General features: G+C 37.9%; 5 protein-coding genes and 1 long non-coding RNA gene across 20 annotated transcripts in view; 3 read left to right on the top strand and 3 right to left on the bottom strand.

Moving 5' to 3' along the window:
• sp3a (sp3a transcription factor) overlaps positions 1–5,773 on the top strand; it is a 10,865-nt gene extending 5,092 nt beyond the window's left edge. For both annotated transcript variants that reach the window (XM_055032301.1, XM_055032300.1), the window contains 3 exons: positions 2,380–2,563; positions 2,643–2,839; positions 4,106–5,773. In XM_055032301.1, coding sequence (XP_054888276.1) covers positions 2,380–2,563; positions 2,643–2,839; positions 4,106–4,395 — 671 coding nt within the window. In that variant the 3' untranslated portion in view covers positions 4,396–5,773. The remainder of the gene's footprint in view (positions 1–2,379; positions 2,564–2,642; positions 2,840–4,105) is intronic.
• Positions 5,774–48,114: 42,341 nt separating this feature from the next.
• cdca7a (cell division cycle associated 7a) lies at positions 48,115–52,861 on the bottom strand. Its single transcript, XM_055031316.1, has 10 exons — positions 52,756–52,861; positions 52,200–52,340; positions 51,996–52,118; positions 51,717–51,917; positions 50,873–50,953; positions 50,607–50,798; positions 50,396–50,524; positions 50,159–50,308; positions 49,946–50,082; positions 48,115–49,189 (listed from the first exon to the last, which is right to left on the bottom strand). Exons 1-10 carry the CDS (start codon positions 52,774–52,776, stop codon positions 49,153–49,155), a joined length of 1,212 nt encoding a protein of 403 aa, XP_054887291.1. The 5' UTR covers positions 52,777–52,861; the 3' UTR covers positions 48,115–49,152.
• Positions 52,862–55,093: 2,232 nt separating this feature from the next.
• On the bottom strand, positions 55,094–78,525 carry map3k20a (mitogen-activated protein kinase kinase kinase 20a). 3 transcript variants are annotated; one of them, XM_055032255.1, is made up of 20 exons: positions 78,370–78,525; positions 75,805–76,017; positions 74,556–74,643; positions 69,801–69,902; positions 68,310–68,375; positions 68,189–68,217; positions 67,529–67,666; positions 64,912–64,998; positions 64,462–64,536; positions 64,261–64,367; positions 61,258–61,393; positions 60,392–60,436; positions 60,284–60,314; positions 60,056–60,195; positions 59,893–59,955; positions 59,013–59,102; positions 57,187–57,303; positions 56,443–56,517; positions 56,190–56,334; positions 55,094–56,096 (listed from the first exon to the last, which is right to left on the bottom strand). In XM_055032255.1, the coding sequence occupies exons 2-20, from the start codon at positions 75,961–75,963 to the stop codon at positions 55,399–55,401; spliced, it is 2,391 nt and encodes a 796-aa protein (XP_054888230.1). In that variant the 5' UTR covers positions 75,964–76,017; positions 78,370–78,525; the 3' UTR covers positions 55,094–55,398. The 3 variants fall into 3 exon arrangements, with proteins under 3 accessions (XP_054888230.1, XP_054888231.1, XP_054888232.1); XM_055032256.1 differs by having other exon boundaries at positions 60,056–60,192; XM_055032257.1 differs by lacking the exon at positions 78,370–78,525 and having other exon boundaries at positions 74,556–74,639; positions 75,805–75,867.
• On the top strand, positions 59,868–64,054 carry LOC129361424 (uncharacterized). Of its 4 annotated transcripts, none has more exons than XR_008606144.1 (4): positions 59,868–59,925; positions 61,303–61,423; positions 61,498–61,687; positions 63,789–64,054. It is a non-coding gene; the product is annotated as an uncharacterized LOC129361424 (long non-coding RNA). The 4 variants fall into 4 exon arrangements; XR_008606146.1 differs by lacking the exon at positions 63,789–64,054 and adding an exon at positions 62,062–62,232; XR_008606145.1 differs by having other exon boundaries at positions 59,885–59,925; positions 61,188–61,423.
• Positions 78,526–79,892: 1,367 nt separating the features above from the next.
• On the bottom strand, positions 79,893–112,654 carry rapgef4a (Rap guanine nucleotide exchange factor 4a). 4 transcript variants are annotated; one of them, XM_055032259.1, is made up of 31 exons: positions 112,543–112,654; positions 109,202–109,344; positions 109,022–109,110; positions 107,310–107,456; positions 95,679–95,748; positions 94,380–94,444; positions 93,298–93,348; positions 93,123–93,229; positions 91,180–91,301; positions 90,902–91,085; positions 90,732–90,816; positions 90,147–90,207; positions 89,994–90,070; positions 89,761–89,907; positions 89,219–89,334; positions 87,910–87,995; positions 87,237–87,315; positions 87,003–87,147; positions 86,297–86,385; positions 86,150–86,180; positions 85,991–86,069; positions 85,004–85,150; positions 84,231–84,328; positions 83,761–83,886; positions 83,434–83,612; positions 83,256–83,346; positions 83,131–83,181; positions 82,089–82,176; positions 81,902–81,966; positions 81,732–81,786; positions 79,893–81,612 (listed from the first exon to the last, which is right to left on the bottom strand). In XM_055032259.1, the coding sequence occupies exons 1-31, from the start codon at positions 112,608–112,610 to the stop codon at positions 81,485–81,487; spliced, it is 3,069 nt and encodes a 1,022-aa protein (XP_054888234.1). In that variant the 5' UTR covers positions 112,611–112,654; the 3' UTR covers positions 79,893–81,484. The 4 variants fall into 4 exon arrangements, with proteins under 4 accessions (XP_054888234.1, XP_054888239.1, XP_054888238.1 ...); XM_055032264.1 differs by lacking the exons at positions 107,310–107,456; positions 109,022–109,110; positions 109,202–109,344; positions 112,543–112,654 and adding exons at positions 106,753–106,830; positions 106,911–106,945; XM_055032263.1 differs by lacking the exons at positions 107,310–107,456; positions 109,022–109,110; positions 109,202–109,344; positions 112,543–112,654 and adding an exon at positions 106,753–106,845.
• A 6,108-nt stretch (positions 112,655–118,762) lies between these two features.
• Positions 118,763–143,443, top strand: ppp1r9ala (protein phosphatase 1 regulatory subunit 9A-like A). 6 transcript variants are annotated; one of them, XM_055031521.1, is made up of 21 exons: positions 118,763–118,927; positions 120,492–122,504; positions 131,950–132,082; positions 132,184–132,237; positions 132,777–132,900; positions 133,192–133,296; positions 133,627–133,756; positions 134,357–134,521; positions 134,630–134,683; positions 135,179–135,408; positions 135,524–135,620; positions 135,714–135,840; positions 135,939–136,090; positions 136,334–136,652; positions 136,727–136,784; positions 136,874–136,948; positions 137,788–137,989; positions 138,557–138,601; positions 140,018–140,134; positions 141,802–141,990; positions 142,246–143,443. In XM_055031521.1, exons 2-21 carry the CDS (start codon positions 120,642–120,644, stop codon positions 142,402–142,404), a joined length of 4,398 nt encoding a protein of 1,465 aa, XP_054887496.1. In that variant the 5' UTR covers positions 118,763–118,927; positions 120,492–120,641; the 3' UTR covers positions 142,405–143,443. The 6 variants fall into 6 exon arrangements, with proteins under 6 accessions (XP_054887496.1, XP_054887499.1, XP_054887498.1 ...); XM_055031524.1 differs by lacking the exon at positions 132,184–132,237 and having other exon boundaries at positions 132,780–132,900; XM_055031523.1 differs by lacking the exon at positions 134,630–134,683.
• Positions 143,444–143,816: the final 373 nt, after the last annotated feature.

Below are 143,816 nucleotides of genomic sequence, written 5' to 3'. Positions count from 1 at the left end.
CACCTGGATCCAGTGATGGCTCATTAGAGGCCTAAGAAGAACAGTGACCTGCTGAAGAGGTTGAAACTACCACCAGTGAGAGAACTAAAATATGCAGGATGCCTTGAGGACCGAGTTTGGGCACCCCTGCTATAAAGTGTAATGTGTTGCACAAGAATCAAATTTATTTAAAAAAGTACCATACAACTAAATGTAGAAGCATGTCATCTTTTAACATTCAAATTGAAAAATACTTAATTGCTCCAACAGGGAAATTAATTTAGTCCGTTTATGACAAACTGGTAATTTAAGTGTGATGCAGTGAAACTGCAATATTGATACTTAATGTTATCAAATGGTGTGAATGTTGAGGTCTGACTTGTATCTGTCCTTAAATTGCAATAAATTATTACCATTTTTTACTATTCAGTTTACCTTTTCAGGATTGTTTTCTGACTGATAACAGTTTTAATTGTTGACAGATTTTCTCCCGTCATTGTGATTTAAATGAATATCACTTCTAAAGACAAGAAAAGATGTTACATGGCATCAGTGAAAGCTTGCATACAAAGATCACAATAAATGATGACCATAGATGATTTAGTGACTTTGGTCTTCAGGTCCCAACACTGTTTATGGGAACTGTCATGCTGTCATTGGGTGTGAAGGCACTTAAAGAGAGTAAAACGACAATCCTTGATGTTTTTAATTACACCTGTGCTTCTCATGTGTGACAAAATGTCTGCAGATAAATCTTTGAAACAATGACTCATTTAAGAGTCTCCCATTTTAAATCAGCAAAATATAAAAGAGGTTGTTTTAGACAAATGTGCCTTCAGTTTTTTGTTTCTTTAGAAAGTGTAGAAATCATGCAAACGAAAACATCATTTTCATCCCACCTTGTTTATTTTTCCAGAGGAATGGTTATAAAATAACAAGTTTTAACTTGTGCAGTTCTGTCCATTCATTTCAGCTAAGAAATTCTCAAATGTTGCTTTTTTTGTTAAAGCACCAGGATAGATGCAGTGTAAAAGTAAATCCATCTAATTGTGGATTAATGTTTAAAACACGAATAAGATACTTTGTCTCAATTTGTCCTTTGCACACCGAGAGATTGCAGTAGAAATCATTATAAATAATTTTTTTGCATGAAAAAAACGATTTTGAATCAAATTGTGGCCCCAAAAATCAGAATCAAAACCCGAGATGGTAAACGATTACCTCCCCTAGCAAAAACATGCCTTACGGTGGAGGATGGATCTGTTTCTCCTCCAAAGGTGCTGGGAGGTATGTTGGAGTTCATGACGACATCAGGAAATTTTAGATGGAAACCGGTCACAACTCAGTCTTTCAACAGGACATCACAGAATATTTGAACAAATCCACACATTTCCCAGACCTAAAACTCAGAGAAAAATCATGGGATTACCTAAAGAGGAGATCCAGGGATAAATGGCACTCTTCATGTGTGCTTTTATCTAGTGAAATGTTTGAAGTCCTGATTACTCCTGTCTTAATGACAGAATAATGTAATTATGCCACTGGCAATTTTGCTGCAATGAACATCAACAGGCACAAAGTTTTGTCTTTATCATGCCGTGAAGCTGGACATCTGGTTTGGATCAGAAATAACTGTACTAGGGAATATCAACAAAATTACCTATTACTCTAATAAATTAAACAATATAATAGTTGTTGTTGTTGTAGCGAGATAAAATCTGCTCGCAAGGTTAGATAAACAGAACTATTTTGCCTTCCTCTGATATCACAGAAACACACCTAACATCTCTTGGTGAGAACAGACAAATTGTAGGTGCACATCTTGGTGGCAACATCTTGTTCATTACTTAGTGTACTGCATATAAATGAAAAATGGGTAACTATGAGGAATGTGTTTTTTATTTGTTTGTTTCTTTTGCATTAAAGTGTCGTCGTGTAAAGTAGAGTCCCAAAAGCACAGATGCTGCTCTTAATAATAAAAATTAGCTACTTTTATAAACCATTTACATTATAATTGTGTGATTACACACCAGAAAAGCACGCAATAGTAGTATTGAATCATATTTGCCAAAATATTTCTTTGCTCTTATCGAAACACAGAGTGGGGGTGGGGGTAGTAAAAATAATTTTAACCACATATTTTCTGGGTTTGGAAACATCATTATTGCAAATCTGTCCACTTTTTTTGTTTTTTTTTTCTTAAACGCTATAAGCAATACGATAATCGTCCATGTACAGATGAAGCAAGTTGCTGTTCTCCCACTATAGACAGATCACGTAAACAGCTATTGGTTACTCAAACTGCCTATTGGTCATCATTAGAAATACTTTCAGTTAATGAGGTGGAACATTAGCTGCTGCGGCGGTTGTTCACTAACATCCTTCACGCATCCTTTTCAGATATTCGGATAAAGGAAGAGCCGGACTCTGGAGACTGGCTGAGCGCAGATTCCACCCTGAACGCCAACGACTTGTCTCACCTCCCTGGCAGGCTGGGAGAGGAAGAGGATCAGCTCGGTCAGGAGGGCAAGAGGCTGCGCAGAGTAGCGTGTACTTGTCCCAACTGCAAAGAGTCGGGCGGGAGGTAAGAAAACCCGGCCTGCGCTTTCTGCAGTTCTCAGACCCAGATTGAATTAAAACGTACCTCTTTCTGTGTTTGTCAGAGGGTCCAGCACGGGGAAAAAGAAGCAGCACATCTGCCACATCGTGGGCTGTGGGAAGGTGTACGGGAAAACGTCGCACCTGCGAGCACACCTGCGCTGGCATTCGGGAGAGCGACCTTTCGTCTGCACCTGGATGTTCTGTGGGAAGAGGTTCACACGCAGCGACGAGCTGCAGAGGCACAGGAGAACACACACAGGTGGTGACCTGCTTTTTTTTGGTTCTGCACAGCAGGAAAACGTCCATAAATTTGTAAAATTAGTTAATTTGTGCTTGTAAACCGAGTTGCATAAGAAATTTCAGCTTTTGTCCCGCAGTTGACTAAAATGCTGGTACTGGGCACTAGTAGGGGAAATAGCGTTTTGTTTTTTCCATAAGCCTTTGTTTCAACACCATCTTTCTTTTTTCATATTTAAATTACTTGCACACCATACACATTTGATAAGAGACGACAAAGTCCTTTAAAAATAATGCCATCTTCTCCTCTGCTTCCTGGTGGAAATTAATCCCATCATTTCTTTCACCTGTTTTGCATTCTCTACTGAACTATTACTGGATATTTACTCATCAAGATTTTCTTTTAGTTGTCGTCTCAGACTGTCTGTTTTACCTACGGCAGATTGGCTTTCTGCATATCAAACGTTCTTCTATCAAACATGGATCGAACAACTGAGATTAAAAATTTAGCATATACTTTAAAAATAAAAATGAACTTTTTACATTCAGTGTATCATATATCCTGTTCAATACAAGTGACAACTGAAGATGAACTGAGTGATTAATCAGATCAAACTCGCCATAAGAACACAAAATTTACCTAATTACAATGACAATCTACCCTAACCCTACCGAGTCAATGTGAGAACTCGGTACCATTACTGCACACTTAAATGGCTTCACAACCTTAGTAAACCATGGAAAAATAACACAACTTTAATTTGTTCTGTCAGGGCAATTAACAATGTAACAGCCAATGTAAAGTAAATAATAAAGAAACTGACAAAACAATATGTTAACAAGCTTGGTCAGTCAGTGTATGTATAAAATAATTGCAACAAACATTCTGTCCATTAGTGCATTTCTAGTTTTATTATACAGAATATAAAGCTCTGGAAAATTGAGACCACTTACTATGATCAGTTTCTCTGATTTATCTTCTTATGGGTATATGGTTTAGTAAAATTATATATATATATATATTTTATTCTATGAACTACTGACAGCATGTCTCCGGACTTCCAAACAAAAATGTATTTAGTATTTATTTTGCAAAAAATGAGAAATGGTCAAAATATCAATAATGATGTAGTGCTTTCGGACCTCAAATAATGCAAAGCAAACAAGTTTATATTCCTTTAGAAACAACAAATACTGATGTTTTAACTCAGGAAGAGTTCAGAAACCAATATTTGGTGGAATAACCATGACGTATTGAGCATCTAACCGTATAGTTTCTTTCTTATAGGAGAGAAGAAGTTCGTCTGCCCCGAATGTTCCAAGCGCTTCATGCGGAGCGACCACCTGGCGAAGCACATCAAGACCCATCAGAACAAAAAGGGCGTGAACTCTGGCGGCACCGTGGTGGCCTCCATGGAGTCGGCGGGCTCCTCTGACAGCATCATCACGGCGGGCGGAACCACCCTCATCCTCACCAACATCCAGCAGGGCTCGAACAACGCCCAGGACATATTGGCCAACGCAGAAATCCCCCTCCAGCTCGTCACCACAGTCGCTGCCAGTGAAGTTATGAAGTGATTTCCTCTCACGGACTTCTGCGTCTCTCATACTGTATACTCCAACTTGCATTTTTATTCAAGTTTTGAAGGAAAATTCTAGATTATATATATATATATATATATATAAATATATTTTACCACAGAAATAGTCCATGCCCATCCTTAGTTTCCATAGAGGAATAACAAGCAAGTGGAGACTAAAAGGTGGAGAAGACATTGCAGTAAATACACAAAGAAATGCCTTATTTTGTACAATATTGTGTAGTTTAAATGCCATTTTGTTTAAATTCACTTGTCGATTATGTATTTCTGGGAAACGTTATCTCTATGTCAAGCAAATATAGTCTCACGTTTGGTTGCTATTATTTCTGGATAATGTTTCAGTCATTTTTAACGAGAGACTCGGACCCAACGGCAGAGCAAATTGTATGCAGCTGAAATGAATCTATTAAGTCCATGCAAAGATTTCCTTTGTTTTTAATGTTGTTACTTTTATGCATTGTTTTTTTTTTAGCAGTCAGCCTGCGTCCAAAGTTATTGTTCATCCAGATGATATATATATAAATTTATTCACACCTACAACATTAAGCAGGTGAGAAAGGAAAAGCAATCAATTTTTTTATATACTTCCTTTTGAACATTGAAAGTGTATTTGTGATATCTAAAATTAAAATTGTTCCATCCTGCTTAATTCACATGTTTTTGTACCCTTTTTGGAAAAACAAAAGTCTTGGGAAGAAAAGATGTGTTGTAATATTAAAAAAAAAAGCCATTTACTTTGGAGATATTTGCCAAATTTGACTCCAAACTCAGGGTGACTTGACTGCGTGCTGTAAGTAGAGGAAATCACCCGTATAGTTTCTCAGTCCATATTTTTGTTTAGCTTTTGTCTCTCATTTTTCAAACAGCATCCTACGCCGTCATCATGCCATGTTAATATATGTATTAAATCACTTTTATATATATATATAACAAACTGTTTTGCAAAAGTTATAACTTCTGTTGTTTTTTTTGTTTTTTCATTGGTCCTATCATGATATCAAGGATTGATTATTGAAAGTGGTACTTGTCAGCAGCACTGTTTTCATCACTTTAATCTTGTTATATCCTCTTGGTTTTAAATGTTTTTGTTGGAGACTCTCTATTAAGCCCAGCAGTGTCATTTTATTTCAAATGTTTCACATTCCCAATATTTTCCATCTTCAGTCTGTTTTTATCTCTTGTTTGATCCCAAACTGTAAACTGGAATGCACATGCTCAGTGAGTGGTGATTTTAATGGTGACGTGGGAAAGTTTGGTCCTTTTTCTTTGTGATCTATTCTCCTTTTTTGGCCATTCGGGCTTCTTTGGGAGTTTTTTTCCAACATACTAAATAAAACCTGCAGCATATTAATGTTCTTTACTAGAAACTGAGGGTTTTTCTTTATTCCACTCTTCTGTAAAAAAAAAAAAAAATTGTCAGCATATAACATCAATACAGATATTTTCTGTTAACCTGTCAATGCCCTTTCTGCTTTATTTTAACATTCTCTCCTTCTTAATATAACTCAGTGCAACCATCTGCTGTGAGGGATTTATTTCATGCTAATTTAACTAAAGGTGACAAAAGTTTTGCCCCTTTTTTTTTTCTCAACACTTTTGCTGTTTCCTTGTAAAGAGATCTGCGTCCTACACCCTGGGGTAGCAGTCCAGTAGATGTCACTGCAGCTAAGGGAGGAAGATGAGAGGGGATGTTTGACCCTTTGACCGTCCTCTTGTAGCGCTGCCAGGATGAAGATGGGAGTCGCCGAGGCCACCAGCAGGTGCAGACCCTCAATTAGCTGCGAGTTAATGTCACACGGAAATGTCAGGGGAAGAACAAAGCACTGCCTCATGACTTTCAGCAAAGCTCAAAGAGCCACGCAGCTGAAGTAAATGAATAAACGTTCCCAAATTTACCTGCGGTTTGCTATTATCTGTAGTGTACGCTTCTTAAAATGAGCCTTTTATTTGATAGTATTAGATATTAAGTGCTCCCTATGATGTTAATCAAGAATGAGTTAGGAAAAATTAGCACATACGTGATGTTTAGGAACATAATCGATAAGATCGCCTCTGAAAAGCATTGTCGGGTCAGTGAGGAAAGCACGCGTTTTAAAGCCACACTTAATTTGGAAGAAAATACTTCAGAAAAAGAGGTCTATCATGCACCAAAAAGAAGGACTCGTCTGTTTTCTCATTTCTTTCATTTGCATAATTTAATGAATCAAATTCATTGTAATGCAATACCAAGTGCCCCAGCAACATAGAATGACAGTTTGAGTTAATGAAATGTGTTAACGGTATCATCATTTACTTGTATGTTAATTAGTCCAATTAATTTCCCCTGCTCGGTAATCTGAATATTGTAATAATCTTTGCTTCCCTGCAGGAATGAAACCTATGATACACAGACCTCAGGGACGATCAGTGCTGGGAATCAACGCTTTTTTTTTCTTTTTTTTTTCTCCTTTAAGTTTTGGGGACTGCAATGTAATCTTTTTTTTTTTTTTTTAATTGAAAATGTAGTTATAATCATGCAAATTTTTACTTCAAACTTTAGGATGATTTGCCTGAAGGACAGAGTTTGGGAATGACACCCCAGCATTGTTTGATGCAACAGCCAGAGGTGTGTCTCCCGTCCTGACAGCTTAGTGTAATACGGCATCAGGAGCAAATATAATATACATTTTTCTAGCAGCTGTGTGTAGATTTTGTCATTGTGCATGCTTCCACACTGCAGTTAACAGAGCTCAATCTGGACTGTCAGGAATTCGATTCCAGTTTTTACCCAGGTTGGGATAAGTAGAAAGTGAGGAAATTTACATTCAGTCATTCACTCCATAATTTCTTTATTTCTACTGTTTTCTCTCTTTGATTTTCTTCTTTCTGTCCTCTGTTTTATGTAATTCCCTCCTTCGATATCACTCTCTTATCTAACTTTTTCCTTTTGATCTTTCTTTCCTTTTTCCTTCAATTCTTTCATTGTGTGGTTTTGAAAATTGCTTATTTAAAGTCTCATCCCTGCAGAAGCACTTTCCCTAAATTCACTTTGAATAGAATCTTTAGGTAGCAGCACATGAACGTGACACTAGGAACTTCAGCAAGTTTCTTACTTAAAAATGTGTAGGGATCTTGAGTTGAGGTCGCATGGTCTCTAACCAAGCCTGGGGGCCATCATACGCCTCCCCCCCCTGCTTCCACCAAGACCAGGAGCAATCCCTCATGGGAATGGCTACCCAGTCCTTCCTGAAGACCACAAGCTACAAACAAAAATTGCTTCAGTGTGTAGCAAACTTGATTCTGAACCACCCTTAATAAGGAAAAAGTCAAAATCAGAGCAAAATTATAACAAGCTTTTCTTTTTTCTCTCTTTTTTTACTGATCCAGATAGAACTCCATTCTCCATGGCAGATTAGTAGATTAAAGTGAAGAAATTATAGATTAAGTGGTTGCTGTCCCTTCTGACTTGATTTATGAGAAACTTTTGGCAACAAACTTCCCTTGTCTCTGTTCTGATGAGTATGTCAACATCACTGTAATAAGAGGAGCTCTCATCGTTCCAGTTAATGAGTCTTAGCAGGAACCTTTGGTTTAATCACAACGAAAACAGCGGCTTTGATTTGCCAAAGCGCCCATCTCGCTGCAGCAAACACTCAGAGAATCTCGTAATTGTTGCTGCGCAGACATAATGTGAAGCACATTTTGCAAAAATGAGTCAAAGAGAATCTTATTTTTTTTGAAGAGTTTTCAATTACACAACCACGGTGTCTTTTGTGACAGACGGGTATCATTTCAAACTGTGCTTACATTACAAGTTCTCTGCGCCGTTTTGTTGTAGCAGATAGCTGTGGTTGTTCTTGCTCCCTTTTCCGAATTGCTGTGTAATTGAACACGGTGCTCAGCTTCTCCAATTCATGTTGCAAAATGCATAAATAAAATAACTATGTGGAGGGAGAGGAACACTGTAATCATGCAATAACATTTTCCACTGTACGTGTGGTAGAATTCAAAATGCTATTGGGATTATGGTTCTTAACCATTGGGAGGTAATGTGAACTGTTGGCAGAATGACTTATTTCTTTATGCTGTCCCAAATATATGAAATACTTCAGCAAGAGGGCTGCTTCTTCCCTAGCCGTGCCCAATTTTAACTGTTTTCCCAGTTGTTGAAGGATAGGCCTGCAATTTTGCAAAATGACTATTATTTGCCTTTCTCAAGGAATCAACAACTTGAAAGTACAGTGCAATGAATTGTTGGGGTTTTGCAGCTGCATTCATTTACAATGTTTCTTTTTTTTTCTGCAGCAGCTCAAATAATTTAGAGCGGAAAGCTGTTATTTATTTTCTTTTGGATATGAGCTGCAAGTCTCTTCATAAGTGGAAAGCACTTACCACCCTGCCTAATGTATTTGTTTACAACAGACTAGTGAAGCTTGCTTCTTCTTCTTTTTTCCTTAAACTATTAGGACATTTGGGGCAACATTTTTAAAAGTGTCGCGTCTCCACACACACATTCTTGCCCTTGATCTACTGCAAAAGTCAAACAACAGCATAGATCTGTTTTTTGGGGGGGGCTTCAGCCACAGAAACCCAGCATGGATCAACTCAATAACCTGATATTCCAAGAATGTGGACAATTTAGCAGAAGGTCAGCATGTTTTTTTTTTTTTACACCAGAGACCATTTGGTGACCTCCCTCTGGATCCCCAGCAGGACCAGAGGAGGCAGATTGAATTGTGGAGCCAGAAGGTGCCGGTCTGCACACAGGACTTCTCAAGGTGAACAGATGCCTGGTGTGGGACAGGGGAGCTATTATGTACAGTGTCTTGTAAAAGTATTCATGCTCGTTGAACTTTTTCCCATTTTTTCATGTTAAAACCACAAACTAACTCAAAGGAAAGCGATCTACTTTTTTGTTGTTGTTGACATTTTTATAAATAAATCTGAAATCAAAAATGTTTATATCCACATTTCACTATAATTATGGCTGTCAGTCTTTTTCCACATTAACACACGCATAAGGAAACTGAACATTAGTTTTAAAGTTTTATGACATGCTCAGACTGCTTAAGGCCTCAGCTTTGACTTTTACACATGACAACATTTTGGTATAAACCCTTCCACTGTAGATCTGGTTGGATGTTTAGGGTTGCTGTCCTGCTGGGTGGTGAACCAGAAAGACTGAAGTTTGAAACTATTCTCAGAAAATTGAAAATATTCTCCGAAAATTCACCTATTTCTGCATTTTCTCGTTTAGTATATCTGAAATATGTCAAAGAAAATGCATCTTAGAGCCACTTGACATTTTATAACCTACTATTACAACATGGTGACAGTTTAACGGATATGTAAAAGACACATCGACTGTTTATTGTGCTTCTGTTTGTTCTCTAATGTTTTCTAACAAATCTATTATGCCTTCACAGACCAGCTGAATGTACAAGAATTAATTTACAGTCAAAATTTCATCCTTGCTTAATTGCTCTCCGTTTTGTCACCTTCTAAGCACAAACTGCAGTGTTTCTTTTTTCATCACTCTAAACCTGATTTTCCCAAGTAGCTTTTTAGGATTGTTTGGATCGGCGGTAAAATTTAAAGAATCACACTTGGTAGAGAAGAACAGCCTGTGCATATCCATGTCTGCAGATTGCCTTCTATCTTCTTTTTATTTGCAGAGGTGCCCTTCACAGTTTTAAATTAAACACTCTAGTTTCAGGGGAATTATGGTCTGACCATGTCCTATTTCAGGAGGGTGGAATTCAGACTGGATCTGTCTTTGCTGTCTTTATAGAAAAATTTCGTCCTCCTGCCGTTTTGCATTTATACTATATGTTTTTTTCATTCCAGATCCAACTGTGAAAATTGAATCGACAACAATGAGGCACCTGCATCAACATTTTCCACATTATGCTGTTATGTTGAAACGCAGTGTGCATCTGCTTTTTAGAGAGGAGAAAATTGAATATGATTATATTATAGATCTATGAGAAGATTAGATGGATAATTTTTAGCCAGTCCTCACAGCAGTCATATAGTTTTCACTCCGTATGAAGTAACTCTCTCTATTGTGCACCTCAAGGTCAGGCAACTGCAACTTTCCCGGCTTTGAGTGAGAGAGAAAAAATGGGAGATTGTGTTCAGTATTTTCTTTTGGTGACAAGAGGTGGCCTCCAACCCATTGAGAGTGATTTCAGATATGAAAGGAGACGTTTTGTATCTGAAAATGTACATTAAACGGTGTCAACAACATCCGAGAGGTCAGAGTATAGAGTCCCCATGGAGAGTGAGTCTGGCTGCTGCGCTCGAAGACCCGACAGCCCTTCCCTGAGTGGCGGCTCCGTGATGGCTCTCAGTTTCTCTCGTCATGTCCCTGGCAGCTTTGACACAGGTAATATGCATGCAGCCTGACAGTGGCTGGGATGTGCTGCAGAGACAATGATGTACATATCATTTTCCTTGGTGACTGATTGAAGACTGTAATCTGTGCTGGACTTTCTCTCTGATTACACACGTCTCAGGGAGCAAAACAAGGACTCTGAGCTGCCACTGGGCACTGTGCTCATTCAGGGCTTTCAGCCTTCAAGAGGACTGAAGTCCGCCTTTACGGTGAGCTCAATTTTTGCCCCATTTACACCATTGTTACAAGTGTCGGATAGAATGCATCTAGTAGATAGTGGTCAAACATTGGCTGTCTGAAGATGACACAGAAACAGAGATATTGCTGCCACCCAAGGTCATCCCATTCCTGTCTCCGTCATTAAATTCGTTATGTGAAAACCGCCACTGTCTTGATTGATAACTAATAATGTATAAGGTTTAGTTGCATGCAGAATTATGAAATCCCATTAATAAAGGAGATGTGCCATGTTTAATGTAAGAAAGATATCAACTAATTTCATGAACTATTCCGTCTTGTTTAGTTATTTCTAAATTCCTAGGTTTGGTCAGTGAGGATTCACAATGAACTACTGAGGATACTTTGATGTTCATGTAAATAATCTTGCTTTTTACTGCTTATTTTTGCAGCACTGTAAAAATAAGCAGTGGATGTAACTGGAGTTTTGCACCTATGGCAACTTAAGATCTTCTAAGAAGCATTTAAGATCTTTTAAGAATTTAAACATTCTTCTAGGAGTGCATTCATGAGATCAGACACTGATGTTGAATGGATGTCCTTGCTCAAAATCTCCTCTCTTGTCCACCCAGAAGGTGTTCCAACAAGTTGAGATAAGAACTCTGTGCAGGTGAGTTCATGTGTTCAGGTGTTCATGTCTCAAACTTTTGCCACCAAGAAGTACTGAGATTGAGTCTTATGAGTGCATGTAATTAACAGACGAAAAGACATTCTACAGAACATGTCTCTGCTGAATCCAGAGATGTTGGGTTTCACACCTCCGAATCCCACTTTTTATTTGGGCCTCCCTTGGGAGGTAAATAAGGCTTCAGTGCAGCTGCTCTGCTTATCTATGGAAAACCCACTCCGTGCTCTGAGCTAACCTGAAAGCCACATGACGCCTGGAGGCAGGTAGCTATTGAGTATGGATAGAATTGGTGAACTTTTTACAGTTTCTTTCTCAAGATCCAATGACTCCTCTTGTGTATATGGTCGACCACTTTGTGAAATTGGGATGCTGTTGTTTGCAATGCCACCTCTTCACTGGCCAGAGTAACCTTGTGAGGTCTTTCTGTGAAAGCTGACAGATTTCCCTGTTGACAATAGATCAGTCCTTTACAGAAGGTACCTTGCACATTACAAGGTTGGTCTCCAGGGAGAAGTAATGGGTTCTGGGCAATTGACCAACCCGCCATGCTTTACTGCACCTGCACTGAGTTAGAGCTGTCATCATTACCACTTCCTCTAACGTTCCCCCGCAGCAACCCAGACACTCCCACTTAGGGCGATATTTCACTTTGCTAGAACATTTCCTCTTTGCATGCTTCCCTCTGCACACAAATGGAGATAGCTTTAAGATTCAAAGCAGTAAGGTTATATCTAAGAGAAATTTGAGGTATTAAATAGCTTTTTTTTTTTTAGAATAGCCAACGTTAGTGATCTGCCTTGAACTTTTCAGGCAGACAACTAAGCCTTTTGAAAAGAGAAATTCTTGAGGATAAAAGGTTGTAAGAAATGTCTTCCCATACTTTATCTGTGTCAAAATATGAAGAAGATGAGGTTAGTCATTTCAGTGGCATTTACCCTCTATTTTAGTTGAGTTATTCAAAAATGATTGCAAGATTGTATAGTCTGAAAATAATTATTAAGCCGTTCTGCAAAAAAGCCATTTGAATGGTTCATTAAAATGAATCAGAAGGGGAACAAGCTCCTGCATTAGTTGGTTAATCAGGACTTGCTGTTAGAAAGCACCTTTAACTTAATTTTTCATTAGTACAAGCCTTTAGAAACTGTTGAACATTCAAATGAGTGCAGCTACACGACAGGCAGACAGAGGAGGAATCAAAACTGTGGAGGTCACCGACATCACGCACATATAGCTTACTGATTACAGCACCGTCTGAAATCCGGACTAATCAACATCTACAACAAAGTCTTTGAACTCCATTTACTGTTTGACCCATATGCACTATAGTCAGTGGATAATGTATTTATCTATCTATTTTTTAATTAACAAATGGCTGTTTTTCACTGTAAGGTCAACTTTATGATGACCAATAACACAGCAAAGAATATTAATGTGAAATCAACAAGTCGGAGGAATTTGGAGATTGAAAGATGACTGAAACTTTTGGAAATGACTGAAACTTTTGGAAATTGATAAATATTAAATTTTAACCTATATGAAAACTAAATTTTTTCTGTGTTCCTTTTATATTTCAGAGAATTAGCTAATTTTACAGTGCAAATATTTTAATGTAAACATGTTTCACAACTTTTTATTTTTTTATGATGAATTAATTTAAGTAGCACATCCAGCTAGAGTGTCTCTTCAAGGTTTAAATCCATCAACTTGTACCTTCTGTTTTCTGGTATCCATCCACCCATGCATATTTAATCTTGAAAAGGTCAACAGTCAGGTCACCAGATCATTGTTTCAAATCATCAAGCAAATTTTGATCAGACAAAAATAACTTGAATAAATACTAAAAGCATTGGTCACTATTTCATTTATTAAGAAAAAAAAGCTATTCAAACCAACCTGGCACTATGTGAAAATGTAATTGCCTGCTTCCTAAATCACACATGAACTGTAATGTATCTCCTGATGTTACTCAGGTGTGTGATACTTGAGGGGTCAATTTTTAACAATTTTGTTGAGGCTTAGTCAGAGTTTGGGTTTAAATAAATTAAGAAACAATGCATGACCACGGACCATGCTCAAATATTTTCCAATGTTGGAAAATTAGAACAATTTTGCATTGAAGACAAACACTTTTGCCTCATTTTGGTCCACAATGATGTATTAGCCTGCATGTGACTGCATTGTTGATGGGCACAGCCAGACATTTGACATAGTGCAAGGTTAGGTCGGATGGCTTTTTGCCCCTAATAGAAAAAAAACAACATAATTTTAAGTCTGCATTTTGTTTCACTGATTCTCTTTTTATGAATCAAAAAGTTTTTTGAAATTTTTTGTTGTGGCAAAAAACTTTAAAAAAACAAAACAAAGTCAGTTTTTTGACTAGACTACATATAAAATCCAAGTTCTCTTTGCTTTATATAAAGACTAAACTCAATAAATATTGAATTTGGTCAATATTTAACAAGCTATTCTGATACTGTAAAGGTTTATTTTTCTCCTTCTACTATGTTGTGGTTTTTACCGCTGTTGCTTTTTCAACCAGAATTGATCAAGCCTCAGTGTTCTGAGCCAGAACCAACTTTGCTCTGACTCGCAGATTTTTTTTCTCTCAGTTTTCACTTCCTCCTCCCACACATGTCTTATATCAGTATTTGCAGGATCCAAAACGACCAGCTTCGAAAATGAAGGAGAGGAACTTTACATTGTGCCAGAAAAAGGAATGGAAATTGCGGGCAGTGTCAGATAATTGAGCTTGTCGTAAGAGACATGTTAATAACAGACGAAGATGCAGAAGACTTGTCACTCCGTACCCCGGGTGACAGACTCTCTCTGCCGTTGATGAGCTGTTTTAGAGGGGAAATTGTTCCACGCAAACACCATCGTTATTACAAGCTGGCAAGCTGCTCGCTTGTGTACCCAATTCTGCTCGAACTGACAGAATCCAATTGACCGGCACATATTCATGCACTTTATTTTCTTTATTCTCACCAACAATGCAGATAATTACTGCACCAAGTAAGACTGAAAATAGAATTTCACTGTGTCCCAGAAAACAATGCCAGAGCTGTCTCAGCAACATGTCTACTGAAATTGCTGTGACTAGGAGTCCTACTGTAAGACAAGCAGCAATCCAATATAACTTGTCAACTTACAATCCACTGAAACCATAGTGACACTTTCTTCTGCTATGAGGGGCAATAAAATTGCTTGAGTTCTGTAGCGCGTCTTTACTTTAAAAATAATCATGTCCTGTTCTCTATTGAACAGGACATGTGTGGTTACTGCAGTGTTAGGACGTGGATAGCGTTGATCTCGTCTTACTATCTTTCAGCCCTAGAAGTTGTCTGCTTCTCAGGCTTGAAACATTGCAATCGATGTCTTTAGAGATTAAATGTTGCAAAGAGTTGAAACTTGCCATGTTATCAGTAAGTACAGCTTTGACTTGACTTTTATTTGGAATCAATGGGAGGCTGGAGTGGCACTATACTTTCTTGGCTTTTAAATCTCACCCTCATCAGTCAGCTACAAATTAGACACTACCTGTGCTCAGAGGACGACAGCACTTTGGATCTTCTACTTCAGCAGATCCTTTATCCCGGGCCCTTTGTCCTGTATGTTCTCGATGAAGAATGTGAAATTTGCAGCTCCAGAGCTACATATCGCTCTTAATATCCAAAGTGGTTCTTAATTTCTTTAAACCAATTTTTAACTGCTTTTAAATACTTATAAACAGTTATCTAATTGACCAGTTTTTGGTTTTTACATTTAGGATCTGTATAGACATAGCTGGAGTCCCTTTGTTTTGTTCCATATTATATTACAAAGGGTCTCTTTTTTTTGTTGTTTATTTTTCCCATAAAGCTGGATTTGTTATTTTAAGATAACGTATTTATTTTACCTTTGAAACATATTGATTTTATATTGTTTTAAAGTCCAAATATAGGAATCAAATAATTTCATAAAAATTCATTTGTAATTTCTAGTTTTTGAAAAGCTTTCCAAAGATTGTGGGTTGAAGGGTCAAGCATAAAGTACTCATCAAATATTTGGCCTCATAATAATCTTTTTGTACATCCTCTTGTTTAATCTGTCATGCACATTTTTGTACAACTTAACTAATCAGTTTACACTGCAGCTAGCTCTGTATGGATTTGCTTTGCAGCTTATTTGTGCTTTGTTCTGCTTTCTGCCCATGTAGCTTGCCAACCAGATCATTTTTCAGAAATAAACACGCAGCCATAAAACCCACTTTACAGATAATTTTTTTTATTCACATCATACTTTTCAAGCCTGCAGTTGACATTCAGGATCGTGGCCTGCAGCTCACAATATACCTACACATTAAGTATATCAGGCTAAGCTCTACGTTGCACCACTCATGCACGATGTCCAAAGTGTGACCCTCTGCATATTATTCTATCTATACAGTTTCCAAAGGATGCTGTATAGATTATATCACAATACTACACTCTCTGTCTCACTCTTCCTCCTCAAGGTCCTTAGGACTCTATGACTATCTGCTGAGGTGTAAAACTGGTGGCTCAACTCAAACCCCACATTTTGTGTCAGTGGTGAGTTTAACGGATGTTAATAAAACATTATCTGAACTGAGCTGTATACATTATTTCTAAAAACATTCTGAATTACATTTTACTACATACAATTAAATATTAAAGCAAACTTCTTCACTGATGAATTTTCCCTCTGTGAGACAATAAAGGCTATTTCTATTCTCTTTTACTGGGAGCTATACCACTAGCTTTATCCTGCAGCAGTACCACTAGCTGCTCGAGGAATAAGGTGGATAGAATCAGAGCTGCTTAGCAAAGTTATCATGAATCTATTTGTTCATTAATTGGCTAAATCAGATTTCCTGGTGGTTTCTTCTATGGTCTCTGAAAAGAAAAAAGAATGATCAAGTGAAACAGAGCATGTTGAGGATATTAGGATTTGCAGCAATGTCTAATGATTACACAGACCCATAGCAACTAGAGATTGACCTGATGACCAATTATCTTGTCATTGGAGACCTTTGGAGACTCTTTGAAAGCTCTTATTGTTCTCATCTTTGCCAATACGTAGGGGGACTGCAGAGGGCCATACACAACACACTCAAAGGCAACCCCATCCTCACTCAGCAGTCCCTCCAAGCTGCACTTGGATCTGGATATAGTCATCCTTTCACATGCAGACTGAAAACAAATTGCACATTGTGAAGGCGTGACTGGCTGGGATGCTGTTTAAGGGTTCAAAGAGTATTAATCAGACTTGGGAAAGAAATAGTGTTCTTTGGGTTATGTTTGACAGTCTCTCTCTGGATGAAGGAGAATGCTCCAAAAACACAATAATGGATAGAAGAAAGTTTATTTCCAAACATGTTTAGTGTATTTCTAGGTCTCTTTTTGGCTCTCTCTACGTTTTTGATTTAGGAAACAATACTTTTCTCTACAGATATACAATAGTTGTTCCTTTATTTATAGGATTTCAGATATTCTTAATATTACTGCAGAATCAAGACCAAGTTTGGCCAAAGGGTTGAAGGATATCTATGAAGCTTAAACGCTGAGTGTGATCACTTAAATGACTGAACATGGATTTTGGTCTGGTTAAAGGGAACATTTACTCTAAATTTCATGACTGTGTTCCCATCATTAAATCCCTTGGGACTTGATGTGATCAGCGATGGAGCAAATGGCTCGTTGTCTGTGATACCTTCGCCCTCGGAGAATACTGCCAATGCCTAGAAGTGTCTCACAGGGACCAGAGCACATCTGCTGAGTTCATGTCCCTCTGCCACGTCCAACAGCTCATTAATAAGGGGACTTTACCAACGCCATGACAGTGTGTCATGTATTTTCCTGAACTTTAACTTTTCTTGCGTGCCCCAGTGTGTGGAGGATGTGCGGCTGCCATAGTAATGTACAGGGACAGTGTAGTGCCACTGTCCAACAAGTCGTCCGTTATCTGAGGGAAATATGTCCGTCCAGAGGAGGGAGCAGCTTTGTGCTCTCAACCAGGCCATCTCTCAGCCTTTGTGCCAGTAACAAGCTCAGCTCAGGCTCCAACGAAGCGAGAAATTGTAAACTCTCCGGAGAGGCCCAGCAGAGAGATAAGGGCTTAGTGTTTGCTGGCAATGTGCATGGGGATGAATCTGATACGGCCGAGTCCCACGCCAGAATGGGAGTGATGATACCTCCCCTTCTATGGAGAGTTATGTTTAATCCCCTTTACCAGTGTATTCACTTGCAAATATTCCTGTCACCATTAATATGTATTAACATCCTTCACAAGCTGTTCAATACAGATTTATCGTACTCTTTTTTTTTTTTTTTTTCCTTGCCTCTTGTGTTCACCATCATCTCAGTGCTGCTCTTGGGCCAGAGCTTTTTCATGAGCAGAAAAGACCTGCTGATGTTCAACCAGCCCAGAGATACAGCAGGGACTCCTCAAGCAGCCTGCAGACAAAAAGAAAAAAAAAACTCTGTGCTTTATTTCTCATACATATTCTTTAATACTTTTTAAAATAAATATATGCCCTGCTTTGAGCTTACATCATCGTTTATGAGTGCTGGGGGGAAAAATAATTTTTTTAGAAGTCAAGATTTTACTCTTGACTCCTTTACTCACACATCAACATACCAAATCATACATACTAAATTTTGTCTTGAAATTATAGTTGTTTTTATTTACTGTGGATTTTTACTAATCACTCAAAGTGGCAGTCAATGTGCTTACAGTTTTCTATAAAATCAATCTAATTTATTTGATTAACTTGCATAAAACTTAGTAAACCACAACAAATCAATAAATGTAGTAAATTTGCAAAAATATGGAGAGAAAGTACATATCGTTCTGAAACAATCAGAAGCCTCACATCAAACTTTAATTTACCAAAATGTATTTTATATTTAAGTGAGTTGACATCTCATTTCAGTTTGTTGTAATTTAGTGCATTCAACAACAGGATAAAGAGTCTTGGATGGGATTTGCGAGAGATTTTTGTTTGTGTTCGGTGGTCTAATCCAGACAAAGCCGTGAGAAGCTCATTACAGCCTGGTGAGGCCTTAAGCCCGTATTGTCTGCATTAAAGCAGCCAAGAACTGTCTGTCAGCTTCCTGGCAGAGCCAAAATCAAGCTGTCAATTACTGGACGTGTTTATGGAAATTATATGTTTGTTAACATGCTGGAAAAATGTGCTCTCGGCTCAAGCAGCATGTGTTCGGGGAAAACAATTTTGCTCGGAAATCACCTTTCAAATGGGATGAAGGTGATCCTCATCAGATCACAGACAGAAGAGGCATTTTAACGCTCCCCGTCCTGATATATGTGAGGGAAAAAAGCCAAGACGGGAGGAGACAAAGCTAACAATCATAGGTGGATACATAAATGACGGCATGTTTTTGTTTATCGAGTCTTTTCTTGTGTTTCTTTGAGCTCCTTTGTTTTCTCTTTTGGATGCAAAAACAGTTCTGGCAGCTGATGCAGGGGTGAAACAGAAGCATCTCTTTAGGATTTGAAATCTTTCTGCAGTTAGTCTCCATCACACTTTATAGCTATTCCTGAATGTGCCAAAAGGTGAGTTTGAACCTTCACTTGCACTCCTTCCTTTTTCCATTAAATGTATAGACGTGTACCTGAATGAAAAACCCCCTCAAAGTATAGCTCCACTTTGAATAGATTCATGAAAATGGCTTGTCAAAATGGAGCTCTCTGTACAATTCCCTGTAATATCTCCAATGAGATGTTTATGTCAATTTCTGCTCTGATTTTCTTCCACATAAAGGCCTTGATTTCAGCCTCCCGATGATCGTGAAATTGAGCCAATCGACATGCATGTCTCGGATGTCTGGTCGAGCTCATCTAAGACAAGGTAATTTTGCCGGGAGCAATTACCATTGTAATGTATTCCAAAGCCGGGGCATTTGCCGCTGCTTAGGTGAGCCCCTGACAGCATGTTTTGATTTTTAAGCAATTGTGCTTTTTGCCCAGGTCTGCGTTTCTCCCTATGTAACAACCCTCCATGATTCCATTATTTCACATTAACATCTAATTACTGCTCTCAGACCTGCAGCTACATTGAAAAACTGCGTCGAGTTCTGGGGGTTTGACGGAGCTGTAAGTAAAGATGGGCTGGTGGGTGTTTATAGGAAGAAGAAACTCTAACTGTACGTATGCAGCTCCCAACGGACCTGTATTACCTGTCACAGATGATGACAATACCTCTGAGAATGTCGCTGTGCAGTGAAACTGTCATCACACGATTACTCTCACCATTACTGGCCCAGACGCCTCAGTGTAATGGCTGTGGCACACTTAACAATTCAGATCGTATTTTCAGTCATTGCCACTTAAATGCCGCAGTCCATTTTATGAAAAGATACAGATCTGTGTAATCTGCCAGGAGCTCAAGCGTCCTCGGAGAGCTTGTCAGGCAGCATTTTGTTGTTCAGAAGAAGTTGTCGCGCCCTGCAGCATCTCTCTTTTTTGGTCTGGAGAAAGTGTCTTTCTGAGTGCCCTATTGTGTCCTCGTTAATAGATGCTTGCACACAGACGTGTTTGGGTTCTATTATCTGTTTCAGATGAACTGTAATGCGACATTACAGTTCATCTTGTGATACCACATTACTAATGTGGCGTGGTATCACAGAAGGAAATTAGTAATGGGGTATATTGTTCAATACAGCTTATGAGTGAAGATCAGCTCAGCATGTTAAAGGATCTTTTAGTCATGGATCATCAAATACATATAAAACTGTAGATTTTATGTTCTCATAACCTCTGTATATCCTTGTTGCTGAAGAAATAAGGCTGAAAAATAGATTTGTATTGTGATACATTATTTTTGAATCACTGATATGTGTAACTCCTCCACAGATGCAGCCTTCCCTTCTTTGAATGTGAAACTTGTCATCTGTAAAGGTAATGCAAGTTTATTTGTATAGCACTGTTCAAACACAACAAAAAATAAAGCTCTTTACATTAAAATAAAGTAGCATGATTTCAAAAGTTATATTCGAAAGAAAAAAAATTATAGTGAAATTTAAGTAAAATGTATGGCAAAATCTGGCCTTTATGAGAAAGCAGCAGCCAGTGGTTTTCTCCATGATTCAAAAATCAAAAACTTTGAACACATTTCAGATTTTCAATGAGTTTGTTCCGAAGATGAGGATCACAGAAACTTAATGCTGCCTGTCGATTAGTCCTGGATTTGGGGAAGATGGAGTAGAAAGGTATCCATCTACCTGAGGGAGGGCTACGGTTTCATAATGACCATTTTCTCTTAAATGTATTCACGTACAAAACAGCTTCATGCCTTACAGACTAATAAGAATGAACCAAACACAGCAGTTTTTATGGCTTGTTTAAATAGGAAACCATTTATTCTACTCAGGGTTTCTTTTCATTTTTGAATCTTTGCTGCATTCTGTGCTGATGTGTGGCCTTTCATTATTTCATTATTTGGGCCCAAAAACAAAACTACCCTTTGCACATTATGTTGGATGAATTTCTGGCCGATCCACTCATTGGTATTATGAACACACTGGCTCAGTGCCAACAAGGGATTGTGGTTTTGAAATAGAAAGTTATGCATTATCAGTATATGTATTGTGAAAGATATTGTAGCCTAATCCAAGTTAGGTGGAGCAAATTGATGTTTAAATAGATTTTTATTCTCAGATTATGAAAAAAAAAGAAATTGATAGTTTCAAAAATGTCTAAAAACCCAAATTGTTCTTTTAGTCCTACAAAGAACTTGTTAAATCTCACTGCTTGTCTTTGTTTTAATTACAGTTCTGGTGTAATGAGGAGGTTTTTACTACTCTTACCTACTGTGGTAACTTGTACAGCACTTTAAGAGCACATTTGCACTTTATTAAAATCACTTCGACAAGCTCTTTAATGAACACCTCACTGTAAGCATAGATTTGCACATCAATAACCATTTGCACACAATAAGTTTTAACCATTTGTTCAATATCCGTTCAGTATTTTAATAATTAGCATGTAGCCTTTTGTTCTAGGCCCTGCACAGCTGCTCCTCATTAAAAAGCGTGGCGGTGGAAAGCAGAGGAGAAAAGAATTGTTACTTGGAACAAATGTGGCCTATTTTTTCGTTAAACTGTTTGGTGGTAATGAGCTGTAAACTCAAAATACAAAATATTTATCAAAAGTAAATGGTAGAATACACATGTATTAAAGTGTATGTTATTTGTATAGCTGGATGGTGCAAGAAACTAAAACTTACCCATAAATAACAATAATTTAAAAGTCTGAAACATCCTGAACTACAACAAGATAGGCTGGATCAGAAATGTATGTTCGAGGGATTTCAAATATGCAGGGTATTGCATATATGTTTTAACTCTAATTAGTGACAACATTCAATATTACCACCTTACCTGATTCAGTTGTTTGCCGGTCTTGTAACAGTCTAAAGCAAAAAATAAATAAATAAATAAATAATTCTCATCAGGCCTTTGCATGATAACAGATTGAGTTTAACAAGCCAGATGGGATGTAATTGTCTGATCAATCCCATGTTTGTGAGCTTTTATGCCTCTTCTTATGGTTTGTTTTCCTTACATGCTCTATCCTCTGCTGATTTGCCATCCCCTTGGGGAGTGCCTGTGTCTGAAACGCTTGCTGCCTGACCAGCGTTGCTTTGCTTGGTTTGTGGAGTCATATTGGGCGTGCTGTCTCAGTTTGGCAAGAAGAGACAGGTTTTTATCTCTGCTCCCGGTCGGCCATGCCGCTGTGGTTTCACCGTTTAGCTTTTCAGAACAGTACCCTGTTAAAGTTCTATATGATTTACAGTGTTCTCAGGTTGCTGAGGACTTCACCACTTTGAGGAGTTACAAACTTTCAAAACATCACCCTTTGAAAGTGGACACACTCCTATTGAAAACCCAGTTTTTGTGGTGTAGAAAAAGAAGTCCAAAGTTTTTCACAAGAAGCCAGATAAAATGAAAAAATCAAATCTGCTAAAATTAAACATTCAAATTCTGCAAGAAGATTGTGAGAATAATTTTATGTTTTCTATATGTTTGAACTCAAGATATATTGTGGAAAAAAAAAACTTTCCCAAAAACATGCAGATCTGATTAAAATCTTAATTTCAAAGCATAAATCAAAATCAACAAAAGGAGGATTTAACCTGAAGTTGACATTTTGGGCTCCGTGATGCAGATCATGTAGCAGCCTTGCTTCTGTTAGATTATGCCAGGCTTGCTGTGGCTACAGTGTAGCTCACCACTATCAGCACATGAGTCTGAATGTGTGTTTGAATGACCAAATGTAGTGCAAAGCACTTTCGAGTCCTCTGGACTAAATAAAGTGTTGTTCAAGGACAGACCATTTCCAATTTGTCATTTAGGAGTTCTGAGCTATAGAAAATAACTTAAAAAGGATTGTTGTGGACAAGAAAGTCCTCAAAATCTGATTTTATTTTATTTTTTTACAGAACTTTCACTCCCCTAAACTAAAACTTATCAGTCTATGGCAGTGCAAACATATGAAAGTCGTTGCAAGTTTTTCTGGCTCCATCAGCTGATTCTTTTACAGTTGAATCACGCAGGATATCTCACATTAATAGCAGAAAAGTTTTGAAAATGATTTTAGAAGGGATGAGTTTCGTACATCACAAAAACCTGACATCAACAAGGCTGTGTACTCCCTCAGGAGCCACTTTACATCAAGGCAAACCATAAGTTCATTAAGTTGAAACAAGCACATGGGAAGCAAACATGCAAGGGATTTAAAACTTTTCCAAGACAAATGCAGGCATTGTTATTTCCAGACAGGTAAGTAAGTAACAGCAGGCACTCTTTCCAATCACAACTTGAGTTGATGTCTGCACAGACGTGAAGAGGTTAACCCTTCACTTTTGGAAGCCACTGCCTGGTTTTCTTGCCTCTCCTTTACTTTATCACAGTAATTGAGTCTATTTCGTGGCACTCCTGTTTCTTTTCTGAGATATATAATGTGCTGGATTGATGCTCAACATGCTCAATCACACAGAACTAATTTGACTCTATTGTTTGACAAGTGTTCCTTACAGCTTGGTCTGAGCGAAATGCAATCTAAGAACAATTATGCCATTTTCTGAGAACAGTATGGGGCAGGTAAGAACCGTTTTAGATTTTCGCAGGTTAAATGTAATGACCACTCTTAAGTACTGAATTGCAGAGTTTGGGAGAAAGAAAAAAAAGTTGGCTGCTTTTTCTGCAGGAAAGAAAAGAAAAGTGAAAAATGAAATTCCAACACACCCACCATTTTTCGTACCAGATTCTTACATCTTGTTTAAAAGCCGGCGGATGGGTGACAGTTGCAGACAAGAGAGTCAGGTCATTTTATGCACTATTTGGCGATCATTTAATTTTAATTCTATATCACATCAGGAACCTAATCTTGAAAAACGGGTTGGTAAAAGATCCTGAACATTTCGGGCATTTTGGGAGGCAATTAAGTGAAAGAGCTCAAGGTTGCGGGGGACTGAAGCCCACCTGAATCACATCTTTAAAGCCCCTGTTGGACTTTTAAATTTTTATCACCCCTGATATTTGTTCTCAATGGCAAATTAACAGCCTTCCGTGTGCCATTCAGTTTCCTTTTCGAAGACGAGGCTTAGATTTTGTCTAACTGCCTGAATTTACTACTCTTCTATTTTTCACACGACAGAATTGATAGCGGGACTGAAGAGGAGAGGATAAAAATTTATGGTATCTTGCAATTTAATGGTTGAAAAGATGCAATTTGAAAGATCATAAATTGTGAAGGAGCTCATGCTTCATTGCTCTTGATTCAGTGCTTGCTGTTAGAACTTGATTTGCGAGTGTCTGCAAAGTGTGATTAACGAGGCGATCAATGTGCAACGCGGCACACTATGGCACTCCTAATGCTCTTCATTAGAATAAATAAAATAAATTGACTGCAGCTCTGTGAAAACTCTGTAATGGTTAAAAATCAAAGAATGTCACCCCTTCTGCCCCTGCGCTCCCCCCTTCAGCCACGATTTAGCTTCTCCCAGTCTGCATCCACCTTGATCACATTATCCTGACAGCCTTGTCTCTTAGACTGCAGGGGCCCAGAGACGAACTCACGGCGAGGAAAGAAAAAGGTAGAGCCATGTCAACGGGGGCCACAGGCTGTTGCTTAGTTGACTGGTAATCATAAATCGGAGGCTTTTCTACTCAAATACCTTGGGGGGGAGGAGGGATGTCTGTGGAGTATTAATGCATGAAATAGCATTTCAAGCTGATAAACGGTTTGCAGGATGGTCAGTCTGCGTAGACCGCTTCTCTCCTCGTTCTCGTTTCTATTGTTTGGAATAACATTTACCAGAAAAATTTATTCCACTCCATCTTGTCGTCTTACCAGACGGCAGCTTGCCGCAGTGACGGGTGGTCTGACTCTGCTGAGACGTTTGCATCTCCTCCAGTAATGTTGACTTTGGATTATTGTCCTGTTAGATTATTCTTGGATTGTGCTCAATACGAGCTGTCATGCAGTCACTTAACTTGGCCCCGACATTGATTTCTTGTTACCTCATCTGTGAAGCTGTTAAAATCAATTAGGTATGAGCAAGCGGCCTGCAGAATGTATTTGTAAATGAGCTTGTATTGATGTTTTCATCTTTTTCTCTCTATTAAAAGCAAAGTATCGACTCCGACGTTGAACGCGTGTGTCATGCTCTCTCTTTATTAAAGTAAAAAAAAAGAAAAAATTAGAGCCAAGGCAAATCTCTCAGTCAGAATCACATCAGAGGAGTGTGATTGCATGTGATGTTTTTTAATTTGCGCGCTGTGGCAGGACTGTAGATGCTGATGAGATGGGGCTCTTTGCAGGATGGTGGTGAGGGGCGTGATGGAGTCTGTACTGTAAGGTGAGTCACCTCTCCTGCCATTCAGAGCCACCTATGTTAGCTTTCTGGCCATTAAATGTGCTCTGAGAGCTCATTTTTCATGGAGATGTTTAATTGCGAGCCCGCAAAGGCTCTAGCTCTAATAGGCTAAGTGCCGGCTCCTACGGAGACCGTGCAAGCTGTATGTGCACAGCAAAACTTTGCTCCGTGCTGCAGCACATCAACACTCATTATTTTAATCATGCTGGAAATCTCACTCTGCTTTCTAATCACCATACATTTGTTTTTAATCTATTTAGAAATTGCCCATAAAGTAACTCCTCCTTGATAAATATTTCCGTCGATGGACGGCTCAATTATTTGTGAAAAATTTCTTATTATTGCAGTTGAATTTAAAAATGGAGAAACTTTCCTGCACACCACAATCACTCTGAAGTGATTGCGAAAATGCATTCATGTGTATCAGATAAAATGAACTAATTATTTTGACAGGAGGTTCAGTCTTGTATAAAATTATTTGTGCTGGGAATTAACTCCAGAGACTTACATTTCTAAAAAAAATAAAGAGCTTAAACAATTGAACAAACCAACCAGCGGGATTTCTAGGAACTAAGAAAGACACAGGACAGAACAAAAATAAAAAATGAAAGAAACATTTCTGAACTTTTTTACACATATTTATACTTTTGTACACTGCTTCAATTGCAAAAGTATTTGTAGTCCTTGAATTTTTCCACATTTTGTGTTATTGGCATGTCATGTTATAGACCAACAAAAAGAAGCAGAGTTGTGAAGCTGGAGAAAAACAATTTAAGCTGTCTAAATTTTCTCAAATAGGAAAAAAGAAATCCTTTAGTCTGATACCCCTAATTGCATCCCCTAACCAACTTCATTCAAAGGTCATCTAATTGGTAAATAGAGTCCACCTGTGTGTAATTTAATTTGTATATAACTCCAGCTGGTCTGAGCGACTCAGAGGTTTGTTGGAGAGCTTTAGTAAACAACCAGCATGACAAAGACTATGAAACACCACAGAAAGGTCAAGGAAACGTTTGTGAAGAAGTTTAGTTACTAAAAAAATGTCTCAAGCTTCAAAGATCTTACAAAGCATCAATCTATCATCTGAGAGGAAAGACTAAAATACTACTGCAGATTCACCAAGAATGCAGTAGACCATTATTCACAAAGTACTTAAGAAGCTCATGTTACCTCTGGAGGAGCTGTAGAGAATCATAGCTCGAATTTGAGTCTGATAGCATTAAAACTAATAGTTATACAGTCCATTAATCTGGCCTTTTTGAGGAAGAAAGCCCTTTTTGAAAGAAAGTCATAAAACATTTTACAGATTGTCTCAATCCACATAGGAGGTCTGCAAACATGTAGAAGAAGGTTTTCTGGACAGAAGAGGGCAAAATTGTCTTCTGCAGCTTATACATTTAACCGTGAACAAGCCATCCTCACACTGAAACATGGTGGTGACAGCATCAAGCTGTGGGAACATTGTTCTTCTGGAAGAACAAAGAGGCGAGCTGGAGTTCATGGTAAGATGACTGAAGCCAAATACAAGTTAACACTGGAAGATAATTTATCTGGTTTGAATATTCAGATACTGGAATAAGTCAGTATCATTGAAAGAGAAAATAAATAACTATCTCAACATTGACCAGCAAATACAAATGTTTGTTTTTGTTTCCTGATCTACCTCTAGACACAGAAGAAAACTGGCATTTTAAAGAGCTAATAGAGCAAGATTAAGAAATAAGTGGTCCAGTCTTGACAAAATGACAGGTAATAGTTAACTAATGAAATCTGAACAGTCTAACATTTTACTGTGGTGATGAAAATTGAATTTTTTTTCTAATGATCATATATGAAAATTAAGTACTGAAGAGAAAAGGTTCAGTACATTTAAATACACTTCTCCCTCATTTCTATGAAAATGGATATAGATGTTCCTTCACTCAGTTTATCAGTGTAGCACAGAACAGGAGAGCTTGTCTCAGATAATGTCACTAATACAGTTGGACTGCAGCGCATTTGTCATTAATTTTCAGTAATTTGGCTCGTAGGGATTTTTATTTCACTGATCAGAGTTCTTTAAGATGCAGATACAAAGTCCAGATTTAACACTAAACTAAAGTGGGTCAAGTCAATACACTTCAGGTGCAGGTTTAAAACTTAAAAGCTTTAAAGTGCAATAAAACAGCAAATTGTTTTATCAATGTTACACGTTCTACATTAGTACTGTCAATGCTAAGTTTCCACCAGAAAACTTGCTAAGTCCGGTTTTTGGGGCGCTCGGCCATCGTTCATCATTTTAGCAAGTGTATTTTATTTTCTTTTCAGTTTAACTCATTTTATTTTATTTGTTTTTATCAATCTCACAAACTTTGGTGACCAAAGATTAGGTGGGTCACATTCCAGTTTTCCTGATGTCAAATATATGAAATGGTGTTGATAGAATGTTTCTTGTCAGATCCTAAAAGCCACTTGTTGCTAAAAACTCTCCTGTGTGTCTTGATGAATAAAATACTCTTAAAACAGACAACTTGAAAACAAACTGTCAAATTATTTGCACTAAATATGTAAAACAATATTTTGAACTAAAACCTTGAAAAACATGTCTATTCTAAAAACTAATGCATGTAATTGAAAGCAGGTCTGTGTCGTGACTGGGCACAAAGAAAGAGGGGGAAAAGAGACAGAAACTCCAGAGATGAAAAGCAGGGACAGGGTTGGGCCACTGTGGGAAAGAATGAGTGTGCAAATATTTAATCGCTTCAAGAATGCTATTGTTCGAAGTCTCTTAAACACTTCAGAAAACTATTGTGTGAGAACAAAAACAACTACAGCAGCAATAATCGAAGCTATAGCACCTCTATGCAAACAGAAGTATTGATCTAAATTATAAACCCACTTGTTCTAAAATATGTACCAGATTTGTTGTCAAATCTGGAGATTTGTGAACACAGTATACTAAAAGTCTGAAAAATCATTTGTTGAAGTTGAAATCCTTATCTGGAAAGTCTCTGAAAAGGTTTTACATATTAAACACAGTGAAAGTTGGAAGAACTGTTTATTTGCACTTCTGACAAGTTGATTATCCTTAAGCCAGAGGCAGCACTGTTTATATTTATGATCATTTATTAGCTGTAGACTCTATAAACAGGCTTATTGCTGAAATTTGTTAGTTTTTCCAAAGTAGTTCCTCTCTGTTGTTGCACGTTCAGGCATTCCTCCAACAGCTTGTGTAGAGGCCACACTAAAGGAGAATAAAATGAGCACACGCATTGTGCACATTTTGCAAAAGCTTGACTCTCTAGTAAAACCAAAGTCCAGAAGCGTCACCCCCAGAAACCATTTTGTACATCATGAGATGGAAAAATGTATCACAAGAGAGTCTGAAGTGTTGAAATCTTATATCAGGCAAGAATAGAAAATGGACAGCATTTACCGAGCTCGCTGTCAAGCACTCAAAGCACTTTGCTGGACATGTCGTGTTCTCACACTTACTTATGCAGAGCTTTTTATTTCAGTGCATTTTGCCGTCACACTCAACACTGAGCATATTGGAGAAAATATGGGGTCTGGTGTGTTGAACAAAGATACTTCAATATGTGGAGTTGAGCTTCTGGAGAGGATGACCTGATTTTATTCCCTGAGAGTTTGGTTTCTGTGGAGCTGAAGTAACCACTGAATGTTTTTAGAAGACAGAAAGGGAAGAGGAGCAAACTTATACCTGTTAGAAAGCATTTCTTTGATTTACATTTCTATTTTTCTTATTTTTAGACAGTATTATCTATTGTCCTTTTTATCTGTGATGAGTAGAAATACATAAATCACTATTTCCCTGCAGCTGTTTAACCTCCTTTGTCTTCAGAGTTGCAACTTAACTTATCCCAGAACTGCACTTTGTAGTGCTACAAGAAATCCACTCATCTTCCATTATTTAACACCTTACTTTCTCCATAAAATCCAAAAATATCTCATTATAACATAAACCCCCTGCAGAGTAAAAGCCTTCTGTGTCGTTTTTGTCCAGTTGGTCAGTGTCTGCAGGGTTTTCTTCTCTTGCAGCTGTCCATGAGGACAGGGGAGGTCCATTTCTGCTCCCTTGTCTGCTTCATATTTCTGCAGCTAGACTGCAGGTCAAACCGCAGACATGGTGGCCACTGATAGATTTCATAAGAGAGTACTGGATACCCTAAAGTAATTATGGCAGCATTTTGTTTTTTTGTTCTGTTGATGATTTCCCCCGGCGTCTCCTTTCAAAAGCAAGACAATGTGTGCAGTCATTTCTATATTTTTGTTCTTCACCGTCAGCCAGAATAGTGCTAATAAACCTTTTTTTAAAAGGTGAACTTTAACACAGTTATGGGAATGGTTAGTTCTGCAACAAAGCTAATTGCCCATTTTGTATCTATGTTCTTTAAATAATTTCAGCTGTAATTTTTATGAATAAATCTTAGCTGTTGTTTTTTTCCTAATTTGGTTTCAAGATAAGAAAGCAGGCTTTATCATATTTTGAGCATTATGTCACAATTAAAATGATCTTACATAATTATTAATTCATTTTAAAGCTTGCTCAAAGAATTTAAAAACCTTCAGACCTACTGGGGTTTTTTGGTGCTTATAATTAGAAATTTACCATCTTAACAAGTGATTTGGCATTATTTGCATCTGATTTAAAGCAATTTAACCAATAAATCCTGAAAAAACTTAAAACATAAAGTCTGAATTATTGCAGTTATTGGTGCTTTGTACTTGTCTTTAAAAAGAAAACTCAACTCTGAGATTGAAAAGTTGAACATTGTAATCTCTGCAATAATAATAATAATAATAATAATAATATAATAATCTGGGTAGTAACTGGTTACATTTATGCAGGGGATTGTGACCAAAGATGACCCAGGAAGCAAGATACTCAAACTCCTCCATTGAGACAAAGGCTGACCCTAACCAAGAAGATAGCTCTCTTTTTTTCTGTCAAGTTGCCTCCAGCTTAAAGATCAAAGCCTGTCATTCATCAGCCAAATACTCTCCCCCACTACTACACCTTGAATATTGTCAATCAACACCACAAACTTGTCCCAGTTCTCCTTGGAGACTGAAGAAGGAGGTCAACCACAATAGCCTCATGACATCCAGAGCCCTCAGCATCTTGAGACAAATTTGATCCACTTTTAGTTTCGGTCTACCACAGTGATAAACTTTCTTTAGCCCAGCTCAATCTCTGGAGGACAAAAGGATCAGACTATAAGGGAGCCCATTTTTCATCATGTGACCAACCAGAGCTACTGCTTCATAGAGTCTGCATGGTAATGTGAAGGAAGTTGGCCCAAACTAAGAGCAACTCAAAGACCTTGCAGACAACCACAAAACTTATCTGCAGAAGGTAAATCACTCCCCTAGAACCAGACTGTTTGTGCTTGGGCAAGTTTAAAACAAAGGAGCAGTAGAAAGCGTGGCCCACTGCCGATTGGTGAGGAATGTGGAGGTGAACTGGATGGACCAAAGCATGCTTCAAGCATGCAAGCTACGTTGAATTGCAATCTACACCAGGCAATGTCCACTTAATGTTAATTTAATTTTGTCTCCTTGTTAAAATATCTCAGTAAATTACAGGTTAATGTAATCTGTTAACTGGTTTCTACATGGAATGGGAAGTTTCGCCAGCTGGTTAATGTTGACATTATTTAGTTAATTTCACAGACAAAAATAAATGTTTTTAACTTGCAGTAAATCTTAATTTTTATTCCCTGCTGGATTTAAATGCGTACTATATATTCCTTTTTATATACACCTTATACTCTCTTAGTGGAAGGCTGCCACATGTTTCCCTGTATGTCTTTAGCTCCCTCTCTTCCTGTGTGCTGAGAAAATGCTCCTGCTGTTGCTTTCTGCTTCATAATAGTATAAATTCACTGATTTGAAACTTTGACATCACACTTCATATCACGCCCGAGAACAAGAAGCCGGGAGGGGGCACAGGGCAGCCGAGCTGTGAATAGACCTCATCAGTGAGGGTGCGGGTTCACATCCTTATATTAGTTATACTGGAGTCACCCTCCCCGACCTAAGGCAAATAAGCCACTTAACGCAATTATTTGCAATCACTAAAGGTGGTATTCATTATAAAAGATTTTTTCTTTCTTTGCCTCAACATAATTTCCTATTGTTCATGTGAAAATGGCAACCAAAAGAGCATTTTAAGTGTTATTATGGAACGAAGGGCTTTTTTTTTTTCCCAGGAGCTGGCTTTCAAAGTTTGAATAAACTATTAAATTGTGAGATAAAACTCTGCTTTACTGCGCTGACCCAACGGGGGGGTAGAAAATGGCAGGCTTCAGCAGCACATTGTATTGGGCATGATTTGTAAATAGGGGCTTTTTAAACGCAGTACAATGCTCCATCATGAATATTTCAGTAGTTGCACATTTCAAGCTAGTGTAGTAGTTGGACTGTTTTTATTAACCTTATCAGGAGGTATTGTGGTGTGAGATTTTCCATCTAAAGGAAAATTGTCCTTTTGGGAAGAACAGTCACTCCAAACTTTCTCTCGGATCTATATCTGTACATCTGTCTTCATTTGATTGCAGTGCAGGAACAGAAGCAGTGCTACCTTTGCCCTCTTATCTGTGCAGGCCGGATTGTGCTAGTTGGTAATGCATGCCAAATATGTGACTAATTAGCAACTCCCTCACGTTGCTATATGTTTTTGTTTTTTTGTTGGGTTTTTTTTGCTCTGCATATTTTTGCCTTCCAGATAGTAAAGCAATTAGGCGCAGCATTTTTTTTCTCTTTGCAAAATTGCTTAAGTAGATGTAATTAGGGAGTGAATATTTTGATGAGAAGAGAACTTATGAAATATATCCACAAACCTTTCCATTGGAACATCCTAAAGTTGTTGTAGGAATCATGCATCTGTAATTTCTGTAGTGTCTATTTTAATACAATACTCCTCATGAAGATTAGAAGCATGATTGGTGGCTGTAATTGTTCTGCTGCTGGATAAGTGCCTCCTTCTGTGTTTTGGTCAAGCTGGTAAAAACTTAGTTTTTTCTTCTTTGCTGGATGGCATCTTTCTTGAGTAAAAAGCCAAATTTTCTTGATTGTCTAAATTGGATGTTATAATTGGTTGTTGGATGCAGTTCTGCAAAGAAATAGGAATAAAAGAGGTCAGGGAGTGGTACATTATCATAATCACAGAAAAATGCTGTGATGAAAACCAATATTATTTTTTTATATTTTAAGTATTAATGGGTTACTTATCAGAGACCATGCAAAATAACCAATTGTCACCCCAGAGTGAATAAAAATAGTACTATTTGAGAACGGATTCCCATCACCCTATTTAAAATACTGAAACCAAAATATTTGATATTTTCAATAACACCAGTGCACCGTCTTTCAAGGCATCAAATGACAACAAAAAAACATTAAACACAGTTTAAATACAGAACACCCACATTGGGTAATGAACTTGGGTCGGGAGCCCTCGTTAGCCAGTTTTCCACTCCATTTTGTTAAACAAAAATTTCCAGAGTCAAAGCAACACAACTCTTTGGAAAATAACTTGGGAATATTTAAGAATATTTATTGCAGAAAATATGTATGTTTTCTGGCAAAAATAGCAATATTTTTCAGTAAAAACCTAAACTTATTTCTATAAACAATTTATTCTCAAAATGTTAGATATTTAGAAAATAAATCCTTGTAAAAATTAGTGACATCCTTTTATGTAAATTCAAGATATTTCATTAATTTTTTTAATATTTCATCTTTGTTGTATCTTTGCCTACATTTACCATGGCAAAACAACAATGACTATCTGGTCTAAAGGTCAATAACCTTTGACTACAGAACTACACAGTGATTTTCCTCTTTTAGGAAGAAATTATATGGAAAAGTTAGTCATTTTTTAAAGAACTGCAATGTAACATGTTTAGATTTGTATTTTTATGGAGGAAATTAAAGACTTAAACCTGTAGCACAACAGGACCTGGAACCAGAATGAGCTTAATAGTATCCAGCAATGAATGCTGGAAAACATGAAGCTTAAATACTCAGGCAAGAGTTGAAAATGACATTGGATCCAGGTGAACAGCCGTGCGACAGTGGGAGCAGAGGAACTGGGGGAGAAACACTAATAAACACAGATAATACAGAGGAAGCAGAGGAAGACAGAAAAGGATCTACAAATCAGAGGGAAAGAGCCTCAAAATAACATAAGAGAACAATCTAAGATGCACAAAGGGAAGAACACAAGAAAACAAGTAATAAAGCAAACACAAAAGAATCGACTTATGTGGCAAGACCAAAGTAGTGATAATTAACCCAGAAATTAACAGAAAATGAGAAGACCTAAATGGGAATAGTAAAGCCCAGAAGTGAACAGAAAACAAACAGAAAGGATTCACTGAAAGTAAAACATAAGGAAACAGACCATAATAATACATTAACTAAAACAACCTAAAACTGAAGTTGGCAACAGCTGAGACAGTACTGTAAATTTAATGAGACAGTGAAAACAAGCATAATATTGAATACCTTTTACCGCTGCATCCAAATTGTTACCTTATTCACTCACAACTGTGCTGAACAGTAGCTGAAGAGAGCCTGATGTTTTTGGATTTTGAATGATATTCAGATGCAGCGGTACTTCATAATTTTGCAACAAGTATTCAGAGTTTCATCTTCCGTTTTGCTTCTTTTGCACAATGAAATGTTTCACACTTCCAAATAAACATTCATATCAGAGAAAGTAAACTGAGTGACATAATTTTTTAAAAAAAAACCTGTTTTTATTTCAAAAAGAAGAAAATGTTCCAAACCAATCAGGCTCCGTAATTGCTAATCTATGACTTCAAAGTGTGGTTGATGGTCTCTAAAGCATCGACTGGTAAAGGACCTGAATTTGTCTCAGTTCTGAGTCATCCAGACATCTTCTCTCTGTTCATCTTCTCTCTGTTTTCCCAAGAGCAGGACTTAAAAAGGGGAGGCAGCATTTAATTTCTATGCTCCTCAAATCTGGAACAAAGACCCCAAAAACCTGAGATAAATTGATCATTTTAACATTTCAATAATTTCATTTTTTTATTATTACTGTTCCCTATGTCTTGACGTAATATAACTTTTTCACCTGTGATCCTTTATTTTCCTCTAAAGCTCATTGAAATTGCTTTGTGTATGAATGATGCTATACTGAAAAGCTTTCTTTACCTTGCACCATTAAAATTGGGATGTTTTTATATCCAATACTTAAATGCTTATTACCTCATTTTCAGTCAAACCCAGCTCTGCCTGAAGCATCTCAAGCGCTGGCTGCCATTAAGTCCCAAACAGAGAAGGGAATTTGTGGAGGCATGAGCATCTGTGTGAAAACTGGAAGCAGCATGATGCGTCACAATCGCCTCTGATCAGTTACAATGGGAATAAATAATTCATGCTGGAGCAAACGAGTCTAATTAGCAGGCAGTTTGGGTCCTTTGATAAAGCAGAGGACTAATTCTGTGAAGGGCAGGAAGCTCTGTCATCAGTCAGCCCTGAACAGATTAGCATCTATTATGAATGAGGGACGAGCAGCCTGGTGAAACCGAGTGTGTCCGAGAGACAAACTTAATAACTCCTGTGTTGGGACGCAACTCCCCCTACCCCCCCACCCCAACCCTCTCTCTGTGACTGGAGCACACACAAGCTCCCTCTCATCAGGCGACGCCGCCATGATGCAGGTAGCGGCAGTGGAGTTCATCACCCTGACAGCTGTGGAAATACACTCGCCATGCTGCATTAAGGAGGATCCACCCGGATTTAGCAGCACGCTTAAACACAAAAGGAACCTCTGACGGCCCCCCACACTCCTCTTCCATGCCTGTTCTCCACGTCCTATTCAAAGCAAATATCACTGAATCCTAATGCCGTGTTTCCTCCTTCTTGGAGGATTTGTCGGAGCTGCTCAGAGTTCAGCGTTTGTGCCCCATCTCTTTTCTGGCGAGAACAGCACAATTGAGGCCAATTAGAACTGAGCGTGACAAGCAAAGGTCCCGGTATCAGGCGGGACAAGCGTGGGCGGGGTGAACTTGTCAGCCCTACATTGAGGGAGATAACAATAAATAGCTAATAATGGCACTTAATTGAGCTTGATTAAGTTGATTTGTTATGGAAAAAGAGCTGCGGATGGTGAATGTGACGAGAGATGGATTTTAATAGATAGAAAATACTGTTGGGGCTTTGCTGCACAAAGGGGCTGCAGAGGGAAAATAAGATAGCGGATAGACCCTGAATGGGTCCCCATGAGACATATTTGAGATAATTAGATAAATTTTACTCTAACATACATGTCTCAGTCAAGGACATGGTGATGAAAATGTTATATTTCTCATACATCTCCAAGAAATGGCTGCTCTGATTATTTTCCCTTCCCAACAAGTGCAATATGTTCATACAGTATATGAATGTGGTTAAATGCTATAATGGGAGCAGTAATGACTGCCAGATAATTATCCTTCCCACTCAGACTTGACGGCTGCTGAATTTCTTTCATTTCACTACATAATTGTCTGTGATTGAACTGGAGATTTCATATAGTTCTCTGTTCTTTCAGGCAGAGTTGACTTTCCACGAGGATGGCAGATGGATGTCATGGAGGCCCCTACAAGTCTCCCGAATTGCCCCGTAAACAACAAGCAATAGTGAGCAAAGTTTCCCTCCGGCTTTGAATGTGCCGCCGCCAATTTTCCCTCGAAAGCCGCAGAAAGTCAGATGAAGGGAAGTTTAATTAAGTAAGAACCTGTTGAGGAAGATTTCCAATCATGGTCTTCAGAATGAGAGCATTCAGCGTATTCATCTCCAGGCGATACGCGCTCTCTTTATCCAAGAGTGAGCTGGAGTTCTCTAGAGGGACCCCAGTTAATTGAATACATTAAAGTGTAGCGCCCGGGGCTTTATTTATTTTTCTACTTTAGTCAGGCTTGTTTAAAGGAGACCAACTGCTGATGTTTGGCCCCTTCTAGAGTATAAATGGTCTCTACACTGGGAGTGGCGCACAGGAGCAGAGGCTTGAGAAGGGATCTGATTTAATCCACTGCTTCCTTTATTCACCCAGCCCCCTGAGACTGAACCTAGTTTGTATACTTGGCAGTCATTCAAATGTGCATCTTGGCCCTTAGGCCTGACTCCCATTATTCATTCTTGGGACTTAATATACGGAAAGCTATGATGGTTTTATTTTGCTCCCTGTAAAGCTTCTCTGCAGCTCCTGCTTCATTCATGCGGCCTTGTAACTTTTTATGACAAGTTGCACAAGGTTTTCTACAAACATGAGCCAACTCAACTTTCATTCATAAATCAGTTTTATGGATGTGGCAGTATCTCAAAACTGTAGCTGAGTGGAGGTGTGTTTTTTTGTTTGTTTGTTTTTTTGTTGTTGTTTTTTTTTTATTGTGTAGAACTTCCAAAGACTTTTATATAAATTTGTGCAAATCAAACTGAGCAACACTAAGGCTAAAGGAGTAAATGTGAGTAACAAGGCTTTTCTGGGCTATTTGCAACATAATTCATGAAATGATAATCACAATTAACTAATCTCTTAGTGAATTATGGTAATAGCATCTCACAATGACAGTTTTAGGAAAATCCAAACTTCATTTGAAATACGTTTATATAGACTAGAGTATTGAGAGATATAATAATAATAATCTTAAGAAAATCCCCTCTGCCACACTTACTGTAATTTAAGCATATTTTTAAATTATAGTTCACATTTTAGACTCAATCAAAGTGCTTTGACAATTTTAATTAGTGCTTCATGACTTCTTGTTTCACTGGGGAGTAAATATGACGTAACGCAGAGGCCCATGTGACTTGGCTTCAAAAAGGGAAAGACAGGAAACAATCAAGTGTTGATCTTTTAAGACAGAGTGAGAGCTCTTCTCCAAAACTTGTCAATGTCTGTTGTCAAAAAATGTTCTTTGTATAATCATGTTGCTGCCATTTAACATTTTTCTGCTTCATTGTGTGATCGACAGAGCTTAAGGAAACTATGAAGTACTACCACTATTAGAAAAGTCTTAAGATCTTTGAGAAGTTTAAGCTGATACTCAGTGCCTCTCTGTGCAAACAGTTGGTAAATGAGGAAGCAGAAACTGGAACACCATGCTGGACTTTGAGGTTTTGTTCAAATTGATCTTGATTTGTAAAGTTCCTTGACCAAAGATCATCATTACACACAGAAAAGAGGATGATTGAGAAGGTAAAAAAAAAAAAAGAAGAAGATTCAAATTCTAATGATAGAGAACTGCATCAATATGTTTGCTATTGCCAAAAAGATTCATTTACTTTTCTGCGGGTAAATGAACAGGTAAATGCAATTTATTATGTAATAAAATCAACTATCTGAATAAGATTAAAAAAGTGAAGACCTATGCAGAGATGCTGAGTGTAACAGAGAAAATAAATGTCTGCACACAGGTTTTCAAATTCAGTCATTTCAGCAATCTTTTTCCATCATTTTCTTAAAATAGATTTTATTGTGAAAAGCTAGAATGTTTGGCCTGTTGTCTTTGCTTTGCTCTGCTTCATTTCAGAATCATGTGCGGACTCATTTCAGTGCAGTGAGTCTTACATATGTGTCCAAATTCCTTATTGCAAAAGAAAAATGTCTCATGTTTTATCACTTATGTCAGTCACCCCAGTATGCCTTATGACTTTCTTGTTCTTTTTGAAACACACTTCTGAGGATTCACCTTACAGAGTGAGAGCTGCATCCAAACCTGAGCCTGGAATGACAGAGCACAGTTTGCACCCAACAGCTTGTCTGGTGGTCCTAAGGGCGTTACCATCACGCAATATGTGAAATTCAGACTGCAGCCCCCCCTCCCCAATACCCTCCCACACCCCCAGGGAGCAGGGAGATCAGATCCCTGGACGATACTCATTAGTCAACATGCTCCTCACCTTCTTCATCACATTTATCACCAACACACAGTGAAACTTACTTGCACAAGCATATTATATGCTCATTAATAACCTGCAGCAGCATTCATCTTGCAGAGAGGAAATTAATTCCCTTGCTCTTATGCACTTGTTCATTTTAATGTCAATTGTCAGAAAGCGTTTTCTTTGTTTTGCTAAGTAGCCTCTGCAGTGTCCGTTCAATCATAGTTAAAAAGCTAATGGGACAAATTTTATTTGGCATTGTTACTCTGAGTAAGTGTTTTGAAAGGCTCAAACTTTAATTATTTTTAGGGTAGCAAACTTTTACAGAGTGAAAGGAGAAACAAAAGGGGGCTTTTCAAATGGGAACACACCTGCTGAGGAAGTTTAATTGGAGAACAGTATGTATAACTCACTTCTTTGAAGAGAGAAGGATAAAACTGAAATTTTATGCAAACAACTGAACTGCACATTAATGCAGTAGGATAACATGTAATAAATTGAGATTCGTGTTTTAGGCCAAAATTGGTATTTTTTGCTCAAGATTTGACTGAAAATCATGAAGTACACCAAACACGCTCTCCACTGTGGCATTTTGATGGTGGCAGTATCATGTTGTGGGAACGTTTTTCCTTTCAACTGGGAAAAACTTTGGGGAAAAACAGGTGAAGGCAAACAAAGAAAAAAACAACTCAAAACAACCAGCCTTTTATCTACAGTAAAATAGTTTGGATCAAAGCATAATGTATGTATTATAATGTCCTAGTTAAAGTGGAGACCAACATTTGATTGAGAATCTGTGGCAAGACTTGAAAACTGATAACTGAGGTGGAGATATTTTGCAAAGGAAAATGTACAGAAATTTCTATGTTTAACACATCCTAAGACTTTTATTATTTTTATTTTAGGGCAACAAACTCTTAAAGGACAAAGGAGATGGGGGTGAGGGACTGCTGAGTAAATTTAATCAGAGTGAATAAAACACTCTGACTTAAACACCGGGATGCTTCTTAATAATAAAACGTCCAAACTGAGATTTTAAATGAACAAGGTGATTAAGAGCGACCGAGCTGGGCATTTATGAAGCAGGGCTGCATGTAATGAATGAAGATTCATGCTTTAGTCCCAAATTTGAATTTTTTGCACAAAATGTGCCCGAAGAAGGCAGCTGTTAATCACCTTACTGACAGGAGTAACTGCTTTCATTTAACCTTGACTGAAGATGGTGAATTCTGAAGCGTTTAATTGGATACATCATTTAACAGAATGAACAGAGCAAATTTTCACGTATTCAAAGGCTCAGATTGACAGACAGTGGCAGTAAGACCCACCACAATTAAAACTGATCTGTATTCACTGGCCCTGTCACCCATCGCCATTAGTGATGTGACTGTTTGATCATCTCTGCAGAAAAACTTTGCTGAACTTCACCTTGTTTTGAAGGGAACAGACGTAGAATGAAAGATGAAGGTTCAGGAGGGGTAGGGAGGTGTAACCACACACACACACACACACACCTCTGGGCCCAAAGTTTCCCCTGATGCACCTTCAGTCCTGAGACTGGACATGACAGGACAAAAGACAACAGTGAGATTCTCACGCCATTATGTTTATTATCGCCATCAGTGGCTTAATTGAAATGTTTCAAAATCAGAAGATGACAAACGTTGGAAGTAATGGCTTTGTCTCGACGCTCTCGGCAGACAATTGCCCCAGCGAAGTGAGAAACTGTGTCAAGCGGCACTCGGTGAAATGTGCGGCAGACACTTAATTGTTTTCCTGCCTTTGACTTTGGAGAGAACAAATCCAATCTGCATGCCAGACATATCCTCTGTGACTAAGCCTAACCAGCCAAAGCATGTTTGGTTAAGCAACAAGCCCCAGGGTTACATTTCAGATTTTGCAATTACACTTTTTGTTAATACACAAACTACATTGTGTTATTTAAATGAACATAGCTTTGGGATGTTTCTGGTAACCAGATCCAGTGTTGAGTCTCTTAAAGTGGTTTCCCTCAAGGCCCCTTTGAGAGTGCAGGGGGAAATTCAGCAGAAAAACGAATTAAACATTTGACTTACAATTGAAGAAGTTCCATTTTTAGGTCATTAACAAAACGTCTATATACTCTATAATGGAAAATCAGCTTTCTGAGAAATATTTTGATTTATATGAATATGCTGCCTGTAAGTATTTATCTAAAGTCAACTTTTTCCCATTTATCCCATCACAACAACTAATTTCAATGTATCGTATTGGGATTGTATGTGACAGGCAGACACAAATATACCAGAGATAAAGGTTTAAAACAGGGTCAGGTTTTAAAACAATTCCACAAACTTTGAACATTTAACAGTCAATGATTTCAAACTGAAGGGAATATGGTTCATTTATACAAGGAGCCAACAGCCCATTGTCAACTCTGGAGGAGCTGCAGATGTAAACTGTTTGCTCTACATTCAGCAGAACACTGCGCATCACTATAAATTCACTGGTCCCTCCTGAAACTGGGCGGTGTTAGCTTAATGAAATGAGCTGCTTCTGCAAGACTTAAGATTGAAGTCCTGGTATGCATTCTTTCTCCAACATACCTGAATAAAATAAATAGTAAAAATAAAAAAATTTTTGCAAAACTTGGTGACATGCCAACAAAGTCCTGTCCTAAATTCAAGCCAAGAATATGTGGCAAGACTATACTTTTTCTCCATCCAGTCTGACTTGAGTTGTTTATCTAAAGATGTGCAAAGATGGTAGAAATGTTCACTAAATAACTTGCATCTGTAATTGCAGTGAAATGCGGTTCCTACAAACTCAGGAGAGCTGAGCACAAGTGATGAACTTGCATATACTGAGCAATTATCTGCTGCTTTGTGATGGTCTGTCAAATAAAATCCCAATAAAATCCATTAAAGTGAAGTTGCAGCATGTCAGCATGAGAAAAAGTCGAAGGGGTTTGAATTCTTCTGCAAAGTGCTGCAACTGTTTATACAAATGTGAAACATCAAACTCGGCAGCTTTATTTACTTCATGCCATCCTCATGGGAAAAATCCTCTCAAACATTCAGCAACTGTGAGTGATAACAATGTCCTGCAGCTGGATTTGATCATCGCTGCCATTTTTCAAGCAGAAGAAAGGCATGTTAAAGGAAATGCAGATTGAGGAGACCAAGAGTCAGATCCTCTCGACTGTTGTTCGTTCTGCCACCACCACAATACAAACCATGTGTGCTGCTTTTAAGTGGTGAAAATAATCTCAAGATTACAGAGTGGTCCATGGTGCTAATTGTCTAAGAGCTGTTTTTGTTTTGCTCCCAATAATTCTCCCTTCGAGAGCTCATCCAGAATGCCTTTTTTTTACTGGTTTTGGTCAAACTGTTAGCTTTGGAGATATTATCTGATGTCAGATGTAATGAGGGAATCATCATTTCAGCATGTGCGGTGGAAACAGAGCCTCACACATGTTCTGCGGGACAGCTGTCGTAACAGATTTGAAATGTGAGGAATTTCAGACGAGAGGCTCTCAGCGCCGGCTCGCTGATGTGTGTGCTGTTCTCATGCTCACTTAGGAAGGCGGCGGATTTATAACGTGTGAAAAACTTCAGTCATGAGGCAAACAAAATCAACTAAGTCTGGCTAGTCCATGCTGAATTATTTATTCTTGTTGGGTGAACACAAATCTAACCATTTAAAAGGAAACTCTCAAAGAGAGATTTTTTTTATGCTCCTAAAGAGATCCATAGTTGCTCAGGCTTTCTGAAGCTTTAAGAAATGCTTTCTTTTTTTGTTTGTTTGTTTTGTTTTTTTACATAATCTTATTTTTTCTTTTCTTAAAAAATTTAAAAGCTGAGGACAAAAGAAGTGTCAAGTCCAAAATGCTTTTTACAGCAACTGATGATGAAGAAATGAAACCTGAGAGAGACGTCGCCCTCCATCTCATCATCTACTATGTGTCAAGTTTCCGCCTCTCTGAGAATCACTTTTGACTGACAAAATGTTGTTTTGTCAGTCAAACTGTTTTCTTAGGTATTTTCATAGACTTGGTTGAAACATTGGGGCTCAGCCGTGTCTTTGTAAAAAGCAGCTACTGAATGTCTGAAGATCTAATATAATTTGTTTGCCTAAAATCTATTTTTGGCAGATGACAGTAAGACACTGCCTCGTCATTTTTGAGACATGGAGTCACTTTGTGCATAAATATCACTTACAGTAAGTGAAACAAACAAAAGTTCCTCTGATAAAGTTCTAGAAATGTTATTATAATTCATGAAAATAGGCCAAAGTCCAAAGAAAAACACAACTAAGCACCACTTCTTGCAACAACATAAAAACATAACTGTTTTTAACCAAAAAAAAAGCTCTTTTTCACATTCATATAGGTTCACCTTATGAATAAGTCTATGTATTTCTGTGTGACTGCAGCCTTGTCAGTCATGACAGCCTTGTCAGTTTGCACAAATGTCAAGAGAAAATCTCAGCACTGTGTTTCACACTGTGTTAAAGCTTGGCTTTTAGGAGGTGCAGGACACATCTATGTGAGGAAGAAATACAAGAAATACAGGCAGCAAATAAATAGCGGGCATTTCTTGAAATCCAGTTTGCTGCATCTTAATTAAATCCAGAATCAAACAAGTTTGGCTCCAACTTTTCACAACAGCTCAGCATCACATTGTCGCTTCTCAGCCAACAGACTCTCATACACCTGGATGGTTAGTAGAAGGAAAAAGGTGAAGAAGGGTGGAAATGGTCGAGTTGGGTGGAGGGGTGTGTTGCCACAGCAAACCAACACCATCCATTTATTTACCCCCAGACAGCCTCCCTCTGCTCTCCCTGCGATCCAGCAGAGGCCGTCACTTCTGTGGAGTTAATGGTGATGCAGGGCATAGTAGCGTGCATAGGCTCTTTCATGACTGATTGATATTGTTAGGTTTAAGGCTATAATATTAAACAAATGGTCCATTCTAAAGGGAGGCCCACGAGCGACTCTGAAATTTCTCGCTGTGAGACAAAAAGCGACTGTCGAAGCACCACTCAGGCACAAAAAGTAAGTGAAAATACTGCTGCAGGAAAACAGAACAGCTACCTTTTGAATGAAGGTATGTGATTGTGAACTGACTTTCTGTCTGTTGCAGGACTTTTATATCCGTTGATGAATAACTTTCTCCTTTTTCACATTGTTTTATTCTTTCTGAATCCACACAGAGGAACCGACTGTACAAAAGGTTTGATCCGGGGGGGTTTTGTTCCTTATTTGTTTTTGACAGTGTCACTCTGTTTGTCCAGCAGCTTGTGTCCGTTTGCCCGCAGCCTCGGCTTCGTGACCTGCAATGAATCCTGTGTTTTAGGCTCTGAAGGAGAGAGTTAATGAAGTAAAAATTAATGAAGCAGATGAGTGGCACCATCTCAAGGCTGCTCGGAGCTCGTCCATGCCTCATTTATAATGCATGATCCCAATAAAATCAATCCAGTGTACTAGCTCTTCCACTTTCAGAAAAGATTTACAGATCAGAGCTCTGGTCTTATTCTTCAGGGCTTCAGGGCTCTGCACCCAGTGTTGCTGCTGGACAACATTTTGCTCCAATATTTTGTTTAATCCCTAAATATTTAGCTCTGAACCCAGAAATTAAACCAAGAAAAAAAATCTCGCTTGTGTTGTTTTTAGCTGTAAAATATTTTATCTCTGTTAAATACGTAGAAGTTCAAGCATTTATTTTACTTTTTCCTAAACACTAAAGACTTGTTGAAAGTTGAGACTAAAAAGGCGAGTAGGTTACCTGTATTAGAGCTCCCCCTTCAGGTAATGAGGAGAACTGGTTATCTCCAGATCAACCTCTTGAGCATGCTTTGAATGAGAGAATAGGAGCATAATATAGGAGACATGTGGATATATTTCTAAAAATTCTTAATAACATCTTATATTTGGAAAAAATGTATTCATACTTGACTAAATTTCTGTAAGATCTTTTTGTTTCTTTGTTTTAGTTTTAGTTAATAACTTAAAAGTGAAAACATGTCTCACCAAATTACTATTGAAAAAAAATACTTCTTTAAATGGTATTATTATTATTATTATTATTATTATTATTATTATTATTATTATTATTATTATTATTATTATTATTATTATTATTATTATTATTATTGCATATTTTAAATGTATTCATTATATATTCTAAATGTATTTTCTCTGTTTGTCCTTCCAGATTTCCTGCCATCCTGGGATTCATCTGAAATATTGCGATCAGCAGTATTCCCAAGCAGGTTGTGGTAATAATATCTGCAATTAAAGTTTAACATATCTCCAAACGTGTGACTCCCCTACAGAAAAAGCAGCTGATGTTGTTTCAGACAAACCCACAGAGGCTTTTGGACGCGCACGTGAGGAACTAAATTGCCAAGTTCAGCTGCCTGATGTCCCGAGCCCTCCACCTCTTGCGAACAATTCTGTATTTATAATGTCATCTTATCACGCTCCCCTTGAAGGCAGCAGCAAGTGCACTTATGCCTTTCTTTGTTAGGGTGAGTTGGCAATTTCCTGCGAGATGGAGCAACTGCAGGCAGCCCTTTTCTTTGATAATGTCCCTGACACCTGGACCAAACTGCTGTTTCCATCACTTTCCTGGCTGTTCCAGCCAGGAAAGGAACATGTCATAAGCCTCCTGCCACCCAGAGTCACTCACTATGCATTTAGCAGCACTTTTCTCACTGTACTTCACAGGAAGTAGAGGTCAGAACCAGTGGGGGAGACTTTATGTGGAAAGTCTTCATGATGAGCCGCATCAAAAATAGAAACAGTCGGTCTTTTCCCCTCCGAAATGTTTGCACATATTGTATTTGTCCAAGCATTATTGTGTGTTCAGGATAATAGAGTAGCTTTAATATAGTCCACATTATTGTACCATGTAAAGCTGGTTATTAAGCAGCAAGCCTGAACGAGTGTTTATTACAGAGGCCTGACAGATTGATTCTAAATTATAATTAATCAGTTGATTTTGACCCACAGATTGTGATTGTGCCCTGTGAGTTTCATTTATTCAGCTTTTCTTCTGGCTCTGCTACAATCACCGTAGACCTGCAGGACTCTCAAGCAAATTAACAGTGTTCACGCTACCCTGCAGCCATAATGAAAATATCAGTCAATCAAAACCCATATTATGCTGTGAAATCTAACCACATATCTCCCAGACCTGCATGCAAATAAATCTGCAGCCTGTATTAGCTCCATGGCCTGCAGAATACCAGTAAAACAATGTTTTAAAAGCCTCTGTTGAGGGAATATGTATGTTTAGGCACAATATGGTCCCTTATTTAGATGTGACACGTCCAGGTGTCGGGTCAAGCTGGAACGTGAGGTTCCATCTGCAGGTCTGCTTGTGAACATCTGTGAACTGGACAGCCTCAGCCAGGATCTCCGTATCGCTGCTCGCCGCGCCGTGCTACTCAGGGCACTTCAACCCCCAGACCCTCCTCACAGGTACCCCGCAGCCCACCACCGCGCGCTACTCATTTACTGCTACACTGGTTTTCATAATTAGCGCCGCAAGGCCTCATTAAATCTGCTCTAATGAATAAATATTGTATTTCATAGCCTGATTACCAGATCAGCTCAATGCTCGAGCGTTGTAAACAATTACTTCCCTAAATATTCATCACCCCAAAGTGGATGATCATTGATATTTAATACAGGACCAGTATTCTCAAGTGCATCTTTATTATACTAATAATAGTTTTTGAAATGCCCCTTTTGGAAGGAAATGCATAAGAAAAAGAGGTGACATTATCAATCAACATATATATATATATATATATTGTCTAAAAATATGCATATTTAATATTCAACTGATTGATAATTACTAAATCATCTGATATTTAATTAGAAATGACAGAAAACTCTACATTTATGAAGTGATTGTAATTTTGCAAACATTCAAAACCAAAGGGAATATTTGCACTTTTTCTGATATTTTGATTGCTAATGAAACATTTTAACTCAATTACATTCTTAGAGTAACATAAAGCCAGCGACAGTAACACAGAACTAAACCTACTAGACAGCCCTCCCTGACAAATCAGTGTTTAAAAATTCATTTTGGCACAAGTATTAGGGAACCTTCTAAGTTCATCTGCATGTTTCCCACAGTCTTTATTTACAAATCGCTGAACCTAATCCAATGTATTTAAATGTTGGTAAAAGTATAATCCTTTCTCGTAAGTCTTCAGTTTTTAGTGGCTGTTGTAACCAGCCAACAGCCGATTGGCCTGTGTCCTTTTCAGGGTGACAGGGTAGAATTAGAGCTGGACTTTGGACCTGGCGTGGCTGGTCCATCACAGAACCAACAGACACATCTGAGGAAATTAGAGTTACTGGTTAACTTAACACCAATTTCCTTGAACATTCAGAGGAAGCTGGAGCGCCTGCAAAATCCAATCACTGTGAACACGCTAGAAGAATGAACATGAAAAGTTTATTTTAAAACCGGTGAAATGCTGGACTTCTGTTTCTCCAAAAAGCTGAATCTTCATAGAAATATTACAGGTAGCTGTGAGATATTTGTGTACTGAAACATGAATCCCTAATTTTACTGCAGTGCTGCTAAATCTGCAATGTAAATTAGTCAATCTTTGAGTACACAAAATCTATCTTCTGACATGTTTCCAGTTTGTCAGATAGTTTCATTATTTACTTGTCCTCAAGCATCACATTTGATTTTTGTGTCAAAGAAGATTTGTTGATCAACTTCAATGATACAAATTTTCAAGATATATTCCAATATGAGTCTGTTACATTGTTGTGGAGGAATTGCATCCTATTCCTCTGTACAGGACTGAATCAGCTCATTGAGATTTGAGGCCATTTCTTCTTTGCAAAACTTTCCTAAGATCCCGCCACAGCAATTTGATCATGTTGAGGCCTGGACTTTGACTGAGCCATTGGAATTTGTAAGAGACTGCACAAACCAGCCAGAAAAACAAGACAGCATTCCAAAAATATATTCTTAATCTATGTACAAAAATCAACTAAAATCAACATAACAAACATAGTAAACTCAAGCCAAACTGATTTCATAGGGAAGCTTAAATACAGTCTGATCAGACCATTGTTGACACAAAAGGAGACAAACCAACTGAAAACTAACCAACAAAAAATGCAAACACAGGTCAGAACAGCAAATCAGTAAAATAAAAAATAAATAAATAAAATGAAGTTTTGGTTATTTTTTCTGCCTCTTTGTGTGCTTAAGGTTTTACTAAATTAATCCTAGTACCTAATACAGACCAGATCATTTTAAATATAAATAAAGGAACTGAATGGCAGGTGAAAATCTTTTCCCTTATTTTTATGAAAGTGCAAAAACATGGCTTTTTGTTTGTTTTTAAACACACCCAACATGGATTTCAGTTGCACCCTTAATGCAGCGCCGAGCTGATGTAAAGGTGATTATCTGACCCACTCAGGCTTGTGCATGTGACAGCTTACCTCACTGCTCGAGTGTTTGTAGGACATTGGTTCTGTTACAATTTACTGTGAAGGAATGAAGGTTTCACCAGCTGTCCTTCAGGACAACTAGGAATAAGCCTCATGGTTTCGTGTCTTTAGTCACTCTGGATTTTCTTCGTCTTTCAATAACAGCAATTACAGCTGGCAGTGTTACAGAGAAGACCACTGACATGATTCTGCACCAATTAATGCTTTATTGAACATGTACATAAAACACAATGAACCCGAATCACATTTCCTTTGTGTTTGGCACATAGAACCAGCAGTGTAACAACCTCCACCTGCAATTATAGCAAAAGATTAAAAAAAAAAAAATCTAACCAATCACGTTTTTGCAACAGCATTGTACGACTAAGTCTCCTCAACCGTAGGTCAAACCAAGTACATTTCAACAATGAACAGCACCAAAGGTTAATTTTATGTCATTTCATTTAGAAGATCAGAGCTGTGAGCAGAAAACGCAGGCTATAACTCTGCTGCCACTTCAGTGGCACCTGCAGCCATTTCTGCTCAACAATTGAACGGCAGAAAATGAGCCACGGAGGCTGGAGCAGAGCGAGAACGTGCTTTAACAGGGGAAAGTGATTTACAGGTATGAGATTCCCATTAGAGTGTGCTAATTGTTTCCACACCATTAGTGACAGTTATCTAATGAAGGATATTTAACCAGGCGCTGCAGTTTATCACAGCTCCTCGCGGTTTAGAGGAGGAAGGCAGTGGACCTCGCTCTATATGCCCTTTTTTCAACCTACAGGAGGATCACTGGGCCATTTCCAGAACACAACAGGCAGGAAGGCTTTCTTTGATTTCAGTGTGCAAATATAAGCACAACTTGTAAAAACACAAGCATTAATGTGAAGCGAAGGAAAGGGCTAATTTGATTTAACAGCATTAAAAAAAATACATTTAAAACAATGTACAGTACAAGTGGATCAGTCCAAAGGCAATGCTAACATCACAGGACAATTTCATTCGATCACAAGGAAGACTGTGGATGGTGCACTGGGCAATTTTTGGGTCAGTTACAGCTTACAGTCTTAAGTGTAGGGTTTAAAATCTTTAACTTCATAAGTTTGAGAACAACTTTTGATCAAAAACCTGAACAGAAATAATTAGCATTGAGAGTTTCAATGCTTCACACTCCGAGCCATATATAAACTGGTCAGATAGAGCGTCAGTCTTCGGGGGTGTCTGCAGGAGATTCTCGTTTCACTTGCTGCTTTTTTCCTCCAGCTCCTTTTTCAAGCTGCAGGAGATATAAAAAACAGAAGAACTCAAACTTTTGATATTCATAAAAAATAAATAAATACTAGAGACCTCAACGTCAGGCTGGAGGATTTTTAGTTCAGATGGCTGGTCAGTCAGTCTTTCAAAGTAAGTGTAGTATGCTTAATGTAGGTGCTACTGGGTTGCCTTGGCAGCTCTCTTTGATTTAGAAGCCATCACTGAGAAAGAAAACTCAAAGCTAACAATTTTTGGGAGATTTGTAGAAATTATGTTAGAGATTTCCAGAACTATAGTCTATGATATGGCTGCTGTTCATTCAGGCTACAGAAAAGCGAGAGGAAGACTTTCGTTAAATAACAGGAAGGTCGAACGTATTTACAGTCAAATCGATCACTTTTATACATTTGAACTTTCAACTCCCCTCCGACAGAGAAGATCAATAAATCTGGATATTTTAGTAGTGAAATTGACTTGAGAATTACAATGAAAGTGACATTAAAAGTATTCAAAATTCCTTTGTCTCATTGACTGGAAATTGGTCCAGATTAGCCAGATTAGATTAGCTGCATTGACAGTAAATATCGATGCACATAATGTATTGATATTAGATTTTAAATGTTTAAAATGGGACAGCTGCAATCCTTTTGTGTTTTAAGAAAGTGAAAAGTTGTTTTACAACAATGGTCCTCCAGCTATCAATACTTTAAAAAAAAACAAACGAATGGAAAATTGACAAGAAACCCTTTAATAGGGCATCTCTTAAAGGCATCCTCACCTTTTCAAGTAGGCGTGCACATTATCAAAGCCCTGGTATTTAGCAAGATAGACCAACACTCCAGTGGCACAGCGGCCTTCTCTGGCCCGGCAGAAGCTGCAGTTACAGATCCCTCTGCACGGCGGGCACCACCACTCCTAACGAGAACACGATTTATTAGTCAACACATGCATTACGAACGGAGATCACAGCGCTGAATGTCGTGGTACTTACTGGATTCAGCAGAGCGTCTCGAACCTCCTCTCCGTATCGGTTACGGAGGCACGGGCCGCAGAACTGACCTCTAACCCCAAAACACTCGGGATTACGGCAGTTGGTTTTGGTATCGGTCGTCTTCTGGCGGCACTGGTGGCAGGTGGAGCCCTGAAAATAGAATAAATTGATAATATTTCAGTCACACAGCTGCACCAACGCTGACTTTGATCAGAGGTTCAATGATGCGGGACTCACAGTGGAGCTGTTGTAGACTTTCTCTCGGACGTTGGTGCAGATTCTCTGCAGCTCCAACTCGGTAATTTCCTCCACAGGCCGCACCACATGAGGGAGGGTCCGCTGCCTGTTACAGCAAAAGCGACGTGGCTGCGCGGAAAAACATTGTCATTACGAGACGACTAAAGCAAAGAAGACGGGGTGATTCAGTGGTGTTTATGGTCAGACTTACAGGCTCGTCATCTTCCTCGTAGTGGGGGTTTTTGCGAACCAGGCTGAACTTATCCTCGGTATCTTCTTCAGGAGGTGGGCTCGGAGGTCCGTCCACTTGCGAGCGGGACCGCGTACGGGGAGGGAGCAGCCGCTCCGGGGCTCGCCGTACACCCCATGGTTTTCTGGGTGACCTCTGAGGCACCTGTCTCAACTGAAAGTAGAAAATATTAGTCCATGCCGACAAGTACATTTGTATCTCAGCAAATTCATTGTAAATCATATTACCGTGGTCAAAGCTGACTTCGCCATCCGTTTCCCTGGAAGGAGTCCAGGCACTTTGTTCAGTTCTGCTAAGAGCTTCGCAAGCTGAAAATAAATAAAGCATAATTAACATGTATAAAGAAAATTTTTTAGGGTCCTTTTGGAGAAGTAACAAGAAATGGAGAGGTGATCAGAATCTGCCAATTTACAACCATTAGCCCTGAATGGTGGCCTGACCAAGAAACAAACCACAATTTTCTAAGATCAGCAAATTCAGACTAGAGTAAGAGCAACACTCTTCAGTACCGAAGTTGTTATTGAGCAAGTGTAACTCATTGTTAGCCACTTCTAGCACTAATAAGACTTGTGAAAATTTTATCTATATGACGTGTTGAGAGATTTCTGTGGTTCATTCAGGCTGCAGAAAAGAGAGCAAGACTTTCAGCAGATAACAGGAAGGCTAACCGTAGTAATGTTCAGGCTTTCTCAGTATGTAACATGCTAGATTTGAAAATGTTGGCAGCCTTTTGGAGATCTCAGATTTATTTAATTATAAACATTCTTAAGGGAATACATGTGGAAATAGGTTTTATTATTGGGAATTCCAAACATAAGGTTTTAAAGATAAGTTAGAATCACTATTACTTTTTTTTTTCCTTTAGCAAAACCTTGTGAGAGTTATTTCTCTCTCACACCTGGTGTGTTACTGACTCTATTGCAATTACACTTAATATTAGTGCTGCAATAAAAATCTAAATTCATTAAAATTGGAATTGGCAGGTCAGGGCTTTTCAAAAACTGGTAGAAATTCTGATTAGTGCATCTCTGGCTTCAATAATTACTGTGACCTAAAAGACACAGATCCTACCATTTCTTTGTTCTCCTTAATATTCAGAGCCCTTTTAGCCATGAAGTTCTCCTCTTCCTCGGAGTCAGAGTCCTGCACTTTAGGCTGTGGGAGTGGTTCAGATGCAGGTCTCTTCTTGCCCGTCTTCTTGGTGGGGAACGCCATGGCGACTTTCAGGACATTTGACCTGCGGCCAAGTTTTGGAGCCTCACTGCCGACTTTCTAAAAGAAAAAAATATTTATCGCCAACAGAAACCTAAGAGTTTCAGTGAAGAGTTTTAAAATTTCTGCATCACTTGCCATTGCTTTAATTTGCTTGCTGATCACGTTCTCCTCAAACCCGCTGCATGTGTCCTCCTCTGATGTCGCCTCGAACACCTTTGGTTTCTGTGCGGTTCTCCTCGTCTGTTTCAAGCTTCTCCTCTAAAGTCAGAGAAAAGCATAAGCTGCAACCGTCGCAACCACTTGGCAAGTCTGCAGCCAGATGTTAAAGATTGCATTTACCGTATTCGCGAAACCACCATCAGAACCGAAGCTGTCGCAGCTGTCATCAGAAGAAGAGGACGAGGTCTCCATGGGGACCAGAGGGACACTACGGAAGCTCCTCAGGCTCATCCTGGTCGAGGGAGACTGGGCAGCCAGCTTCTTTAAGAATCAACATGAAACAACAAGACCTCCTCAATATGGATGAGAGACTGTAAAGCAAAATACTTGACACGCGAGTATTGTTCGACACTTATAACTTCGTCAAATATATTCACAATTATATACAATTATTATTAATGGGTCATTTGACGTTTGTAGGACAAAAAACTGAGCGCAGAGTTCAAACCAAACCCGAAGATCACCAAAATTAAATATTCGTTTAAAACTACATTCTCAGTCCTAAATAATGCAAAAATGTTAATACTTTAAAAAAAAGTTAGACTAAAGATGGCGGAAAGTTAATGTCAAATCTAATTCTGCTGATGAAGTTTATTTATTTATTCATTGTTTTGTTTTTTGTTTGTTTGTTTTTTGCAAGTATATGAACGTAATAAAGATGAAAACACAATATTACCTTGGAGCGAGTCAGAGGCATTTCTCTTTCTTTTCCAAGCGGTTTAAGTGTGTGACAGGAAAGCTCACCGTGCAGCAGCTCTGCAGCGAACAATGCAGGACCTGCAGCTGCCTGCAGTCAGCCTCCGTTCATTTCCCGCGCCACCGGAAGGTCCTGGAAGCTGCATAAAAACATCCTGCGGGCCTTTAACAGCGTTGATAAACAGATTGGTTAAAACGTACCGTCAGTCATAGCCTGCACTTCAGTTTTTTATTCCTTACTTGAGTCTAGCGTGCATTTGAATATTGATCCATTTCTGATTGACACATTAATGCGAGGTTTGTTGTGCACCTTCCATGTTCTTGGCAGTGGCGCGAACATTTCATTGCTTCATTTGCATACAAGGCGCGCAAAATGTTGTAAACGATCCAAGTTTCAGGTCGAAGTGCGGGGGAAAGAAAAGACCTGGGTTATTTTCTTTATTTACAATTTATTTACAATTGATGTGAGATAAGATTTTCTGAAGAAATAAAGGAAGTGTCTCATAAAAAATAATAATAAGTCCAAGAAAGTTTTTTAACAAAGGCAGAAACAGAAGACTTCCTGTTTCTGGATGACCTAAAGATCTGCATCTCAAAATTAAAATGTAGAGCAGATAAACGTATATTGTATGGTTTCTGAAATCAACTGGAAAGAAGTAATGAAATTTTACAGCTTAGAGTACAATGTAGTTAAGTATTATGAAAATGGTCATAAATGGTAAAAAAATAAAATAAATAAATAGAAAAAGCTTAAATCTCATCTAATATCAAAGCACAGTTTGATTCACATTCTGTTCCGAATTACAGTGGTTCTGTTTCCCTTTTGGATGACTACATAACATATACCTTTATATTAAGTTAATTATATTTTCCAATGATGCTCGTCTGTCACCTCTTCAAAATTAAAACGTTTAAGCAAGTGTTCAACCTTTCGTTTATCCCACATTTCTAAATTAAAGGTTTTTTCTATTGATCGGTGTGATATGCTAACCTTCAATGTTGTGTTTTAGTCAGCTGTCGGTGAAAAGTCATAATAATTAGCAGAAATAAAGGCTGCTGCAGCATATTATGATCTATTAAATTTCAATGGATGTTTTCCAGTAAGGGCAATGTGGACACTTGCTCAGATTTGCCAACATTGCAGTTTTCTCTAAATCGTTTAGATGAAACCAAGCTAACTGAAAACAACATCACAAAAGTGGTGTTTTGTGACAAGGTAAAAGGCTGAACACTCCGCCCCCCCAAAAAATATTTCTAAAGATGTTGCACATCAGATGCATGTTGAGTTTGTTTTAGTGTTTGGAGATCATAATAACTTGTCTATGCTTCCACAAGAAAGAACAACAAGTTTGACGTTGCTATGTAATATTTTGAATGTTCAGCATTCACACATAGACGATAAAGCCATTTATGAAGTCAACTGATGCAGGTGGTATTTCTGCAGTGTAATATTAAGATATGAGGTTGCCTTTCCTTCACTATCCACTCTAGGCTGCACGGTGGTGCAGTTGTTTGCACCATTTGCTTATCACAGGGTAATAAGCAGTCACCCTGGTTTTCTCCCACCATGTATGGAGTTATTTGCCCTTGCTAAATTGCCCCCTATGTTGAGTGGATGGTTATAAGGGCCTGAGATGGATTGAGGACTTAGTCAAAGTGTGCCCTGGCTCTTCGCCATTACTCAATGCAGATGCATGGAAGGATTAAACAGGCATGGACAATGGATAGATTATTCATTTTAAGTGAAATATTAGCTATTAAGTAATTGGGATTATGGATTGTGTTTTTAAGACACTTTCTGGAGGCCGGTGTTAGACATTTGTCACTATTATCTATTTTTGAAGTTAAAAAGCTAACTCAGTACCGGTTCAAACACCAAACTCAACCCTGTTCTTTAAAAAAAATGCAGGGCTGGGTTAGCAAAATAACCCAGTGGCTTGTGTTTGTTCATCAGTTTTAAGAGAAAGATCGGTTCTAAAATAATAAAAGCTCACACATTTGAAATAAACTGCTTTATCTTCAATGTCCAATCAAATAAAAACTTGGTATTCGTTACAAGTTAATCAGGTAAACGATGAAGTGTCTCTCAGGTCCCGGGTTACGTTTGCTGAATTTTTGCATGTTTCTAAAGAAACAAATTGCAGATTGTTTTAACTGGATGGATAGGCCAGACAACTTCTATTTTTGTGCTTCACTTATTTACTTCTTTTACTCTTAAGGCAGTCGCTGTTCGTAGCTACATATGAATACATATGTTCAGCGCTGGAACTGGACAGAAAATGCTGTAAAAAAGCAGCAACAGTTCACAGACAAACCTCCAAAACTTCATTGTATTTTATTTTGGCATTGAGCTGCAATTTGCATAAAACAGTAATTATAAATAACCATTTTAAACTAGTCTATTAATGGATACAACCAGACCGTAAAATCAAATGAATTAAAGACTAAATGATCTGCTTTGTGCAATAAATACATTCTGAGCATATGGACTCATTCATTTTATCCCAAGAAAGGACATGTAAAAGTAGTTGAAGCTTGATGGCTGCATCTCACACCACAGTATGGTTCTCTTCCAGCATGCGCTTCATGTAATTCATGTTCTGATAGAAGTAGTTGGGCCGCATTATGATCTTCCTCCAGCACCATGTCCTCCCCTGCTTTCTCTCCTCCCTCGACCTCTGGCTGGTTTATTGTCCTGACGGGGTGGCTTTTTGTGTCGCTCTACTTTGATCCACCCCCCGTCACCGGCTTTGCCCCCCTCTTTTTCCTCACTGGGGTTTCCTGTCACAGACCATATACCCGGTATCAGCGGAGGGCGGTTCTGAGGTGTGACGCTGTAATTGTTTGATCGTGCCCTCCCCGGCTGCCGTGAGCCTTTTCCGCCCTTGTTGCTTCCTCTGTTGTTTGTCCACCAATGCCCCCTACCCTGCCCGCCTCCCACTGGCAATGCCTTGCCAAAGTAGCTGTTCCTCCGTTGGTCGTACATCCCTCCGGCGCTGCGCGGGCGCTCACGCTCCAACGTGCTTTCTGATGTAGTGCTGGACGGACTGCTGCCCTTAGATCCCAGGCTTAGCGGTGACAGTTTGGCCGAAAGGCTACCGGTCGGCGATGAGCAGCGAGAATCACTCCAGGGAGAGGAGCGCAGGTGGTTTGGAGAGCGGCGCAAGGCAGCGGCGTAGGAAAACGCTTGGCTTTCATGTGCAGAGAGGAACTGAGGAAGAGTTTGGGCCTCAGAGCTGTTCAGACGAGTCGTCTTGTGGTTTGACTTCTGCGTTATCATGTGTTTGTGCCGCACGTGGCTCATCCATGCAGGATCAAAATCTTAAATGAATAATATGCAAAGCTCTTTGAATATATTGATTACTTAAAACAAGAGTATTTCTTTAAAGATGTCTTTTAAGAGAAGCAACTTACTACAGTTTGTTCTATCTCTGGGGTCTGCCGTAACTGGAGTCGTTTCAATGATCAGCTCCACGTTTTTTATCTCATCTTGCCCACCGCTGTGGGTCCACACCAACATGCAGCTGTGTCTGGTTGACTTTGGTGACTTGACATCATCCTAATGTGTCAAGTGAAAAGAACACAATAAAAATAAATATTTCGATAAAGATTTTAACCATCACACGGGATTCTAGGTTTATACATTTGCTGCGCTGGAGTGACTCGCCTCATAATTGACTGTGTAGTCTATTTTCTGGTTCTGCTCCAGTCCAACAATCCACTTATCCATCAGGAATGGTGGCTGCAAGAATAACATAAAAAAGTTAAACATTTGATAGTTGCAGAGACAATACATTCATCGTGCAGGTTGATTTACAATGCTTTGCAAAAGTCTTCCTGCCTGTTGACATGTTTTTCTTAAATTGAGGAATTTCAGTCTTGTGAAGGGGTTTAAAGCAGGATTACATCATAAAACAATATCCCAAGCTTCAGCATTTTATGGAGAACTGTTTAATCCACCATATGTAAATGAAAACAGAATGACTGTACGGCAAACTACCAAGAAATGTCTGTCCACCTAATCTAATAAGCCTGGCAAAAAGAGAATTAATTAAAGAAGCGAAATCTATGGTAACTCTGGAGTAGCATCAGAGATCTTCCGTTCAGGTCGGTGTACTGTAAGTTGTCAAAGTCAAAAGAAGTCCAATTAGGAGTTTGCCACGAGCCATGTGCGACACAGCGAATGTGTGGAACAAATCTGACTTTTCCCATTACATGTAAAACCCTGTTTTCTATAAAGACATTTATCAACTCATGCAAAAGTAATTTCAGAGTTATGAGCCCAGCTCCCTTTTGTGTAAACCCAGAGGATCACTGTGACCTAGAAGACTGAGAAACCTGACTGACATCATTTAGCAATTCTAAAAACAAGGAAGAAAGAAAAAAAAACAAATGATTTTTCTGCCAACACCTTCGTCATCCGTAGAACTTCCACTCCCGGTCTGTTGGCATTAAAGATGACATCTTTGATGTAGGTTACGGCAACCTCATCTCCATCAAGCTCCATGTACATTTTCCATTTGCAGTCCTGGAAAGAAAAGAGGTAATGGCGGGATAATGTACCTCTGCTTCACACGCTTGACAAAGTTTCTAATTACACCATTATGTTGGGGAAGAAATTACTTCTTCTTGAACATAAATCAACAGCACAACCTACAGGTAGTTAACTGTAGCGGCAGTTTATGGCTCATGAAGCCTCATATACATGGTGAGACACAGCAAACTTTTAAACTCACAAAAAGAAGAGAGCTATAAAAATGCAATTTGGTGAAAAGGTTTTAGCGAAGGTTTCAGTCTTTCCCTAAATTATGATTACAAATTATTAAATAAATTCAAATTAAGAATAACACTGCAAATAATTGTCGAGCACCGGTTGATTTCTTAAAGCGAGGAGTTTTTTTGTTTGTTTGTTTCCCATGAACTGCTGCAGCCTGCATACATCATACTCCTTGGCACAAATCAGTGCAGTCTCTTTCTGCATGCAGAGTGCTGACACTGCAGTAATGAATCCTCCTATCCTAAAGAGGTGGCCGCGGAGCCACAGGTCACCGCTTAACCGTGCTGGGTTCACAGCTCGGGCCATTTCATTGTGTCGAGATCACAGAGAGAGACATCAGAAGAGTGGCGCTAACACACTCGTCTGAGGAGCCTTCGACCTCTCCTTCATCGTCCCTAGGGGCTGGAAGCGCCTCAAAGCGCGAGCTTCGGCAAGCCTCTGGCTCAGAGACACACCAGTGGCCCCCGTGTTGGCCCCGGCGTCGGCCCTGGACGGTCGCACCGGGGGCTTCCCAGGTCCGCGCTAGTCTAATCACTCCAGCAGAAACAATGTCTGGTAATGATGCCTAGGACCCAAGTGCGTCTAATGACAACTCATACATAATTCAGCACCTTTCACTTGGCTGCACGGTGATATCCTCATTAGTAGGGGACCCTCAGTGGCTGTCAGATGGTGGCCGCACAATCGCAGGCTCTCATTTTGTCTTTGAGAAGTGCAGCTGCTTCCATGACATCGCCAGCAAAGAGGGGCAAAGGGAAAAAAAAATGCAGCGCGGGTTTGTTTTATTTAGTGCAAAAAAACCTTCCAGTTTGTAAAAACAAGGCTGACACGGAACCTGACACCAGGCAGGGGAAAATAATTAGCTCTCATTTTCTCAGCCTCCTGTTTCCTTCTCCCTGCTGTGTTTTCTACCCACTAAACCACCACATGTCAGAAGAAATGGGAGGCAATTAGCAGGCTCGTTTCAGCCCCGCCGAACACACTGAAAGAGGACTATTTATGATGGGACAATGAACAGCTGAAAGATTAAATAACGTTTGCCTTTTAAAGGAAAATGACTTCTGGCTAAATGGGCTATTTTTGATTAAATTCAAACAGCAAGTGAAGAGCGGCCCCTTTCTCCACAGTTTCACACCCCAACAAAGGGGCTGTGAGCGAGTCGAGGTGGATGTGGTACAAGGCTGAGAGTGAAATGTTTATTTGTCTGGTTTAATACATGTCTAGTGATGCCCTCAATGGCCAGTTTAACAGACCGCCGTCATGCATCTTCAGAACAAACAGCTCCAGCAGCAAGCGGGCCGAGGAAAGTATCCATTATTATTGCCCAAATGTTCAAAGTCAACTCAGCAGCTCTGTGTGGTATTCATTAATTGTTGGTTTCACAGAGCCAATAAGGAGCCGCATCAGACGCTCACAGCTGCAGAACATGTTGAAGTCAATGTGTCTCTGTGCAAACTTACAGATTTTCCAGTTCCTGCTTTCCAGTGGTACCCAAACACCAGCTCCAGATTGACGGTTTTACTCTGTTCCACCTCCTTTTCCAGCTCATCCTTACAGGGAAAAAAAAAAAACATAAACCCAAATATGAGCAGAAAATATAGATGTTCCAAAAAAAAAAAAACTCAACTGGTGACTGGCCAGTCAGAATCTCAAAAACATTAATTCAGCATAACCAGTAAGTCATAAATAACAACAAAGCTCTATCTGTTCAATGTAAAATAAGTATTCATTTTGGAAGGTGTTAGGAGAAAAAAATGACTCAAAGCTAACTATTTCAGACACTGATCTGTTTAAACAGAAGACAACAAATTTTCAGCTTCAGTCTGTCATGTAACACCCTGGATTTGGAAATGTTGGCAGCTTTTTGGAAATGTTTTAATGTAAGCCTCTACATTATGGCTGTTTTCGTAATGCTAGCTGGCCTAACCATTATTATTATTATTATGATGATGATAATAATAATAATAATAATAATAATAATAATAATAATAATGGAGGAACTGGGTTCCTGTCTAAGAAAGAAATTCAAATAATTTATTTGAATTTCTTTCAAATAAATTATTTGAAATTGCTAAAGATGAATAACTGGATACAACTCAATTTCATAATACATGAAAGTACTAGCAAATTTAGTTAATATTTGCTTAATTCTTCCTCATTGTTGCTCTTGAGGTTCGATGGGCATTTGCCAAATAACAACTTAACTTTTGCAGTCAGTTCTAACAGATCATCTGAAAATGCAACTGGCTAAAATTGGTATAGTCAAGTTAAATAAAAACAAAAACCAGAAGATTTTGAAAGCAAACAACACTTCTCAATGAAAAAGAAGAAACTCCATACCTTCAGCAGTGGTGGGAAGTGGAGAAACCCGAGGTAATCATTAGTTAACTTTTCAATCTCTGCCTGTTAGGAGGACAATCTTTTTCACTTTACAGTAAAGACCAAAAGAAGTAGGCTTTGAATCTATGCTTTATAGGTTATCACGTCGTAATGAGCGCCTTGCCTTAAGGTGCATGACGTGACCTTTGGACTTGACTCCCATGTCCTTCATGTCGCTCTCTGTGAGCAGCAGCAACCTCTTCCCTGTGATGTGGTTTTCCTTGAATAGGTTGGCGTAAAGCTGCATGTCACATGTTCCATCTCCTGACACAAACAAACAATAAATTAAGAGCTGAGAGTCTGAAACATTAATAAGTCTGTGACATTAATAAGGTACAAGAAAGGAACAAACCTGCACCAAATAAGTGCATCATCCAGAAATACTGTAAAGGTAAAACAGGAACGGCATTAGTTTTAGCTGTTAAATGATACTATAGTTGGAAAAAACAGTGACACTGACCACATGCTCCTCTGTCCATGTGTATATGTCAAGGGTAGGCAGCAACTGCGGAGAAACACAGATCAAAAGATTATAGCAAAGGATTGTGTGTAAACATCATAAACATCAGGTGTGTCTATAATTTAAGAAATGTCAAAATGGAAAATGGTGATTTTTTTTTGTAATTTTACCATTTATTTTACCAGGAGAACTATGTTCATGTGATTCGTTATACCAATACTAAACAATTCTAAACTTGCTGCTAATATTCAAGTATACAGGATTTATGCTAGATTATATTTTCTTATTTACGGAATTAATCGATTGAAAATTATTTCACACTATTTTGAATGTAAAATTTCTCTAAAATAATAAAATAAATACAATAATCAACCAATAAACCCCCCTTTCCTCTATTTTGAGCCGAGTTCAGTCAGTTGAAAAAAAAGAAACAGCGAGTACTTTTCTTACCCAAGTGAAAAAGTGCGTCTCAACAACTGCACTCCACCACATCCCGAACAAATTGGCCAATCTTAATGTCAGCAAAATGTCACTTCATCATAAAAGCCTGGACTTCTCTAAGCAGCAGGCTTCATGGCTGTTTCTGCACAGCATGGCACTATACATCCTGAACACAAGGCCCCCAGGACAAGACATTCATAATGTCCACAGGTGGAGGGTTTTAGACACATCTGATCATCGTTACTTGTTTCTTGCAGTGTGGCTCATAATATATCTAAATCAAAATAATAAATTATTCATGAGGCATTGTAAAAGCATTCACGTAGAAATTGGAATGCATGGCTTTTGTATTCAGCCCCTTCTTCCCTAGACCCTAAAAAGCTTGAAGGCAGGTCAAAGGGAACACCGGATGACAAGAGACTCACTGGAGTGTTGGACTGTTCAATGAGTTTGCGCTCCCACATCTTCAGACGGCGCTCCCGCTCCTTCAGCTCCTGCTCCTTGGTGCTGAGGTCCCTCTCCAACTTCTTCAGCTGCTCAAGAGTGGCTTCAATCTCGCACCTTCAGCACAACAAACATCAGCTTTTAGAGGTTGGGCTCATCAAGATATTTCCTATAAGCAGACTAATATATCTGCACACTTTAACATGCAAATCATCTTCCAGAATTTTTGCAGCAAACATTTTTAATCTGCAAAAACAAGAAACTGGGAAGAAGGAAGGGAGCAAGGAAGGGCAGAAGGATCGACAGCGATGGAAAGAACAAGGAGACGATAAATAACAGAAAGGGAGGAACAAAGAACACATAGGCAAGAATGGAGGAGACTAGGAATAAAGAAAGGACAGAAACAAGGAGGTGAGAAACAAAGAAAGGACACTAAAAAGTAAACAATGAAGGTAAATTCACCAGTGAGCAGCAGAGCTAACATAGGAGGTTTAATTAAGGCCCTTCAGTTGAATTTTCTTGAATTATTGCACGGCGTTAAAATAGACAAACAAACAAAAAGATCCTAAAATGTCTACTCTCTATGTCACACATTACATTTTCTGGGTTTCTATATACAATTGGGGATGCTACCATGGCATCAAAATATTTAAAAAAATTAAAAAAATTGATAATTTAATGTTCCAATTACCACTGAAGAGAATAAACCAATTTAAGCTTTCGAAAGGGTTGCATTTTTATATTATTTGTGTCTTTTCTAAACGTAATCTCTCTTTTGTTTTTAGGATGTTATTGCACTTCCGATCCAAGTGCATTGTGGAGATAAAACCTGGATCTTTATTTTGTTTTGTTGTGAATGTTGAGCAACAGCTTCACAATTGCCATCTTTGAATAAAACTACCTCTTTATTTGCTTAGTAATACATTTTTGTTGATGGGGTTCAGGACATATTTCTACTAGAATTGCAGATGAGTCTTGTCGATGTTGGGAGAAAGACACTGATAACACACCTGTCAAACAGGGAACTCAACTGATGTGTTGAGCTATCCCAGAACGAATCATGAATTAAACCAGAGCAAAGCTCTGCTGGAAACCCATTAATCCTGGGAAAAATTCGGTGCATTATGCTCTACTCACGTTGGATAACTTTATTCTGTCCAGCAGGTGGAGCTGCACAAGCTTCTCACATGGCAATGATAAACAAATGTTCTCCAGGCAGGAAGGGCAAACCTTGCCTTTCCTGTTCTTTCAGTTCCTCAGCTCTGAAACTTCCCACTCAAAATAAGCCTGTGTGTTAAATCATGTTACACCTCCCGAAGTGATGAACCTTTTTTAATCTTTTAAAGTTGTGTGGATAAATACTATTTAAAGCTTCCTGGATGTTTATCAAAGAATGTTTTTGGTTGACTTTACAATGATGTGTGTTTAAAAAAGGGAAAATGTGTTGAAACAATGACAAGTAAATGATTCTTCATTTGAATTTACTTAAAAGGTAGTAGCTAAATGGCTTAACAAATAAAAGATAAATAAATTTAATATGATACAAGTAAAAATAATTCACAAGTTTATCAAAAATTGTATTTGGTTTTGTGTTTTCTGTAGCTCTATAGGATATCCTTAAGCTCATAGTTAATCATTTAAGGCTTAGCTGCTCTAAAAGCTGCACACTTCAATGAAAATCAAAAATGAACTTTAGAGAAATTAAACGTACATAGAGATGGAAAATTGAAATTCCTGGTACGGGGCTCAGGGAACATAATTGGCTATGAATGGCTAAATACTTGGGGCCTTTTCTAAAAACGCTTAGAACTGTCTATTTTATAGTTCAAACACCAAAATATGGATTCATGCACACAGTGCAAACCATGTTGGCTTTACCGCAGAAGCTAATATCTCCTCATCTCTGTTATCTGAGGTCCATCCAATCAGCACCAAGGAATTTAAACAGCGCAGAAATGCAGAATGTTCAAAACATTAACGCCGTGATAATTTTCAATCTGTTTTAAAATATCACCAAAAGCCTGTTCTTACAATAAATCTCCACAAACTGTTTATGTTGTCACCCCTGCTCCTACCAGGAACATACATAAGGACACTAATTCCTAGAAGGTTGGAAAAAATAATAAAAAGAAAGAAATAAAATTTGGATAAGTCCCAATCAAAAAGTTTAAACTTAAAGAAAGAGATCAGAATCATTTTCAAAATGTTGATGCGTATTTCTATATATACATACTTTATTCAGCTAAGTAATGTTCATTTAAAGTGCAATGAATGAAAGCAAGATAAGCATGATTATGCTGTATTCTTAAATACAAAGTCATTAGAAAAATGACATAAAAGCAGTAACTCTGTTCAGTCCAGCCAACACAGAACCTCTTCATCATCTTTGCTGGAGCTCCCTCCTGTTCTCATCAGGCACAAGTCTCTTCCTTTATGCCATCATCCAGCAAACTTTCTGTGCAACACATTCTCGCTTTCTGCCTTCCAATTCTGAAACTCCTTCCACCTGCAGATGGCTGCCTGGACACGGTGCAACCAGCACAACTTCTCAGATGAAAAACGCAAAAACTCCTCAGCAAACAGACGAGGCCCGCAGAGAGGCAGACAGAGAATAAAGTGACAGCTGAGACTCAGGCTGTGCTGAACATCACCAAACATCCAGCTGCTCATACAGGCCAATTAAACACTTCTACTTGAAAAAGATGGTGATTATTTTTAGGGTCTTATGGGTAAAGAGAGGAAGTATATCCAGATGGATCATTCTTTGGGGGTTTTCATGTCTTTATGTAGCTATCAGTGTAATTATTAAGGATCTATATGCACAATCTCAAGCTCTTTTTTATGCCTGGCGGCCCCCATCAGCTACATTTCCACATCATTCTTAGCAAACAGTTGCACATTATCTTAGGCTGAGGCAGTATACTGGCAAGAGAAAAGCATCATAAATGCATTTACAGGCTGTGCAGAAGAGCTGATCACATTACCTCCATTCAGCCTTGTTGTGAAGGAAAGAGTTGCACTGTTCAGGAAGTTGGCTGTCTTTAGCCATAGACTCCAGTGTGCTAAGAATCTGCTTGAACATCGGCCTTTCCTGCATGAACATATAAATGTACATATATTTATTATGACTCTCAGGAAAACACCCATTTTGCATGTGTTTAAATCTGACTGAAAATGTGACTCACTTTTGGCTCTGCAATCCAGCACTTCCTCATGAGCTTTGCAAAGCTTTCCGGACAGCAGCTTGGGATGGTTAGCCTCTGAAATATCCACAGGACAGAGTAACTTTACTCAGTGTCTATTACTTTAACTTAATCTCACCTTGGTATCTGTAAAGTGAGATTGCGTCTAACAATAACAAGGCTGGTTATCCAGTAAAGTAGTTGCGACCCTAGTCCATCACACTGTCTCCACCAAGAGTGGCTTGGCATTGACTGATAAGTATTGGAAAATAAACTGTTGTACTACCAGTATAACTATCATTATATAGATAGTACAAAGAACAAAATTAACACTTTTACAGTAAACGTTTCTGCATTAATTCATAATTTTAAAAAATTTAAAAAACAAATAAAGAACCTAAAGCTCACAGGGTATGAAATGTATATCTGTATAAAAAGCACATCATAAAATACCTCATTTTTCTCCACCACCAGCCAGGCTACTTGCAGGCCTTCAAGGCCTTTAAATGGTATTTCACGTGTTAGCATTTCCCAAAGCACCTGCCAACGAAAGTTAGGGAAAAGAGTCAGGAAAGAAAGTAATAATGCACACACATGTACAATCATTACATCAATACATGCAAATAAATGTATTTATGCTAACAGTGCATTGTGTTCCACTCAGGATTTCTAAAGGTAAAGGTTTAAATAGTTTTTGTCCATCTGGCGAGATGTCATGTCCTTTTCCTGACCCTAAACATGTACAAGTCCTGGATTCAGGGAGGTTTAAGCCTGGTGATCCCCTCTGGACACCTAATTGCTTGTTGTTCTAGAGCAGGTTAAGTTCTGGGTGGTTCTGACCACACCAGTGTACCAGCCAGTACACATTATGTCTGTATGCAGACTAATTACTGTCCCAGATCAGCCCAGTGGCAATAGCAGCAACTGCTATTGACTTGAAACGTCAGCAGACATTTCAAGTCTGCTGATGTGAAGTCTACTGTGAACAGGGAGAAGAGGAGCGAGGAGAAGAGGAGCCCCCTAGGTGCTAGGAGTAGCACCTAGGGGGCGCTAGTCCTGATGGTACTGAAGCCAATTAAAGTCCTTAAGATGAAGAAGTTTAAAGCATATAATTTGGCTATAATTTTTTTGAACTTATTTTTTGTCTTCTGCAGATTAAAAAGACAATCCTGAAATTTCTTTTGTTGCCTCACTCACGTCAGTACAGAAGCATTTGAACAGCAGTAATATTAGCCTGATTCCTGAGGCAATAAAACATTATATTTACCTTTTCTGATGATAACAAGATTATATCACATGCCTGTTTATTTCTAAATTAATGGTTGTTAGGTTATTTATGACGCTAGGTAGTTTTAATTATTTAAAGATAGTATCACTTTGACCTTAAAATGTTATTAAAACATTGTCATTAAAAGGAATTTTACAGCAGATTTGACCAAGAGTTGGCAGTAATAGCTGCTATGTTTAGGGTGATTTCTTTTTACCACATAGGATCAGGTTGGTTTGGATCATTTTTCTTCCTTAATAAATAAAATAATCATTTTAAAAATCTATTTTGTACTTACTCATATTATCCATGTTTGATAATTACATTTAATTGATTATCTAAAGCATCATCTCAAGCGTGGGAAAATAGCAAAAACCAGAAGTAAATCTGGAAAGAGGCAATTACTTTTTTATGGCACTTGTACCATATTTGACTATGAGTGAAGGGAATTGTTTGAAAATGTAATCTACTCGCTGAAGGGATCTTTCTTCAGAATACTGAATCTAATTTGCACTTACTGTACAAATTAAGAGTGGCTCATTACATAGTCTGAATTAAATTTCTTTTCCTGTCCTGCAGAAAGTTTCATGTTATCTGATAGAAAGTTTAAAAGTGTAACGGAGAAAAGACTAATTTTATGTCTACTTCCAACACACCAAATTTCTAAGAAGTTGTTCTTCTACAAAGGTCACAACTCTTGCTTCTGACCACCCACGAAGAAAAAAAAATGTATGAAAAGTGCCTAGCAGCCAAGAGAGAGACTAAAGTGCATTTTTGTGCAAATGTATTTACCGTATTAAAATTTTCCACAAGTTTGATTCCTCTTTGCTGGAAGAAAAGGCCTGTCACTCAAGTCTTCACTTTAGAAACAAAGTAGAGACCAGATTCTTCAGCTCAGGCTTTTATCTTCACAGTTCTCATCAATCACTCATGACCTTTCACTTTGCATCAGATTGCCACTTAATTGTATCGGCTTATTTGTAGGACAAATAAATCAATCAAAAGGAAGAAAACTACAAATACTGTCAGGAACTCTGATAATTTCTGAATTTAAAACTTTAATTTAGGAATGATGTCAAATTTGACCAAACTGTGAAGGAAAACGAGTGAGATTTGTTCATTGGATCTGCATCCCCAGAACCAGAACCAAGCAGAAAACTGCAAAAAGGCTTCAAGTCTAGACATTTAAGAGTTGCTTTTGAAACAGTACAAATATTTTGATATATAATGATGGCACTCGACCAGTAATTTTCCCTGGTTTTGTCAATTGATGACTGTTCTATGACTTTGAGTGTTTGTGTTTTTTTAATATGTAAAGCACTTTGAACTTTCTTGTTGCTGAAATGCGCAACAAATAAACTTGATTGATTAGTGATGAGGCAAAGATGTTCAGAAATCCACATGAATGCTTTGGTATAACATTTATCGCCACTTTTAGTGAACATGGCAGACATATTTTAACATTATAACTACAATGTTTATTTCTTTCACTTTTCACTTTTAAAATAACCCTTTCAAGAAACAAAACAAAAAAAAAAAACACAAATTTGCAGGTTTTTATTAGTTAGGTGTTACTATTGTTGATATTAGGGACACAGCATCAGTAGTTTTCTGACGTGAGAACATGATTATTTCAAGGTTTAACAGAAAGCCAGGATTTTGTATCTTGTGTACAAGATTAAAAAAAATCTTGTGTGCAAGATCTGTGCAAGATCATCAGGCGTTAATCTTCATCTTAAAGACAGTGGTATAAACAAATATGCATATTTTGAACTGTACATCAGTATGTTTTATTAAACTCACCACGCCATATGAGAAGGTGTCGCATGTCTCTGACACAGGGAGGCTCTGGATAACCTCCGGAGCCATCCAGGGAAACGTTCCCACTAAGGACATGTGCGTTGTGTGGGATAAGAACTTAGATGCCCCAAAATCACATATCTGAGTTGACAAAACAAAATAATTAGGCCTGCTTAGTCATATTTAACATGTCATGAACCTTATTTTTTTTCACACAATTTAGGTCACAATAAAAAATAAAATAAATAGGAACAATCTTGAATTATTAAAGCAAATGTGAACAACAGTAGATAAAGAGCATATGCCTCAGACACTCATCAGCGAACCATAATCTTGATTCCTCCAGTTAATCATAGAAAAGTCAAACTGAATCTGAAAAACCCTGAACTGAAATGAGAGTAGTAATTTTTGTTTTATGTAATTAAATGTGATCCAATCTGCCCACTAAGTTGCATAGGCTGCACTTCCAGTGACTAGTTATAAATGTAAAGTTAGTCACTGCCCTCTTGTGTTCAAGCTGCAGATAAATACAAATACTTGTATTTTCCTGCTCTAAAACTTGGACAAAATATAACTCAAATTTAGCAAAATACCATATTTTAATGTTTGTATTATGATTATTATTATTATTATTAAAACAAAAAGAGACATGTAACAACTTACCTTGAGAACTTTGTCGGCGCCCAAAACAACTGAAAAAAGCAAACATAAAAATTGTCTCTAAAACATAAGAGATGTAAATGTTGGAGCAATTTAGTTCATGTGTAGATATGAAATCTGTTACCATTCCTGGATTTCAGGTCTCTGTGGATCACCTTAATCGGGGCCTCTGAATGTAAATAATGCATTCCTAAAAGAGAGGAGAGGAGTGAGAGATCAGCAGAAACTCGCTTTGCATGAATTGCTTCCCTAAACACAAGCTGCAGTTACCGGCAGGAGCCGTGAAAAGCCCACAAGTGAAAATGTTTAAAGTCAAAATGCTTTCTAGAATTCAGCAGGTTTTTCTGTGAATGCTGTGACTTGTTTAGTGATAAAACTAAAGTCATAAAACTTAACAACTCTGTTAACAACCAAAGCCAGTAGCAACAAATCTAACGCCATATCTGATTCACTTTAGGATGAATTTAAAGAATCAGTTACACTTCTTCTTCATTCATAAAATCATAAAAGTCATGTTTTGTCACTTGATAAGATTTATATGTATTACTTATCTTAGACTGAAATAAACAGAATAATTTATGGTTTTTTATGAGTGTGTGTGGATTTTAGTGGGTTATTCTGTTATTTAAACGATGTGGGTGGACTTGGATGAGTCATGTGCTTCAGGTCGCATTACTAATAACAGACCAAGAGACGCCATTTGAAACAAACCAGTGAAGTCTGACTGGTTTCTAATTTATTTGTTATATTTCATCTATCAGCACAATACATAATTACCCAGTAAGACGGTTTCTAATCCATTTCAAAACTAAATACGTGTCCAGATTCAGATATCTGAACAGTTTTTAAAACATCCTGGACAATTGAGTGCAACACATTTACTGTGAAAATGCACACTTGACAGTCAGATGTGACAATAAATAGTTGGATAATAATAATAAATAACAGTTGGTCTGTTCATCCCAGAAATGATAAAATAGCAAAAGGCAGAAGTTGGCGTCTGATTTGGTAGTGTGATGTAAGGGTCAATTCACAGTTTTTTGGTATCAGCTGCTTTTTAAATCCTGTCATGTTTTAACTTGATTTAAATCCACACAAATTTCTACAACAATTTGCAATATCTTTATATAAAAAGAGATAAATCACTCTCAAGTCGTTTTGCAGTTTCTCACTGGTTTTATTCCATAATGTTTCTATATTTAGTTCCAACTGTCTTTCAATCAACTGTGACCAGGTTTCCTGACTGTGCAGAAAAAAACCCCACATGATGCAGTCACCACTATGTGGTGTGACCAGGGTGATGTACAGTATTAGTTCATTAGAAGGCAGAACGCTTGGTTTCATCTAAGCAGAGCAATATGGCATCATAACTTTGCCCTGCTTTCAACATCTCCACAACTTTATCCCTCACTGATCTGCACACCAAACGTTTTATTTGTTAAAAAAAATGTTAAACTGTCAAATAATATGTGTCATTGTAATGTGATGAAATGTTGACGAAGTCAAGGAGAACAAATACTTTTAAAGGCACTGAACTTGCTGTCTTGTCACTTCCAGATAATTCTTCTGTTCTTCAGTGTGTTGAGAGAAAGAATATCTCCTTCTTGTTCTTTACCTTTAGCAATCTCTGCAGCCCAGCTCATGATCTGCCCCATTTCCATCTCCTCGCTCTCATCACTTGACAGGTAATCATAGAGGGAGCCACCGCTTGCATACTCTGAGGAAACATTAGGAAAATGTGTCTTTGATAGAGGAAAACACCAAGAACTCAAGTTTTCTGTGAATTGTTTAAAAACTGACCCCACACGAGTGCCAGTTGACTGCAGTGTCAAGCTCAATCATTGAAATTCCTGTTGTCCTTTGTCTCTTCGGGAGGTATTTGTCACTATCACACTATCCCACCACACAAAGGAATAACCTCTCTGGCCTGTTTTCAAAGGTTTCACTTGCATACTTCTAATGAGCCATTAGCAGGATATAAAACTTGACAATCACACTGTGCTCTGCAAAATCTGCTTTTCAGAAAAAAAAAAAAGAAAAAGCCCAAGACGCTGGAAGAAAGGCTTTGATGAAGCTTCTGTATATCAAAGATATGTAGAGCAGGGATCGTTTCATTTGTAGACGGGGGCTATTTAGGTGCTTCAATAAAGATAAACAAGCAGCAGCTAGAACAGCAGGAAGGCTCTGTTTGTGCATAATAACCAACGATATCCTAACGCGGTACTGTAAACATGTACAGGCACCAAGACAGGAGCCTAATTAACAATCATAAAACACACAAAAAAAGACTCATTATTACAGCGCCTGACTTCATGAGGCTTCTTTCTACTTCTAGAAGAAGGAGTATGTCTATAGATGTAAATACTTGTTTCTTACAAAATTACTTCCTTATTTTGGTTAAGCCTTCTGCACTTTGCACCTGAACAAGCTTGTCCACATGGTACAGATAAAAATGACAGGTCGGTTGTAAAGCATACTTTTGAGCTCAGAGAGATGAAAAGGCTAAGCTAACTTACATTTAGTCAAGCAGGCACCTTTACCCTCTAACAACAACTCAGCGAAACTCATCAAGTTTATATTGCTGCTAAGTGACAGCAGATATGGATAAACTCCTGCAAGTCCCTGAGAGACTTCATAGAAAGAGGAAACTGGTTGTGTCAACATTCAGGGACAATTTCCAACAACGCCAATGAATGAGGACCTGGCAGAGCAAACAAGTAAAGCTTTTTTTTCTGTTGATTGTGCTAATTAGATTCTGCCGTCATAAACTCATACAGCTTGCCTCGCCGCTAAAGGAGAGCTCAGGACTTTCTCTAACTCCCGAGCATTTTCCTCCACTGTAACCGGAAAAGCTCACCAATGCGGTATTTTGTAAAAAAAATAAAAATAAAAGTCTGTAAGAAGTCCTGCAGGACCATCCATGTTAAACTGTGATACAGCTCTTCTGAGAATCATAAAAGTTTTTTCTTCTGCTGCTGTTCCAAGAAAAAAGACAACCTTATTTGAGGACAAACATGTCTCACTTTTACTGGAAAGCCGTCGTTAAATTAGGTGAATCATAATTTTAATTTAAAACTCTAAAATATATCCAAAGATTACCTGCACATTTTGCTGCAATGGAAAGATTTATTCTTGTCATTTTTTATGGCAGTTTTGTGAAATAAATGTAGGATATTTTGCTTTCAGTTTCATTTTTTATTCCATGCCGCTTAGATTCACTCATCTATTTGCAAAACTTCACATGCACAGCCCTGTTAAAAAGCAAGCATTTTGTGATGTAAAAAATTACACAATTATAAATTACTTCAAAATAGTTTCTGTGTATAATGAGACATTTATGTTGAACAATTCAAGGGGTAAAAAACTAATTTGCTAATAAGAAAATTCTTAAATTAATCAGATTTTTAGCTCCTTTGGGTTTTATTTCAGTATTCTGTCTTTTGATGGAGTCGATCAGCATCATACAGAAGCTTCATTTAGGATCACTAAACCTCCCACTCTTTCTCATGAGATTTAATTCTGGTCTTTGACTAGACCATTTCAAAGCTGAAAACCTATTTGTTGAGCAGGGTGTTTACCTGGACTTACTGTAATATATTTAAAAAATCTGTTTTCAGTCTTGTTTTTTATCAGGCAATTGATTTTAAATCATCTGAAAAAGCAACCTCACAGCACAATGCTGCCACTACTCTATTTCACTTTAGGTCCAGTGCTCAACGGATCATATGCAATGTTGTTTCTTTTAGATGTACCATCAGAGTCCAGAGACAAAACTTCATCAGACCATGAAATTCTTTCACAAGATTCTGGGAGAGTTGTATAGAGATGTTTTATTTGGAGTAAAATGATTCTGTCTTGCAATAATATTCCTTTGTAATGGTGCACACCATTTTTCTGTTGGAGAAGGATTGAAGTTTAAATGACTTTTTAGTCATTCTAGAGAGCGGTACAAGTTTTGTAATGTCATATTTTCTCAAATTACCAATGACAGTCTTTATTGTACCATGTTTCTCTCCCTTCTTCTGATTGATATCATAGTACAGTGAGATGGTTTGGATCTTTTGGAGCCTCTCTGCAAAAACTGTAGCTTTTATTAAATGCAGGACCCAACAGGACAAAAGGTTTGAAATAAACCTTAGTGGTACTTTTAGGATATACAAGATTTGAAGACATTTGCAACAAGTTTTAAAAAATGTTTTTGTCTAACAAATTTGTTAATTTTTTACTATAATTTTACAGAATGACTATTGCATTCTATGTGGAAAAAGTTGTGAAAATATTAAACTTGGTCTTAGTTGCTTCATAAAATCCCAGATTAGAATGTTGTCATAAAGTTAATTCATATCAATTCTTCAACGCAAAAAGGAAGAACTGACAGGAGCTAAAAATGTGATTGATTTAAGAATTTTCTTATTAGCAAATTAGTTTTTTATCCCTTGAATTGTTCAACATAAATGTCTCATCATACACAGAAACTATTTTGAAATCATTTATAATCTCTCAAGTGGTCTTTGCTTTTAACCTCTGTTGCATGGATATATTTTTCTACTGCACTTTCTTCTCCCACTCAACTTTCCATTTACATCCTTGAAATTAGCACCTTGGTTAGCAATGACATTTTGTGGCTTTTTCTTCTGATCAAAATCTTTTATTCCTTTTATCATAAGCTATTATAATCAAAATGGCCAGAAATAAACAATTTAAAAGTATCAAGTTTAGTATAATGGCTGAATTTCAATTTTTAATTATGATAACAATAATTTTATGGTTACACTGCCACATAATTTATTGGTGTAAACTCAAAGTCTTGATGAAAGGAGGTGAAAGGCCTTGGTCAGGATGTGGGTGCGACTCTTACAGTTTTCATTCGCAGCATATTTCCTCAACAAAGGCCGATCTTTGTTCAAATATGGACAGAACTTTAAAAATGTGGGAGTGGGCTCTGCTACCAAGAATGCAATGCTTTCTAAACTTCACAGATTTTTGCGCACTGAGTCACCGAACACAAACTGTTTGTTTTAAGTTATTTTCATTATACGATGAGCAACCAGGTTCAGACAGAAACCTTTTCTTAATAGCTCATTTTCACATCTTATATGGACACTGAGTGCTGTCTGAACCTATCAGAAAATAAAAGTACATGCCTGCACACGCTCACATCTGCTGCTGAGGCATAAGGACACATCGTTTCCCAACCCCAAAAGATCCCTCAGGATCAAACCACATAATCTACATTAGACGCAACAGATCACCAGCAAGTCAACTGATGTTTCAGTAAAATTACAAATAAATAACTCATTAAAATATATCAATTCTAATGATAAAAGGTTAAAGGAGAAGAAGAGTTGTGTATATTTTTAACTCTTAGTACACCCACTGTGCTTCCGTTCACTGGGTTTTTACCTTCATTCTTTGATTCTAAATATAGGACTTTTTTTTCTTGGCCTGATTCTTTTACGTTCTGGTTTTTGTTATTGTTATTTCCTGATAGAAGCCTCTTATTGTGGTTTCGCCTTCATCGTCTGACTGGATTTTCTTTCAGTAACACTTCACCAGAGCTGCAGAGGAGCCTTATCAGATTGCACAGAAATAAAAGACCAATGACAAGCATTCAGGTCAGTAACTTTTAGCTCAACCTGCTGTTAATAAAAACGAAGCTAACTGAGATCAAGCATGCTTCTGAACCCATTACTGAAGCACAACAGGCCTGCAGTAATCACCTCTATGTAGTCGATGACAGTGCAACAGGAGCAACAGCTGAAGCATCGTCTAAAACCACAGAAAGGGTGTTTTGAACTGTGGTGAAGTAAAGGAAGTTGTGTGGACTGTTTAGCCACCTTTGTCTTCCAGTAAGTTGAATGCAGATGGTGCAAAGCTTTTCAAGGCTGACCAATCCGTGAAGAAAACAAACATCCTAAGACATTCTTATTAAGTATTTTACAAAAATGTTTAAAGAAATATAAAGAATGTTTCAAAGTCAATACAAACTTTCAACTTTGGCACAATCATGCAAACTATTGTTGCTGCCTTTGAATTTCTCATTTTATGTATGATTGCATGATTCAATAAATCTTTGAACATATTTCCTACTTTAAGAATGATTTTACCCAGTACTTTGTGGTTTAAACATCAACTTTACTTTTTGCCCTTTACATTATTCGCCCTGAACCAAAGGGGGTAAAAAATACTGACAGGCACACAGAAAGGTTGTATGACCATTTGCACTAAACATGATTTATGTTTTTTTGTTGTTGTTGTTTATTTTTGCTTTTATAGAAATGTATCCAAGGCTCAGCTCTTTATTTATGTAATTTTGTAACTTTGTAGTGTTTGATTTTTCGGTTGGAGGAGGATTGATGTTTAAACTTACCAGTGACGATTCCATAGTTGGGAGCCTCAACAATTGCACCATAAAACTGGATGATGTTCCGGTGGCTGAGGACACTGAGGATTTCTGCCTGAGGAAGAAGACGAGGAGATAAAAACTAACTTTAAAGATGAAAGTAGGTTAAATAGCTTTTGACTTGGTCTGATAAAATCAGCTACCTTTAAGAATCAAACACGTGGATTGTTTAGATTTTGCCTGCAGCACTATTTGCAGAAATATTTTGCAATAAAATGTATTTAAAAGTGTGAAATGTTGGCAGAGATTGACAGAAAGATCACAAAGTGGAGTTTGGCTGGAGGCTGCAGCTTTAAGGAGGAGGGGCTTTGTGACAGGAAGCATTCAGGCACCCTGAGTGGATGAATTGAATTGATTTATCAAACATGCATGACAAAATCTAATCGACACTCCAATTGTGTTTTTGATGAGTAAATCATCCAATCACATTGTAATGTCATACATTGCTCAAAATCTTTTAAAACATTAAATATTTGTCGGCATAGGCGCTAAAATCCAAAATATTGTAGGATAATTCGATGAGTAATGTTTGTAATGTTGTGGGCTAAATCTTTTAGTTAAAAAAAAAAATTTAAAATAACTTTTAATTGCCTGCGAATGTATATTTCATCCTCAATTGATTAAAAGTGTAGCATATATAAAAGAACTATCAATGTCTAATTTTTGCCCAGAAAAGCTTACGTCTGGTGGTTTTTTGAATGAACAGAAACCTGACAGAATGAGTTCATTTAATTGTTATCACAGTCTATAATTAAGGGAACAATTGGTTCAATGTGAAAGGATTACATTATCATTTTCACTGAACAATCATCTCTTTAGCAGCTGAGTGAAGTTGAATGGATATCTGTGATCTCTTACAATTTTATAAAAGAAACAATGGGCAATATTCAAACACTCAAAGGCCAACCCCTGTAAAACAATTTCCCCTGAACAGATTTCAAAGATAAATCTTTTTTTGTCCTTAAGAGAACTAGTCTGTGCTTTCAAAGAGATTTCAGGAGCAGTCTCTGCAGTAATTGGGCCAAACACTTTCTTTCCTTTGGCAATAAATGTTTCTTCTTGCAGCACATATCTCAGAGTGGGCGAGCATAATGACCATGAGTGATGGGTAAAGAAGTCGCCACATCCAGCTAAATGGGGTAGTAATTAAAATGATTACCACACTGACAATTAAAAAGTATATAAAAGGGGACCCCCGGGCAATTATGTCTCCTACCTCATTCTCAATCTTTAGCAGTTTTTTCACTGCTACCTCTTTGTCCTGGGAGATCCACCTGGCCCGGTACACGCTCCCGAAGCTGCCGCCGCCGCAGTTCTCGTAGAAGAGGATGTCATCGAACTGGATGTGCACGAAGGACGCTCTGGGAGACGACATCTCATAATGACGCTCGGCTCAGACTCAGCTTCACGAGTTGAGTCCAACCTACAGCTACGTGACATAAACAAGATGCATCAATTTTGATCAAACTCAGCTAAAATGAAAGGCTACTTGTCTGCTTGTATAAGGATGCTGCAGACGATGCAGTTTGGCTCAAGCAGGGATTGTGATTATAAACCAATGCAAAAGCAGGGAGGGGTCCTCATATTCTCTTTATCTTTCCAAGCGAAGAATGAGACAGCTCTGCTCATGTAGAGGCCAAACATGATTTGTAAACCCATGTTGGGAGCCGCCACAGCAGAATCCACAGATTGATTTTCACCTCCCTTGTTTGTCTGCAACAGCATAAAAGCATCTTGTACAAAAAAATAATAATAATTCCATCATTACAGGAAATTGGAGCTCTGTTATTGTTCCTGGGCTTGCCCATTTACGGTGGAGCAATTACAGCTCTTAAAAGGCTGTTACCTTGGTCTTCATTGGGATTACTATCCATCACAGTGGGAAATGTCTCCATTGTCACAGAGGGGAGTCGCCGCTTTCTGCTGATTTACTTGTATTAATGCTATACTTAGCTTCAAAGCAATTTTCTCAGTAGCCCAGTTCCCCAACCTTCAGTATTGTCCGACCACTCAAGAAGCCTGGGTTACTGGGATATGGTGGCACTCCTCCAGTCATTGCTGCAGGTTTCTCACCTGACAGCAAACACTGCTTCAATGTGCAATCACATCTGATGGCCAAATAGCAAATCCAGAACCAGCCTGAGGCATAAGCAAACTAAGCTGCTGCTTAGAGCCTCTGGGACAAAAGAGGCACTAAGATATGCTTGACTTATCAACAGAAATACAGTTACAAATAAATTATACTGAAATTTTTTATTAAAAATAAGCCTATTTATGAGCTTGATTCAAATTTATCTGTATATTGGGTTTAAAAGTACCAACAAACACATTACTTGTCATCAAATTAAATCAATTGCTTAAAAGTTATGTTAATAGATTAAATGCAGCGGTTACAAATGTTTATGTTTGATTTCTGCTAAACAATAATTAACAGCTAAATATGTTTTTCTACTTTCTGGCTGAACTGAAAATGCAAAGATTTCAACAAAGAAAATTCAAAAACAATTTTTTTAAAACAGCTCCAATTCTGCACAGCTGACAGTCAACAAATACTGTCAAATCCTACGTTAATAATCCTTGCTCATCAAAACTGTTTTTCATTATGAAAACATAACGAGAGCCACATCAGAAGATATTCAATGCTCATTTTAAAACAGTGGTGCCAGCTCAATATTTGAGAAAAAAGCTTTAATTTTCTGATATGGGTCTGATTCGCTAGGAAAAAATAAAGCAACTTTCACTGTAATGTGTTCAGATTCATCTGCAGATGTGCGACTGTCATCCTGAACAAACAGAGGACATCCATGAAATTGAAATACCTTTCCTTTCTAGGTTCTTAAGAGTTTTTGCACATCCTCTGACAGTAATTTATGACCAACTGAATTATAAAGTGATTTTTAGTGCACTGTATAACATAAGTTCAAACCAGATAAAATGTAATTCTAACTATAAATACATTTTCTGTATAGATGTATTAATATTTTTTGTAAATTGGACTTATCTGATATGTGACATGCCTTTAGACGACATTTGTCATTAACATACATGCCATTTACATAAACTGTTACTTTTTACAGCAACACCTTCCCCACTGAAGAGTGGTGTGAAGACATATGTTGGTGCTCATGTATGGCATGTTCACTAATCTGCATGTGGACAACCGATGACCAATTAGGGCCCACCAGACCTAAAATTGTCTGAGTCTGGTCATCATCTCATTTCTCAATGCATGTTCAAATTTAAAACCAATTTAATCATATCTGCTGGCTGTGTCTGTGATGAAAATCAGTTAATGTTTACTGTAATGATGAATATATTTGAATAAATAATGCACAATTTCTCTGTTTGTTTGTTTTGTTTTTACTGAAAACCCTCTGAAAAAACCCTTTACTGAAAATACTTATTCATCGACTTGTAACTCAGACTAAGGTGGTGTTGTAGCAAAAGGTCTATAATATTAATTCAATAGCTGAAAAATTTGCTGAAGGGCCCCAGGTCAAAAACCACATGCAGACTTTACTGTGTATGGAAAAATGCACAACTACTGCTTACAACATACAAAGGCTATGTTGTAAGCACTGATTTGCAAATAGTATATATTACGCAGCAGTTCCAACTCCTTTACGCCCTGATCTACTGGAAATGGATGTTACTACAACTTGTCCGTCTCCACATGGCAGCAGAAACTCTTCCAGCCAGTGAATTTGCCTTCTTTTCCCACTCAAAGGGGGGCAAAGGGGAGAAAGTCACAGGCTGGGAAGTTGTTAGAAACTTTACATACCAACATTCAGAGCTCGGTGTGACGCCTGGCAGCAGCGGCTCGGTGCTCCTGGTCGCGCCGGGCACGAAACAAACTCAAAGGAATACAACTGGCAGTTGTTCCGGAGAATTCTCGTGTGACGTTCTTTCATTTCTGATTTCCCGTTCCCTGCCCCAGTCGTTCGACTGGTTGCGCAACTCTGGGTAAGCGGCTAATTCAGCAGAATAACTAATTTCCCCAGCGACCAAACTGATGACAACAGCTCCCCCTGCTGGAAGGCAGTGAGATAACCCGACACTTTTCCAGATTTGTTTGCATATTGTTTGTCAATATTGCCAGAAGCGGGTGAAGTCGTCAGAAATGATGCGTAAGACCAGTATTACTTCCGTATATATTTTTCTCTAATAGAAGTAAAAAAAAATAAATAAATAAAAAAACAGATTAATAAAAAGGCCAGTTAGAAAACAGAAAAAACACACATGTCCAGATGAAGATTTTCACAACATAAGATTGAAATCAGTACTTACAAATTGTAGAACTGCTAAATATTCTTTCAGTGACAAGATGTACTGTGTACTGAATATTTACTATGTCAGTAAATATCCAGGAAGCAAAGGGTGAACAATTAGGTTTTTGCACCAAGAAACCCTCCTCACTGAAAAGCATGCAGATTCATAGACAGGTGCGAAATGATAATAAAAATATAAGCCCTAAGAGACTGTACAGTAAGAACAAATATGAGTAATAATGTACATTTACTAAAAACCTACTTACATAAAGAAACATGCAGCTACGTAGAATCATTTTAAAAAAGGAATTATAAAATAAAAAAAATGACAAAAAAACAGCTCAAAATACAGGTCTGGAGGAGCTGTGCAAAGGGGTAAGAACTCCAGGATTTTACATTTTATGTTTCGTCATCTCTATTATGCTTATGCTAAACTAATTCATTAACACAGTATTTTAATATGTGACCTATGCATACACAATCAATATTATGTGACAAGTTGAAGGAGGAATACATGCAAATTTTGGAACTTCGGAAAAGTTATTAATAAACATTTATTAGACAGTTTATTTCTAGCTTCAAAGCTAGTCAACTCATCAAGCTCAGGTAATTTCACAAACCTTTGCCACCCAGTCACAGAAAATCATCATTAAACTACACACTACAACTCTCAACAACCTTAAAAGGAGCTTAGCTCTGACATTGTTTTAAATGGTTGTGGTTCTTTTTACAATCTTTGTTTTTTATAAAGTATTTTCAGTGACTTCCCACACTTCCGTTTTGAGTGCAGTCGGTTTCCTCATCCTAAATTAAAATCATCGTTTTACTCCCAGTGAAGCAATTTTATAGTTTCTTAGCATGGCTCTTTTTCTCCTTCATTGATTCTTTTGTCTCAGTAATTGTCTACAGAAAGCAACACATCATGTTTTAACACCACAACACTGGAGCTTTTAGTATTTGTTACTCTCAAGTATTTGTCATTTCAACCATCCCAACATTCCTCTTAAAAAGAAGAACACAAATAGTAAGCTAGAGATTAATTGAAAAGTACATTTATTTCAGTAATTCAACCCAAAAATCAAAACTCTTACAATCAAATGAATATAATTTGACTTTACATTTAAGTAATCTAAAAAAATTAAATACTGTTGAGCTGGATTCGACAATGATGCTGTGCTTGAGTCAAAGTGTTCATAAACTTTATTTTCTGAAGCTGCCAGAGAAGTTTCATTCAGTATTTTTTGACTTCATGTTTTCCTTGATGTTCATATTGTACTTTAGTCTTATTTGTCTTAGTCAAAAAATAACGCAGAAAAAAAAAGTTATAATAATCTGTTAAGTCCATATCTACCCTCAAAGCTGAGACAAAAAAGCTTTAAACTGGAAATTTGACAAACAGGGAAAACATAATTTTATCTTCATAATCCACACAGTAATCTGATTTTTACTGTAATAAAAGATCATTCTCATAAATGTTTTTTTTAAAGATTTTAAGAAAAACTTTCAAAAATCTAAGCTAAGAAATAAAGTCACTCTTCATTAGTTCTAACAATTAAACTGTATTTTATAAATGCACACAACTGGATGGATTTGCATTTTCTATACCACTGTATTGCTCCCATATCCACAGGGAGCAGGGGCCGATGCCATCCTCCAGTCATTTCACCCTGAAAGAGGCACCATAGAGCCACATAATCACTGCCAAAGGGCAAACTAGAGTTAGACAAGTTAACATGTATGATTTAGGATTGAGGATGGAAGACAGTGTCCCCAGCAGAAAATGCAAGCTCCAAAAGTGTGACCAAGTTCTCCACTGCACAGCCTTTGACTGGAATTCAGAAAATCACATCACAAGACATGAAACATGATTTGCAATAAATACTTTTGTAAATTTGTCTGATTCTTCCATTTCTGTGCTTTCTGTTTTTTTAGGAGAAATAAACAGAACAATCAACGTCTCAGATGTCTAGGCTTCAATAATTCAGAAAATTATCCATTTATGAAAACTCAAACTGCACACAAGTATAAATACAAAATTGATTGTAAACATCATAATAAAACAGCAGATACCAACTGAATTACAGTACACCAATACAACAAAAATATTTAATTTTAATATCACATTTAAAGCTTAAAGAAAGACATGCTGAATTAATAAAGTCATGCTTAAGTCTAATAAATATCTGTACAACATTTACAACAAACCTAAGCAGGAGTAAAAAACGATTTGATACAAAAGATACAAAAAACGGAACGTCAGGAGAATTGAGGCTAAAGCATCACATTGTGTTTACATCTGAGACTGTACACAATGATCCCATAAATTAGACTCCCACCACCCAGAAGTCATCATTTCCTTTGCTTGTTTGGGTTGGATATGATATGATATCTGCATGACATTGATATAAGAGGTACTTCATTGCACAACAATTACAGTTGTTGAAAAATCACAAATGACTGTAATAAAAGGCTCCAGGCGTTGCTGAAACAATATCTCATTAACAGACATCTCATCAGGTCCTCCATGTGATTGGCTGTGTCGGGAGCAAAAATGATACACGAGTACAAGTGCTGCGTTACGACGTGAAGCGGCATCAGAGGGAAAACGTTTTGGCCCCCCGGCTGGTTTCAAGACCTGCGGGGCTCAAGTCCATGAGAGAGCTGAGTTAGGGTCCTTGGGTTGTCGATCACGCTGAGCTGACGAACGTAGGTCCAAACATCGGCATGATGCTTCCCAGCCTGAGGAGAATCCGGGCCTGATTTGATTAGAAGACGAGATCAAATTTTTTTTTTTTTAAATCAAACGATGTGAAAAAGGATCCTTTGGACATCTTTCAAAAAATAATAGATTTGAGGATTTTACTGTAGCACTTACTAAATGTTTGGCTCCTACAATATCTCACTGTCTTCACTGTCTTAGCTATCATCCGCTGCAAAGCAGAAAACTACAGTCAGCAGCAAATATCTGCAATTACAAAAAAACTAAAAAAGAGAAAGAGATTCACACCAACTGTCAGACAATGATCTGCACCTGCAGTGCCTCACCATTTTCTCAAAATTGACCAAATTGTCAATAAATGTTTTGTTGCCCTCGTGAGTGAATGTCATGTCTGCGGGAAATAAAAAAACAGGAAAACAATCGTGGAGAGTTAAAGGTGCTGGAGAAGCAGTGCAACACCAAAGTAATCGAAGTGCAATAAAAATGAACAGTTATCGAATCAATAGGGATGACCTTTTATCATCAGTGGCATAAAGGGAATAACAGGCGGGTCCAGTTTGGCGACTGTGAGTCGATACGGCCGGTGATTCCTGGACGGGTCCTGCAGAAACATTGAGACAGTTCTGAGATCTGCTGTGCTACTTCACAATCTGAGTGCCTTGCAAAAGCTTTTGTAAACTTGAACCTTCTCACATTTTGTCTCCTTACAACAAAAGTTTATTTTATAATATGTGTTAGGTCAGTTCACAGTATCATAATTGCTTAGTAGAAGGAAAATTATATGTTACTCTCTTATTAGCTCCATGACGCTGCCGCCCCCATGTTTCACCATAGGGATTGTGTGGACAGTGTTACTTTACTGTCACAGGAAGTGTTTTGCTTGTGGGTAAAACGATTAAGCTCTCAAAAATTGGTTGTAAATAAAAATATAAAAAGTGTGATGCCTATTTCCATTTAGGCCATGTTACTGTAACACTTCTAAATGAAATCCAGTGCAACCATTTGGTTTTAGTTGTCTAACTTGTACATAATTTGACGCAATTTATTCTCATAAATGCAGGGAGCTAACAACCAGCATTGTGGCAACCAATGATCTGCAAATGTGTTGAAATGTTAAGCTGTTATACTTAGCATGTTTTTTTTCTCATAGAATATATGAAACGAATGCCAAGTGCTTAAAATCTCATTGAACACCACAACTGGATGCTCACATTACAAAAAGTGTAATGTCTTTTGGGCTGTACTGCTGATTGAATTTTTATTTAAAAATAAATAAATACAATTAAATGAAATAATACAAAAAAAATGTATCTTATGTTCTGTGTTCCTGAGACTTGTTTGTAATATCAAAAGTATCTTTTGGGGGGAAAAAAATTAAACAGGTAATATTTAAATCTTAAAATGTGTCATTGTTCTTCCACCTCATGGTTATGCACTACTTCTTGTTTGTAAAAACCCCAATTAAATGAATTGAAGTTTGTGAAAAGTTGAATGGGTGTAAATACTTTTGCAAGACACCCTAACAAATAGAAAGGGAAAAGCGTTAAAGGCGTACCATTAGGTTTTCAAATTCTCCATAAAACTTCTTGAACTTGCTGGGAAGTTTCTGCAGACGTAAACAAAATGGGGAAGTTTACCTGCAGTTTCAGGTAGAAGACGACAAAACAACAAGTCACCCACCTCCCATGTCTGACTGAGTCTGCTCACTGCTGGATGACTCAGTCCCATAATGATGGCAAAGAAGGCGTTTAGATTCTTGTACTCTTTACAGCTTCGCAGAAGATATGAGAAGGAGGGTTAAAATAAATTCACAATGAAAGTTCATTTTGAATTCCTGAGAGAAAAGAGATCCACTTACTGAGCAGCGATCTTGATAAACTTCTTGAGGAGCTGAACTCTCTTGTTCAGCTGGGAACACAGACAAACCTCTGTAATTACCCAGAACTGAATTTCATTAAATCTCTGGAGAAAAAGATCCAGATTCACTGTGGTTTTCTTGACGTGCTGCCTCCCAAACGTGTGATAGATGAGTTCAAGCTGCAAGACATCAGAGAATAAAAAAACAACAAAGAAAAACAAGCTAATATCACATTAGGTCCAGTAAATAAAGACAGTGTGTGCCAGCCTTGAAAGCAAATTTGATTAAACAGAACCTGCTGAGGCGTCCTTATTGCTCTATAAATACCTCATGGACACAATGGAAAAGCTCCCAGTCGTAGAAGGTCATGTGGTAAGCCACATCCTTAGAGCTCATCAACTCAAAATTGGCAAGAGACCCAAGAGACGGACCCTCCTGTTCAGACAGAGGCATCTGGGAGACACAAGAGATCAGATAAAATCCTGAAATGTTCCACTCTTTTTTAACTTTGCAGTCACAAATGTCAATAGATTGCATTGGGATTGTAATGTAATATGTAACTACAAGGTTCAATATAAAATACAACCTAAGCTTGTAGTTGAAATTAAAGTTTTAAGGACATTTTCGCAAGATGCTGTAAAACTGAAAAAGGCAGAGACACTTTAATCTGTTTGTTAAAAAAAATTATAAAATTGTCCACATATACAATCAAATAAAAGCAGTTTTTTGGCGTTAATGAAAGAACTGTGGTGTTAGTATGTCATCATGATAATAAGTATTTGATTAAATCAACACACCAACGCATCCAGCTGGTCTCTCTCGCAGGCAAAGAGTCTTCCATTTATGCTGAGTGTGGAGAAGATGGAGACATCATTTGGTTTGAAGACAACTTTCTCTGCCAAAAAGACAAAAAAACCACAGAAAGATTTAAACTAAATAAATAAATAAATAAAATTGTGTTGTGACATAAAAATATGAACTAATGTTATGTTAAAAATATGAACTAATTTATGAACATAAATAAATAAACATAAATTTTGACAATAAACTAACTTTGTGTTATACATTTTGAAACTGCTCCTATTAAAAAGCACAACATAAAAGCAATAAATAAAGTAATGACCAGTTTCGATGGCATGTCTTTTTACTGTCAGTGTCTCAAAACTGCAATCTGGTTTTAAAGTGTGCAGAAATCTCATTTATCCAGAATCTTTCTAAGAACTGTTGCTATTACATCCTTAATCTCATTTTGTGATAATAAACAGGAGATTAGCTTTGGGGATATAGTCTGTTGATGATAGGTTTTTTTTTACAGTTTAATTGTACAATTTTTTTTCTAATCTGTTGAAAGAAAAGTGATCAAATTGATTGGTTTTTTTCTAAAATAATGTTTCTATAAATGTCATTCAAAAGTACAATTTGACTCAAATAAGGTTTTAAAAATAATGCAAAGAGTTTTTCTTGGTGAATTCCAATAAATGGATTAAATAGTATATGTCATAGTTGACTGCATTTGCTCTTCATATTTAATTCCAATCATTTCCTCGTCACGTACAGCTGCTGCTCTCACCTCCTGCTGAACTGAGGCCGACCAGGATCAGATCCTCCGCTGACCCCAGCTTGTCGGCCACGGCCTCCAGGACCTCTCTGACCGAGGAGGCCACCGGGACTCGGATGGTGGTGTAGGTGTGGTCACAGCAGTAGACTTTGAACAGGACTGGATGTAAGAATGGGAGGAAACGGAATAAAAAATATGATGTAGGATTCAATCTTATCTCAACAGTGATGAGAAAAAGAAGACAGGCCTTTTTCTTTTTAATTGGAGTGAATATTCATATCAAATTGTAAATTATTTGCGAATGAAAATATGCAACAACGGCTTCCGTCAAGACTTTGAATAAAATGCAGCATATTCTACACACTCATTATTTATTAAATAAAGGAGGTAAAAAAACTGCACCTTTGCATTCACATTGTTTGAAAATCACCATCAGGAGCAAATTACATATTTTGAAATGACTCCCAGCTTCACACAGTTTCTTTCTTCATTATATACTTCTTTCATTGCTTGCATGATCCAGATTCAACCAGCATTCAGCTGTCATACACTTTAGTTTACAGAAAAGCTCATGGTCTTCTCAGTGACTTCTCAGGTTGATAGAGCAAAACAAGCTCAAAACATGACTCCTCCTTGACCGAGCTCAGCGTCTCGTATGAAGTGTTTGCGCTCATACTGGTGTCATACTTCCTAGCCTTTCATTAAGTGTACTAACAAAAACTGAAGCATTTAACATCAAATGTGAGGTTGTGTAAAGCATCTTTCTGATCATTGCCCTGCTTAACCTTGAATTGAATTTGCTTTGTCAACTTTAAAAAATATCCATGTCTCAAATTAATAGTTTGTGAATAATTTATGCAAACTTCAGGACTAGAAATACATAATTCAGAACCTGGTAAAGATTAGGTTATACTTATTGTATTTCGATAATTAAAACCCCAGAATTGAAAATGGATGTCCTTTATTTTTCCCATAACTGCAAGACTTTTCTGCACTTACTTTCATCATCTCCATTGATGGGCTGCCGTTTCTGAAGTTTCTCATCTGCCGTATTGAAATGCTGCAGAAGGACTTTGTGCTGCAACAGAGAACATGTTCATTAGGCAGCAACATAAACATCTGTATAAAAATGTTAATCTAACAGAATTAGCTATATACCTTTCTGTGTGAGGATCTGGCATCGTCTGCACTAAAAAGGTAGAACCAACAGATAGGTTTGACATGTGTAAGTCCTATAATTTATTAATAGGAAGCAATATTTACACCACTTATCCATACAATGTATAACAGCTAATCCTAACTAACCTGCTTTTTATAATTTTCTCCAGCTCTGTCAGCTGATCCCTGAGGGCTGGAAGCACTTTGGCATCTTCTGAAACAGCCACGAGAAACTCCTGGAAAACATGACAACCCTTGAGTGCAAACAAGACTTAAAATGAGATAAAGTCACACTAATTTGAGTATTGACACATTTGGAAAACTGAAATACTGAAATGTATTTTTTTTTAAAAAAAGGTCTTTTTTTTTTGTTTTTTTTTTCTGGTATTCCAATATATAAGAATCTCTAAGAATTTGATTACTGAGACATCATAATTGATCCATTAAACCAAATCTCCTAAATATGTGTATTTCTGAGGCCTTTTTAAAAAAGTTAGTTAGGTTTTGCTGTTTTTCATGTTGAATTATGTCACTGAGTATATTTTACACAATGACCATAAACAATGCAAATTGCTAGGGAAAAACTGTGAAATAGCTTTTAAAAATGTTACGAATGTTGATTGTGCTGTGTGGTTTTGTAATGCAAACTAAATAAATGAAGTTAATTGTGACAAATAAAAACAAAAACCCAGTGTATAAATTATGACATGACCAACAGAAGCCATTCTGTTTGGATGGAAACATCCACTAAACAGATATTTCTTTTAAACCTAAATCTTATCATATCTGTGAGATTTCCAGAGGTGATTACAGTCAGCTGCTTTTGTTACGACTGTTTTGGAGACCCACTGACCTCAAGGAAGACCATGTCCTGCTGCTGCAGGTGTTCTCCGTGCACAGCAGCCCATTTCATCACCAGGCGGATCACCCGGCGCTTGTTGTTGAGCGTGTAGTCCAGCTTCTCCATCTCTGAGCCTTGTGAGGCCTGGGCGTGGTAGCTGCACTGCTGTTAAAGATCAACAAAACTACAGCAAACACCTCATTTCACTGGGAAGAAGACTTTTCTTTAATGTAATCAAAAGGATATTGGTCGCTCAGCACAGGACATAACCGACTGTTCGGGATGAAGACACAGTGCGTGAGCACAAAATCATCTAAGGCCGAATCTGAGACAAATGACAGAGAAGATACGGTTAATGGCACATCAAAGACACCTTCAGACACATGGCTGGGTCGGTCCTCTCTGCAGGGAAAGTGAAAGCCATATGTATAGCCACACATGATGGCAATTAGATGTGGAGCTAATTTTAGATGGGAACAGACAGGTCACTGCAGCGAGGGCGGAGGTGGCGCAGACCACAGAGGACAGATCAGAGAGATAAAACACACCGCATATCTGAAATCTGTTGGGTGAGTTTGTATTCAGCCTCTTTACTCTAATACCCCTGGAATAAAACCCAGAGATTCTAAGCTTAGGTCGGAAAGTCAATACATGTGAATTAATTATGCATCCCCACAAAGGCCACAGGAGGGTGGAGGAAGGCGCTCCGCCCAGACCGAAAAACAACATTATGCAAAAAAAAAAGACAAGAAAGCAGTCTTCTCTCCACCGCTCATTAAAATTTGAGGTTGTAATACTATAAAATCTGAAAAAAAGCCAAGGCAGTGTGGCTGAGAACTCTTCACAGTAAATGATAGACATCATTAAATTATAAATGGTAATAATGTGAATCTCTTGTGTTTGACACGATGGGCAGCACCTGACTCGGTGAACTGGGAATCCAATCGCATCATTTCAAGAAGGTGCTCCAAAATCTTCTCCGGCGTCCCGGACATGATGTTGTATCTGAAGTAACACAACACAACAAAATCACACACAAACCCTTCATTAATCAAGATACAGACTCTTAATGCATAGTGGCACCACTACTGATTTCTCTTCCTTCAGTGTGTGCCTGTGATTGGCTCATTTGAAAACAATCCTATTTACAATCAGAGCTCCTGAAGATGAAGAAGAGGAGAAGATAAGAGCCACAAAATAATCCTAGCAAATATATTTATGAAAAAAACAAAACAAACTTGGGGCATCTTCCACCACATGAAGGGGAATGAACACAAACCACCCTTGGTTGTTTTTATTACTTGATAACAGCATGACAAGAGGGAATGGCACTAAGAAAGCCCCTTCTCATGGGGCAGTCTTGACACTCTTGTGTGTCAAGAGTGGAGTTGATTAGAGGGCAACCCTGAACAAGTAATTGTGGCTTGCCAAGCCTCCTTTTCCCCCAGGAGCCAGGCCATCATTACCATTAATGTGTTTCTGTGTATTTCAGCCACCTTGGGGCAGTGACAGATGCCTCTATTAGGAGGAAACACTTGCTGGCAGCAGAGCATCTGATGCAGATTTACTTCACACTCACTCTTAGGATCCAACTGAAATAAATGACTCTGCTTTGTGACAATTATCTATCTCTCTATCTATCTATCTGTACATATCTATTTATTGCAAGTCGGTCACAGGCCTTAGCTGCTTGCAGTTTGCATCTGAATGTCATGAGAAGTTTTCTAATGTTTTGTTATCTGATTTACTTTGAGTGGGAGTGATGCAGCATTGTTATAACACTCAAACAGCTGGTAAAGATTATTTTTACTGTATAATTCCAGCATGTAGCTGTAAACTGTCACTTTGAGATGAAGCTGGTTTTATATCGCAATGGAGTTGGATCAAATCAACTCAGAGCTGAGTTATGGTGGAAATATTTAATTTTGGTTTGCATGACTAAAGATTAATGTAGTGAAAGTAAACTGAGTTGTTGTGAGGGTTTCAGATGGCAGGGAGTGGCATTAAGCTAACACAAATTTCAACAACCATCATGATACATCACCATCCCAAACATCGTTGGTGAGTGAGTTTAGTGTAAAATAATATAGACCATGCAATGCTGGTCAAATGTTACTTTACCGCACTTGAACACAACACATAAATTTCAAACACATATATTGCTCTCCTTAAATCCCTGTGATGGGGATTTAACATCCATCTCTGAACTGGTTGGTGTGTTTAATTACTTGTGGTGAGCTGCAGAGGATCCCTGGACAGAGTTTCGGCTGCTGCTGAGACTCTTCTCCAACACCAGAACATCTTGGCCATGCTCCTTCAGACGCACTGTGTTGGCCTCCACATCCTTTGTAGTAAATACAAACAGACAAAGTGAATACATGGGATCTCTGTTGTTGATTAAAAAAGAAAAGGTTGAAAGTAGAAGGTAGAAAGTCTTTGAAAAGTTGCATTTATTGGCTTTTGCAGACTTTGATGTTGGTGATATGACTCTCGGAAAGCCACTCTGTCAGGTGAGAGATACTTTTGGTGCTCACTGCTGGATGTCCTTAAAATACAGCTTGTTCTTTTTTGTTAAAAAGCCTATAACAGGATGTGTGATTTCCCATAAGATGATTTACTCTAAAAGTTGATATTTAACACCAAACAATCACCTGTAGCCTCATTTCAGAAGGCAAACTTTTGACTGCATTGCTATGTAATTGCCAGCAGAGGGCGATAATGTTTCTTCTGACATTTGCAGACCATCACAAGACACTGACCTTAAACTCACCCTCAAAATCCTGTTGAAGTCCTCCTTGTCCACTCTCAGGAAATGACAGTCGTCCTCTCGAAGGACAATGGAGGCAGCTCTAGGGGCGTCATTGACCAGCGCCAGCTTCCCAAAGTCGTCTCCTTCATGGAGTGTGCAGACAACACCCTGCGCACAGCAGCACGCTGATCAGTAACTAACAGCCCAACAAAAGTAAGAATCAGAGGATCATTACAAGGTGAATAATCACTTACTTTCCCATAGATGACGACATTCACTGAGCCTTTTAATATAATGTACCAGGATGTGCCCTCTTCTCCTTGGTGGAACACTGCGAGAGAAAAAAACATTCTGTGATTTGCCATATTTATCATCGGATGGTTTCTAAATAAAGTAGATATACTCACAGACTGTTCCTGCTTCTTCATGGGATTCAAAGATGAGAACTCCTGCTAGTTCCCTCTTTACCTGTCCAATCCAGGAGAGAATGATTCAAAGAGGGGAAAGGTCTATTTTAACCCAAACTCAAGTGTTTCCTCGGTTGGAACAACAGATTTGAATGCAGTTAAAAGTAAACACTGTTTTGAATTGACTTACACAGCAGTAACACTAATTTATGATTACAGTTTTGGCATGTGTTGTCAAATTGTCACACATTTTGCCACGTTACAACCCCTAATTGCAGTGTGTTTTACTGGGATTCTATTGGAAAGACTGATGCAGTTTTACTTCAGTTTACAAAAAAAATATAAAAAGTGTTCTATGCATTTGTAATTTGCTCTTCGATAATGTGCAGTGTTGGTTTTTCATCACAAAGCACTATCACTTTTGCTGCCTAACAGAAGAAAAAGTTTGATTTTGCTTTCATCTTGCCAAAGAAAATCTTTCTTCCAAATATATATATGTATATAATTTTAAAACTCTATTTAATTTTCTGATTTTTTTCACAATTATATAATTTTTTAGGACACAGAAAACTGTTAGTGACTCACGGTGGTGGACAGGTGAGACAAGGCCTTTATATGGAGCAGTTCTTCATAAATGATCTCCAAGTCATCTGGTGTTCTTTCAGATGGCCTAAAAAATAGGAAACAGGCTAAAGAAACCAAAAGCTGTCTGAAAGATGAACTTTTCTGTGGTGAGTGCTGCGTCAGAACCCTACGGTTTCCTCAGGATCATCCTCATGAGAGCATCTGGTCCAATCTGCGACAGAAAGAGCAGAGTGTCTTGCAGCTCATCGTGGCTTTCCCTTTTCTCCTCCTCACTGGGTATCAAAGTGTCCTCCTGCTCATCGTCCAGGAAGCGGTAGAAAAGGTACTTGTCCTGGAAGACCGTCTCTCCATCCACTGCATCACAGCACAGATAGTCAGACTAGCATTTTTGAAAAATAGTTTCTGTGATTGTCTCACATGCTGACGCAGACGTCCTGCAGGTTCTAACCGTGGTTGAGGACACCTTCCTCCAGCAGCACCTGCCACATCCCCACAGCCTGAATGCGGGAATGGACGCAGGAGCTCTGCAGCATCTGCCAGTCCACCAACTCTGTCCCCACACAGCACTGCCTGGAGAAAACAAAAGTCTCCATAAGAACTTAGAGGAAGATGAGAAATTATGTAATATTTTAATCACTTTGGTAACACTTTAGTTGCCAAAGTGTGCATGAGACAAGCAGTACTGTCATAAACCTAATAATAACACCTGCTATGAACATAAAGGAGTTTTCATGAATGGTTATGACTGTTTGATGAATAATGACGTTTCTAATGCAAAGCTGACACTTTCAATGGACTTTTAGTGCAAGTTTTAGTGCAACTTTGCATTAAAAGTGTCATTACTTACCAAATAATGCCAAGTTAACAATCTTAATGCCCTTTTATGAAACATTGCATTATGAGTGTCATAATTTACTGAATAACAACAGTTACAAACATTTATGAAGACTTCTTCATGTTCATAACAGTTGTTATGTTTTGTTTATGACAGGATCATGTCAGGCTTATACACACCCTTCAAATTAAGTGTCACCATCCCTTTGATTTGCCTTTGGTTTGAATGATTCTTTTTATTTGACTGTCTGCGTTCATGTCACTAAGATTTGCTGCTGTTTCCTACAGTTGCTGAGCCAGAGACAGATCCTGGATCTCCAATCTATCTCAGAGACAGCACACAACACTCGACCTCATTATTATCTAGTTCAGCTTTTCTCAATTCCAGTCCTCACAAATGTGGTGAGCACTGTGGTCACATAGATCACAGGAAATACAAGTTAAAAGAAGACATTTCTCCTCAACCACAAAAAAAAGAACTTTTTTTTTCAGAAGCACTTTTTTTCCTAGAATGATTTAAAATAACTGCTAATAATTATTACACTATTACAACAAATCCTCATTTAAACCATTTAGACCTATTGTTTCTAAGGTCGGAGTCTAAATAGCTTCCCTGTGTTTATTCAAGGGAAGGAACAACCAAAAGGAGAGGGAAGGGGAAACAATACAGTTCATGCCACACAAATAGGACAAAAACCTCAGAGGAAGTCAACAGCCAGACCATCAAGATAACCACTAGTCTTGAAGTCAGGCATCAATATTATGATTTCATTCATTCTTTTTTTTTCCTTCCCTCTGTTAATATAAAACATCTGCTGATGCCTACAGACTTTGTTAAACCAGTATTGATATCCATCTGTATGTTTCCAAATGACAATTAGCTTACTATGGTTTGAGATTTGTTTGTGTCTGAGTCAAGTGAGAGAGAGTGTGTTCGACTGCAGCTACTGTCTGATTGTATAACATTATTTCATCTCTCCTTCCAACCACCACTTGTGTTGCATCATGTTTTTTAGGGCCAAACCACATATCAAGAGGACTACAGACTGATACATGGTGTCCTCATAGTATTATTTTGACTTTATTATTGTACTGCTGCCAAACCCTCGTGAGTAAGACAACATGGAGAAAATTAAGGCAATTAAAATTCAGACACATTGGGTCCTTCATCGCCGAGGTGAGCTATAGGCAGACTGGAATCACAACCGGGTGCTTTTCTTAATAGCTTGGTTTCTGTTTGGTTTCCAAGCTACTGACCTCCTCCCCCTCACTGAATTAATTGACATATAAATTCTCATTTTCTGAACTAAAGGAAATGTCCCTACTTCTGTATCATACACTGTCGGAGTCTAGCTTTCAAGCTTGGCATCATCAGGGTTCAACAACTTTCATCTACTTTCTCAGCTTGAATCTGCTGTTTTAGGTTTGTAGATTCTAATGGAAGTAGATAAATCACACATATACTGCAACTCTGAACACAATTAACAAGGAATAGCTGCAAAGTTTATTGTTTATGGCCTTTAATCAGAATCCCAGAGTTACAAAATGCCAACTGACCTGTATGTTTTGAGATGATACTTTCTGTCTCGGATTATGTGAGGCGCTCTGGAAAGGATGGCATGGCGGAGAATCTTCCCCGCTCGTAGGATCTTCTCAGAGGGAACCTGTTATTATAATGACAGTAATATTTTACACTTGAGTTCTGAACATAGATGAGGACTGAAGTTTCTACCTGAGTTGGACTTTTAGCATGGAGTTTGGCTGGACTTTCTGGAAAGGACTTCTGCAAAATGAAATAAAACAGAACAAGTTTTTTCAACTGACTTGGAGGATAAATGATGTCTTATGGAAAAAATACATAAAGACTGAGAAGCCCTTAGTCTAAATCAGGCCATGTCTGCATTTCTTTACAGTCAGGTTTTTAGGAATCTTGAATAAAGTATTTTCTTGTTGCAGTTGAACACATAATATATTTTTCATCACCTTTTGTCTGTTGCAGTAACCAAAGGAGCTGCAAAAGTCTGACATTCAAAAAGCTTTGGGAATGGCCCAGAAATCATTGCAACTCAGTCATTTATGCAGCTCATTTTGGGCTTCGCGTTTTACATCAATGAGGAAATTTCCTGAAACAATTTTTTTCTGCTAGGTTAGTTAAGAGCACATTTGTTTAATTGCAACAAGAAAGCAACCATACACTTATCTGCTTTTATTTTCCGCAAAAGTCAACAGCTCTGTGTTATGATTAAACTTCATGTCTGAAAAAAGCAGGCACCATAAATCTGTTGCAGTGCCACACTATGAAGCAGGAAATGAGTGCCGGGGAAAGGTGGGACAGGAACTATTCAGGATGGAGACAAAAACTCCAGTCACCTTGTTTATGTTGCGACTAAGCTTAAAACAACTTTCTCATTCTTTATTCCCATTCAAGCATAGAGGAGTGAGTGAAATACTAAAATATGCCAAGGAAAGCAGTTCACAGCTTGTCTGCTTTCTCTTAAGATCCACAGTAAAAAAGGATGCATCTTGTCAATATCTTAAACTCTTTTGATTTGCCTTTGCATGATTTAAAATCTAAATGCAGCACTCTTCAAATTAATTGGCACAAATGATGAAAAAGAATCTCAACAGAACCTTGAAATCATATTTTAGTCTAGTAGAATAATCTCAACCTGAAATTATTATTATTATTATTAATTCCTAACACTGGTCCTTAAATAAAAGATTATTTTACCTTTAGGAGAGGTGACTAAAAGTGATGTAGGTGCAGTAATATAAAGACATTGAGATTTTGTGTTGTTCTACAATAAGAAATACCTTATTTGGTGGTTTGGACAATGAGACAAATCGATTGCTGCTTAGGTTCTCCTTTTCTGTCATTCCTATTGGAAAAGAGAGAATACAATAAAATATGCAGAGTTAAAAAAAATATTTCTTCAAAAAATTAGGGAAAACAAACCACAGGTAACACTTGATTGATTCCAAATCTTATTTGACATACAAGACAAGTAAAGAAAGACACTTTGTTTAAATGTTGCGAGTTATGAAGAGAGTTGTCAAACCTATAGCTCATTAAGTTATCCATAACAGAGGTGGCATTGGGGGATTAATTACTGTGGTTTGATCATGTCATCATTTCAGCTTTGCAAGAACAAATCAAAATAAATAATTTATTTGGTTTTAGCACTTCACTGTAGTAAATAATTAAAAATGCCAGTCTCCGCTGCTGTAGGCGTTAAGAGTAAGCTGCATTACATGCATGACAGGAATAAATCAAGCATGGCTGAATTTAAAAGCATCTTGCTCTTAGCACCCATATCGTGTAAAGGCGCAGGACTTGAACAGTAAGCTGTTAAAACATGCTTAATTTATATGATGCAGCTACAAATCCATTCAGCTGCTTTGAACAAGAGAGAGTACAGCACTTTCCACCCTCTGACTCCTGTTAGACATCTGTCACAATGTGAGCAATCATAAAATATAAGTTGTAAATCCCACGAGAACTGGACTGCAAGCTACAAAAACAATGCTGTTGCATAATGGAAACAAGATACAGACTTCCATAAAACCTCAACTTGAAAAGATGAATTTATTATAAAGCAACCATTTATCAGTTATGTTTGACAAATATTGAGCAGTGTCTAGTTTGCCCACCACCAGTGAACCAGCAGTTTCTGGATTTCCTTCCCGCACACTGCTGCTCATCATTTTTATGATGCATGACGTAAAATCTGGCTACAGCAGTTCCAATATCGAGTTAACTTGCACCAGAAAACTGTGTTTCAGATTTCATCAAAACATCAGAGAATCGAGTGGGGGGTTGGGGTTACATAAAGTTGGAGACAGAAATAACACTGGACTGTTTTCTGCTAATTCTCAGTTTAACTGGAAACAAAAAGTCCTTTAGTGTAATCATCTTCATGTACTTGTCATCTAAAATAGCTTTTGTCTTTAGTTGACTTTAATCTTTCTAATTTAAGGCTCAACTGTGGTCTTAATCTACATTAAGTCATAATCTAAGTGTAAAGCCACCATTAACACTGTACGAACTTAAACAGTAGAGAAAATGCCATAAAACAAACAAAAGAAAAAATAGAGCATCTCTGAAATACTCACTGTCGGACCCACTGCTCTCCATCACGCCATAGGGTGGAGCGAGAAGTCCAGCCATGCAAGGGTGATATTTCTGCCAAACAAAGCAATACATATGGTCAAATCAATAATTCAACATTGTGAATATGTAATCTTTAAATATAGTTCAATACAGCATTGGGAATACTGAAATAGAATTGGAACAAGAACTATAAATTACACATAATACTAATATTTTATTCCTGTTTCTAGTAAGGTAAGATTTTAAAACATATTGCTACATTAAAATGTTTAGTCTGACTCAGGGTCACGTTAAAGCAACTAAGGCCAGCCAGCAGCGCAATCTGGTGTTTATCGGCTACTTTTTTCTATATGTTGATGAGCCCAAATAACATGCTCTGCTATGTCTGTACACATAGAAATAACAACAACTTTCAACTCATCTAGTACCAGGTCAACAATATGGTAGTGCACTATTGCAATACTAACAAACTCAACTTGGAGCGAGCAAAAGAAACCCTGATACACTCAGTAATGTATGAGCTGTACTCTGTGTACCTGCTGCAGAAGTTCAAGTGAGCACTCAATTTGTGGGTGTGGAAATTAGATACTTTAGGGTTCTAGCCATGAGGGGCAAATCTACACAGAGCTGGAGTTTAATGTAAAAATCATTAAGCCTGTTTACTGGGTTTGGACATAAACCAGAGTAAGCCTCCTGGTTCTGCTGATGGCTCTTGAATGCAACTTAAGAGACCACCAGAATAATTATTGTACTCCCTGTGGGAACCATAAATCTGGGTACAGAATTTCAGAGGAGTCCATTTGGAGAGTGTCAGTAAACTCCTCTGTGGACTACAAATATTAAAAGTAGTTTTATGATTCAGCCTACAAAGCCAAACAGGAAGGCAATGAGATTTAACACAAAGACAGAAAAATCTGTCTCTTTTTATTTTTTTTGCACCTTAGAATGTACGCCCCACTTGGTTATTTCATAACCAACTTTTTGTGGATCTGTCTGCCACCTTTTGTTTTGATTCTTTGTTCCCACCGTGTTATCTAAAGTAAACAAATGCCTGCCTGATTCTTACTGGTTAAATTTGCAATGTCATTTCCTCAGTGCTAAGCTACTGTGTTGTGTTAAAAGAGAACATGGTACAAGCTGGATGTCACATGCATGCCATGTTTTCCTTGTGCATCATGTGGTGTGTGTGCTTCGCTTTCCCTTCTCTTTTCCTAATATGGTAAATTGAAAATCAATAGGATATGTCAGCCAACACAGAAGGGGCAAAAAGCATGCGAATGGCCAGCTACACACCTCCAAGCCCCGGGCAGCACTCAACTCAAAACCTTAAAGGCAATTAAAGCTAAGGCACCTTATATTATTATAATTAATTATCATCCCAAACAGTTTTTTGAACATGACAATGAGTTCACTATGCAATCTCTGAAAGTCCAGCTGACAAATCTGCAGGATCCGTGTAATGCTATTATGTCAAAATGAAGCAAAACCTATCAGGGAAACCATAAAAAACATAAAAAATTAGGGGAGTTTTGAAGGTGCAAGGCTGTCTGACCAAATAAAGTGCCCCATAAGTGTAAGTATCTTTTGTTTGCAGAGCCAGAAACAATCTGAAATCAAACCAGAAAGGTAACCAATTGATCTGGGGTGTAACCACCTCGTCTTGTTTCCAAATACAGAGCACTCAGCTGCAATCTCTTTTTGTTGGGTGTATTTTTTTCCTGTTGCCCAAAGAAAATATCCTGCCTCTCAATTTCTCATTAGTGTACTCTCTAGTAAAGGAGACCATCCTCTATTAAGAAGCCCAACATGCAAAAGAAAAAGGAAATCATTCTCTCTGTCCCTGCATGTTTCCTTGGAGGTTCCTAAAAGGACTATTATAAATATATCATTCACTGTTTAAAATTAAATTTAATACCTTAGTTGTATTTGTAGGAGTAAATACCAGTTTTATTCCAGATCAGATAGAGTGAGATTGTAAAGCAACTTTTGTCTCACAACCCTGCTGTGCCCAGTGGCAACATAGATATTACATAATGAACGCACTGAATAATCATTCTGCTCCACTGCGTTCATGCAAATGTCATGTTTTTGTTTACAATGCTGAAGCAGCAGAAGGTCAATTCATATGCAGCCAAAGAGCCAAAAGCAAATCATGCTTTATATAGACTAGATTGTTTTGAATAAGTTCAAAGATATTTCAGTATTTCTCAACACTGTGACTGGATATATGAGTGTCATGTGAAATCTTGAATATTTATAAACCAATTTTCTGCTGTCTAATAAAATATAAGCAGTCACTTTGCAAATTATTCTTATTTCTTTTCACAAAGAAAAAATATCTGATTTCATGTAGGACTTTTGGGGATGGGAAATGCTTCAATTTATTCCTAATGGCATTGACCAAATATATTCTAAATGATTCACATGACTTCAAACAAAACTCTGTATATTTTGAATAAAGATCATTTTATATGGTCATGCCTAATTTCAATAGAAATCAGTGAAGGATTTAAATTCAACCTATGCAACACAGTCTCATAAGATCAGACTATACATCATTTCAAAACATTGCTGGTTGTCAGTTAATGTTGAACATTCAAGTACATGAATCTGTATAAATCCAGCCAAAAAAATTAAACAAAACAAAAAAACACAATGTTTTTCCAAGTTTATCACTTCAACCAAATTTGCAAAGTAATATTTCTAACAGAGTCTCGATGGTTCGGTTAAATGGCACAAAGTGGTTTTGTGGTGCGGAAACTACACTGGAGGTCAATCAAAAACAGATTGAGAGCCTCTTAGCAGCAAGCTAATAATCTTTACCTTTCTATCTGATGGTCAGTAGAAACTGAAGGAAAATATAAACAGAGAATTTCTTTGCTCCCCTGATGGAAATGTCCTGAGAGGTCATGCTTATAATTCAATTCTGCTGTCTGAAGTCAGTAAATCGCTTTAGAAAGCCATAAGGGAACCAAAATCAGCTGGTAACTGTTTCCTTAAATTACTCGTTCTTAAAAAAAGAGTTATGTCATTGTCAAGTAAGGTTTATGAAATTTGTGTCTTAGAGTGGTTTTGAACAGATGCAAACAATAGATTTAATTACTGAAATCCAATCAATGCAGATTCACTGAAGCCTTCAGAGTCAATTCAGCCTTCATATCAATCTTTGTTGACAATTAAAGGAGTAGGATTAACTAGAAGCACTTAAACTCAGGAGCAAATGAACAAATGAACCAAGCCTCTCTGAGCCCTCAAAGCTGCTCTCCCAGAGAGACAAGCTCCCGGGTGCAGAGTTGATTTAAAGAAGGATTAAATGAGCTCTCAGGTGTTACACTTAAGAAAGATGCTCTCCAGATTTTGTGGAATACAACAATTCAGTTGCAATTAGTTACAGTTTGGTAAAGAATTGCTAATGTCCATGCAAATTGTTTTCTGTTCTTACTGTTATTACATTTAAATGTTTCAGATTGTTAAATCAATTTAATTTACATGGGTAAATTCAAAAATCAGTTTTCATGATTCCATGTATTAAGAAAAACATGGTATTCAAACCAGCCAGAACCGCTCTGATTGTTAAATCAGAAATTAGTTCTCAATATTTTTGGAAAACACAGTTCAATCATATCAGCCACACCCCGGATCAAATTACTACGAGACCTGTAGAATCAAGAAATCACCTAAACAAAAGTTGTCCGTTCACTTCAACAACAGAGAAGCATCAAAGAAGAACAATCATATTTTAGTAAGCATGAATGTTTGAAATGAAACACTGCAAAAGACAACAACAGCTGACATTCAATCCCTACCTGCTGTAGACCAGCAGCACAGCCTGGTGCCATGAGAAGTAAGAAAAGTAGCAGTGTTAAACTTCTATGGGTTATTTTTATTTTTTTAAGTTATGGTATTGGTCATTAACCTTTTGCTGGCATTTGTCCTCTGGGAACCAATCAGATGGGAACTACAATCATTGTTGTTCAGCAGTTTTCAGTACTGATGCTCGTATGACTGAGCTTTAAATCATTATTTAAAATAAAGGGGTAGTCTGAAAAAGCAGAAGCATTAGTTCTCTGCTACATGCAAGGACAGCATTGTGCTTTAAAAGCCTCCGTCATGGATTTGCCCACATTCCCCCCAAAAGACTTGGCTTCCCGCTCACATGTGAACAGTTCTTAAAATATTTACAAGTCTATAAAACCACCTCTGTTGCATCTGTGGGTCAGATTACGTTGTCACTTTATAACCCTGTACCTGACAGAAAAGTCCTTAGTAAGGGGAAAACGTAATGGTAAACACTTTTTATGATCTCTTAGATGTTCCAGCCCATCAGCTGTATTGACAAATAGACGATCAATACTTTTAAGACACAAACATGTCCTACTGAGAGACCCAGGCAGCAGTTCTGCACTCTCCATCCATTGAAGAATTAGTGCTCCTTCTTGTGAAAAGAATGGATTTGAATGACACAAAATATTGTGCTGTCTGTTAGGTAATTCTGCGAGGTTACATTTTTATTCAGTAAGCAGTAGGTTAGCGTAGGTTAGCACATGTTTAACTCAGTTGCTGTCAAAAAATACTGTTTTTCTTAGAACTGATTCAATGACGGTGACTTCGGACAATTTCACACAGATAAATTAGTCTATGGATTCTTGTATGAGGATCATGTAAATGAGTTGTCACCTTACTGAAATGTAAATTTTATAAATGTCCTTATTTTCTGTAGAATTGCCTAAGAAGTCACACCAATATACTTTTCCTGAAGGTCTCAGACTTGTTTTTATGATTTCAATGTAAAGCTTATTCTTAGTTTTGCAGTCAAGAGCTCACTGGATTAAATGTTTGAAATTCAAATAGGTTAAATCTTCCTCAAGGTGCTGAGTAATTCTGTTCCCATCAGTGATTTGTGCTATTTTTAGTCATAATAACAGTTTCAAATACTGTAAAAAAAATTCTATCACATTTACTACAATTTTTGAAGAATATTTTGTACATTGCTTGAATTTTTTGGTATTAGTAAAACCGATCCTAATTAGCCCAAACCCAGAGAGTTGCAGGGTGTGAAAACTTTCAAATGTGACTGCGTATCTTATGCACAAAATGTACATCTTTTAAGAAGTAAAGAGGAAAGTTTAGCTTTACCGTGGCTTTAGATGAAGCAGTCAGCCCCGCAGTTCATTCTTACATCAAGCGCCTCCACAATATTTCCTGCTCGAGTACTTCGATGCACCATGAGCATCACTAGGCATTAATGCACGCCTAAATAATTTGCAACAAATTACATAATCAGCATGGTGAGTACTATTCTTAAAGAGCTCAGTGTCACTCTGAATCTTCAGAGTCACACTTCAGGATCTGTGGGAGGAATATATGAAATACCATTCTAGAAATTTAATTCTGCATCTTTGACAGAGTAAAATAATTGTGGCATTTTAAAACTAAGAGGAGCAGGTATACAGTTTTTGACATTTCAGCTGATAATTTCTCCAAGAGAATGTTGATTTATAATTCTAATAATTCTATTAATATCAATTCATTCTTGTGCAATATTGCATGAGGTTTTTTTTTTTCAAAGGTTTAGCACAAATTACCTGCAGATGTTACCAGTAGCACCCTGAGCTGCTTGCTCTCGTTAATGTCCAGGTTCTCCTAATCCAAAAGTTCCAAGCAGGTTCATCCGGCTTTCAGAAGGTTATTCAGTCTTAGCAGATCCAACATCATCCAGCTGTGCCTTCCAGGCTCTCTCAGAGCAGTGTGAGCAGACTTTCAGCCACACAGCCAAGCAGAGCAGTGGTCAGCTGCCGACTAGTTCAGAGCAGCAGTAACTGCAGGATTATTCAACTCCACTCACTGAGCACGCAGCAGAGTTGACTCAATCTCTCTTCCCCTCAGTCTGTCACAAATACAAGCTAATCTCTGCACACAAGGTGGGGAAACTCCTCGTGTTGCAGCAGGACCATATAGCAACGGTTCATGCTGAGAGATGATCCTTAAACAAGGAATAAATCTGAAAAATGTCCATATTGCAGGTGTTGAGATAAAAATGTATGCGTGTTTGAAGAGTGGTTCTTCAGTATATGTATGTTTTTTCTTTCTTTTTAGCCTTTACAAAACAGAATTTTTATGCCCTGTTGTCATTTTGTCGGCGTGACTTTAAAATATAGAATCAAAAGTTCTGATCAGTTCCTCAGTGTGTAAGTAGCTCTTTCACATATTTTTTTCACATTACCTTGAGTAATTTCTTGGACAGCTACTTCTTGATCGAGTGAAATCAGCTGGAATAGTGCTGCTCTTACTTGACAATTTTTGGTTACTCTACTCACCTCTCCTTCTAATCCAACATTCAGCACAGTTCAAATTGTCAAATCAAGAAATCTTCTAAACAGAATGATGTATTCATCCTGACTCGTAAAAAGCAACAATCAATTAGAATAACTTAGGCTTCCAGACTTTTCAGACTAAGCTTTTCAATCATGCAGCACTTCGATAAACAGAGAAAAAAGAAAAACGATACAGATCCGCTGTGTGCTGTGCAGAAGATACTTTTTTTCCCCTTAAACCTCCCCCTCATCAGGCTTCAAACTCCTGGGGGCATTTTACATCCCTGCCACTTCCTTTTCGTCAAGTTTCTCCTCTAGCTGCTCACTAGTCTGACTCTACAGGCCAACGATAGTCACATGCCACACTCCGACCCTCAGACTTGTTTCTAGCAGATGTGCTTCGAGTGTTTAAAAAAAAAACATTCAGAGTTCAGCTGTAAGCATGCATTCCTTCTATTTCACTAAAATGATGCAGAGGTGCCAGGTCTGTTGCTCACAGCAAATGGCTCCTGTCCAGACCCGACGCGGACTGAAGAGTCTGCAGCAGGGAATGAAGGCAAAATGTACCCCAGTGTTACATCTCAGAGATGGTGAGCATCTGAAGTAGCTACAAAGCAAAGAGTACAGTTGATAATAAGGTCATCTAAAGCCACAGCCGGTCTCCCAAATGTCTGCTCTGTTAAGCAAACAAGCCAAAGGCTGCCAGTTCAGAGTGACTAGATCCACATTCTGTCATGTACAGAGCTGCATTAAAGCTTGAGTTATTGCATGAGATAGCAACACGAAATACATGAGTATCTAAATTACAGAAAGACATCCACAAGAAGTGACTGTAGTGTGTGTTGTTGTCAGACATTAGCTGTTGCTGAGAAATGTTAAGGGGAAATGCAGTGATGTAAATTCACATTTTGTTTTGTTAAAGACTTCTTCTGAAATAGATTTGATTAGCAATACAGACCCATAATAATACAGCGGGTTTGAAAGCGGATGTGGGGTTGGACAACTTCCGGTGGCTATAGCGTTAGCATTAAAAGGCTAGGAAAATGGCTCAGTCTTGGCTCAGTTATTTTTGTTCAGTCTCTGGTTGTTCATGTGGGGCAAGAAAACAGCCTTATCTGTCATATCATGCGTTTCCAACGGACCCGGACCAACGGAGGCAGTAGATCCAGGCGATCCGAAGAGATGAAGGTCCGGACTTTTGCATAAAGACGGGGAGCACTTTCGTATGTAGCCGCCACTTCACACCGGAGGATTTTGTTAGCGGATCCACCACCAGCCGCCTTAAAAGTGGAGCTGTTCCTTCCCTGTTTGCCTGGAATAACTTCACTGCACCGTAATGAGAGAGTCTGATTTCGAAAGGACTAAGAAACGGCAGTTTGTCCTCTCAGAAAGCTAACCAGGCTGAAGATGCTACTGCGGACCATCACTACATGGCACATCCACCCGCAGGTAAAGATAGTATTGTATATATTTTCCATGTAAGATAATTTCAGTAAAATATAACTGTTGCTGTAATATTATTATTATTATTATCACATAATGAAATTATGAGATTATGTGGTTATGTATTTTGTGGAGAGATTAAGTCAATGGCTGTATACATACATGCTCCGACTCACAACATGTATTGATCTTCACAGAAGTAATATTTCAAATATATAATTAAAACTTATTGCTAACCGTATGTTTTGCTATTTTATTTTGTGGATTTATAGGTTCACTTGATGAAGCTCTGGATTATATTAAGGAGGCCAGACTTCAAAAAGTGGATTTGTCTGCCACATTTTAGCCGCTACTGTGCCTCTGATGACCAGATCCGGTTCTACACCAAATTTCCATCTGAATGTGTGTTCCGGATCTTCTGGGAGTCCATTGCACCCTCTGCATCACGCCTGGTGTTCTGGACCAGAGCACAGAAACTTGGAGAGGAAGCATGTGCTGAAGCCAGCCCTTCCCGCTGCATGCCTCTGATTGATGAGTTCCTGATGTTCTCATTAAGGTTGCAGTGGGCTTGAAGGAGCGGCTCATAGCTACTGTTAGCTGAGTGACCATCACCTGGGCCAAGTAGGTGGACTCTAATGACAATGCAGAAGCATCTTCAGGTTGATCCATAGAACCAACCTGAGCTAAGTCTTATATGTGACCAGAGGTGGGTAGAGTACACAAATTTTTTTTTACTCAAGTAAGACTAGCACCAGTTCAACATGTTCAATGTGTTTTTACTCAATTCAAAGTGAAAAGTAGTTATCTAAGAAATTACTCAGGTAAGAGTAAAAAAGTATTTGGTAAAAATGCTATTCAAGTATCATTTAATATTTAAAAATTGCATCATCAGGCAAACCAAAATACAAAGACACATGGAAATTTTGTTAGTTTTAAGGATAAAATTCAAAAAAGAAGTACAAAATAACAAAACCAGGTAAAACAAAAAAACACATTTTTCCAAATCAATTTTCAATACAAAACTTATGAAACTTTAACAAAAACTACTGGTAAAGCTTTAAAACAAGCCTGTTATTCTGTCAATGAAGTAATAAAATAAACAGATACCTGTTGACAAAGTATCTGAATTTTGACTTGATATAATCAGAAAGGTTGAACAAGAAAAGACTGGACTAACATGTAAATCACTCTGTGGGTCAACATCTAATAATTTAGGTATCAAAACAATCGACAAAACTGTTTTCACGATGTTCATTTAATGTAATTTTTGCATCATCTCAATTAAGGAGAGAGTCTGGCTTGGTGTCTGGATGTTTTGAAACTTAGTTTCTTCTATGGTTCACATGCCATACTTACCCAGATTGAACTGTTGATGCAGAACAAAATATACATTGTTTTGGGTTAATATGGAGCCATCCTGACAATGTCTTTTTATGCAGGATCCAACCCACAGCAACAGAGCCTCTTAGTGAAAGCTTAGGTCATGCACAACTGTCCAGACATGTCACATGCTGACATGTTTCAGCATTTTATGAGCTTAAAAAAGTGAGTTTCAGAGTGTTGAGCCACAAAAATATCAGGTGAGAACAGGAAGACAATTTTCTCTCAAAACAGCAGCAAATCATTTCCAGAATTGTTTTTTAATATTTGTAATTGTTTTTTTAACCTAATTACGCAAATGAAAAGTATTCTGAAACATTTATGTTCTTCTCCCATATTTGAAAAGAAAAAAATCTCGCAATTAACTTGACACAGACTTTAGCATTAATGCATTTAACATTAAAGATAAAATGAGAAATAAAGTTTATTATCATAAACTTATTAAATTACTCCGTTTTGGCTTGGTCATGTTTCACTTTTGTAATGTTTACACTTTTAGGTTTTGTGTTTTGTTGAATGTTTGTTCTGGTTCGTCTTCAGGTTTGTGTTTCTCTCCATTTACTGTATATCTAAAAGAGGAGCTATGTCTGCAGTCTCCTCAAAAGTTAAGCTTGTTTGAGTTTGACTCCATAAAGGTTGATCTTTGTCCTTAATCCTGTTTGTGGGGCTTATCAACAGGACAGCAAACAGAAATTTTTGGGAACCTCTGGGTTTCATATTTTCTTTTGGCTGAGAGGACATTCAGCTCATCTAAATCTGAGGCAATCATCCTCAACTGGAAAAAGGTGAATTGTCTCCTACTGATCAGGGATTTGTCGCTGCCTCGTTCAGAAAAGTTGAAATGTTTTTGTTTCTTCCTCGCAAGTCATAATGCTCCTGTTGCTCTAGTGGTCTGGAGCTGAACAAGAAAAGTTTACATTTCTGACAAGTATTAATCCTTATGACATGGATGATGACCAAAAGAGCAAGCTTCTTCTTCTTTAGGGAGCTTGGCCTAGCCTCAAAATGCAAATCATTAATAATCATCAGTTCATGCTGAAGTGCTATCAGAACAAAAGTCATGGTTTTATCAGCAGCTCCAATGCTTGAAATGGATCACAGGTAGCTGCACCTTGGAGCTTCAGCTTCAGGCCCGACACCATGAGTTTAGGTTCTTAAAAAGATAATAGAGGATGCTTTTTGATTCAACTTTCATAACCAAAGTGAGATCTCGACATGGACCCATGAAAAGTCTTAAGCATTTCATTAGGCCCTTCCTGTAATAATTTCAGTCAGACAGAGTTGGTTTTTTGTGACATCTCAGAATTAACAGGAGAATCGGAGAGAGGGGTTCCTCTGTGTACCACATGAGGCTCAATCTCAAATCTCAGATAAGCAGAAGAGAGTGGGTAGATACTCACTCTTGGTTATTTCTCCACCATCTAATCCCATTATCTAGAACATATAGTCCAAGATTTCATCTCTAATTCCTCAAACTCTTCTGCTGTCATCAATGTTCTTGTTATGCTGTCTTGTTTGCATATTTAACAACAGATTTTTGCTTCTGAATCTGCTTTAAAGATGTCTGCATTTCAGGCCTTAAACTACAATTTTATAACAGGCATTTTAAATCATGTTCATGCATAATTACATGCACACATCTTCAAATCAAGTTCAGTTTATCCTGTGCAAACATTTTAAAGAGAATATAACACATTAGTCTAACAAACACCCAAGAAAGAAAACCCAGCTACAACAAAAACAAGTTTCAAAATGTGAATGAGGCAAAAAGATGAAATTTGCAGCTTTGCAGTGGTGAGTTAAAACTTACAAAAATGCTGGATAGCAAATATAGCCAAACATAATTTCATTGCAAGACTAAATTCAGCAGCATCTAATAACAGCCTAAGATAATGTAAACATCAGAAAGAGCAGCTGTAAAATCTCATTTGAGCCTAACCTTGCTGAAGATGCCGCCTCAGGGCAGAGTTGAAATGTTTATCCTGGTGGTCTTTCAGTGGGATCTTTTGTCTGTGTGCTGCAAGAGCCAAGCTGTCAGCCTCACTGCTGTTGGCCGGCACAATGACACCAACACACAAAGACCATCATCTAACTTACTGATGCCCTGTGGTCCCAGAGGAAAGGGGCTGGCTCTCTCAGGAAGCCTGTCTGGTATAAAGAGGGAGGTACGAGGCGAGATGATCTGCAACAATATCCACTGACTGTTATCATCAGTTAAAGCAACTCAAGGCTTTGGATGGCAATTCTGTTGCCATTCACAAATAATAGCAACAGAATTGACTATGATTGTCCTCTAATACAATTATGCACAAGCCTATTTAAAACAAGAGCTGGCTCCTAAAGAAGAGAAACAGGCTCTGTACCACACTACCACCTAGTGGACATACAGCGAAAAAATGTGTTTTGCAAAAAAGATTTGACTGGATGTGAGCGTCTCTGTGTTAATGTGTATATGTGAGTCACTCTATGTGTTATGTTATAACTCACATAACACACCTCCCAGAGAGACCTGAACTCCTTTTGTTCGATGCGTAGGAGCTCACTGAATTCCCGAGTGACAATCGTAGCATGTCTGGGAGTGTTATCCAGGATCGACTCTCCGAATGCTGTGCCGGTCCCCAGCGTGCAAATAGTGACAGCATCCTGCAAGAGAGGCAGACAAGGTGTTCTGCGTCACGCATCACTATTTCTAAACGTCCTGAGGAGTTTTAATTTTGGAAAATTTTCTCGTCTTCATGCTACATCAGATTTAAGGTTTTAGCATTTCTCTGCAGAATATTTATTAACCTTTTTATGGCATTGTATCAGCTTTTTGGAAGAAGAATGATTCTAATGTGAACCAATTTTGCCATATTTTTGCATTTTTATGTTTTCTTAAAAATCTACATCACTGAAAAAAAAAATTAAGAGACCATTGAAAATCTCATGGTTATTCCACCAAATATTGATTTCTGAACTCTTCCTGAGTTAAGACATTAATATTGTTGTTTCTAAAGGAATAAAAACTTGGTTTTGTTGAGGTCTGAAAGCACTGCATTGTTTCTGTTATTTTGACCATTTCTCATTTTCTGAAAATAAATTTTTGCTTGGAATTTCAGAGACATGTCAGTATTTCATAGAATAAAAGAACAATGTTCATTTTACTCAAATATATACCTATAACATGTAAAATCAGAGAAACTGATTATTTTAAGTGGTTCTTAATTTTTCCAGAGCTGTATAATCATCCCTAATATGTTTAATTTTTTAGTTTCTGAATCATAATTAGTTCAGATTATAGAAAAATGCTTTTCTATTATTTTCCCTATATTAGCACACACACTTTTCACTTTCCTCTATTTTTTAATACCTCTAAAAATTTGAGTATGAGGAGAGCCTTAAATGAAAATTTTCACCCATGAAAACAAAAGAAAATCAACACCCACTCTTCAGCCAGTGTGCATTGTGGGTGGGTTGCTACCCACGTATTGCTGGACGCTTGTTGAATATTAAGCCTGCAGTCTTTTGCACGGCTGTCCTGATTATAATAGTGTGAAAAAGTGTACTAACCCTAACATTTGACGAAGTTCTTGTTTTTTCTTTGATGATTCACTTAAATTTTTCACTTTATTAAAGTTTTTATAACCTGAGATCCAGGAAACCAGAGTTAACATTTCAATAGACTAGAGGTGAGAGAAATATCTGCTGATTTTCAATTGCATAAAAATTAATGTATAAGACCTTCATTCTTTTCCTTTCATGGCTCTTTCATCTTTAATAACTCAAATAGATTGCTGAACATTTCTTCTTTCAGCTCTACTGAAATTCTGCAACCCCTTAGAATTAAAATAATTAACAAACTGTTTTTTACTATTCTTTGTACTTACATGAATGCTAATCCCTTTTAAAAATTGCATTTCTGATCAATATATATATGGATGGATGGATGGATGGATGGATGGATGGATGGATGGATGGATAGAAGATAGATAGATAGATAGATAGATAGATAGATAGATAGATAGATAGATAGATAGATAGATAGATAGATAGATAGATAGATAGATAGATAGATAGATAGATAGATAGATAGATAGATAGATAGATAGATAGATAGATAGATAGATAGATAGATAGATAGATAGATAGATAGATAGATAGAGTCAAACCAAAAGTTCTTAATAAATGAATCATTGGATTTCAATGAAACACATTCATTTAAGTTGTACCTGATGGCTTGATGTTTCAGACACTTTCACATCCAAGGAACCAGAAAGGACAGCATACCAACTTGTACCAATGTCTCCCTGCCGAAACACTGCGAAGAAAATATTGCCAAGCGAAAGATTTATGATCAGTGAAATTTTTGATGAGCTGCCTATCTTTTTATCTGGTGAATTTTAACCTACATGTTATCCCTTTTTCCAAGCATTCATAGAACCCACACAAACAAATCTGCTGCAGCAAACGGGGGTGCAATCTCTCCAAAGCCTTCACGTTTTTCAGACGAGCCAGGATTATGTCGACATCTTCACCCGAGCGTTCTGCTGGTCTGGACAAACACAGCAATTAAGTAGAAAATGAAATTAAAAAGTCAAATATTAACATCACCAAAAACTCAAACAACATGAGATGAAAGCTAAAGTTTAAATGAAATAACTTGGAAAAATAAGGAGGTGATATTTAAAGGTTAGTGTCTATGAAAACCAAATGCATTCATGTAGTAGTTTAAATAGTTTATAATTTTAAGATACAAAAAGCACTTAAAATTTTTGAAGGAAACAGAATTGTATATGAGAATTTAACTAATGGTTGATTATTTTTTCATGATGGGTTAGGCAGGTTTGAATAGCTTTTATGAAAATTCTATTTCATTAATGTCAAAAACTTCAGACAGACAAGACAAATAAGGAAAACAAAAACATATCTAAGGGCAAATTCTTCTTACACTTTGTATCCTTATCCTATTAAATGTTTTACATGCAGAGTGAACAAGGTGAGTTTGTTCTGTTGTGCTTAAATCCTTTCCTTTTCATGATTGCATGGTATTTGTTTAGCTTCTGTTACACTGCCTCTGTTTGAAATCAAGAGCCCCTGATGTATGTAGGCGGTTGAAATGCAGCTTACAGCACCTAAAAGACACTGTCGTTTCAAAAAGTGAAACCGAAGACCATTAATGAGCCAAAACAAAAAGCTTATGGCTCGCTGTTGTTCTAAAAACACGTTTTTGTACTTTGCTAAGTGTCTTCTACTCTGAAACTAATAGTTGTTCATCATGTATTATCTGCCAAATTGTTGTTGGGTCAAATGCTTCGCATCAGGGATCTACTTTATTGCACTCTCTGACTGTGAAATTTAAGACTTGGAGACATTCATTGGAGCAAATCGTATTTTTTTTGTCAATTTTTTTTTTTTACGTTGAACCATTTGAAATATTCTCAAACTTCATAAATATTTTCTCTGATTTGACTTCATATTATAGATGGACTTTTTGACCACTTCATTTAAATTTCAAGATTTGGACCTAATAATGAAATATTTCTCTTGGGTTTCATGTAGGTTTTGGGCAGAAAAGGTTCTACATTCAAACTTGATTCAACCAAGAATGGCGACGATAAGAGGGTTTAATTGGCTGGAAGAGATTCAAGAATCAGTTGATTTAAGGGGAGCGTGTGGCTTCTGCAAGCAACCAGCGGATGCTCGTGTGTAAATACATCAGTTTGCTGGTTTTTATTGCTGATGAACTTTGGACCCACTCACTGTTTGCTTTCTTCATCCTGCACCTCTTGATGTATCTCTGCCTCCTTTCTGTCTCTGAGTGATATTCAACCTCTTTGCTTCTCATATAAAACGTGTTTATGAGCCAAAAGTGTAACATAATGGTTACTATTTTATAAAAGCCTTCACAAAACCATGTCTTCCTTAATCCTGGTAAAATAATTGTAGTGATTGTAGCAAGTGACTGTAGCTTTGAAACTGATTTGAATGGGATGGCATCATTCTTTGCTTTGCAGCTAATGAGTAAAGACAAGTTTTGTTCTTGCATCACAGGATCTCTAGTTATGTCTTGGACGAGAAATTGGGCAGCTCACGTAACTTTCTCCTACCTGTTTGTGAGTTGGCTCTGCAGGGAAGGCTGATGCACAGACTTGTTACAAACCAGGCAGAGGACCTTTTAAGGGAGATTTTCAACTCAAACCTATTTGAATGTTTTTTTTTTATGTTAGAGGTGTGAAACCTTGATTGGCTATAGTCAGAAGTTTGCAGATTCCGCTGCAGAGCTCTTTTTTCTTTCTTTTTTTTAAGTTTACATCCAATTTGAAATATTCTCAAGCTTGCTAAATATTTTTGGTGTTTATTGTGGCAGCAATTGGAGGCAATGAACGCCTTCAACCAGCAGAAGGAAGTATTTAGGGCTTGGCTGTCTTTGGGGACTGCTAAAACTGCAGGCAAGGTACCAAGTGGCCAGAACGTCTGCAGCTTCTGTGGATGCAGAAGTAAAACTTAGAACATGCCTGGAAGGAATTCCAGACATGCTGCAGAGTTAGCAGATTTTGGGGAAAAATGTAGAAACTAGTAGCTGTTTGCAATAAACTAAACCAACAAGAACTGAAATAGCTCAACATGACTAATAACAGAAGTTTTGTCAAATTTAATAGCCTACATGTTTAATAGCTGTTGCAAGTATTCAGCCCCTTCATGTCAAGCATTTTTAGTGCACAAGAGGAACAACCTTTAGCTGTTATGGCCAGCTGTACATGTGATATACTTGACTGAATCAATTTTGACCCTCACCTGCAACACTGCTTAAGTCTTTCTCTTACTTCGATCCAGACGTTTGAATATTTTCTGTTTTGTTTCATTGATACTCAGAACAGAGTGATGGCTTCTTCTTTCTCTAACATTTTAAAGCTGTGGCCATTATTTGACTTTAAACTTAAGAACTGTGTTTCCACTTGTATCTCTAGGAACATCCAGGCCCTTGATGTCTTGTTTATTTGTTCATGTGAGAAGAGTATCTCTGAATGTTTGACTGAGCCACATTTCTAACAACGTGGCAAAGGAATCGGGCTTGCAGAAATGGCTTGCTGTGAAATGGAGAACGAGTGCGCTGTAAAATTGCTCCATTATCAAAGTTACATCAGAGGGACATTAAAAGACCATCAGTTCTGGTCTTTAAGGTGTTCTGTTTCAGCACACTTGATTGGTTGCATTATTTATACCTGAGATCAGCTCTGATATGAAAATGTGCTCATAATTCTGCTCAAGGGATGTGGATATTATATCAGTTAATGAAAGTAGGATTTAGTGTGGAATTTGGATACGATCGTACAATTGCTACCTAATAATATTTGTTTTATTAAACTCATTTTGAACAAATGAGTCCAGTTGTGTCATTTTGGTTTTTTAAGATCGGCAACAACCGAAACAAATTCAACTGAGGTAAGTGCTTTTCTCCTTGATTCTTAATGATGGGGACGTCCTGTTGGTTAAAAAAATAAAACCATGCTCTTCAGCGTTCCCACTCAACAGCAGATCTTTCACTGTAACGTTTGTCAAACAGGAGGTCAAAGGCTCCTGTCGCACACGGTAACCTTGGAGCTGTCCAAGGATGCACTATTTAAGTTCCGCTGGGAAATTAAAACCACAGCCGCCTCTGTCGTGTTTGTTGAAACACAACGCCAAGCTCCTAGATGAGGAGAAGCCAAATGATAAAATCGTATAATAAGAAGCTGGAGCATGTGGTTACCTTTTATCCAGACAAATAATCCACTCTGCAGATTCCGACGAATGAGAGGATGTGTGCGCTGCTACCATCGTGTCTGATCCAGTGAAAACTCCTGTTGTTTCCGCTGCTGTTGACGCTGCTGCTGCAGAGGAGGAAGAGGAGAGGAGGCGCTGCTTCAACCACTGCGCTTCATCTGCCTTCACTCACTCAGCACTGACTCCTCACCTCACTCGCTCACTCGCTCACTCACTCACTTGGGGAAGAGAAAATCTTGTTATAAAAAAAAGGCGTGAGCAAAGTCACTTTGTTCTTAGAAACAAAGTGTCTTTGTTTCTAAAAAAAAAAGCTGACAAGCTTTCTGAAAGATGAGTAGGACAGAGTCGAGATCTATGATTCTCTCTTAGAGTTTAAAGGTCACAAGCACAACAGCACTTTTGCTTCTGCTTTGCGCATTTTTATTTATTTATTTTTGCTAAATTAGTGCAGTCAGTTTGATACAACACAGCCTTCTGCCAGGTGCTTTTCGAATTTCGTTTTAATTTACAAAATGCAATTTTATCTATTTTGCTTTTCTCAAAATTAATTGGAATTTTTTGAATTTTGTTTTCAGATTTAAAAGGTAAGAAAAACGTAAAGTCGCTACCACAGAAAAAAACAACAATTTAGCATTTCCCATATACCTAGACCTGTACATTTCTGTGACCGTCATGATGGGGACTCTAGAGGGCGCTGTTTCTTCCTCATGAGTTGAGTTTCTCTTCGAGAGGAAGGTGCCGAATTGAGTCGATGTGTTTGAGATAAACCCAAAGCAAAGAGTCAGTAATCTACACTGTATCAGGTTGTAATTATCAGGTTAAAATGTGCTGTGATTTGCACTACAGTTTGCATAAAATTTTCTGAGGTTCGGAGTTATTGGGTTACCATGCATATGGGAAGATGCACATAATATGTGCACAGGACTCTTTGCACACTTGTAAAGTATGATTGATTTGTGTACAGTACAGTTAATATCAAACTCTTTGATCTCCGTTTTCATAATATAAATACATCTGACATATCGTCTACTTGTCCAGAAAATAATAAAGTAAAATCAGAAAGTTATGAACTACAGAAACAGAAACATGACACAGAAATCATGGTAAAGCAAAGAGACTGAGGTCATGACAGGGATCTCATGAAAATCTGTTAATGTACAAGGAATTGAGCCACACAAACTGTGTGCATTCAGCAATGTATTTTACTATTGCAGCTTTACTGCAACTGTAGTGTGGGGATTGACATTGTGTCTTAAGTGGGAACATTTCCATATTGCCCTGAAAAAAAAACAAGCTTAGTAAGAAGAGGCCTCATAATGAAAGGGTAATTGGCTTTTCTGTGTTACCTAGGAAACAAACTTTTACAGAAAGACTGCGGTGCAGCAGTGCCGTCTGTGCTGGCAACGTTGTAAAAGAAAAGTCATAATTTGTTACCACACATTTTTATCACTTGTTGCCTAATGCACGTTTTTAGATACAAAGGATATTTCTCTCGCTTCTTTCTCTTTTGGTAAGCTAAACTGCCATTAAAGAAGCATTATGCCACACTGAATAATTTTGAAAAATCATCATGTGAATCATTTTTGTTTTTAAAAAATTGCCAGGGGCACACTGATAAATACATCTCCAGCTTCATCATGCATCTGTATTGTCCTGCTGCAACTTTGTCTCAAAATATGACACTAGAGGCCTTTGGCAGACAGAAATTGACCTATGGTTCATGTCGAAAATGTACATCAGGGAACAGAAATTCATTGATAATTAATTAGAAATTCCTGGAAACACTGATGTGGTGAAAGAATTTGAAATATAAAAAAAACAATTGTAAATTATTTTTGGTTCATAGAAGAGATAGTCCAACAACTGAACTAGCTTTAAAAAATAAAATCTTAACACAAGTTTTCTTTTCTCCTTGATATCCAATGGACTCACAGTTTGCTATTTTTTCAACAATTACTTTAATATTATATTTTTGAAATAAAGAATAAAATGCAGATATTATGAAGTATAATGTTGTTTAGGTCAGTACATACCAGCAAAGCCATCACAGAATAAAATCCCTTTCTACAAATATAAAGTGTAAATTCATCTTAAATGAGTTACCACACAAAATTTTAATCATTTCTACTTTTGAAACCATTTCTAAAACAGAATCATCTTCTCTGCACAAGAGGGCAGCATTGCGTCTGTGTAGGTAAACTGATGGGATTATGAGACATGGAATTATTAAAATCATGTTACAAAGAAAACAGAGGAAGGATCATTTCTCCTGTATCCAAATTAACAAAAACGTGGACTTTCGTCTGACGGCCTAAAATCATCTGCTTAATCTTTTCACTGTTGGACTTTAGATTAGGATTTTGTTGCCAGTGCCCCACTGTTGTACTTGCTGTTGTAGTCTTGCCCTTGCTTGCTAAAGTAAATCTTTTTAAAGTAAATATCAGGGATACAGATCCGGGTTCAAGCTAGGGCATGTACAACACAAAACACACATTCCTGTAGTGCAGCATGCCATCTTCTTCTGGCTGCTTTGCATCAAAACATTGAAGAGGTGTTGATGCACTGCTGCTTGTTACCATTACCTAAAACTTACTGGTCACAGATATTATTCTGCTGGTAAGAGATGTCACATCTTGTGATTTCATACACAAAATTAGGAAAGGGTTGGGAGTGTCTGTATTCAACACCCTTTACTCTGATTCCTCTAAATAACATACAATAAATGAAATTGCCTTCTGAAAAACCCTAACAAGCAAATATAGTCAACTTGTGTGTAATTTAACATAAGTATAAATGTAGCTGTTCTGTCATGGTGTTAGAGGTGTTAGAACAAATGGCATCATGAAGGCTGAGAAACACAAATTTCTGGAGATGTATAAAACCAAAATTGAATGATGAAACAATATCTCAAAGATTGATAACGTACTGGTACTAAAGGTGGGTGGTTTCATTTACTGTGAGTAAATAAGCTCGCATGCATTTCTCCAAAGTAATAAGAGATGCAACAATGAGAGCTGCTTTGTCCCTCGCTGCAAAGAAAATAAAAGATTTCCTCACGATCTCCACTTGTTCCTCTGACCAGATCACCTGCTAATTTCTCTTTACATTTTCCTTTTCTTTTTCTTTCTGTGTTGTTTGACATGTTGCTACAGCGACCACTGCTGCTTGGACGTTATCCCAAGCCAGGAGAGCTGTGGGGCATTTCAGACCTCCAGTTGCTAGGAAATATTCCTGCGAGCTCCAAAAGTAAAACACGGAGACACATGGAGCCCTCATGTGTACATGCTGCATAAATCTTTAATGCGTCTGAGCATTTGGAAACAGACTGCTGGTATTTTGAATGTATGCCTTTGGAGAATGAAGCAAATTTGAAATATTGCTTTTGCTGCAGAAGTATTTCCTTCAACAGCAAAATTAGAGTAACGAAGTTGAGATCAAAAACTGAATGCTCCATAACTGAGTCTGACTCCATGGATTTCCATAATACAAATGAGGGGAAAAGAGCAACAAAGAGCTTGCATAACCTATGAACATGAGTGTGGATGTAAGTAAACTTAGAAAAAGCTCCACATATCAGATAATGACGTCTCAGTTGGAATGTGAATGCAGATAACTCTGGAGGAAATGCCTGAGGACTGAGATTTTTCCAAAGACATCTCACTAGAAGCTTTAGGACATCAGTGTATGTACAAAAACAGACAACGTGCTTTTAATACATTCTTTAAATCATTTAGACCAGTGAGGGAGCATAAAAACAAAATAATATAGAAAGTCAGGATTTTGTGTTACATCCAATTGAAACTGTAAGTGGGATATCTCCTTGGGCCACATGAAAAGATGACAGAAATCTCAGAAAGCGCCCGATAACTAGATCACCATCTGTCCAAAGCTTATGCTGCAGTATGGTTTGTTTTGATCAATAATTACTATGCTCTTTGCATTTTGTTGCATAATGCTGCGTTAAATAAAGCTGGGTGTTCAAAGTTCCTGATAATAATTTATACATTGTATCGTATAACTGTTAATATCTCCCATTTAGCAGATATCGATCAAAGTGGAGGTGAGACATATTATCCTCCAAATCCACTAAACTGCTTTATTCAGTGTGTGTTTCCTGGGTCAGTTGGCTGGGTGATATTTTTGTAATGTAGGTTCTTTGCCTCTGAGGAAATCAAACTACAAGACACTGAATGGCAGTGTCTTGGTAGATGAACACAGGAAACAGAAAATCTTTATTTCAGAGTGGAACAACTGAACTAAAACTGTACCATTTTAGTTGTCAGCAGTACATAAAATACCAGAGATCGGCTATAAAGAGAAGAAAACTGTTCTCTGGGGATATCTAAGCAGGCGAAAACTTAAAACAAAAATTGAAAGTCCAGAAATTAAGTAAATTAACAAGAAATATGCTGATTTAAGTTTTTTTAATTGAGCAAAAACTTCATGTACACATATCTGATTGTGGCCTGTTTTTATTGAGGTCACATATACACTTCATGCATAATCTGGCTTTTCTGGTATTGTTCTAAGGAATTCCAAAAAACCCCCCACAAAGCCATGTGACACTAACTTTAGGAGAGAGACAAGGCATGGAGAAACATCAATGACGTGGCATTTACTAACCATCTGAAGCTCAGAACTTCAAACAACTCTGCATTAAGCTCAGGTGTTTTACTTGTTTTCTTGATTTTAATGCTCCATCTTTTTTTTTATCCCAGTGTTCCTGCTTGTTTATATTCTATTAAATGTTGCAGACATAAAACAACAGCTAATTGAGCTCACGGGCATGTGTCTTTCAAACATGTCTAATAACAGGCTGCACCTTTCAAGCAGCTGTGATTCTTCATCTGCAATGAGCAAAAGGCCTTCTTCAAACATCTTGAAGTGTCATCCAAACAAAAACAGGGATTATCTGGCAATGTTGTTCTGTTTTTAATGTTTGTTTTGACACAAATGTGAAGTTTTGCAATATGCGATAGAACAACAAAAAGTTGTGCATCATTTTGAAATGGAGGAAAAATGAGGCATCTTTTTACATTATTTTACAAATAACATCTTGAAAAGTGTGGCGAATATTCCCCATTTTTAACTCCCATAGGTTTAACTCTATGCAATCAGTTGCCTTTATAAAATAGTAAAAGGTTGAGGCTTTAGTGAACCATCAACATGATGAAAAACAAGGAACACACCAACAAGATCAGGGAGAAAATAGACGAGAAGTTTAAAGCAGTGATAGGCTATAAAACGATGTTCCAACTTGTTAACACATTTCTTCCAGTCATCATCTGAAAATGGAAAAAGCAGGGCACATCTGATTGTCAACAGATAATGGAAAGAACAATGCCATTAAAAGAAGGAACTAAGATGTCATGTGTTTAGGCACCCATTAGTCAATGCAGGTGATACAGCAAGCATGTGGAAGAAAGGTAGCTTTGACTAAAACTCAACTTTTTCGCCGACATGTAAAATGCTGTGTTTGTCTAACATTGCACCCTGAAAAAGCTATTACTTTTAGTGTAAGGTGGTGTTGGCAGTATCATGCTGTGGGGAAGGTTCTCATTAAAAGGGAAAAGGAGGCTGGTCAGAGGTAAGGAGAAGACATCGGTCAGTCCTGAAGTGAACCTGTCAGAGGTTGTAAGAGACTGAGGTTAATCTTGCAGCAAGACAAAACTCAAAATATTGAGCCAGCGCTACAGTGGAATAGCTTAGATCAATGGACATGTGTTAAATTAAAAAAAAGTTCATGGGCCATGAATTCTTTTTGCAGCAGGATTTGAGGATAAAACGTGTTATTTCAAACATAAAATAAAGTAATGCATGAAGTACTAGTTTGCTCTTTTCATTGCTCAAGTTTTTAGAGCTACTCCTTCAGTGACAAAAGGTAAGCTATCATAGCAGGAGAGTGAGGTCACTGCTAAAAGAATCTTGAAAGACATAAACTATGTTAATCTGAACCATTTACTTTTATAATCCAATAAAATTTCCGTCTTTATACTCAAGATGAGAGTCCTTTTTCTTTAAGTAGTTCAACGTGAGCTCTAGTTCCCACGCGTTTCTTTTCGCGTTTCTCTTCAGTGCAAGCTGTGCTGTGGTGAAACTGTTGGTCGGGGGGAAAGAAAAGGAGTAGTGGGGTTACACTCCTGGAATGTGCGCGCGCTCCCGATCTCTGCGTTCCCGACTGGAAGTGGCTGACTGCGCGCGCAGCTCGCGGCGGTCACACACAGATCTGGAAGTGCAAAGAGAGGAAGAGGCAGGGAAACGCCGCTGGAGCGGGGAATGATGGCGGAGATCGAGAAGGAACAAGTTTGATACCGGAGCAACACTGGAACCTCGGACGAGCTCTTCGGCTTCTAACTCTGTAACGCAACTAGGTGAGCGGCCGGGAAAGTTGTCGTTTACGCTTTGTTTTCACAGCAGACCGTGTTTGACCGGTGCGAACTACTTCAACGACTCGTACTTGAAACGCAACAATGAATTGTTTGAAGCTGAGGCACTAACGTTCGGTCTTTATTGAAGTGTCGCTGGACTGAGTTGAACTTTGTGTCGCTCGTTATCTGTGAGTGGAGTTGCCAGTGGTACCAACACAGGTTAACCTACAGATTTAAATACCGCAAATGGTTCTTTTTAAGTTACTTTCGAGCCTGAGTGTTTGGCTTAAGTTTAGCTCAAGCTAGGAGCCAAACAACTACTCAGATCCTAAACGGTTGTGCACGCGAGCTAACCTTAAAATCAGTGTCAGGTTGCACCTGAACCTCGCTGATGTCCGTCTAAAATGTGTTTTTATGTCATGACTAGTGTTCACAGGGTTGTACTAAGGAACGACCTCCCACCACTTTTTCGCGGTAGTTAAAAAAGTTATATTAGAGAAAGCACAACCAGTCAAACGAGACTTTTTTTTCCTTCTTTTTTAACGACAAACAGAGTACAAGGACTTAACAAAGCATATGAATTTAGTTGGATTACGACTTTAAAGTCTTTCTTCTGAGATCTGTTGAACATTAAATTAGATTTCATAGTTTTCCAGGTCTGGGAAAGTATAGTAAAAGCGAAAACTGACTGTGGATCAAAATACACTGACGTCACTTTCTTAGCAGAGGTGCAAGCAACAAGCAAACCTTACCACCAAGCCCGGTGACATTTAGATGTTTCTTTAAGTAAAAGTTATTGTTTATGCTCAGATGAAATAAGAAGTAATTAACTAACTGCTGTGCTCTATTTGTTTTCATCTCCTAAAATAAATACTTCCGAATGAGATATTTTGATTGATGGAAAAAGCTTGTGTTCCTAAACTTTATATCTTATTCCATTTTCTATAAGTAGTATGGGACTCTATTAAAATTTTTAATTGGGTTAATTGCAGGGGATGAAATTTATTGCAGTTAATCACAAGTTAACCAGAACTATATGTCGACAAAATGAGCAGCATTTTCAGTTATACACCCTTTTAGACAATGGCAAAACTTTGTTTATCATTTCCGATAAGCTTGAATTTTTATTTTTATACATCACAAATTTAGTTTTACTAAATAAAACGAAATTTCTACACTGTGGAAATAGATGTTAAGAGCTAAAATTAATAATTGGTGGGAAATTCCAAAACACATGGCTCATATTTTGGTATCTGACTGTAGTTTTGATAAAAAAAAATACTGTTTTTTTTTCTTATCAATCTAACTTCTGTGTCAAATTTTCTGTCATTAGTAATAGTTCTCTGAACCCTTTTTTGACTCTTAAAAATAGAATACAGAAGATCCATTCTCTATCAATTTCATGCATGACAGCTCTTCTCATTTTTTAAAATAGCTATTCCAAATATTAATGGACAGTTAGCAGCCCACGTTGTGACTGAATTAAATTATTGTCATTTTTGAAATTGTTGTTTAATTTTGTCTCATATCTGTTAATTAATTAAAGCATTAATTTTCTTTTCTTTAGATGACTTTGCTTGAATTGAGAGGACAGTGCTCCAGAAAATCTCTGCCGGACCCATGGAAATGGTTGCCTAAACTCAGATTGTAGTTCTCCATCAAAACATTTGCAAAGCTGATTTGTTTTAGAATAAAGTTGCAGTGATAAACAACCAAGATGATCAAAACAGAAAACAAAGGAGGGGAAAGGAGTCTGAGAAGTGCGTCCCCTCACAGAAATACATACAAGTCTGACTTCCACGCCATCAAGTGCTCCTTTGATGGACCAAAGACCGAGGATGCCTCAAAAACATTTGCAAATGGATCAAGTGAAACCAGGGATGAGTCTAGGGGAAGACCTTTTGGAACCAGAGTGAATAAGATAAAGAACATATTTCTACAAATGGATGGACAGCAACCAGAGACTCAAGAAGTCAAACAAACTTTAAAGTCTGATGTCCCCCAAGGTTCCCCAACAAAGTTGCAGTTTCCAGTCAATGCTCACAGAGTTCATTTAAACAGCGCTTCAAGCCCTGAATCCCACAGTTTAGATAAAACACCCAAGGGGGAAGATGTTGAGATCGACAAAGTTGCTCTGGCGGAGAAGTTTTCTGTGACCAGAAAACTCTTTGAAAGAGGCGTCAAGGAGCAGCCAGCAGCTGAAAAACAGTCCCCAAATAGAGTTGTTAATCGTCTATCCCTCGGAAGTGCCTCAGATGAAGAGAAAAACACAAGGAGAGCATCGGGATGCAAAGAGAGTCCTGGCAAATTGGAGCAATCGCCCACATCGGTAGCTAAAAGTTGCTCAGATGAGATAGCTGATGGTGAAAAACGGCATGTGTCTAGAGTGTCGCTGAATGCAGGGCCTTTGTCAAAGAGGTTGGAAAATTATATAGTTGAGAATGACTCAGACGACAACAACACATCTGCTGGGAAAGAAGGAGTGGCATCTGCTAAACAACACAGCACCACTCAACACATACAGCCGACTGTTGTGTCCAAGGACAACTCACACAAAGCTACTTCTCCTGTTAAAGAAGCCACAGACTCTTCATTTGTTAATAATGTCCTCATCAAAAACAAAGACAGCAAATCTGGATCTTGGGGCTCAAATTTGGGAACTAAACCGACATTACCAGCTAGTGGCGAAGTATCTTCGGCAGCAGATGGCACTCCAAAACTTCGCTCATCAGAGCAAACGACCTCAATTAGCCACAGCTACAAGTACCCCTCACCAACAGTTGATAGATTTAGTAGGACATCTGTTGGTGATGGTGCTAAATCATCAAGTTCACCCCCAAGGGATGGGAAACAGCCTTTGCCGTCAGCTGGCGGATTTCTGAACGCAGATCGGAATAAACACCCGGAAAAACCCAAGAGTAACGATGGCCCAGCTCTCAGCCCTACAGGGCCCAAGCCACAAAGCAAGGCTTCATCACCTGACTCCAGAGGGGGAAGCACAGTGCGAGCTGAACTGGTGGTGGTACAGAATGAGTCCTCGGATAGTGAGGAGGATGAAATCACTGAAGATAAGCAGAAAGAGACATTCTGTGAAGACCTACAAAGAGGCTTTCCATCAGGACAAAACCTCAACTCTTCTTATCAAATCTCATCACAAGAGACTATAGAAGAAGCACAAAGGGGGGCAGATAATGTATATGAAGGTAGAGTCCCAGCAGATGACAAGAGATTTGGTGTAGAGACAAAGGAGGATAACTTAGCAGTGAGTCATGACACTAATGAAGAGGATGAAGCAGTGGAGGAGGAGGACGAGGAAGAAGAGGATTCACTAGAGAAGCAAGTGGAGGAGAATATTCTGGATAGAGTCTCTCCAGTGGTGCATGGGATAGAGAACGCAGCATTTGTGGATGATAGAGATGTAGACCAGGTCATCAGGGAAGAGGAAGAGGAGGAGGAAGATGAGGAGGAAGATGATCAAATCTATGGGAATTATGATGAGTGTTATGAAGTTATTGGTCTCTCGGATGAGGATGACGCTCCCCCAAAAAGGAAAATTAGGTTCTCCACAGATCCTATTTTGGTAAGTGTGTTGTTTACGTGCAAAGCATTGTTATTCAGCACAAATGTAAAATATGTTGTACAGTACTTTCATCATAAACCACTGACTCAGCAATGGTGTATGACCTGGTGTTCCCTGTAGACACAGAACAAATTAGCAGAGACTGAAAATGAATGCTTTTGTCTGCTGTGCTCGCGTCACTCCGCAGAAATCTGTCATCAGATAAGTTCTGTGACTGTTTAGAAAAAAAAAGGTTTATTTAATCTTGTTGAACGGGAAGGCGGGTGGTTTGACAGCCTACCTCCTTAATCTCATGAGAGCTGTGAGAAGAGTTTGGAGACTAGGCCAGTGTAGTTTAACTGTATTTTTGGAAATAGTGTTGACTTTGCAAAGTTCCTGTGAAACCAGGACTATAGCCTGCAAAAGTTGCATTCAGGGTTTCATGTGAAACATTTTGCTGTATTGTAGAAAATCTTGGCCACTTCTGAGTGAGTGCTTTGAGCAGATGTTTTTCCAAGCATGCAAGGTTGTCTTGAAGATTTTATTGAAACATTTTAGTGGACTAGAAACCTTTGTGTGACTTCATAGTTGTTTGAGGAATAATTTCATATGACATGACAGAAAAATTGTAATTGTTCAGGGGGTTGCAAGGAATCTGCATATTTGGAGCACAAATTGCTTTCTGTCTGAATTTACGCTGCCTTGTTTTCATTTGTTGGTGCTGCAGGTTTGAATTAGTGTAGTATTTATGACCAAAAAAAAAGTCTGTTTGAATAAGCTTTACATCTTCACAATATGCTGCAATTATCTGGCCTCTTTTGTGAAATGATTATGCACTACTTCACTGTACTTTTGAAAATTTCTCCCACATAGGGTGGGACTTATTCACATAGAAGAGAAATATTACCTGTGACCCCATTAGAGGCGAAGCAAATATTCAATTTCAAAATTAGTGTTTGTAAAATTGCAGGCACAAAGACCCAGGTACCCCTGCACCAGGATGTAGTACCTGGTAGCCAGTTATATTTTAAGTGCCAGGTGTCACGCTCTGCATCCTGATAAATATTTGACAAGTTGGATAGATTTTTCCTACCTTTGATTCCTAAACCTGATTTAGATTAGAGACAGATGGCAAAGCTTTCAGGTGATAGAAACTTTGTTTTGAGGGAAAGGAAAAGTCTGGAATTGAAGTTGTGTGGATTTACTGCAACAAACATCTTCTTCACACTGTTTAACAATGATTCTTTAATTACATGTTTTTTTTAAATATTATGCCCCTTTTGGCTGCTGGTTATAGTTTTGTGCCACAGCTGTCTTGAGTTTTGGAAATAAAGAATATCCCTTCCATAGCCTTGCTGGAAGTATATAACATTCACTACAGCTCAGTAGATGAAGCTGCAGATGAAATCGGACTTTTTTTTAACAACCAATAACAAAAGAAGAGCCTTTAGTCTCCAATATTCCTGTCCTAAGCCACATTCAGAGGATGACAGTTTCATGTGTGACAATAGAGCATTCAACACTTAATTTTTTATTAGACACTGTTATGTAAATGTCACTTGGTTACTGAATCTTAAGGTGAAATTAATTGAATGAAAGTGAACCACACTGATTGTAGTTGAATTATGTGGAACTGAATTTACCTTAATCCCACTATTAACCCCTCAAAGATTTTAATTACATTTGATAACCTGCATGACTGCTCTATAGAAGGTTGCTGTGTGTTTAAAGAAGATAAGTACGTTCCACTGATGGAGTAAACACAAGAAATGCCTTGTGTTTTGGAAACAGATGTGATAAACGCTTTGAGTGAATACAAACGTTAAGTTTATTTTCATATATGTATTTTTTTGTTTTTGTTTTACATGACTGCAATATCTAATCAACATTAAGATAACACAAGCAAACAAATCAACACTCTCTTGTAACCCAGCATGGTTTTCCATGTTTATTCAGGCCTTCAAAATGTGATGTTATCACAGGGTGTGGATCCCCCTCCCAGTTTCCATCCCAACCATCAGGGGGTCCTGGGAGAGGGAACCAGAAGATGACCCAGAGTGAAGACAAAAACAGATTGCTGTATGTGACTAAAATTAAACTGGGACATTTAAAAACGTATCCTTCCGGTCACATATCAGAGCAACAAGCCAGACAGTTGCCGTTTTTAATTTCAGCTACTAAAGCTGCATAATAAATTGAAACACAATTGTCTTTGCAATTTCAATGTTTTCTATATTGCAAAGGATGAATTGGGAGCATGACTTGGTTGGACATCATCTTTCAAGTGCCAGAGATTTAGGCTCTGCCTGCTAACAATATATTTAGCCAATTGTATGGTCTCTAACTGTCCTTGATAAACATCTTATATATTTGTTGGTGGCTGAGATGCTAAAGCTCACAGAAAATGATCGGAAAGTATGGTAGACTAAATATGGCAGAGTGAGAGATTAAGCAATTAAGAGGAAGTACATCATTTAAAATGATGTGAGATATTGCTCTTTTGGTAGCTTGTAAGAGAGGAGACCTTTAAATTCAAACTTTAGTCCTAAATATATTCCAGGTTTGGGTTCAACTGTTCACTCAAGAGGTGGTGATGAAAGGTTTGTGTTGCAGGCATTGCTCTGTTTACATCTCCACCTATAGACTGACTAGCATTCCACTAACAGTACATTCTACTATATAAGTTGTCACTGGAATTGGATTCATTGGAGCTTTAACTGACCAGGAGAGAAGAAGTGCTTTGTGCTTGTTGTTCACATCAGAATTGGATCCCTGAGTATCCTAACTCTTCCTGAAAGATGAGAAGTCCTGTGTGGAAGAAAGATCTTCTTTGTGAAGGAAAGGAGGGAGTCACTTTCAACATGCAACAGTTGTATCTGGGCTAAAAAGGAAAGCTTAGATGAAGACAGTTTCAAGGACAGAAACAGAATAACTACAGCCAGATGAAGTTAACGTCTGCTGCTCCACATGTGTAGCAGATCACAGAAAAGCAGAAAGTAACTGCTGCCATAAAAAAAGGTTGGGTTCTTTTTGTCATGCTTAAATGTTTCAGATTATCAACAGATTTTAATGTCAGATGGAGATGACCAATGTAAAGACAAAATGGGCATAACCAGTTTTTATTAGGCGAGGAAAAATGTCATATCCAACATATTAGAAACAGTTATTGGCCTCTGTCCGTCTGGATAGGGTTACAAAACTATTTTGTAAGATGTGGGTACTCCAGCAAACAAACCACAGTGACCACTATCCACAAAGGCAGTGATGAAAATGACCTTTAATTTCTTTATGATTCATCCAGGTCGCTGAAGAACCCAAAGCATTATTTAAAGCAACATAAGCCTCAGGTTTCTTGGTTAATTTTAAGTGTTAATGATTCAACATTAACCAAAACCTAATGGGGAAAAAAAAGATGATTAAAGAGCATATCTGTTCCATTTGCCAGTAGTAGTCCCTTATTTCCCCAGTTCATCTTTAACTTTCTGACTGTGGTTTCTTAAATCATTTAATATCCCAGTCTCAAATGGATGAGTGCAGTAGGGGTCCTAAGGGTCTTAGACCGGTTAATAAATCTGGTTTAATCTGCAGAAACAATGTGACAGGCTTATATAAAATATAATGGTAAAGGGCAAAGGCAATATTCTGGAGATTGATTGATGTTCATGATCAGACCTATTTCTTGGAGGGATTTCTTTCTGTTGGGGCACTTAAGAAGTTGTGAAGTTGAGTAAGCAATGTCTTGCAAGTCATTCATTTGAAAGAATACCACCAGGGCCACAGCAAATGTTTCAGACATTTACTTCTGTCATGCCACGCCTCAGAATACCTTAAAACATTTTAGGAATGCATGAAATCTGTATGGTTGTATTAGAATTTAAATAAGCTTGAATGGTTGTAATTTGTCTTTTACATATATTATCTGGAGCTGAGTGTTTCTCTGTATGTTCTAGTACCGGAAAAAATAAAATGTGAAGTGTGCCATGCTGTAGGTGTGTCCTGTTTGGAGGACAAAGAGTGCAGTCTTTTTTAGAGCACGGTATGTAAACAGGCTGTCATAGTATTTGTTTCATATTGAACAGAAAGACACTTAAAATGGTATCCAAGAGTAGAAAATGGTTGGTCAAAACTAATATTTACTCCTGCCTTTGCCCCACCCACTACAAAAGAACAGGAAGCCCCAACCGTGGTTCAGTCAAGCCTTCTGTTTTCACTGGAAGCAGGTGTGGTTCAGGAATTTAGTTCATTGCATTATTTATCTTTTACTCATTCCAATGTTTGTTTGGTTCAAGCAGGAAGCATGCACCTTCTGTAATCTGATTTACTTCCAGCGCACCTGCATTTTTGTCTGTAATCTGACTTGTGGATGCGTCACCTCTTTCAGAAAGAACACAGTTTTAAGGCATGTTTTACTTTGTTGTCTTTGCTAAATGCTCGGATTAATATTTTGGTGAGCGAGTCATTTTCAAATGCGCTTTAAGTCTTGTTCTAACGCTATCAAAGCCAATCTGTATGAAAATCACGCAAAAATAACGGCTTCCTTCTGCAGCTAAATGACTGCTTTTGCTCTTTGCAGTCATTTAGCAAATTTTGTTGCCAAAATGTCTCAAAGCAGATCTGACTTCCCTTCAGCCACCTGGACTTGTGGTTGACAAGAGAGAGCAGAATACTAATGCAGGCAGACCATTGCTGTTTATTAACCCTGTATGTCGTGAGGTTAGAGCTGATGGTAAACACTTTGAAAATGTCTCTGATTATTGACGTCTTACCACTTTCCACTGAAACAATAGATTAACTGTTGAGAGTTTTAGCAGCTTTTCAAAGGACAAAAATAGCGTTTTGTCGGCCAGTTTTGGACAAACTTGTTAAACCTGTTTGTGTGCTCCGGTACTTTTGAAATTTGATCCTATCTGCAAATGTGAACTCTGTGGTTTTGTTTCACTTGACAGTTAAAAAAAAAAAAAGCCAAATTTATATAACAACTGAAAGATTTGTCACTGTCTGAATTTAACCCCTTTTACAGACACACACACTCTTTATTGCATGTGGTGTCATTGTTTTTCTTTGACTGCTCTTCCCCTGTTGATTTTTCTTTATCTGTTGCATTCGGTGAACTTGTTGAGATGAGGAAATATTGCCACAGTACTGTACTGCATAGATACGCAGTAACAAAAATCGGTGCTGTGTCATTACGTCCATAAAAAGTCTTCGTTGGTGTTATTGAGCAGGTGCAGTTGTAGAAAACTATGATGCACAAGCTTTGCAAAATTGATACCTGACTGTAGAGGAGACAGTTATTAATTAGGCATTTTGGAAAACATACCTTCAATTTTCAAATCTGAGTCAGAAGTCTGTCTGCATAGAGTTTGCAGATGTTTGTTGCGTGTTTCACCTAACTGTTTTGTCGTTTGCTTTGCGTTTCACCTTTGAACCACGGCATTATTCAGAACCAACAACAATGTCTTCACTAACAATTTGGTCATTTGAGACGCCTGGTATTTCCTTGCACAATTTATTTATATTTTGATTCACTTGCAATCATGTTCAATGGTCTCCATGGATAAATTGATGTGCAGTAGACAGAGCAAGCCTTGTTGCAAAATAAGTTTTTCTGTTTCAAAAAACAAAGCTCACACAAATAGAAAGCCTTTCACTATTATGTCTTGTTTGTGTACCTGCTTCCTGAAACAATCTCCAACTTTGTCAGTGAATCATTGTGAACTCAGTCAAGTGTTTATCATTTTAGAGGCATGTGCACAGGAAGTACTAGATATAAAATGCTCCTTTTCCTGATATTTATCCAGGATCTCAAGCAGGCTCCCGTTCCTTCCCCCCGCCCCCCGACATTGCTGTGATCCCTCCTGGCCGCCACCCCTGCTCCAGCTCACCCTCACAGCAGGTTTTAATTTGTTGTCTTTTGGTGGTTCAGTTTACATTACATGCTCCCCAATCCACTGGACAGCCTTTGTTTTTCTTTGCACTGGCAAAAGGTTTTCTCTGGTTTGCCTTTCCTCACAGCTGCTGACTCATTTCCCATTCTGGTGTTCTGTAGTATGAGGGGGAATTGGAGGAAAGATGGAAAAAGTTGAATTTTGGGCGTGGGCATGGATGCGTCTGTGCGTTAAAACATACAGAGTCGGCATCGGCTATTAAGACTGTAGAACATGAAATGTAAGAAAGGATGAAACCATCAGCAAGTAACTTATTAAAGCTTTGTGTAAAGGTTTTGTTTAGCATGTCAATTATGCTGTTGGATATGATCAAGGGTTCCAATGGAAAGAGTTGGCTTTTAAACATGGTGAAACATGTTTGTTTTCTCTGCAGAAAAAGAAAATATTGGGTGGTTTTTATTTGATCCAGACTGTGCATGTTCTGAACTGGGGATCGGAAAATTTGGTGTGGTCAGAGGGGACACTGATCTTTGTTTAAGGACATTTTAGCAGGAAAAAGCAAGTGAACTTGTGATTTTCTGTCTTTCTTACCAACAAGGATGTGATTGTATTACCAGATTTCCGCAAATAACTTTATATCTTTTTCAAAAAGAAGTTTTAGTTTTAGGAAAGCCGAACCAAACAAGAGACAATGAGGGCTAAAAGTCAAGCTGCTAAAACACTAATGACTAGATGCACTGGTGTTGTCACCATTATAATCTTTTACATTTTCTGCTCTTAATTACAAAGTTTAAACTAAATGTTATATTTCTGCCTGATCTAGTTCTCAGGATGATAATGTGACATTTTACAGCTTTTGCCATTAGTTGCTCTTAAGTTTCAAAGGTCAATGTAAATAACTTAAATACAGTGAAAGTCAGATGAAACAAATGGGTTCTGCCCTTTGTCAGTTGCTTATAAACCAATTAAAAGTAAATACTATAAATTTGTTTGTGAAATCTCAGTCAAACATAGAATTCAATAAATGGTATCAGCCTAAAATACAGACTGGGGGCTGGTGTCTACATTTCAATCTTTTGAAATAAGTGCAAAATTCATCCATCACATGCAGTGCTGTGTTCAACTAACCTGTGTCTACTATTCAGTATAAAATTGTTACAATGATTTTCTTTGCCAATTAAAATATAGAGCTTGGTGAGTTATTCTGGAAATTTACTGTCTGCACTGCTTTGGGCTGCATCCAATGTCTACATAGGGAGACTGAAGGAGGACGATTGTTTTTTGTTCATTAATTTCACAACTGCTGCAGCCTTTTTTCCCATAGTAAAGTAGTTTTTAATCTTGTGGCAGATTCCTCAGCTGTTCTTTTTCTATAATCATAATCTTCTTATGACATCCTAAAAATTTTATGTATTTAAGTCCAAATTTATTTTATCTGAGGAATTTAACGAAGACAACTCACTCAAAAAACAAGAAACTTGAAAAGAGGCAAAAACTTTTTATATGCAAACTATTTGAAAGTTTATTTATGTATTTGGTTTATTTAGGCAAGGAAAAAGACACGAGTTACATTGACGGCAAAGTAAATTTAGATTTTTGAATGAGTTTAGTTTTTATTTTTGTTAAGCTCCTCCTGTTTGTTTTTAAGTCATCTTTTTACTGAGAACTGTCATTCTCCTGTACAAATATTGCAGCCAAATTATCAACATGCTTGTGATGTTTTTGTGATGGAATCATCATGACTTCACCCAGATAAGTAATCATAATGCTCTAAACTGAAGGGCTTTTTTGACGGTCCTTTGTTGGTTCATCCTTATAATGAGGCATAAGCTCCTCATGGAGTCTGCTAGACTAATCTGCTTTCTTATCAACAGTTCACAGGCTCTGTTCAGGATTTAATTAACTCCTGTCTTGTTTCTACACTCCAAAGTTCAAATGCAACATGCTGAATGTTTTTTTTTTGTTTGTTTCTGTTTTTTAGTCATTTTTGGTCATTAGATAATTCCTCTATAATTTATTAAATAGAAATGTGACAGTATTTTTAATTGGCACAAATTAAACAGATTTATTTATTTATTTATTTATTTTAGAAATTCGAATCTGTTGGTTGTATACCTTTTCTTTATTTATTATAATCAACAATGGAAATAAAAAAACTTTATTTTCTCTAGGTAAAGAAACTTGTCAAACTTGTTCTTGAGTAAATTATAAGGACAATAAGGTTTACCAGTTAATACATATGCGGTTCAACTTGCTTGCTTTACTGGATCACATTGTTTATTCCTACATTCATGTTGTAGTTATCTACAGCTGTCAATGAGTAAGTTGGATAGTTCCAAACCGTTATTGTATAATGGTCTATATTTGTTGTTCACATTAATTTTTGCATTTTATTTCGTACATTAATAGCTAAATTTGCTTAAGCCATCATCAGAAATCAGGACTGTTGGCAATGTATCCAAACAGATGGAAGAAGCAACTCAAACAAGGGTAATTTTAAAATGGCTTCTATCAATCTGTTCAAATTAAACACAAGCTGACATTTTAAAGTATTGCTTTCCTAAAATAACTCATCCTTCGACAAGCATCTTCAGTACTTAGTTAGAGCAACCCCTTTGCTTTTATGACCTTTTGCAAATATGATTAATCGGTCAGACGCCAGCATCCTACCTGAGTGTTGCATGTGTACTTTTCAAATCCTACCAGAGATTTCAGATAGTGTTGATGGCCACTCTAGTTTGTTCCAGGACATTTTCTGAAACAAGGCCTTTGTGGACCTGGAAACATGGTTGTGATTGTTCTTTTGTCTGGAGGTCATTTCGCCATTGTTTGCGTTTTTGTTGTGGTCTGAAGTCCAGGACTGATTAGGTACATAATTCCTTTTCTGCTGGTTGTCTGAGGAATGAATCTAAGATGCAACAGTATTATATGTTTAAGAAATGGCTTCTGTAACACTCTGAAAAATCAACAATGCCTAACAGGTCTATTGTTTTGTTTATAATAAACAATCTATAGGAATCTAATCATCAAAATATATATTCTTCTTTTACATATATTCAGTTTCTTTTCACTGAGAGAAATATTTGTCATACATCTTTGCTTGATTACCTCTCCACAGCTGTGCCCCACTTTCCACAGTACCTCATGATCATCACTACTGCATGTCTGTTCTTTGTAATTGCAACCAGAAAAGTATTTTTGAGATGCATCCAATGCTTTGAGAAATCCGCCTGCAAATTTCACAACTCCTGACATCTCTGCAGCATAACGTTAGGGAATTATTTTCATGCTTTAGTGTCATTACATCTGAAAAATATGTGAAGCGGCAGTCTCCATGGACAGAGGAGTAAAAATTAGGCATCTATATATGTTCAAAACAAACAAGGAGAGGGGATTTCAGTGTTGGTGGTCCAGAATCATTATCCATATATCAGCAAGTGTTAAAGAAAAGTAGTTCATTTCTCTATAAGAGCTTAAATTGTGAGTGTAATCACACCATTCTTAAGAAAAGCAAAACTGAAAAAGGGATGTTTCAAAATTGAAGCTATCCAAATAACCTATTTTAATATTTTGCACAGGTCTTCAGCACCTTCTCCAATGAGGATTACGATCGGCGCAATGATGATGTGGACCCTATTGCAGCGTCTGCAGAATATGAGCTGGAAAAGAGAGTGGAGAAAATGGATGTGTTTCCTGTGGAAATTCAAAAGGGTGAGTCACAAAAGGAAGTTTTAGTGTATTAAACAAGTTAATTCAAGAGGAACATGTAAGAAAAGTGACATTCAGATTGTTCTCCAACCTTCCACTTACAGCAACGTCATTCTCACCGCAGAGGAGAGCTGCTATTGTAGAACATGGAATTACAAGTATTTTATAAACAAGACTGTACAATTAATAATTAGAGAGTTTAAGGAGATCTTAGCATCTGGTACCAGCTGTTAATTTGGATAACATTATTAAAGCACCAGTCCCTGAGATCCTTCCCTGCAGGTTGCAACTTTGACCCTCAACTAAAGCCTCCCAGTATTTTTAAATGCCCCATAACGGAGAGGTTGAAAACCCAAAAGGAAACGATAGAGCTACGTCAGTGATTTGCCGCATATGTTAAACACAAACATATAACAGAAAAAAATGTTTTCCTTTTTATTAACTCTTATCTCTGTCTTTTCTGTGACTCTGTTTTAAACACAAATGTCCATCATTAGGTCTTCATCCCACCATATAATTTATGTAATTTATTTATATCATTTTTAGCATGCTTTAATAACCAAGAGTTAAAACTGCAGATTTTATGTTACCTTAAGCCAAATGTTAGGCATTTTAAATTTTTTATAAAACTGTGCAATGTAGCTTATTTGATCTTTCTTCCTGTCTGTCCTTCTACATCAATATTTTTGTCTGCCAGCAGGAGACAATGGGCTGGGGATCAGTATCATAGGAATGGGAGTGGGAGCTGACCAGGGTTTGGAGAAACTCGGTATTTTTGTGAAAACGGTAACTGAGAACGGAGCAACTGAGAAAGATGGACGGTAAGTCTCTTCTGCGGTAGATAGACCCGTCACAATACATTCTTCCCTTTTTTTTTCTATTATGTGAATTATAATATGGTGAAAAACGTTTCCATGTTAACATAAGAGACATGAAAAAAAATCTCATTAATTTAAGTTGTCTCAAAAGAAAGTAAGAGAAAATAGTTGTTGAATCCTGTCTTTAGAAGTACATTTAATATATTCTGTTTCATGTTGAAGGTCTGTGCAAAACCCTACAAGAATGACGTGGTTTAAAATCCTCCTCACAGATTTAACTTTCTCTTCCTGTAGGATACAGGTGAATGACCAGATAGTAGAGGTTGATGGGACCAGTCTGGTGGGAGTAACCCAGCTGTTTGCTGCAACTGTCCTGAAGAACACCAAAGGCACAGTGAGGTCAGTTTAACTCTCCCTATGACCTCAGAGCAACCTCAATCTAAATATCCAGCTGGCAGCCAAACTGTGCTGCTGTTATCCCACTATAATTAAATAAGCTGGTTGAGAAACTTTTCTTTCGTGAGAGTTTAGACAGGAGGCCAAGGTTCAGTGTACTATGGTAATGATTTATAGGCAAATTTAACTCCCCCTGTATTGCAAAATGAGTTCAAAAACACATTTCTAGTTTGCATACTTTAGTGTCAAAGACATAAAAAGTTGCATAGTTGGGTATCCAAATCAACATGCTACATTGTATAGTATGCTTGTTCTTATGAAAAAAAAAAACAGGTTTCTGATTGGTCGAGAGAAGCCTGGAACTCAGAGCGAGGTGGCCCGCCTCATTAGTGAGACACTGGAGCAGGAGAGGAACCAGCAGCAGCAACACCTGGATGACCCTTACGACCATTCCACAGAGGAGGTAAGTCAGCTTCACAGTGAAACTTAAGCTGGTCATTTAGTGCTTTGTATGAAAAAACATGTTTACAACAGTCAAATCCTGTAATTATGATAATGCAGTAATGATATTTGTGCAGCATTAGCCATTTTACTGCTCCCATTCCAACCCCCCCCCTTCATCATCCAGGAAATTAGCAGCTGCCTATGAGTAAACCATGTGTTACAACTCTGCTGTTGGAAAATGTTCATTCAGCTGCCACCCGTCCGTCAAAGTTGGGAAATGTTTGTTTTCTGAAGTTCAGTCCACCACAGCAGTCTAATTTTGCAACATTGAGACTATCAAGGATTAAACAGGCTTTTTTAGAGCAGAGAAAGATACATTTACAAAGGCGTGTGGCTGTGCAAAGAGTGTGGTCATAGTCTTATCTATTGAGTGGGTTGCTCGTATTTGCCTTTATTGCCATGAACTTGCTTAGCCAAGCCCCTGAAGTGACTCCTGTGATCTAATTCAATGTTGATTCCTTCAGGCAAGGGGTAAACCCTGGAAGTATTGCTGTACCAATGTTCATTGTGTATGAGATCATCAAGGCGTGTTTGAGCTCACAGTAATGATATTTTTCAGGAGGAGAGGTACGAGGATGAGGACGACGACGTTATAGAAGAAAGAATTCTTGGGTCCAATTTCTCTCCAGGGAGAAACGTGGAGGTGTTGGAACTGCCAGACTCAGAGGCCTTGTTCATGCCGACAGACATGAACAGCTCTCAGATGGCCTTCAAGTTCAAAGAGGTACGCCGAATCTTTTCTCCGTTCGTTAATGTTTAAACTTCTTCTTGTTGATACAGTATCTGATTTATTAGATGAAACAAACTACTTAATTTTAATCATATCCCATAGCTGCAACTGAAGCACAGCGTTGCTACAGCTGAAATAAATCAACTGAAGGAAAAGGTAGGATAAGAAAAAAATTACAGATCTCGTTTAAAATTATATGCACGACAAATATTAGAACAAATGGAATGCTTCTGCATGGATCAGTGCAGCTCCTCCAGTGTTACCATGGACCTCCAAGCTACTTCTCTGGTCATACCTTATTAGCCACGTCATGCTGGGTGTTTATATTTCATGCAACTTCATTACTTTGTGTCAGTCCATCACATAAAATCCCAATAAAATAAATGGAAGATTTTGGTTGTAAAATGATTAAATGTATCCAGGTTCAAGTAATATTTGTCAGGTGGTGAATCTCGTGGCTCTAGACAGTAATTTGATTGTGTATGTATATGGAACAGTCTTTGTATTTTTTAATAATTGCTTCACCTATAATTGAAGTGTTTCCCCTACTTTAGTATTTGGCTTTAAATTAAAATGCACAGTTGGCGTCACAGCTAGAAGAAAGCCAACATTTCTGTAAGCTTGTGGTACAAGATTGTGTTTTTGTTGCAGCTAAGGAAATCAGAGGAGGACAAATCTTTGTGGGAAGAAAGGCAATCTGCACTGGAGCAAAAAATTGAGGAGAGCAACGACAAAATCCTAAAGCTGGAGAGTTACTGGCTGGAAGCCCAGGCTGTGTGCAAGAGTGTGAATGAACAATTAGCCGAGAATCAGGCTCAGTATGAAGCCCTGGACAAGAAGTACAACAAGGCCAAGAAACTGATCAAAGAATACCAACAAAAGTGAGTTTAATTTCGTATTTCAGCCAAGATTGTGATTTTTTAAAAGTGGTTTTAGTAACAATGTAGTAACAAAAAAAACATATTCTTGGAGCAACATTTTTCATATCCCCAACAGAGAGATAGATTTTGTGAAGAAAGAGGAGGAGCTGAAAAAGACTCTGGACGAAAAAGACAAATGGTACAAGGAGCAGCTGGAGAGCCTGCAGAACAGGGTAAGAATCCGGGTCAGACAGTGAAAGCTTCTACACCTGTTAACCTGCTGCTGTCACTGAAATAAACATGGCCATGACGTCTTCTGTCCACAGATTGCTGCCCTGGAGTCCAGAGGAGCTTCAGCTGTGGAGAGTCAGAGCGGACTAGACTCTGCTGCTGAGGACAGACTCAGCAGCCAAGACTCGGTCAACAACTCACAATCCATTGACTCTCTCTTAGGTATAGTCCAAGTTATGATTAAAATCCCAGAAAAACATAAATCTGTAAAGGTGAGCTCCCCCCCCCTTGAGCAAGCACCGCTTATTTTTCTGTTGTAGATCAAGACTGGACTGAAGGGGTCCCTGAAACAACACGCCTGGACACCAGCGCTCAGAAGGCCAAATGCCGGTTGGCTCAGATGAGCCGGCGCCAGGCTCCAACTCGAAGCAAACTAAAGGAAGGCCTGGCTGAACCCACTCATCTTTCTCAGGTCTGAAAGTCTGAAGCCCCTCTGTTCTGCTTTAGCGTATGGACAGTATGTGTCATAACCGACAGGATGGACAACAGATTTGATCAACTGTTGTGATATTTGACTTTTTCATCATTTTCTAAAAAGTTTGAATACGATAGCATAACATTGAAACACAGCTAACCAGAGCTTGCTTCTACATAAATAGCTTGTATTCTCCCATCCTTGCATTGTCCTTGTAAATAATTAACTTGATCCCTGCAGGAAACTGAAGAAGAGGACGAGCAGGAGGAGCAGGAATCTGCCAGGAGGCGGCAGTCCACGCAGGAGAGCCCAGCACTCCCTGTCGACGTCTGCCACCCTGGACAGAAAGACAATCCCTGCGAGACCGAAGATGCTTCTAAAAGCAAATTGGAGCTGTCCAACAGTCCATCTTTGTCCCAGTCACTGGGGGATAGTGTTAAAAGCTGCAGCAGTCCTTCGTTGTCTTCTCCAAAACACACGTCCTCACCACAATCTCCTTCAGGTTTCACGCGCAACGTGAAGAAGAGAGAGTCCAAAGGCAAAGGGAAAGAACTCAAAGGTACACAGGAAGCTAATTTGATGTCTGCAACAGCAAAGGCTTTTCTTCTCATTTATCTCTGCTTTTTTTTACAGAGGAGTTGAGTGAGTCTTCTACAGCGGTAAAACCTAAAAGGCGATTTCCAGATTTTGGGCAAGTATCCGAATTATTCACTGATCATTTGTAGCCAAGATCTCACCTTCTAAAAAGAATTAAATAAATATCCCTAATGATCAAAACAGAGGCCTTCGGAAGTCAGGCGGCAAAGGAAAAAAAGACAAAGAGAAAGAGGCCCTGAGAGTTTCTTTGGACAGCAGGTATTACTCTATATTCTCGTAATGTTAAGATGTTTTCTAATTTACGCCTTGCATCAAAATTCCTTCAAATTGATAAAATGTCATTGAAAAGTCAACTTGTACTTCTTTCAGCAATTCTGTTCCAAAAGTGAAAGTAATGCATCATTTAGATTAAGCACAAACACATTTCTGTTGATTTCGAAGGTCAAAGTTAATAAAAACCTTAAATGTAGTTTCTCGTCAAATTAAAATATTAGATAAGAGTAATAAAATTGTATTTTAGAAATACTTAAGAAAACGCTACATTCTAGTCGTTGAGATATACAATATGCAATATCAGACTCTGTCTAGAAGCTAGATTGTCAAGACAATGCAAGACTTCACAGGTTACTCATTATGAGGTTTGTGTCTAATGTGAACCCCAAACAGAAAGGCATTAACAAAGTTTGTTTTTAGTAAGTTATAGTTTTATTTTCACCAACATTATCACATATTGCATTTTTTTCTAATATTGTGCAGCCATAATATTCATCCTTATATTGCACAAAGTGCATCAAAATCGGATATCATGAAAGTGTTATTTCCTAGCATTTTTACTTTTCTGGGAGGATTAATGGAAGGAAAAAGTGTAGTGTTTCCTACCTGGCCATTCTCCCAGAGGCTGGGAAACCAGGCTTCCTTAATGATCAATTTCTACATTTTCAGTGATAACCATAGTACAAACATGAGGGTAATTTATTTTAGGGTTGGTGCCATAGCAGCAGAATAGCTGAGGCTTTGAAGCAGGGAAATATTGTAGCTTGTCTTTTTTGATGTCGGAGTAGCAGAACTCTGTATCTCACTACTGATCTGATGTCCAGGGGGTCTGCAGAGGTACTAGAGGAATCTGGAGGGAACCTGTCTCCTGCAGAGTCCATGACCTCTGTCCCCACTTGTATGCCTTTCTCCTGGTTTGGAGACAAAGACAGGGACAGAGACAGAGAGCCGTCCTCATCCAACAGCAGCTTGCCATACGCTGCAAATGAAACCAGCAGTGAGCAAAGCCAGGATCGTAAAACTAAGGTAGACAACTGTTTTGTGAATTTATTTAGATTTATTTATTGAAATTATTTTTAATGTCTCTTCCTGTCCCTCAGTGTCTAAATATTGTGTGTGAAACTGTTCCACATAGCCAGGATGAACTTCCTTCTTGACTTCCTTAGGCAAAATGTTTGGATCTGTAGAGAATGTGATAACTGTTTTGGTTGGGTCCAGTGGTATATTTCCATCACATGGTACTATGCAGTTCCTCATCAATAGTTAGGCATAACATTTTGTGTATTCGATAATTAGATGTTTCAACTTGTTTTACTTGGTTACTGTGGGAAAGTGGTTACTGCATCCAGCTGTTCGTATTAGAAATATTACAGTCTGAATCTGCAGTGATGCTGCAAATCTACCGAGTGGAAAGCCTGACTGTCACCCAGGCTTTAGTGGGCTGCTGTTCCCACAATCCCAATTTAATGAGTTCAAGACGTGAACTGAGGCTTTGGCTTCACTTATCGAAGAAATTACTGATTTTGTGGTCGGTTTTTGACTTTACTGCTTTGCTTTCTGACACGTTTCCATTGATCATGTTTCTTTAAACAGACAAATCTCTCCTGGTCCTCTTTATTCAGTCGCTCTTTAGATTTGGTACAGTATACACGTTTTATTATTCCTTTGACTTTAAATCACACTCAGTAGTGTATTACTAACCGATCCAGTCCTACATCCCCCGAATAATTCACTACGTGTTTTGTACTGGGTATGTGGTAAAGTTTTAACTTCTAATTTTACCCGTTTTTTCCCCTCTTACATTCACTTTAAGAAAGAATTCAGGCTAGTTAGCCTGAAATAACAACCCATGGGTAATTTTCTAGACTTTATGGCTAATTGGAAAATGCTCTTAACAGTTTTATGTGTAAATAAATGGAAAGCGTTTGACTTCTGCCTAACTTGGTGTGTGTCATTTGAGTTTATGTATTTATTATGAGTCACTTTGATTAAATCAAACAGCCTGCCAGTTTGGATGTTATTTTCTTTCCTCCAAGCTCAGTAGTTTCCTTGCAAAAGTATTTACACCCTTTAATCTTTTTCTTTCTTCATGTCAGAATCACAAACTTCAAATAATTTTTGAGGCTATATACACACTGTGCTAAAAATCTAACACATTTCACATTGATCACGCCTTACCCACAGTGAAACATGGTGGTGGCAGTAATATACTGTGGGGAAGCTGCAGTACAGCTGGTTGGTGTTTGTGACGATGGATGGAGATTAATGCAAGGCAGTGGTTGGGTGAAAGTTCACCTTCAAGCAGGACCAGCAGCCTAAACACACTGCCAGTAGAGTGGTTTAGAGCAAAGTATGTTCCTAAGTTAGAATGGCCTAGTCAAAGTTCAATCCTAAATCTTTTGACTTAATAATGATGCTGTACATCAAATCTCTCCATTGGTTCTATTTAGCAAAGAGCAGGCTAACTTTTAAGTGTCTAGCTGAAAGAGGCCCCAAAAGACTTGGGGCACTTTTTAGGTTCATGTTTGTGAAACAAAATTGAGAACCATATTATTTTGCTATTTTACAATGATAGCCTCTCACATAAAATGCTAATGAAATGCATAAACGTTTGTGGTTGCAACAGGGTAAATTGCGAAGACATTAAAGGGATGTGAATACTTCTGCAAGGCTTAATGTAACAGGTCAAACATATAAACATTTATGAAATTAAATCCTTGCTGCTGAAATACCTTCATAGAAAACATTACCTCATACCTGGAGTTAGTGTTTGTTTTTGTTGTGTTTTGTATTTTGGGGGCCAGATTCCCAGTAGAAATGGCCTCCTTGTAGTTTAGAGTGTCATTATGTGGTGGATTGTTTGTAGTTTGTAGAATCTGATCTTTCTTCCTCTCACAGTCATGACTGCTGTGTAATCAGTATTAACCACCACCACTGTAATTACTTTGAATCCCCATGAAAACATCCCTTCCCTCAGCTGTCGTCCTAAACAGAAACCGGTGTTTTGGTTGATGTTGCTTTAGTAAATGCGTTCCTTCTTTCCCATTGTTCCAGAGTTTTTCAGTCATAGATGATTCTAGCCCTGCCAGTCCCAGTTCAGACATCTCTGGGTTAGTCGCTGAACCCAATCTGTCTGGGCGCTCACACACTTTAATCTTCTCTTCCAGCGAGGTGAGTGCTCTCCTTGTTGTTGTGGTCACAAAAGCTGTGTGGGGACGCCCTGATGCAACTGAAAGGGGACATTCTCAAGCATGCCCTTTGAGCCTCGCCCCCTTTCAAAGCACAGATTAAACCGTGAATGGACAGAGACAATATGAGCGCTGCATGTCTGAGTGTTAAAGCCGGTTCGTTTTGTGTTGCCGCAAGTCACGTGACTTAGCTTTTTCTTAAGTTGGCTATGATTTGGATGGTGCATACTTATGCTTTATCGCGGCTGTGTCCTGTTTTTTCCTGTTTGCTTAGTGACGTTTCTTTCACCTTCTAATCTGATGCAGTTCGTCTCTGCAGCTCAGTGTGAAAACATCAGTACGTCCTGCAGCGTTTTGGGGTGTTTTTCTAGAAATGCACGCTTGTTTTTCTGTGTACTGGCTTGGGGAATGTTTATCAACTTTTACATGCTGTTTACTTGTTTTTATAGATTTAGGAAAGTTAAAATTTGCTTTGCAGCATTTCTGACCCTTCACTAGAAAGGTAAAGATTTTACTCTGCTTTCTCAACATACTTAAAAGTCCTGTTGAAACATATTTCAGCTATCACATTGCTTGCATTCACCTGCTGTTAATATTGATCAGCACTCTCTCAGAAATAGTCATAGTGCCATATCATGTGGCTGCTGAACCAAGTTGGGGGGGATCAGGAGGGATGCGTCAATTTGAATCTTATCCTCTGATGTCATCTACTACAACAAAGGTTGAAAAGTCAAGCACAGTCTTTTTCCTCTGCAGTGAGACAGATTTGACTGATAGACCGAACCACCAGGTCATTTCTGCGATTTTGCAGTTAAAAACAATTTTAAAAATCAGGGCTCAGGCAAACAAACTGCAATCAGTGCACTCGATTCTAAGTTTTGGTCAGAAATTTAAATAAACTCAACATCACCTTGAGAAGTACATTGATTTGGACCTTTTATGATATGACATTTAAAGTTCAAGGAAATGACCTTGAAGTTCAAAAACAGGAATTTCGAATGATTTGAATTTACTGTAAAAAAAAATTTAATTACTCTGATAAACATGATGTGAAAATTATGCATACTATTTCAGTTCCAGTTAGTTACAGAGAAAGCACAACATTTTTCATTTAATCATCAATTAACTGGTTTAAGTTTGACTGAAAATGTAACATGTAAAAGAAATTGAAGTCGTTTCAATTTGTTCCATTTTCATGTTGGAACAACCAGTTGTTGTTTTGTACAATGATCTTAAATGCACATCAAACCTTGCATTGGACCCTGTTTCATATCATTTTAATCTGGTTTTTGGATTACAAGAAATTAACAGTTTAAACTTGCACACCCAGATCATGTTTTTAAACTTTGCTGTAGTTGTTTGTTGGATTAATATCCCACCCTGGAAAAAAATTAGGTACTATGATGAGTATATGTAAACTTCTGACTGGAAACATATGCCTTACTAAAAAGCTTCATGTAATGGAAATAGCATAATTTGCAGGAGGAAACAAAATAGTGCTGACAGCCACCAGGTGACCAACTTTTAGATACAGTTTTCAAATGCATTTAAATGAATTTAAAAATTTTGCGTGAAGCCAAATAAAAACTGGATTAAAAGCAGGAGTAGATATATTTTTACTTCCATCTATAATATCTGTTTTCTTTACAGACCTTGGATGATGAACCAGTCCCTGTTGGGAAAGAGTATCAGTGGCAGAATCGGCCCATCTCCGATTGGACCAATCAGCAGGTCTGTCACTGGTTAATGGGCATGAACATGGACCAGTACACTCCTGAATTCACCGCAAAGGGAATCGATGGCCAGCAGCTGCTGCACTTAGACAGCGACAAACTGAAGGTAGAACAAATGCACTTTCAAAATATTCAGTAAAACTAAGAAATAATAAAATGTTACTCATTTTCCAGTGAATACAGCATCACTTAACTCTGGTCTCATAGTTGCTGCCCCCTGGTGGCCAAAATAAAATAACATCTCTGGCTTTTTGGAACAGAAAATGAGCTGACAGGATTAAACCTGCTGTAAATGAATGCTGGTAATAAATTTGTGTAGTTTGTCTCAGTGTTATGATTACTTCTTTTTTTTTACCCTAAGGCACTTGGTGTGACAAGTCAGAGTGATCGCTCAACTATCAAAAAGAAGCTGAAGGACATGCGGAAGGCCCAGGAGAAGCTGGAAAAACAGCGAGAGAAGAGAGAGAAAGAGGGCCGACGCAGTGGGAGGCTGCCGGTCCAGTGTGACTCCATCTGCTGATCAGAGCTGAATTAAGTCTTTCCTTGACTTTCGTCCCTGTTCAGAAAAAAAAAAATAATCTGTATTTCTGATTCCATGATATTCCTTTCAGGAGATCAGTGATTAACACGGTTGGCTTCAATCATTTGGCCAGCTGTGAGGAGTTTTCTATCATTTTCTACCTGTGCAGCTTTTCTTCTGGTGTTTTTTTTTTCATAGTATGAATGAACTAATATAAGTTGTTCACTGCTTTTGAACGGACAACCATACTTCTGTGACTCTACAGGATATTTGGAGAGAGTTGGTCTAGCTTCTCATGCTGAGACCATGATGTGCCAGATGGTGGTTTATATTCAGAATGTTTCTATTATTATTGTTTTCTATCAGTTTCCATTAACTACAGCTAAAAACCATTTTAATTAAATGATAGGGGATGTCAAGTTTGGTAAGAAACCAAAACAGATATTCTAACACTTTTACCACTAAAACAAAATCTTGAAACTATAATTATTGAGATCTGTTTCCGATTATATTGTACAGTCCAGATAAAAGCACTATCAATCTTTTAAGCTTCAAGGCAGCAAAGTTTTAAATGTATAAATGAGTTTTATACATGTGCTGTTAACTGCATTTTTACTTAAATTTCTTATTTTATTGTGTACTATCTACATTTTTCTACTAAGTAGAATAGCCAGACTATTTTTTTTTTTGTCAAAAAGGAAAAGAAATGAGAACCTTATCACGTAGGGACCAGGTGAATGCTGCTGCTGTGTGCCTGACTCAGACTGTTTGGCTTGAATGGTACCATGATGCTCTGTAAATACTCAAAGGATGAGCCTGTGGCGACGACTGGCGTGGATCCAGAGCCGCGTCACCGTGTGAATGCAAGGCTGAACGATGAATGTTCTCCCCGAAACCGAAGTGCTTCCTTTATGCTCAAGTCTAGCTCCATGTTTGTACAAAATATTCAATGTTGGACCAGAAGAAAACAATGTTTTCTGAACTCTCAGAGAAGCTAATCTTGGTACATACAGCATCAATAAACTAATAATCACTTCTATTGAGTTTGCTAGTCTTGGTTTCTATAGTGTATTACAGATGTTGGCAGTTAAAGCAACATATGGTTGCATATGGTTTTGAGTTACCATGGAGATGTAACCTATATCATTTAATCTCAGAAACGAATAGTGACATATTAAGAAATGTGGTCACATCTGGTGTAAGGCTGAGTTATGTTGCTATAAATCAAAAGCAACATAGATATCTCAAAAGTGCACTCCAATCCAGAACAGAATTGTGGGGGATGTAGGCAGAGCAAAGCTTAGCTGCTCAACCAAATCACTCTTTGGTCACCTAGAAAAGGACTCGAGTCACTGACACGTTGTGCCTCTGTGCCGCAGAATTGCTTAAAAATAAAGAGGTGGCATGACGGG

The sequence above is a fragment of the Poeciliopsis prolifica genome, unplaced genomic scaffold (assembly GCF_027474105.1).
Source record: "Poeciliopsis prolifica strain line A6 unplaced genomic scaffold, Auburn_PproV2 SCAFFOLD007, whole genome shotgun sequence".
NCBI classification, from domain to species: Eukaryota; Metazoa; Chordata; class Actinopteri; order Cyprinodontiformes; family Poeciliidae; genus Poeciliopsis; species Poeciliopsis prolifica.
This window is presented reverse-complemented; position numbering and strand designations above follow the sequence as displayed.

Coding starts and splice junctions, on each gene's coding strand:
- cdca7a (XM_055031316.1), bottom strand. CDS start 52,776: ATGCCTCTGACTCGCTCCAAG. Junction 50,309..50,395: donor AAGTCTACAACAGCTCCACT/GTGAGTCCCGCA, acceptor TTCTATTTTCAG/GGCTCCACCTGCCACCAGTG. Junction 50,083..50,158: donor GAGACGCTCTGCTGAATCCA/GTAAGTACCACG, acceptor TGTTCTCGTTAG/GAGTGGTGGTGCCCGCCGTG.
- map3k20a (XM_055032255.1), bottom strand. CDS start 75,963: ATGTCGTCTCCCAGAGCGTCCTTCGTGCACATCCAGTTCGATGACATC. Junction 74,644..75,804: donor TGCTAAAGATTGAGAATGAG/GTAGGAGACATA, acceptor CTTCTTCCTCAG/GCAGAAATCCTCAGTGTCCT. Junction 57,304..59,012: donor AAGCAGGAACTGGAAAATCT/GTAAGTTTGCAC, acceptor TTTTCTTTCCAG/GACTGCAAATGGAAAATGTA.
- rapgef4a (XM_055032259.1), bottom strand. CDS start 112,610: ATGGTAGCAGCGCACACATCCTCTCATTCGTCGGAATCTGCAGAGTGG. Junction 109,111..109,201: donor CTTGGAAAAAGGGATAACAT/GTAGGTTAAAAT, acceptor TTTTCTTCGCAG/TGTTTCGGCAGGGAGACATT. Junction 83,347..83,433: donor TTTATCAAGATCGCTGCTCA/GTAAGTGGATCT, acceptor TCTTCTGCGAAG/CTGTAAAGAGTACAAGAATC.
- ppp1r9ala (XM_055031521.1), top strand. CDS start 120,642: ATGATCAAAACAGAAAACAAAGGAGGGGAAAGGAGTCTGAGAAGTGCG. Junction 132,083..132,183: donor TCCTGTGGAAATTCAAAAGG/GTGAGTCACAAA, acceptor TTCCACTTACAG/CAACGTCATTCTCACCGCAG. Junction 136,091..136,333: donor AACCCACTCATCTTTCTCAG/GTCTGAAAGTCT, acceptor TGATCCCTGCAG/GAAACTGAAGAAGAGGACGA.